This window comes from Venturia canescens, chromosome 5, assembly GCF_019457755.1.
Source record: "Venturia canescens isolate UGA chromosome 5, ASM1945775v1, whole genome shotgun sequence".
Lineage (NCBI taxonomy): Eukaryota > Metazoa > Arthropoda > Insecta > Hymenoptera > Ichneumonidae > Venturia > Venturia canescens.
The window spans coordinates 18,408,732-18,552,910 of NC_057425.1; the positions used below are offsets into that span (position 1 = coordinate 18,408,732).

The window sequence follows — 144,179 nt, forward strand, 5'->3', positions numbered from 1 at the left end:
ATATATACGAGTGCCCTTTGATAACTGTGTGATAATAACGAACCGGCCGGGGTTTGATGTTGTGCGGGACAAATGTAACAAACGTTCGCATAGTTAGTGAATAATATAAATAAGGCAAATCAGTTTATCAAAAATAGGTCTGGAAGTTGTAAGGAAAAATGTTCGTCAACCTAAAACGTCAAATTTTCTTTTTGCGATATGAAATATTATGGTTGATAATTAATAAATCAAGAACACACGGAACTGTTAGTGTATAATGTGAGAAACTCCAATCGAATAAATGTTTTCTAATTTATTTCTTGTGTCAACATTATTTTTGAATATTCCCATATTTTTTTTCCTATTGAGTTTGGCTCTGCTCTTTCCGATCCTTGTTTTGACTCCATCGGTTTGCAGCGGATCGATACATATTATTAATTGGTTGCTTAATATGTGTCCTATGATTTTCTACTATTTCTTCATGCTGATTGTGGTAACGTGATTCAAGAGATTTCCAATTATGATCATCAATCACACATTTTGTACAACAGATTCTCAAAACAGTTTCTGGTCTTGATATAAGTGTAGTTATTCTTTTTCCACCTGGTCTGTCGAGTAATAAATTTTGAAACTTGTTCCAAAAAGTCTTTGGATGCTTTTTTTGCTGATAATATGAAAATTTGAATCTTCGGAATGCGGTAGGCAAGCACAAATATTGACAACAATACTTATGAAATGACGTGTATGCTGAGTATTCCTATTCTGCAAACTGCAAATGTGGAATTATTGGTGAAAACATTCATTACGATAAGTGTACAGTTGCTCAGTTTTCGATGCGATTAAGTATAATACCTGCCAACATCATGGAAACCTACAGAATTTCTGAATGTTATGTGCGCTATGTGATTTTAATACAAGATCATGACTTCTAACAACTTTCCACTCTAATACTATAGATTTGGATCATTGAAATACAGCAAAAATCTGCAAACTATAAAATTTATATACTGTGCCATTCATTTTATTTTTTGACTCCCACCGTAACATAAATATGAAGTGAAAAATTCATTACAAAAGTCTTCAGTTGCTCATTTATGGATGGATTTGAAACTGCTGTCTTCCAAACTCATTGCGCAGATACATTGAATTGCAGCCGATACCTGCGAATTTCGAAATTTCTGTGGATAAGTATATGTGCTAAGTATCACTCCCTATCTTTATGGTAATATGTAATGGAACTTTGTTCAGCAAGTTTTAAAGTATTTCTTTTCAAATAGTATTAAAGTTTGTATTACTGCGGTATGGAGCGAATACCTTCAAACTTTGATATTTTTGTGTCGCAGCATGTGTGCCAATTATTTAAATTTTTTACTCCAACCGTAACATGTAATTTCAAAAATTCATCACAAAAGTTTTCAGCATTACTAATCATCTTAATTTTCCTTTTTCTAAATTCTATGCTAAATTTCTGAATTTGCTAGTTTATTTCTAAATTATCCTGATATGAAATTGTTTTCCTCCACAAGCAATGCAGGTACCTTAACCGTCTTTGAATTCCGTTGCTCTGTTGAATCAAGTACGCTCAGTTTTTTTTACTTCTTTGAATTCTGACATAATAAATGTTTCCGGGTGCCTTTTTTCTGCAACTATCAAACTGTAGATAATTGGATCTCCGTGGCCACTTGCAAACTTTGGACATATATTTCATCGGGGGCATGTTTTGGATGACACGAAAATGTCTAGATTCAGAATACAAAGACGACATTTAAAAATGGCCAATTCTGTTGTCTTGAATTTGATCTATCTTTTCTCTTTTCCTTTCTTTTCACTAACGTTATAAGCCGGAAATCATATCACGACCTACAACCTGCTTTTCACCGTGCTCTTTGGTTCCTAATTGACAAAACATATTAGAGTACAAGAAAAAAAATCGCCAAAGTCCAAGGAGAGACCTGTGACGAAATATTTTCAGTACAATTTTTACGAAAAATAAGTCTTTTTTAGTGGAACCCAACGTTATAAGCAGAAAATCATATCCCGGCCTCCAACCCGCTTTCGACCGTGCTCTTGTGTTCCTGATTGACAAAACATATATTAGAGTACAAGGAAAAAAATCGCCAAAGTCCAAGAACAGACCTGTGACGAAATATTTCCAGTTCAATTTTTACGAAAAATAGGTCTTTTTTAGTGGAACCCAACGTTATAAGCCGAAAATCATATCCCGGCCTCCAACCCGCTTGCGGCCGCGCTCTTGGGTTCCTAATTGACAAAACATATTAGAGTACAAGGGAAAAAATCGCCAAAGTCCGAGGACAGACCTGTGACAAAATATTTCCAGTACAATTTTGACGAAAAATAGGTCTTTTTTCGTGAAAACCAACGTTATAAGACGAAAATCATAAATAATTCATAGAAATTTAAACTAAAATCCTATAGTCAACTGAACATAAATAAGGAACTTTTGAGAAAAAAGACGTGATATCAAACCATAAACTTCCCCTAGGAAAAAAAAGGTTGGGACAAGTACATTGATGGTCCCTCGTTTGCTGATAATTCCATGCATGAAAAAAACTTTAAAAATATTTTCTTTTTAAATTGTCAAAAAAATGATTTTATAAAAAAAAATACAGAACAATTCGAAAAAATTTTCACAAATCTTGAAAAAACATTATCTGTAAAAAAAACTAATCTGTATCTATTTTTTAAAGTGTCAAAAGAATCAAATAACAAGTAAAAAATAAAAAACCGAAAAATCGCGCTTGAAATCATTTTAGAAACCGATGCCTCATTCTTCTTATTTGATTCGAAGGGCTAAATCAATTTAAAAAAATTCCATCTAATTTACGTGCAGCATTAAAATTTATTATATCAATTCGAGGCCAAGTATTTTCTAATAAATTGAAAAAAGTTACCATTTGAGTTACGTGCAGCACTAAAATTTATGATATCAATCGAAGGACAAGTAATTTATGAGTAACTCCAAATTTCAACATTATGGAATTGTTCTAAGTAAGAAGCTTTTAAATCCAAAAAAATCACGTGCAAGCTAGTCATTTCTTACTCTATGGTGGCAAAGACTTATAAGAAAATCGATTCTTTTCAGACTTTCAGGAACTTCTGATATTATTCACAATATTCGACGTCGATTGGATCGATACAAATTATGTTTAAATATGAGTTAAAAGTACTTGTCCGGCCCATCACTTTCCATTAAAATTGTTTATTCAAATAAAAATCAGGGCTTCTCTAGAACTGATCGAGCACAAATATTCATGCAGAGCGAATTTAGAGAGTTATCTTCAAGTAATATTCCCTTAATTGCACTAATTGAATAAGAATGGAAACGAATTGTCCTGTACTATACAAGGGATGTTATTGTGCATCGATAAATAAAAAACATTTTGCACATTAAATATGTTCAAGCTTCCAAAAATAACTCCCCAGTTGATATTGGAATGACGGCAATTTTTACTTCTCACTTTTTCCAGCGAACGAATTTCATTCGGTATAACTAACCTATACTATTATTCAGAACATTAAACTAATAATAAATCGCATGTCAATAAATTTTTAACCGGATTCTGCCGTACAATTTCGTTTTTTTATGATTGATTTTTATTTGAATGAATAGTGATGGGCCGGACAAGTACTTTTAACTCATATTTAAACATAATTTGTATCGATCCAATCGACGTCGAATATTGTGAATAATATCAGAAGCTCCTGAAAGTCTGAAAAGAATCGATTTTCTTATAAGTCTTTGCCACCATAGAGTAAGAAATGACTAGCTTGCATGTGATTTTTTTGGATTTAAAAGCTTCTTAGAACAATTCCATAATGTTGAAATTTGGAGTTACTCATAAATTACTTGTCCTTCGATTGATATCATAAATTTTAGTGCTGCACGTAACTCAAATGGTAACTTTTTTCAATTTATTAGAAAATACTTGGCCTCGAATTGATATAATAAATTTTAATGCTGCACGTAAATTAGATGGAATTTTTTTAAATTGATTTAGCCCTTCGAATCAAATAAGAAGAATGAGGCATCGGTTTCCAAAATGATTTCAAGCGCGATTTTTCGGTTTTTTATTTTTTACTTGTTATTTGATTCTTTTGACACTTTAAAAAATAGATACAGATTAGTTTTTTTTACAGATAATGTTTTTTCAAGATTTGTGAAAATTTTTTCGAATTGTTCTGTATTTTTTTTTATAAAATCATTTTTTTACAATTTAAAAAGAAAATATTTTTAAAGTTTTTTTCATGGATGGAATTATCAGCAAACGAGGGACCATCAATGTACTTGTCCCAAACTTTTTTTTCCTAGGGGATTTGTATTTCTGAAAAAAAGAACATATATTAAAAACTGTAACATGCCAATACTCTTAACGGTTTCTCTTTTCAGTCTTTGTTATTATATTACAGATACCTACGGTCAATAGTATGATTAGTAATATTAGATCCAGAAGGCATCAAATTAAAGTCTCGCTTGTGCCACAACCTGTTATGTAAAAAAGGCAACCTTATTTCTCTGTTGAATCTGTTCATAAAAATTAATATTTACCAGTATTGTTAGAAGAGGACGCATTGCTGTGCAAATTATTATCAACTGCAAGCTGTTCAAGCAACGCTTCAGCACACAAACGGGTTTCTCGTTCTTCTTCTTCGGTTTGTTGTGTGAGATCAACTTCTATAGGATACACCCAAGCCTGGTTTTCACGGTGATCAAAATACACATCTCTTATATTGTTTTCGAGCTGCGTTGTTTGGATCTGTTCGTTATCAGCCGCGTTAAGAGTGTGCAAACCCTCACCTCCACAGTCAGCTGTTATTTTGATCAAGTATTAGTTATTATTAAAGCAGTGATTAAAATATTGGTGCTATCGGTACTTACAAGCAATATCGTCATTGGCTGTTCTAGGAAGCGCAGCTGAAAAGTCCGATAAGTAATCAATAATACGATTCACAATTGCCGTCTTTTCCTCAATATGCCCGCTAGGCATACGTATTACAGAGTTATTGCTCTCATCAGAAATCTCCGAATAATCAAGGTCAATGATAGGACGTCTTGTTTCTTTTTCTATGTTGCTCGATGTACTGGTGCTCGGTTCTACTACTTCCGGTTGTTCCCGTAAAACCTCTTCTTCCGCAATCATGGCGCTTTGAATAAGAGCCTCTTCTTCATCACGTGAGGCGTTGAAGAAACTCCTATAATCTTTAACAATTCAAATTACTCATTACGTTTCGTTTACATTTTGCGTGGATCTCTTTTTCAGCAAGCTAGACCTGCCTTATATTATCAGCAGCTAATTGCGCAAAACGGGCCTCTATTGAATTAACTGCAGAGCAAAAACGCTGCCTCTTTTACACTTTCTTTTTCTAAAATACATAGAGGTGGTCTTGCAGAATCTGCAGAATCTACTATATGAAAGAGAGGCTCTGCATGCACCGTACCGATGGTTCTTCTGTATTTCTTTCTCCCTCCCACTTATCGGTATGTAAGGGCGCAGCCTCTGTCTATAACTCTGTCTTTATCACCATCGCTGGTTCCCCCTGTATTTCTTGCTCGCTCCCTCTCACCGGTATATGCGTATGCAGAATCTACTATATGAAAGAGAGCCTCTGTATGTATCGTACCGATGACTCTTCTGTATTTCTTTCTCCCTCCCACTCATCGGTATATAAGAGCACAACCTCTCTGTCTTTATCATACCAATGACGCCTCTGTATTTCTTTCTCACTCTAACGCCCTATCTCGGGCTCGTTAGAAAGGCGCTCTGTCTTTATCACCCTCGTTGTTTCTGTTCTATTTTCTGCTCACTCACTCTCATTGATATATGGGTATGCAGAACGCCTTATTTGAACTGTGCCCCTATACACCAATGTGTAAGAGTGGAAAAGAGATACAACGGCATCATTGACGTGATAGAGATAAGATTATTTTCCTCTCAAGCAACAAAGCATCGTGGTGGAGGAGTATATCTCGCGAGACGCTGACAGCTGTAACTTGAGCATTAAGAGCTGAGCGCTGGAAAGAGACGGTGAGAGAAAGAAAGAGAAAGGAGTATTGATAGCCATATAGATGTGCTTCCTTCTTATTCCTGGTTTTTTCAAATATCTCGAGAACGGTGCGAGATACGTGAAAATTGAGAAAATTTAGGGGGGGGGGGGGGGGTTTCTAAAGGGGGAACCAAAGAGGTTCGAATGGCCTAACAACTTTTTTCAAAATTCTCTTTTTAAATATCTCGAAAACGGTGCGAGGTATGGAAAATACAGACGGGTCTTCTGAAACGCAGCGTTTTGAAAAAATCATTTGAACCGACAATTTATTCCAGCAGCCTCTTTAGGGGATGTTCGACATTTTTGTCGTTTTATACATATATTGAGCCAATCTTAAAACACCCGAAAAGAGAGAATTTTGAAAAATTTTTATACCCTCCGGAGCAACGCCTCGTTTTGCCTCCCCTTTATGAAACCCAAAATTTTCTCAGTTTTTGCGTATCTCACACCGTTCTCGAGATATTTGAAAAAAGAGAATTTTGAAAAAGTTGTTAGGCCATTTGAACCACCGGGCCTCTTTGGTTCCCCTTTAGAAAACCCCCAAAATTTTCTCAATTTTCACGTATCTTGCACCGTTCTCAAGATATTTGAAAAAACAAGAATAAGAAGGAAGCACATCTATACGGTTATCAATACTCCTTTCTCTTTCTTTCTCTCACTGTCGCTTTCCACGTGCGTTCTTCTTCCTATGGTCCATGCTGGTGCTAGGGTTACACTCGCGAGATATACTTCTCCTGACGCCTTATTGCCGGCCACATCTATATGTTATATTATAATACTCATATAATAATATTATATAATATATAATATTATATATTATATATTATATACTAATATAATAATATTATATAATAATTTTCACGTATCTTGCACCGTTCTCGAGATATTTGAAAAAACAAGAATAAGAAAGAAGCACATCTATACGGTTATCAATACTCCTTTCTCTTTCTTTCTCTCACTGTCTCTTTCCATGTGCGTTCTTCTTTCTATGGTCCGTGCTGGTGCTAGGGTTACACTCGCGAGATATATTTCTCCTGACGCCTTATTGCCGGCGCATAACCAAAACATTGAGTTTGCTACTGCAGGGTATATATTACTCGAAGCTCGTGGCTTGGATCAGCTGTTTTTGTAATGAAGCTCTTTTGACCAGGGCTCCTCATCGAGGAGCGAGAGCCTGCTATAAAGAGTATATCAAGAGACTCGGTAGAGTCTCGGGACAAGTACATTGACAGCCCTGTCGTCTGCTGGCCTGAGGCTCTCGCCGAGACTATCTTTTCTCTGAATAAAACGATTCGCGGTGGTGGGGGTAAAACTGGCATGTCATTTTCGAGAATTGCGGAGCTCAAGAGATGTTTTGTTAAGCGAAAATTAGTTTAGAGATTAAATTTCAAAATCTCTTTCGAATGAGCCCGAAACCAACACGATCAGTAGCGTAATTGCTGAGAAAAAACTTTGCACAGGCTCAAGATTATGCAAAAGTTACTAACACATTTAGAAATTTGACATGTCTGTATATAATACCATCAAAGGCCTCATGTCCCTCGGTCTAACTTCGCGGCGGTGTCGCGGACTGACGTCACATGCCGAGAGCTCGAAAGTCACCAGCCGAAGTTTCACGTCATGTTGACGTTTGGGGTTATGATGTTATGAAGTGCGTGCGGGATAACTAAAAATAATTTTCGTCATCTAACGAAGTGCATATTACGATTTATTTCGTTAAATTTTGTGATATACTAAACCAGTATCAAAGCGGCCGCGTAAATGTAGTCTGTGATATGTGTGCGAAAAAGGATATAAAAAATGCGCGATGCATATGTCAACGAAAACTTTTCAAGATTTCATTATTTTGTTCGACTGGAAATAAGCGTTAACTAAAAAACAGCACGAATGCTGTTAAAAAATTGGAGACAAGTACATTTATGTTTGATGTCACCTGGACAGTAGTCTCAGTGAAACCCTATGTGACACTCATGTAGTTCAAAACACGAATGCACGATGATTTATAAGAAGTTGTTCGATCTGTTCTCTCGAAACTTGCTTCAAATGAGCAATTCATTACTAAAGGTTATAAAAAAAAACCATTTCAAACGCAATGAATAAAAAAATGAATCCGTTAAATCATGGTAATGCGTGAAAAACGTTTGGTTCAAAGGAACAAAACGTGGTCAAATAAATGCAAAAATGACGAGTACATCGGATGACGAGTGAAAGAAATTCAAAACATAATGGTATGTAAAAAAAATTACGAAACCAACTGTAAATAATTTCAACAAAACAATTAAGAAAAGCTTTCACAAATCATGAAAAAATATTATATTAAAAAATATACAAATCTGTAATTATATTGTAAAGGAAAAAAAAAATTCAAATAGGACGTGAGATATTTATTCTCACGGGAAGCACCCGGAACTTGAGTAAGTTCCAGTGAATCAAAAAAGTTACCATCTGAGTTATGTGCAGCACTACAATTTATGGCATCAATCGGAGGATAAGTATTTTATTAGTATATAATACATAATTTTTCACAATATGAAATTGTTCTGAGAAACGTGCAAATCCAAAAAAAAATCGCATCGAAGGTAAAAGTCATTTGTTACTCTATGGTGGCAGAGACTTACTTAGAAGAAAATCGATTCTTCTCAGACTTTCAGGATCCCCTGGTATTCACAATATTCGACGTCGATTTCGTATCGGTACAAATTATGTTTAAATATGTGCTAAAAGTACTTGTCCGGCCCATCACTTTTCATTCAAATTGCTCATTCAAATAAAAATCAGGGCTCTTCTAGATCTGATGGATCACATCTATGCGTACAGAGGGAAACAGAGGGAATTTAAAAAATTACCTCCAAGAGATTTTAACTTAATTGCATTCATTATAAAAAAATGCAAACAAATTTTTCTGTAATATCCAAGAGATATTATTGCGTATTTATGAAAAAGTATCCTTCGCACGATAAGCATTGTCCAGCTTCCAAATTGACTCCCCGGTTTATATTGAAATGACGGCAATTTTTACTACACGTTTTCTTCTTCAAACGAATTTAATTCGTTATAGCAACTAATCTATTCTATTACTGAAGATATTCAGCTGATAATAAATCGCAATTCAATAAATTTTCGAGCAGATTCGTCTGTACAATTTCGTTTTTTTATGGTCACGTACACAATTGCACTTTTTTGAAATCAACATTAAAAAATGAGTGCGACACGGGCATTTCTTGAAATTCGATGAAAAGTGATTCCCTAGTGTATTACTATATACCCTTTCTTAAAAAAAATTTTTCGATATATCGGAATGTAAAGCCTCTATCCGTTGCAATGGTTTTGTTTACTCGATGCCATGAATTGTTGCGAAGAGATAATTGCCGCCGAGCATATGTGGAATGATGTCCAAATTCAAGTGGGCGTGTAGCAGCGTTAATGCTAGTTCCATAAAAATAACGCAGAAATTAACGTCTAGTTTGATTTTTATTTGAATGGGCAATTTGAATGAAAAGTGAGGGGCCGGACAAGTACTTTTAGCACATATTTAAACATAATTTGTACCGATACGAAATCGACGTCGAATATTGTGAATACCAGGGGATCCTGAAAGTCTGAGAAGAATCGATTTTCTTCTAAGTCTCTGCCACCATAGAGTAACAAATGACTTTTACCTTCGGTGCGATATTTTTTTGGATTTGAACGTTTCTCAGAACAATTTCATATTGTGAAAAATTATGTATTATATACTAATAAAATACTTATCCTCCGATTGATGCCATAAATTGTAGTGCTGCACATAACTCAGATGGTAACTTTTTTGATTCACTGGAACTTACTCAAGTTCCGGGTGCTTCCCGTGAGAATAAATATCTCACGTCCTATTTGAATTTTTTTTTTCCTTTACAATATAATTACAGATTTGTATTTTTTTTAATATAATATTTTTTCATGATTTGTGAAAGCTTTTCTTAATTGTTTTGTTGAAATTATTTACAGTTGGTTTCGTAATTTTTTTTACATACCATTATGTTTTGAATTTTTTTCACTCGTCATCCGATGTACTCGTCACTTTGCATTTATTTGACCACGTTTTGTTCCTTTGAACCAAACGTTTTTCACGCATTACCATGATTTAACAGATTCATTTTTTTATTCATTGCGTTTGAAATGGTTTTTTTTTTATAACCTTTAGTAATGAATTGCTCATTTGAAGCAAGTTTCGAGAGAACAGATTGAACAACTCCTTATAAATCATCGTGCATTCGTGTTTTGAACTACATGAATGTCACATAGGGTTTCACTGAGACTACTGTCCAGGTGACATCAAACATAAATGTACTTGTCTCCAATTTTTTAACAGCATTCGTACTGTTACTTATGGTTTGATTTGACTACTTTTTGTGCACTGTGAACTTGAAAAAATTTTACAGGATATTGGAAAATCAAATTCTTCATGTTAGGGCACAATATAGATGATATTCTGTTATTGTTCATTCATTTTTTGTTCGTACCAAGAAATGCACACTACATGTATGAGTAACATATATGTAGGGTTTATTCACTGAGACTACCGTTCAGATGTAATGATCATATTATCACCCATCACAGTGTACTTGCGAAAAGACATTTATTGAAAAATTTTTTAATTAAAATTATTCCCTGTCTCATTGAATGAGATATCAAAAAAAAGGAAACAAAAATTTTTTAATCAAATTACGGCTAAATTATTTAAAAACTCAAAAAATTAAAACGAATAATAAATTTCAATGTCGTTAAATAACAACAGGATTTCAATGACTAAAGCACTCGAATCTTTTTTCAAGATAACGCGATATTGATCGATTGGAATAATTAAATCCAACATAGGGGGTCACCCCGCATGGCGGCCGAATTTTGTAGGGTTTTTTCGCAATTTTCTTGCGGCAAAGAAAAAAAACATAGACTTTTGAAATTTAAAGGGTTTATTCAATGGTATTTCAACTCGATGGTAGAATTTTTTAACTCTGATATCTCTGGTAGATTCGGTGTAAAGCTACTCCACAGGAACGTATATGTTTCTTCATAGTCTCCACGATTCCAGGGGATCGGTTTATCTGAAATCAAAAAACCAAGGAGCGTTTGGATTAGTATAGCAGTGGTTATCACCTGAATTAAAATTATACAGAAATATTAAACATTGAAGGATTTTTCCGTTTAGAAAAACCTTATTTCAATTTTTCAAAATGTTGCATAGCTCAATAATCCTTCAATTTCGATATTTCTGTATGATTTTAGTTCAGGCAATAGCCCACTGCTTTACCAATCAAAACGCTCCTCGGTTTTTTGATCGCAGATAAACGGGACCCCCGGGAATCGTGGACACCATGGAGAAGCATATGGGATCCTGTGGATTAATTTTACACGGAATTAACTCGAGACATCAGAGTTAAAAAATTCTATCCTAAAGTTGAAATACCAATGAATAAACTCTTTAAATTTTAAGGCTGTGTTTTTGTCTCGTCGCAAAAAATAGAGGAAACCCCAAAAAATGCGGTTGCCATGGGGGGTGACCCCCTCAAGCCGAATCAGTTTTTTTGAAAATAAAAATCGTTTTATTATGCATGCAAGTTGTTTTAGGTATTTTAATACCCACTAGGGTGGTAGCTATTTGGGATCAAATTTATTTTACCCTTTTCGCCCCCTAAATTGGTTCGAAATACATAAAAAGTAATGCTGTAATTTTGTCAGATTTGTAGAACAATGCTCAACCCTCGACCATGGGGGTTGAAGTTTTCTGTTCATAATACATGGAATTTTTCTGCGTTTGTGGTCACGATTATACTGTGGGCCTCAATACATTTGGAAAATCTTGAAATTTCCATAAATTGTTTTACAAGCATGTTGCTATACGAAAAAAATTTTCAAAACTCCTACCCTTAAAATGTTGTATAGCATCACTATAAGAACCCATTAATGCGCAAAACGACAATTTTGGACACACAATTTCAAGTACGCAGTTTTAACTAAAGAACAAAATCTGATATAGGGGGTTTTTGAGAGTGCTCTTTCACAATCTTGCATTTATTTTGTAAAATTAAATCAAAATCTTCATTAATTATTCGTTTTTAATTGAAAAGTCAAGATTTTCTAACATTTTTTTTTTTCAAAGCGATTTCCCTTACTGTTGCTGCTCTCAAATAACCATATTATCGCCAGCAAAGATGTTCTTAAGGTCTGACGAGTCCAGAACACTGGTTATAAACATTTTTTTCTTACTCAGTTTTTGCATAATGGCGGCTTTTGCAAAACAGCATGATAAAAATCTGTATGATTTTTTTTCTCGAAAGTCTTGACATAACAAAGAAATGTTCCAGAACAAAAAGTATTGAGAATCTTCTAAAGAATACGTGTGATTTTTTTCAAAAATTTTCTAGCTATTTTTGTATTTTTCAATTTCGATAAATTTTTAAAATATTTAAAATCTTTGAAAAGATTCACATTCTTTGGATGATTCTAAACAAGTTTTGTTATATAATTTTTTTTTTAAGTTGAAACTTTTTAAGAAGAAAATTATGAACCTATTTATTATTCGATGGAAAATAATTTTCTTTTCAAAAAGTTTCAACTTTACAAAAAAATTATATAACAAAAATTGTTTAGAATCATCCGAAGAATGCGTGTGAATCATTTCAGAACTTCAAAAATTTTACAAAATTAATCGAAATTGAAAAATACAAAACTAGCTAGAAAATTTTTGAAAAAAATCAGGCGTATTGTTTAGATGATTCTCAACACTTTTTGTTCTGTTACATTTCTTTGTTGAGTCTTTCGAGAAAAATACGGGTTATAACCAATGTTCCGGAAAGGTCATACATTGAAAATACTTTTGCTGGCCTTAATATGGTTATTTGATTGCAGCAACAGTAACGGAAATCGATTTGAGGGAAAAAAACGTTCAAAATTTTTGACTTTCCAATTCAAAACGCAAAAATAATGAAGATTTTGATTTAATTTTAAAAAATAAACGCCAGGTTCTGAAAGAGCACCCTCAAAAACCCCCTATATCAGATTTTGGAGAATTTTTCTTTTGTTTTTCAGTCAAAACTGCGTACTTGGAATTGTGTATCCAAAAATATCGTTTTGCGCATTAATGGGTTAGTATGATGATGCTATACAACATTTTAAGGATAGGAGCTTTGAAAATTTTTTCCGTGTAGCAACATGCTTGTAAAATAATTTCTGAAAATTTCAAGATTTTCCAAACGTATTAAGGCCCACAGTAAAATCGTGACCACAGACGCAGAAAAATTCCATGTATTTTAAACGGAAAACTTCAACCCGCATGGTCGAGGGTTAAGCATTGTATTAAAAGACACCAAATAACGACCACCCTAATACACACATATACACACACGCGGACATATTTTATTTCGAACTTAAATTTTACTTTGTTGGAATTGAAGTGAAAACTCTCCGTGATTATCAATTTAGTCTTTTTAATGAAAAAATTTCCACCAATGCAAAATGAAAAAAATACTGATTGCCTCAGTTTCGATTTGCCAATAGAAATTTTGTAATCAAGCACTTTCGAATAGTCTATTATACGTTTACAGACAATGCGATTATACTGCCTTTCTATATTTTTGTAGTCCCTGGCTCTTTTCCGTCATTCCTGTTTTGGGTTATTTTATTACAAGACGATGCCGCGTCTTTAGATATTCTGCAATAACAAACATCGATAAGTTTGATGATACAATCAGAGAGAGCTGATGAGAAAGAGCGGAGGCATGGATTTTTATTTCTAATGTTTCAGAATCCGGACTACATCTCAAGATATATATAGAAAAAATCTCTAACCTTTCTAAATATTTTTACCATCAATCCGAACGTTGTTGACAATTTTCGTTTTTTTTTTCCATTACACAACACTCTTGGATTCCTCGGTCTTTATCTCTTTCTTCTTCACGTTTTTCTCACCACTTTCACTAAAACATTGTACTGCTTTTATTTATTTTCTACAGAACCGGAAAAAATTGCAACAGTTTCGGTGAATTGTTACATTCGCGATCTTTATAACCTCATTTAGTTAGCATTGAAATAACACACCATACGTCATATCATAACGGAAATATATAGTTATATATTGGTATTATGGCACCAGAAAAAAAATATATCGGTATATAAAATGTATTATGGCACCAGATTTGTCACTAGATATAAAACAAATAAACATCAAAAATGTGTGCGAAAATCCGACCCATTTTTTAATGCAATTAAAAAATAAATAATTAATATCTCTTCAACGCGTCAAGCTACAGAGTTCGAAGAGGTCGCAATCGAAAGAAAAAAAATAATAAAAAATATGTCAACGTATAATATTCTCCGAAATGATATAGTTAATTAATTATTGAAGAAACAAATTTTGAAAATTTTCGAAAACAATTGGAAACGCTATTGCTCCGGTAAAGAGTCTCTGGCAGCAACTTGTCATATCTTATAAATGTACTTGTCTCAGAGTCGCTGCCGCGACTCTAGATAATCTTTCAATTGAATCAGAGTGCGAGAAATATTGTCCAGTGTAAATATTGTGACGAAACACTCGCGCGACGGCCCGAGCCCGTCGAAACTAACGAAACTCCGCGATCTTTAGATCGCGGACAAAACATCGCGGCGACCACGCTCGTCGCTGTTGACAGGTGGCGGCCATCTTAGGCCGGTAGGCATGAGCCCGAGCGGGGCTACCGGCGCCGCTCTGAACTTCGCCGCGCTATATTTTCAAGGATTATTTCTTTTTGCATTTTGTTATTTTAAGTCGCCCGAGCACGTAATTACGATCAAAATTCTCAGAAAAATAACACGAGTTTAAGAAAAATGATCACAAGTCAAATTAATGACATAAAAACTGATCACAATAAAAAATGTCAAAAGCGACTACGACGCATGCGCGGGGAGGGCGTCGATGGGCTATAGGAACGCGTACGTGACTTTTCGCGATTGTAATTAATCAAATCGTATTAAACGAAGTAAAAATGCCAAATTGAAGAAGAAATTCAGTAATAATTGATCCAATTGAAGTTTTTGTTATTAAAAACCATACAAAGCTGAAAATCATAAAAAGCGGTAGTCCGCGCATCGTATGTTAGCCCGCTCGACCAACGGGCGAGCGTGAATCATGGCAACGGGCCAATCAGAGTAGGCGTTACAGAAAGATGCGCAGAACCGATCGAAAGCTGAGATTCTCGGCGCTCAAGAATTTCATGGTGGGGAACGGGGTATAAGAAGCGCTGCGCGACTCATTCGGGAGACAGTTCTCCCTGGCTAAAGAATCAACTCGGACCTCTCTCAGTACATCTCTACATCAGCCTCAGCAATACTACACCTATCCTCAAAATTTTTGGGGTTCCCGTAGCGCGGACTCTCGGATCGACTCGGCGACGTCTCGATCCCATAGCCCGTGGACGGTGAATTGCCTATTTCCTTGGATGCCTGGATTCTCGGAGCGACTCGGCGACGTCTCGATCCCATAATCCAGGGTCCACACCTAACCTCTAAAAAATTTCCGGCTTTTCGTTGCACGGAGTTCTCGGATCGACTCGGTGACGTCTCGATCCCATAACACGTGGACGGAGGGTTACCTTTACCCGGTAAATGCACGAACTCTCGGAGGGATTCGGTGACGTTTCTATCCCATAGCCCGTGGTTTACATCCTACCCTTTTACATTTTTTTTACATCTTTGTTGAGGAGGATTAAAATTTATCCTATTATTAAGAATTAAATTCGCATTTGAACAACATTGTCCGAGGTGGTCCAGACAGGGAAATCTAGACCCATTTAGAAAATAATAATCCAAGAAACGATAGTTTAAGATTGATTTTATATCGAGTAAAAAGAAATTCAAAATTGTAAAAGTAAGAAATACTCTTATTTGACTTCAAAAGCGAGCGTAACAGGACATCGGAAAAACCGCGTCAAACGAATTATAGCACGAAGCATCGAATCGAGAGCTTTTTTATCGAGAGATTAGAACGAACGCGACCATTTAATTTAAAATTGTTTTATTTCTAATTATTATTTTTGTACACTTTAAAATTCGAAAATTGAGAAATTTAAAATTTCTCAGACAGAGAATTTGCAACGTTTTCGGGTCTTTCGGGTCTTTTTCTCGCCAGATCCGATTAAACAAAGCAAGACAGTTTAAAAACAAAAAACACAAAATTGTTTTCGAATTAGCGAGCCAAGGCGCAAAATTTCTTTTATTTTTGTCAAAATTCGGTCAAATCATTGAATAAAATTGATTATTTTTATATTTTACCAAAATTAACAGTGTCCGCGTTTCCTTCATACCTGCTCCTTATTATTAAGGTTGCTCGAACCGACGCGTGGCGGCGTTCAGGCCAGGTCGGCAAGAGCGTTTCGTTACAATATATCGTCAGTGGCTAGGTTATATATATGAAGGCGTCAGGTTATATATATGAATAAATACAACAAAAACACACAGAACTGTTAGAATGATGTTGTAAACTTTAATTGAATAAATGTTTTCTAATTTATTTCTCATGTTTCCCATATTTTGCTTCATATTCAGTTTGGCTCTGCCCTCTCCGATCCTTGTTTTCACTCCATCGGTTTGCAGCGGATCGATACATATCATTAATTAATTGCCTAATATGTGTCCTATGATTATCTTCTATTTCTTCATGCTGATTGTGGTAACGTGATTCAAGAGGTTTCCAGCTATGATCATCAATCTCACATTTTGTACATCAGATTCTCAAAACAGTTTCTGGTCTTGATATAAGTGTAGTTATTCTTTTTCCACCTGGTCTGTCGAGTAACAAATTTTGAAACTTATTCCAAAAAGTCTTTGGATGCTTTGTTTGCTGATCATATGAAAAGTCGAATCTTTGGAATGCAGTAGGCAAACACAAATTTTGACAACAATACTTATGAAATGACATGTATGTTGAGTATTCCCACTTTGCAAACTACAAATGTGGAATTATTAGTGAAAAGATTCATTACGCTAAGTCTACAGTTGCTCAGTTTTGGATGCGATCAAATATAATGCCTGCTATCATCCATGGGAACATTCAGAATTTCTGAATACAATGTTCGCTATGTCATTTCAACGTAACATCATGACTTTTGCCAACTTTTCTCTATAATACTATAGATTTGGATTATTGAAATACAGCAAAAATCTGCGAATTATAAAATTGATATACTGTGCCACTCATTTTACTGTTTAACACTAACTGTAACATATATATGAAGTAAAAAACTCATCACAGAAGTCTTCAGTTGCTCATTTATGGATAGATTTTAAATTGCTGTCTTCAAAATTTATTGCGCAGATACATTGAATCGCAGCAGATACCTGCGAACTCTGAAATTTCTGTGCATAAATATGTGTGTTAAGTATCACCCCCTATCTTTGATTATGAGAATGAATAATAGAACTTGGTTTAGCAAGTTTTAAAGTATTTCTTTTTAAATACTATTCAAGTTTGTATTCCTGCGGTATGAAGCGAATACCTCCAAACTTTCATATTTTTGTGTCGCAGCATGTGTGCCAATCATTTAAATTTTTTACTCCAACCGTAACATGTAATCTCAAAAATTCATCAAAAACGTCTTCAGCTTTTCTAAATTCCTAAATTTTCCGTTTTCTATTTTATTCTGAGTTTTTAAACTTTTAAATTCATTCCTGAATTCTCCTGAAATTGTTTTTCTCCAAAACCAATGCAGATACCTTAAACGTCTTTAAATTTCGTTGCTCGGTTGAATTAAGAGTCATCGAGCGATGGCTTAGGCAGCGCCGAGTGGAGAAAGCCCGAACTAAAAATCGTAAAATCCGGATTACGTCGCGAATATCTTCGCTAGGCGAATAAAGAAAATATTTAAAAATACGTTAAATTTACCTGGTTCCTCTTTTCGAACATAGAATAAATATCACTGACACTTTACAAAGATATGATGCGGTTACCTTGCGCCATGACAGCTCTGACTCCAGACACAAACTTTAATTTATTAAAAATTATCTGTACGTATGCCCTAACAGAAGGGACCACAGCCGGAATCACACTACTTCACTGCACATTTCGAAATTTTCCGATCCCGATTTCGATGAAAACTCGCGAAGTAATCCGGTAAACGGTAAACTTAGCGTGCACGCTGGCCCGCAGCCATTTTGACACTGTGAGCCGTGGGTATTGGGTTCCGCATGCTAACCACAGGTTCGCTAGTCTCGATATCGGTAAAAACGCATTAGCAATACTGTCGGTAAGATGATATTTGGGAAATAATAATCAGCGATTTCTAAATTTTTTCGCTGTCGTTCGCTCATGGTCTTTTTTCAGAGTCCCACGACTCCCTTTGAAAATTTATTTTTTTTCGGTCTCCACACGTATGTCTCATTCGATTCAGAATCGAATGAATCGTGTTTGTGAATTATCGTGGGAGGACATTTTTTCGATTTTTGCAATTTTCGAAAAATTTCAAAGTCCCCGGATCTCTGACTTTCGTCAGAGTCCCACGACATACAAGTGGAGACCGAAAAAAAAAAATTTTCAAAGGGAATCGTGGGACTCTGACGAAAGTCAGAGATCCGGCGACTTTGAAATTTTTCGAAAATTGCAAAAATCGAAAAAATGTCCTCCCACGATCATTCACAAACACGTTTCATTCGATTCTGAATCGAATGAGACATACGTGTGGAGACCGAAAAAAAAAAAATTTCAAAGGGAGTCGTGGGACACTGACTGTTCAGATTCGATAGCGATGCGGAGCGAGCGACGATGGGTGATTCTGGATTCGCTGACAAGCGAGTCGTCTGCCGAACGACGTTGCGGGGAATCGGGCAAAGTATGCTGATTCCAAGTGATACAGCTGTAATTTTGTGTTTGTTTCAATTTTCAAGGAGGTGGAACCTCATTTATTCAAATTATTATTCTGATCGTATTGATCGGTTACAATGGGGCGTTCTCGCCAGATTAAAGGGGGAAGAGTAGTAGTGACTCGCCACCGGGAGCCTTGGAGGTTGATTGGGGGCACTGGGCACGGTGGTGTGTGCGGCGATTTCTCCCGCTGTTTGATAGCCTCGATGACTGGAGGCTCCGGCACTGGACCTGGCAGTAGAGGCGCTATTGCAGGAGCTCTGTGTGGAGTACTACTGGCCTCCCACTCGCTGTCCGAGCTGATGTCAGCCTGGATGCCTCTATGTACTCGGCTGGCTGGCCGGGTTTGGGTACTGGTCGTGGCGAGTGCCACTGGAGAGTCAGGCAGCGGGGACAGCAACGGGAGGGCTCCTCCAAATGACGGTGATGTCCAGCGTCGGAGCCGATCGTCGTAGGGATGAAGAGTCGCTCTCGGTGGACGAGTGCGCCGGAATGTCAATCCCGAGATCGGAATCAGCTTCCACTCTGGCTGGTTCGTCGGAGCTGGTGACGGCGACGTTTTGCGGCTGATCGGTTCTCGTGTAACGAGAGGGTAGTCTGCTGGAAGCAAGTATAATGCTCTCCAGAGAGGGTTCGAGTGTGATCTGAATTCGAGTTCGAGCTGTGCCGTTTATATCTCCTTCTGGAGTCAGAAGGGCTGACGCGAATCTGATTCTTGAAGCGCCACCTCGCGGCGGCTGTGTGGACTAGTCGGGAGAGCCCGAGCTGCGGAGCCTCGTAGCGGGAAGGATGGAAACGTAGCGAGAGCGCGCGCGCACTAGATCGCGCGAGAGCCCGGGAGGTGCTGCCTCGCAGCGTGAGCCTAGAGGCTGACTCGTGGGTCTCTCCTTCTCTCTTGGCAGCACGGGGTGTTACGAACACTGACGAAAGGCAGAGATCCGGGGACTTTGACATTTTTCGAAAATTGCAAAAATCGAAAAAACGTCCTGCCACGATCGGTCACAAACACGTTTCATTCGATTCTGAATCGAATGAGACATACGTGTGGAGACCGAAAAAAAAAAAATTTTCAAAGAGAGTCGTGGGACTCTGAAAATAACCATGAGTGGACTACGGCGATGGGTCGAAATCGTGCTTCACTCGAATCAAGACGAAAGCAACAGCTGTTCGTTTTGCGTCTTCGTCGCACCCATTTGGTTCGGAGTCAGCTGTCAAAATCAATATCCTGCAATACCAGCATTAGTTTTCCACTTCAGTTGAAATGATTACCGCTAGGCGCGCTAGTATAGATTCGTGACTAGTTCAGGCTTTTTCCACGTGAGGCGCTACCCTCGATTTTGAGTTGGTCACGTGAGCTCGATGACTCTTAAGTACGCTCAGTTTTTTTTGCTTCTTTGAGTTCTGACATAATAAATGTTTCCGGGTGCCTTTTTTCAGCAACTATCAAACTGTAGATAATTGGATCGCAGCGGCCACTTGCAAACTTTGGAAATATATTTCATCGGGGACACGGTTTGAATGACACGAAAATGTCTAGATTCAGAATGCAAAAGCAACATTTAAAAAGGGCCAATTCTGTTGGATTTGTTGTGTCTTGAATTTGATCTATCTTTCCTCTTTTCCTTTCTTTTTCCTAACGTTATCAGCCGAAAATCATATCTCGGCCCGCAACACGCATTGCTCCATGCTCTTGAGTTCCCAATGGACGAAACATATAAGAAGACAAGGAGAGAAATCACCAAAGTCCAAGAATAAACCTCTATCGAAATATTTCCAGTACAATTTTGACGAAAAATAGGTCTTTTTTCGTGGAAACCGACGTTATAAGCCGTAAATCATATCTCGGACCGCTACCCGCTTTCCACCGTGCTCTTGGCTTCCCAATAAGCATAACATATTAAAGTACGAGGAAAGAAATCGCCAAAGTCCAAGGATAGACCTGTGACGAAATATTTCCAGTACAATTTTGACGAAACATAGGTCTTTTCTCGTGAAAACCAACGTTATAAGCCGAAAATCATAAATAATTCATAGAAATTTAAACTAAAATCCTATAGTCATCTGAACATAAATAAGGAACTTTTGAGAAAAAAGACGTGATATCAAACCATAAACTTCCCCTAGGAAAAAAAAGGTTGGGACAAGTACATTGAAGGTTGCTCGTTTGCTGATAATTCCATCCATAAATAAAACTTGGAAAAAATTTTTTTTTTTAATTATAAAAAAAATTATTTTACAAAAAAAAATACAGAACAATTCGAAAAAAATTTCTCAAATCTTGAAAAAGCATTATCTTTAAAAATAACTAATCTATATCTATTTTTTAAAGTGTCAAAAGAATCAAATAACAAGTAAAAAATAAAAAACCGAAAAATCGTGCTTGAAATCATTTTGGAAACCGATGCCTCATTCTTCTTATTTGATTCGAACAGCTAAATCAATTGAAAAAAATTCCATCTAATTTACGTGCAGCATTAAAATTTATGATATCAATCGGTGGACAAGTATTTTATTAGTAACTCCAAATTTTGACATTATTGAATTGTTCTAAGAAGTTTTAAATCGAAAAAAATGACATGAAAACTAGTCATTTGTTACTCTATGGTGGCAGAGACTTATAAGAAAATCGATTCTTCTCAGACTTTCAGGATCCTCTGGTATTATTCACAAAATTCGACTTCGATTGGATCGATCCAAATTATGTTTAAATATGTGTTAAAAGTACTTGTCCGGCCCATCACTTTCCGTTCAAATTGTATGTCCAAATAAAAATCAGGGCTTGTCTAGAACTGATGAGTCACAAGTATTCATGCAGAGGGAATTGAGAGAATTATCTTCAAGTAATTGTTTCTTAATTGCACTAATTTAATAAAAAACGGAAACAAATTGTTTCGCAATATACAAGGGATATTATTGTGCATCGATAAATGAAAAAAATTGTACATAATATATATGTTCTAGCTTCCAAAATAATTCTCCAGATTATATTCAATAAAGGCAATTTTTACTTCCCACTTATTCTTCCAGCGAACGAATTCCATTCGGAATAAGAACTAACTTATACTATTATTAAGAACATTAAATTAATAATGAATCGCGCTTCAACAAATTTTTAACCAGATTCTGCCGTACAATTTCGTTTTTTTATGATTGATTCTTTATTAAATGAATAGTGATGGGCCGGACAAGTACTTTTAACACATATTTAAACATAATTTGGACCGATCCAATCGACGTCGAATTTTGTGTATAATACCAGAGGATCCTGAAAGTCTGAGAAGAATCGATTTTCTTATAAGTCTCTGCAACCATAGAGTAACAAATGACTAGCTTTCATGTCATTTTTTTCGATTTAAAAGCTTCTTAGAACAATTCAATAATGTCAAAATTTGGAGTTACTAATAAAATTCTTGTCCACCGAATGATATCATAAATTTTAATGCTGCACGTAAATTAGATGGAATTTTTTTCAATTGATTTAGCTGTTCGAATCAAATAAGAAGAATGAGGCATCGGTTTTCAAGACGATTTCAAGCACGATTTTTCAGTTTTTTATTTTTTACTTGTTATTTGATTCTTTTGACACTTTAAAAAATAGATATAGATTAGTTATTTTTAAAGATAATGCTTTTTCAAGATTTCAGAAATTTTTTTCGAATTGTTCTGTATTTTTTTTGTAAAACAATTTTTTTTACAATTAAAAAAAAAAATTTTCCCAAGTTTTTTTTATGGATGGAATTATCAGCAAACGAGCAACCTTCAATGTACTTGTCCCAACCTTTTTTTTCCTAGGGTTACATACCTCTCGTGATAAATCTTCTACATACAATACACTCTCAATGCGAAGAAAGGTGTAAAATTATCACCCTCCACTTAGCCTCTGATCCCCTCATCAAGGAAGACCCTCCGCTTCCCCCTCCCCTGCTTTGCCCGTGGTTTATTCGAGATAATCTTTTATGCACTCATCAAGTCAGTCTGAAAAGAACGCTCGTGCTAATTACACCTCCCCGAGTTTTTCGCTATTATTATTTACAAATCTCTGCGCCATGTACCCGCGTTATTCCGATTTTTTGTTCATCAGGAATTTTTTCCGTTGCCGTGTCGTCTTAGTAAATAACACCCGAAGTGTATTTATCCGCACACGAGCTTTGGAGAAAAAGCTGAAGCATTACACGCGCCTCATGCAACAGTACTATGGGGACCTCAAAGCTGGGACGCGTTTGAGTGCTCGCGAAATAAAAACGGGTGTGAACTGTGTGGTGTCGACCCCCTGGAGCCCTGCCGTATACCGTGGCGAAGTCATAAATATTGACAACTACGGATGTGCCGAGGTCGATCTCGTGGATTTCGCCGAGAGAGCCTTTTACGATATAAACAGTTTGTATGAGCCCGTAACGCTTTTGACTGTCATACCGGCACTTCTTATAGATTGCGCTATTGCAGGCCTGTTCAATTATTTTGAACATGAAAACGTGACGCGCGCTCTTTCCGCGATGTGCGAGGGCCATTTTTTTAGAACCCAGGTGGTCGTGCATACAGATGGTGAGCGTATCAGTGTTCTGCTCTCCGATATCGTCGAAGAACGCGATATAACAACCGAAATTATCCAGAATGTCGTGCACTCCGATGACATTTTGTTTGGCGATGAGGGGTACGACGACACCGAAGAGTGAATGTGCGCGCGCGCGCGCGTGCGTGTGCGTGTGCGTGTGTGTACGCGTGTGTAAAAAAATAAAAACGGACTCTGGCTAAATCGTGAACAAGGTGCCGAAAAAAGCGGCTGCATCGAAATGGTGAGTTTTTGATTTTTTCGGTTTGAAAATTAATAAAATGACAAAACATATGAAATGACAAACATATGTAACCCAAAACATATGGGTTACTATGACGGCGCCACACACCCCACCTCCACACCCACCTCCACCTCCATCACCTCCCCCACCACTCGAAAAAATCGAGCTGGCAGGGGAGGCCGAGGAGTGGGGATGGGAGTGGGGGTCGCCATAGTGGCCCACATACTACTAATCATCACGAAATAGAGAAAAGGAAATAACTACAAACGCAAAAGGAACGGCTGAGAAATACGCAATACAAAAGACAGAATAAATCGCCGTATAGACGACGCGCGACAATAAGTGCGAGAGAGACGGAGCGAAAACATCGCGCGAACGACCGTGCTCGCTAAATAGTCCAGTCAAAATGCAGGAATGGAGCAACTTTCGAGGGGAAATCTGCAAACTTGATCTAAGACTAATTTGATGACGCTGAATCGAATGGTGTAAATTATTTTGCGATCAACCCCCGGCAACATTGAGAAAATTAGGGTTAAAAGTTTAAAACGCTTATAACTCGAAAACTATCAAATTGATTAAAAAAATACTTGTACCATCGTTTTCGGGTGATAAAAATACGTAAGAAAGCACCCTGTTAATTTCCGATAACTAAAAAATTAACCCATTAATGCGCAAAACGCCAATTTTGGACACGCAATTTCAGGTACACAATTTTAATTGAGGAACCGAAGGAAAATTCTTCAAAATCTCATATAGGGGGTTTTCGAGGGTGCTCTTTCAGAATCTAGCATTTATTTCGCAAAATAAAATCAAGATCTTTATTATTTTTGCGTTTTTATTCAAAAAGTCAAGAATTTTTGACGTTTTTTTTCCTTTCAAATCGATTTTTATCCTTGTTTCTGCACTTGAATAACCATATTATCGCTATGAAAGGTGTCCTTAATATTTGAGCTTTCTAAAACACTGGTTATGAACCCTTTTTTCTCTCTTAGTTTTTCCAAGATGGCGGTTTATGCAAAACAGCATGATGTAAATTTGCATGATTTTTTTTCTCAAAAAGTATCGATTTCACGAGAAAAAATTATAGAATAAAAAGTGTTTAGAATCGTCCGAAGAATACGTGTGAATTTTTTCAGAATTGTTCTAGCTATTTTTGAATTTTACAATTTTGACAATATTTTGAAAATTTTCAAAAATTCTGAAAAAATTCACACGTATTCTTTGGACGGTTCTAAACACTTTTCGTTAAAAAAAATTTTTTTGTTAAGTTGATACTTTTCAAGAAAAAAATTATGAACCTATTTAGTATGCGACGGACAAAAAATTACAAGAAGGCATAACATAATCGTCACTCTGCCACTATATAATAAATAATACAGCGTTGCCCAGTTCTCACCACGGGGAGGTGGACGATAAAGAGAACCTGTTTTTTTGTTTTCCTTTGTTTCTTTTATTTTCTTGATATGAATCATGTTTTATTATCTTATATTCTTTTGCATGTGCTGAATCGAAACAAGTTCTGCAAAAATATAAATTGCACGCCATGCAAAGCTTTTGAGTTCTTACAAAACATTTTTTGTTAGAACATTTTTTTTTGTTTTTGTTTGTTGTGCCTCGTGAAGTTTTGCATTGGCAGTTTTTTTTCAAATAACTTTTGGCAACAGCCATACAAACATCTTTAGTCCCTATTTTTTTACCTTCATCTGCTTTAGGGACTAAAGATGTTTGTTTGGCTGTTGCACAAAAGTTATTTGAAAAAAAACCGCCAATGCAAAACCTCACAAAGTACAACAAACAAAAACAAAAAAAAAATGTTCTAACAAAAAATGTTTTGTAAGAACTCAAAAGCTTTGCATGGCGTGCAATTTATATTTTTGCAGAACTTGTTTCGATTCAGCACATGCAAAAGAATATAAGATAATAAAACATGATTCATATCAAGAAAATAAAAGAAACAAAGGAAAACAAAAAAACAGGTTCTCTTTATCGTCCACCTCCCCGTGGTGAGAACTGGGCAACGCTGTATTATTTATTATATAGTGGCAGAGTGACGATTATGTTATGCCTTCTTGTAATTTTTTGTCCGTCGCATACTAAATAGGTTCATAATTTTTTTCTTGAAAAGTATCAACTTAACAAAAAAATTTTTTTTAACGAAAAGTGTTTAGAACCGTCCAAAGAATACGTGTGAATTTTTTCAGAATTTTTGAAAATTTTCAAAATATTGTCAAAATTGTAAAATTCAAAAATAGCTAGAACAATTCTGAAAAAATTCACACGTATTCTTCGGACGATTCTAAACACTTTTTATTCTATAATTTTTTCTCGTGAAATCGATACTTTTTGAGAAAAAAAATCATGCAAATTTATATCATGCTGTTTTGCATAAACCGCCATCTTGGAAAAACTAAGAGAGAAAAAAGGGTTCATAACCAGTGTTTTAGAAAGCTCAAATATTAAGGACACCTTTCATAGCGATAATATGGTTATTCAAGTGCAGAAACAAGGACAAAAATCGATTTGAAAGGAAAAAAACGTCAAAAATTCTTGACTTTTTGAATAAAAACGCAAAAATAATAAAGATCTTGATTTTATTTTGCGAAATAAATGCTAGATTCTGAAAGAGCACCCTCGAAAACCCCCTATATGAGATTTTGAAGAATTTTCCTTCGGTTCCTCAATTAAAATTGTGTACCTGAAATTGCGTGTCCAAAATTGGCGTTTTGCGCATTAATGGGTTATGGTTAAATAGTAAAAAACAACAGTGCGCTCGGGGTGAAAACCTCGAAACTTCGAAGGCTTCAAAACATATTAAATTTGTAGATAACTCGGGTTCTTTCTATTCTACGCGTTTCAGGAGGGTTTAATTGAACTTTGCAGAAAAAAATTATTTTTTTATACATTGTTTAAATATGGAAAAAATGCAATTGAATATTGAGAAAATATGCGTTGAGAACCGCTTTTAGAAAGAGACGCACTGTATGCTTTGCCGTTCGCACTTATAGAGAGGTCCTCTCTATCATCCGGCACATGCGTTAAAATACGGTAGGCTCGGAAACACAAGTACGTAAAGTCTGTGTGAGCATGTGTGCGTTTTGTTTTGGTTTTCTATAGCACTCAAAACTGAAACGTCTACACGCGAACGATTTGAGCAACTGACGGACTCGGGAACGCACAGATACGCATTCAGCATTATTTTCTGAAATGTTGAAAAAAGGCATTCAAATAATTAAATGAATATTTTATGATATTTTAAATCATTATATTTTGTTTACTATCAATATAGAGTAATAACGAATAATACAATAAAATAATTTATTATCTATTAAAAAAAATGTTATACTATAATGATGATTTATTGTAGTATCTACAATAATTATATATATCAGACACTCTGTACTATTTTGTGGCCATGACCGCTATTTATGAATATATATCAGAACCGCTATTTTTATTTTTATTTTTTTATGCAATAGGATCTTCTGGAAGAAATATATAAATACAGATGATTTCCGCACATTTAAAGAGTTACTTCTCATAGTTCTCATATTTCTTCATCGATTTCCTTCACACATTTTATCCACTTCGATTTATTTGAAGGGAAATGGTTCATTCAGCGTTATCAAAAAATATATTGATTTTAAACACTTCAGAGAACGTGTCGTACGGGAAAGATGAAGGCGGTGCCCATTCAAAACACTTTATTAACTTTTTTTTCGAATTCTCAGGGAATACTAAGTACGTTTTAAAGAATGTATTAATAACTATTTTTTTTATACAAAAAAGTTATTCATCGTATATATTTTCCGTAGACTGAAAACATGAAATATTTAATTTGTTTGTATTGAAAACACATTTTTGAAGACGTCCTTGTTGTTCCTCGAGAATTTTCGAGCGCTTCAATTTATCGTTTACAGCACTTGTTTCAACGTTTTTGAAATGAAGACATTGTCGGTTGGTTTAAACAAATTTTTGACATGCGAGTCTACAATCAATGATTTTCGGGTGCAATTAAAATCGCCGTAACAGAAATAGAAAAGTGCAATGAAGCTAAAATTGCTTATTTCAAAAGCCTGTCCGTTAAATTGACTACCCATTTTTAGTTAAAATATTCTTTTTTGTCTGATTGGAAAACCAAAATGTCTGCCTGATACTTTTGGGCAAGTGGCTAAAAACAACTATTGCGAAAAAAAATTCTAGACTACAAAGAAAAATAATCAAAATAGACAATAAAAATTTAACTTACCTCAGTGGATGTTTTCTCACAAAAGATGAAAATTTCACTAAAAGATTATTGCAAATAAAATAAAAATTATAACTGCACACTTTCGTCTAGACGAACGTTATATTCAAATGAGTTTTTCACTCCGTCACGTCATGTGGTTTGTTATAGAATGAAAGATTGAAAATTATTACAGGTATACGAAATAATTTTATGATTTAAACTAGCTACAACTCGATGCGAATATATTGCCCCTGCGCAGATCCCTATTTCTATATACACATGTTAGGGCGTTGCGCAGGACTGTCTAGATGATAGGCCAAAAATTCAAAAGACGTCTTGGGACCGATTTACGGAAATCTCCCTATCTCTATCTTTCTTACTTGCTGCCCGTCCTTGTCGCACTCATTGACGCGGCTCACGTCTCAACACGTTGTGCGAGCCACGCGTGCGCACAACGCACTCTAATGAGTGCGACAGAGATGTACGCTATCCTCCATTCTTCTTTACGTCCCCAGTGGTGCTCGATATGCCAAATTTTGTCTTAAAAACCATTTTTCTCACTTATTTTTTAATTATCGGAAATTAATAGGGTGCTTTCTTACGTATTTTTGTCGTCCGAAAACGATGGTATAAGTATTTTTTCAATCAATTTAATAGCTTTCGAGTTATAAGCGTTTTAAACTTTTAACCCTAATTTTCTCAATGTTGCCGGGGGTTGATCGCAAAATAATTTACACCATTCGATTCAGCGTCATCAAATTAGTCTTAGATCAAGTTTGCAGATTTCCCCTCGAAAGTTGCTCCATTCCTGCATTTTGACTGGACTAAAAGCCCCAACGTGTGCAGGGAGAGAGAGAAACGTAGCTGCATGGAATATTCCAGCGCGTACTACCAAAATTCGATATCAAAATTCGACATGAAAAAACTCAACTTAATTAATTAATGCGCCATAGAATTACGTCAAATGAACTATACTGAATGGACCCAAATTAATATCGAACCGATTAGTGGAGCTGAGCCGCAACAACTACAAAATTTGGGAACACGGGAAGTATCGGCCGCAATCTCGCTCGAAACTTCAACACACATATTCCCCGAAACGCCAAATAAACCGGAACTAAATTCCGAAAACTCAAAATGCTCAACTCCATTAATCATTCGGGGAGAAAGAGAAAGGGCTTACCGAGAAACCAGCTCGTCGCACGCTGAAAGACAAAGGAACCTCGATGATCGGGAGGTATTGGTGACTCGCCGGTGAGGTGATCGGAAGAAGACTGATGGTGCGAGCGAGCGGTCCTCCAGATTCGGCGTTCTCCCCACCACTAGGCCCATGCACGACAGCGCTCACGCGCTAGGCGCGAACTAGAGTACGGACTCTTTGCTCGCGCTCTCGCGGGAAATTCAAAACAATGGAACGTGTACGGAGCATAATTCCCGTCACGCTTCTTTATACAATATCGCAATAATTACCCTTCTGCTGCTTTCACCTCTCCCGCTCACTCGAAACACTCCTCTCGCCTAGATGACCGTGATCCGGGTGTCTCTCCTCTTGAGGATCCGGCGGGCAGCTCTGAAAGGCCGAGGGGAGGCCTCCCTCACGACTCCGGATGTCGCGGTGGGCCCACAACGATAAGCCACCAGGCAAGAACAGCACCTCGCCTCCAGAAAACTCCCCCAGACCCCATCTGACGAAGCACCGGTTTACACGGACTGTGACACCCGAATTCACGGTATTGCGGGCGGTGCAACTCTGAGTTGCTACGGCGGGAAAGACACGGGCGGCGTTCAATAAATGGCCTATGCCAGCGTGCTCTTTTAACCACCCGCAGGTCGAGAATGTTCTTCGGTACTCGAAGACGGCGTGAGAGGAATGATTCTCGCCCGCGAGATCAGCTCGAACAGCAGGAACGTATCGCCAAATGAATAATGCTGGCAGGGCCAAATGTGGTGACGGTAACACCAAATCTCTCAAGTATAAACGAAATAGTCAAAAGGAAACTTCATTAAAACTCAAAATTAGGCAATCCAAAATTCTCTCTTCTCGTTGCACACGGAGGTAAAAGGTAACGGTTATTAGACTAAGTAAATTGTCGCTCGAAAGGTATTATACGCGATTCTTAAAATAAAACTTATTATTACGTGACGATGAGTCTCGTTCCGACCAACACCCGACGAGTCGAACGGCGTCAAAATGGGCCGTAAACCCGATCCACTGGTCGACACGATTCGTACGAGTGGCGGGGCAAAAATGTCACGTCACGGTACATATATATATGTATATCGATCGAATTTATGACTGCTGTTACCAGCTGTGCTGCGCCGTGTGCTACGTTCTGAAGTTGACGTCAGATTTCCAATCATCAACAACTAATTTCAACAACCAATCACAACGTCTAAAAATGGATTTCGTTAGATCCAACTAATCAGAAACTCGAGAGCATTAAAGTGCCTTTGATGGTGTTTATAAATTTTCTTGAATTTGTTGAATGTGTTGGTAACTTTTGTATAATCTTAAGCCCGTACGAAGTTTTTTCTCAGCAATTACGCCACCGATCATGCTGATTTTGGGTGGAATCGAAAGAGAATTTATTAATGAGATCATGGCCACTATTTAAAAATCTGCAGAAAAATCTGATTTTTTTACACAGCATAGAAAAACGTTCGAAAATGACGGTAAAAAAAATTGAGGGGAGGTTACCGAACATTTAAGCAAGAAAATAAGTATTAAAAATTGGACATCGTAGTGGCAGTAAATGGATCGTGATTTTTCAATCAAATTTAAGGGATCGTAAATGCTGGAAAAAAAAATTAAATCATATACGTATTCGTTGAACATTTATCTTGTAAATGGCGTTATAAAAATATCAGGTCACCGAAACTTCAAGATAGAAATCATAAATTAACTACGATTATCGCTCACGATGAGTCGAGTAGATATCGTTAGAACTGAATCACGTCATTACGTAAAATTCCCTCATCCTAAAAACCGAGCCAGTCAAACCCTCTAATATACTTTCCCACACTTTTTTCCACCAGCATCCAAGCCTGGGAAACCTCTTATCATCTCAACAGCCTATCCTAAACACAAAAACAATTCCCTTCCATAACTCTCATAAAGGAAATCCCGAAGTTATAAAATGACCATTTTTACGGTTCCATGACTATAAATCACATGACAAAAGAACACCGACAAAATATCACCGACAAAAAATCACACGACAAAATATCACACGTCAAAAGATCACAAACACAAAATATCACACGACAAAAGATCACAAACACAAAATATCACACGGACGGTATATCAGTATTTTTATTGGAAAATATGACAGGAAATGGACAGAATATGTATTCGTTAACAATCAACACACGTACGCACACACACACACACACACACACACACGCGCGCGCACGCACGCACGCACACACACAAACCCAAAGACAAACATGCACATACGCACAAACACAAGCACACACGCGCGCGCGCGCGCGCACAGAAAAGAGCCTGCATATTATCGTGAATTTTTTATTTAGAAAATATTGATATGAAAACAAATGAACAGAATATCTATTCTTTAACAATCAAAGTGAATTCAACATTTTGCTAACCTTATAATGCGATGTTAAATGCTACCTGCTTTAAATAATGCACAATTTTTTCGCGATCGTAATCTAAAACAACCCGCTTCAATCTCGCATCATAATCGCGGTACTTTTTTCGCCGTGGTCGCATAACCTCACGACCTGCCTGCATTTGAGTGATAACTGCTTCCGTGGCAGTTTGTTCTTTTTTCAAGGTATCAATGAATCTTCCCATTGATGCATGAGTAACCCTTATGCGTCGATTGAAAGTATTATGCCACCCTTCCACCGCATTATTAGTACGGGGCTCATCTTGAATAACAGTTCTATAGCAGTTCCACATACTAATAGGATAACGAGGAGATTTACGATATCCACGATAATTTCTGCCAATATAATTTTCTTCAAAATACAAAATCAAGTCTTTCAACTTCTCGGCATGTTTATTAAAATATTCGCTTTCGATCAACGCTTCATATCCAATAACAACGTCATCGATTGGAACGAATGCCAACGCGATTATCATTTTGATGTGCAAGGCGAACTCGGAACTACGACTATATCGAGATTGCAAGCCACAAGCTTGAATTTTCCGCCATACACACTGCCCGAAATGAAACAAGCATCCGTTTATTTCCACATTCGGAAAGCACGCTTCTAATGCTGATTTGAAAGCCAATTTAAAATCTATTATAATTCTTCTTGGCTTGAACTCCGGGGTTTGCTCCGAAAGCCATCGCAAAAACTTTGTATACAAACGTTCGGTCTTATTGGGAGCGAGCAAATATATGAGTGGAATTACCTTATTATCTTGCAAGCCATGGATTGAATACAGTTGCAAAAAAATGGACGGAACGGATGAAAAAGTACCATCTCCCAACCATACATCGCACTCGGCCAAAAATTCTATATTTTGCTTGGTTGAAAAAACTAAAAAACGATTGGCACCCCCACTATCGTATATTAAAAAAACTTCCCCTTTCGACGTAAGGGTGAACGGCTCCGGAATGATCATTTCCCTGCGCGAAGACGGAGTAGGAAAATTAATACGAACGGCAGCTCGCGCACGTTGCATGCCTCGAACGAGAGCGTCGTGACTCGGTAATTCGGCGACAGCAGCTTCTGTGAGATCTGGCAATATGTCAGCAATGATGGAACTGTTGGCTGCACTGGATTTTTTCGCCCGTTTTTTCATTTTTGCCTCAGCTTTCCGACTTTCAATCAGTGCAACGTTCGGAGCATGATTATGCTCGGGCTTATTACCGATGATAGATCCTAAGTCATTGAATATACACAGATCAAATTACACACTCACAAATCACGGAAAAACCGCCAAAACTCAATGCGGATAAATGAGATATATCTACCTGTCCGTTTATCCGATGTAGTTCGAATGTAAGAAGTGCAAAATTTTTTTTTGTATTCATTACAGCGCCAAGTAACTGCATTTTGATTTTCACGATGACGCGAATATATATAGCCGTCGTAGATAAGAAGCGGCTTTCCTTTTTGCGATTTTATAAATTTGAGCGGCATAATAGAACAAAGCGCGATTGATACTAAACTGTAATCACGATTATCTACATATAATAGCCGAAGTATATCGAGCATTGCCCCCCACCCCGATGATACTGCTAACCGTTAGCTATTGATTCTCTCATAAACAAAACTTGAAACATACAAACACAACATTGAGCTTCGATTAATTCGTGATATATTCGTGATTTGCCTGTATATACTATCGATGTGATATTTTGTCACAGTTATTATTGGCCTTGTGAGATTTTGTGTGCATGATCTCTTGACGTGTGATATTTTGTGTGCGTGATCTTTTGACGTGTGATATTTTGTGTGCGTGATCTTTTGACGTGTGATATTTTGTCGTGGTGATATATTGTCCGTGATATTTTTTCGTGTGACATTTTGACTGTGATATTTAGACGTGCTACCTATTTTTACAACACAACAAGCAGTTAACACCAGATCTTCAAAAAGTTACAATCGAATATCAAACGTAATAACTTTTCTTCAATCAGTAAAATTGTTAAACTTAGCGAAACTCAAATTTAAATCTATCTCTACTTATAATAGAAAGTGTAACTCTGCATTAATAAACAAAGTCATATTTTGTAGTAACAAAATATCTTGGAACACTTTTTATTCAACGACCTTCAACATCGACTTTGTGGTTGGAAAATCTCTCCCCAATCTACGGATATTAAAACCTCCAACTCAAGGTCTCGTTTACCTACAATATAACGTATGTACTCGAGAACCGTTCAAAACCTCAAAGAAGACTCACCAACGGTGTTCGACCAATCGATACATCGTTCTCTACATCGAGAATTGAACGATCTCATCTAAATCTCCCTCTCGGGACGTAACAGTGCCCCCCCCCCCCCCCCCCCACGATAATCCTTATCTACATTCGGCCCTGTGGCGTGCATTCTTCAGGCGATGACAAATCAATGGTATAGACACACCCAATAATTTTTCATAGAAGTAATTCCATCTCTCTCATACTCGTCAATTAATTTGTCTCCCCCTCTCCGTCTCTCGACCTGCTAACCCTTCGCTCCCCCCCCCCCCTTTCCTTATCTACATCCGGTCTTACGGCGGGGGGGCTTTTCCACACACCGCTCCCCCCTGAGACCCCGAATTAGAACTAGTATCCCCTTACTATTTACGTAAGCGTCTAACAATAAGTAAGTGATGCAGTTGGTAGCGTATGCGTTCGGAGAGTGTGGGGTCCCAGGACCAAATCTCGATGAAAAGTGTTTTTTTTTCAAGTAGCAAGTTTTGACCGAATTTAACATTTTGTGTCGGTTTTTGTGACATGTTGAAAAGAAATACCCTGGCTATAAAAGTTTTACTTCAAATAGATTAATGTTTTGAAAATGAAAAAACTTTGTTTTCAGATTATTGATGTTATGGAAATTGTTTCAAACTATTCCATACTTCGTGGCTCAACTATTGAAGGAATCGATAATTTTGCGCAAAAGTTTTCATTTTTTTATGAGAAATTGGCAAAGCGCAAGTACGATCCACTCGATCATCGAAAACCATTTTTCGATGACGACTATGAACAATTCAAGCAGGACGTGGCTACTACGGAACTCGAGTTACGCAATTTTTTTGTCAGGACTATATCAATCGTACCAAACATTGATACTGCATTGCGCTTGATGACAAGGTATTCCACGCTTATCTAAAGAGAATATAACGTTTTTGAGATATTTACATATGAAGATCGTCTTTCAATGGGGTACTCTTGAGTTTCAATTCACACACGCCTTCACACACAATAATGTTAGAACCATGAAAAAGGAAAAAAAATTGTGCTCTAGAATTTTTCATAAAGTCAAAGGTCAAAGTTCTGAATAATCTGTAATGGTTTTGCCACAAATTCAGCGACGAAATGCAATGCACACCTAGGAAAAGAATCAATAGTTTGAAGAAATAAAACATCATGGTATGGTTTAATCAATTACAAAACCAAGGCTTCATCAAAAGAGTGGGTGCTAGTTCATTTGACGCACATTAAGATGTCTATCCTAATGAGAATCTTCAAAAAATCGATATTTTTTGGTGCATTTTTCGAAAGTACCGGTTAAAAGTTTCCGGGCAAAAATCCGGAAAAATATCCGCATCTTTTTTTGTGCCACGACGCTGGTAGTCAACACATCTGGATGCTACAAGGCACATTTTAAAGAGGAGAAATTAGGCTTCAATTTGGTTTTTTTTGTTTGAAAATTCTCCACGACTCATTTTATGTGTACTTCATCACATTGAAAACGTTCGTTTGTTGACTTTATTTTTTTTTGTTTTCAACAGGACCACATTTTGTGATAAAATTCATTGCCCTCAATTCTGTGAGCAAATTCTCAAAGGCAGCTCAGCTTTCATTTTAGTTTTGGAAAAAATTAATAAGATTTTTTTCCTCAGTTTTGTCCTTAAGAGTGAAAAAAGTTGCATCTGGGATTGTCCCTGGAATTTTTTCAGATTTTTTTCCCCAAATTTTTTTCAATCAATTTTTCAGTGGAACTTATGTGCATTGATTGTTATAAATCAAAAACGATGGGGTTGTTGTTACAACATTAACACAATTTGTTCGTAAATTTCTCTTGTCCGAAAATTCTTATATTTTTCATCTTTTGTGCATTTCCCTAGAGCGTTTCATGGCATTTCCAATCGCTCATTACGAAGAATTTTTTCGCGTCTTACTGAAGTGTTAAATGCGATGCACTTTCGTCGAAACATAAATTTAAATTTTTAAAGGTGATAAAAGACCAGAATTCTTCTTATTTTGACGAAGCAAAGACTTGCATACATTTACAATTTAATTGTGGTAGTCTTTGATCAAACACGAAATGATGCCGAGTATCAAATTTCGACACGTAATAACATGATGATCTGCACTTTATTTAATTCCTTCATCGAATAAACAACAAGAAGTATGATTGGGAAAAAATTCTCTTTTTTATTTAGATATTAGCTTAATCCAAAATCGTTTTCTCTACAGAATCTTGTATTTTGTTTCAATATTATTACCAGGTTTATTCTGGAGCTCTATCAGTTGCTGCCGATGGAATGCTGTGTAGAATTTGGTTTCCCAGACAAATTTTTTCGTATTTACCAATTCCCGTAGATGTTCTATTTTCGAGTACTGCTTTGTTTTGGTTTCTTGTCGTACAAAGCAATGGAATGTCGCGGAATGGAATACCGACGATTAAATACAGTGGCGGTGCGGTAATGGTGTAGGGTTCTTTTCTTTTGCTGGTGCAGAAGATTTGTCCCGAATCAAGGATATACTCGAGCAAAAGGGCTATCACTCAATTTTAAAAAATCATACTGTCCCGTCTGGAAAGCGGTTTATCGGTTGAGATTTTGTCTTTCAACAAGACAACGATTCGGAATATACCTCGAAACTCTACACTAATTATCTGACAAAACAAGAAAACAGTGGACAGCTTCAATTCATAAAATGACCACCACAAACATGATGAGTTTGCAAAAAACGTGGGATGAGACACCGAAGCGCGTCTTCGAGAAATTTATCGAAAGGATGTCGTGGGTAGTTAAAAAATTAATGAGTACTACAGGTGGTTTCTTCGATGGAACCAAAATTTGAAAAGTAAATATCCGAACTTATAAAAAAATCGAATATAATAATGAAACTATTTTCACTTAGGATATTCTAACACGACTCCGTGGTTTTCGATAAACCCGGATCAAATAATTAGCGCTCAAAATAAAAAATTTTGGAAAAACAATTTGCGTAAAAATCCGAAAATATTTTAATAAACTGGAAATGAAAAGGTGAAACTATTTTCTGTGTCAATGTTATATCAAAAACTCCATCGTTGTCGGTTTATGACAATCAATGCATATAGGGTTCCGTTCAAAAATTGTTAAAAAAATATTTTGAGAAAACAATTATATAAAATTCCAGCGACAATCCCAGACGTAACTTTTTTCACTCTTGAAACATCCTTTGAAATCTAACAGTTGTCGCGGTACAAGGCAATTTCTAAAAGTTATCTTTTTCGCTAAAAACGAGACAATACTGTGAAAAAAATTGTATTAAACTTTTTCAAAAACAAAATTAAAGCTGAGGCTTGTGCCTTTGAGGACTTGCTCGCAGAATTGAGGACAATGAATTTTATCTCAAAACATGGTCCAGTTGAAAATGAAAAAAAGGCAAAATACGAACTTTAAAAAAAACCAAATTGGAGCCGAATGTCTCTTCTAATGTCAGATATATTGACCACCAGCGTCGTGGCACAAAAAAGAGGGCAGGAATTTTTCCGGACTTTTGTCCGGAAACTTTTGACCGGTAGTGTAAGTGCACATTAGGGTGGTCGTTATTTGGGGTCAAAATTTATTTTACCCTTTCCGCTCCCTAAATCGGTTTGAAATACATAAAAGTAATGCTGTCATTTTTCCAGATTTTTAAAACATTGCAAAAAATCCGAATCGGAAATCTGATGAGCTTTTTTAATTTGTCGACCAGATGTCACATTATATAGGGTGTCCCATTTTAATCTTACACCTGACTTTTCTCGGAAAATATTGCTCGGATCAAATATTGTGTGGAACAAAACTTTTAGGGGTTGAAGGGGGACGTTTGATAAAAATTGGTTTGTGGATCTAAAATTCAAAATGGCGGCGTTAGAATGGCCGACATGTTTTTTTTTGAATAGAAACATAACTTTTTTTCATCACCAAAATAATTTTCAGCGCAAAACCAACAACTTTTGTTGGAAAAATTTTTTGATTAAGTTCATATTTTTTAAGTGAGAACATTATTTTCAACTATTTTAGAGGTATCCAGGATGCACCGTGAAGAGATCTTTAACGTACCAAGTGCAAGTGCGTTTGCGTGTGCGTCTGCATATGCGTGCATACGTGGAGGTGCATGTGTGTGTGTTTTTTATTTTCATTCTATTTTTCAACTTTTTTTAAAAAGAGGGGCATGCAATGCCTTTATGCCCATAGGTACGAGCTCACAAGAATTAGGTCTCTGCGGTTCGTCACTACCGCAGTATTTTCGGACTCCAAACCCTCCTTGTGAGTGTACTCTGATCCCTCCCTAGAGATGTTCAAAGATCCCTCCATTCATGTTTAAACATGCCTGAACTCTTCTCTCAAAACCATCAACTGTGCGTAGGAGAACATCTCTCGGGATCGCACGGCAGGCAGCTCTTATCCGCTCCTTCATGTTCTCTCGTGTTGTTGGAGCTTGACGGTAGACAGCGTCTTTTAAGTACCCCCACAAAAAGAAATCAGGAGACGTAAGATCTGGTGACCTTGGAAGCCAATTTACAGAACCGTCTCGACCAATCCACCGTTGACCAAATGTTGTATCCAGATGATTTCGAACAACATGAGCCCAGAGAGCGGGTGCACCGTCTTGCTGAAACCATATCTGTTGACGTGTTTCCAAATCCAGATCTTCTAGCAAAAGAGGCAGTTCATTTTGTAGAAAATCAAGGTAACGGACAGAGTTCACATTTCCCTCGAAAAAATGGGGACATATTAATTGCCCGTTCACAATACCACACTATACGTTCAAACTCCATGGATGCTGGTGATCGATCTGTCTCAACCAACGTGGATTCTGATCAGACCAATACCGAAAGTTCCATCGGTTCACTTGACCACGGTTGTTGAAAGTGGATTCATCACTGAACATAACGTATCGAAAAAAGTCCCTGGATCGCTCGATTTGTCTCAACGCCCACCAACAAAACGCCACCCTTCGCAACGGATCTGGATTAGGAGTGTCTTGCTGGAATTGTAGTCGGTACGGGTGAAGTTTCGCACCTCTCAATATACGGTGCACTGTTGATTTGGGAAACCCCAGTCGTTCCGAGATCACTTTGGCACTCAAATGAGGATCAATTGCTATCATGGCTAAAATAGCCATGTTTCGGGCTTCATGCAATCCACCAAAATTATTGACGTTTGGGAAATGTCGACGGTGGCGGATCATCCGACCTGCCCTCGCTCGCTGCTCAAGGGTTCGGATTGTCTGCCATGATGGGTGACGACGATCAGGATATTCACGTCGATACAAATTTTCAGCTCGGAAGTAATTGCCCCGACACCTCGCAAAAATAAGGAGCATATCAACGATTTCGTTGGGACTGAAATCAGCCATTGTTGCTAATTTTCAGAATTTTCCTCTAATTTAAGAACTTTTAAAAATTTCGAGAATCAAGAATTTTTCTCTGATTTCAGAACCTTTACAAATTTTCGATTTCGTCTCTTGCTAATGGCTGCGGAGTCAGAAGATAAACGTTTCAATTAATTTTTCATCCGTGGGCGATCACAATGACTTCTAAAATAAAAAATTCTTCTCTGATTTACAACTCAAAACTAGGCGTAAGTGTCGCTTATGTGAACTTATCTTTAAGCGTAAGCCTCGCTTGCGTGTACTTATCTTTAAGCGTAAGCCTCGCTTATGATTAAAGGTTAGTTCACTTTGTAAGAGAATAAAGAAAACATCATTGGTAGTACTGACGTAGTCTGACTTTGCGTAGTTCTCTTACTTTAGAGTTTTAAATCAGAGAAGAATTTTTTATTTTAGAAGTCATTGTGATCGCCCACGGATGAAAAATTGATTGAAACGTTTATCTTGTGATTCCGCAGCCATTAGCAAGAGACGAAATCGAAAATTTGTAAAGGTTCTGAAATCAGAGAAAAATTCTTGATTCTCGAAATTTTTAAAAGTTCTTAAATTAGAGGAAAATTCTGAAAATTAGCAACAATGGCTGATTTCAGTCCCAACGAAATCGTTGATATGCTCCTTACACGCAAACGCACTTGCACTTGGTACGTTAAAGATCTCTTCGCGGTACATCCTAGATACCTCTAAAATAGTTGAAAATGATGTTCTTACTTGAAAAATATGAACTTAATCAAAAAAATTTTTCAACAAAAGTTTTTGGTTTTGCGCTGAAAAATTTTTTGGTGATGAAAAAAAGTTATGTTTCCATTCGAAAAAAACATGTCGGCCATTCTAACGCCGCCATTTTGAATTTTGGATCCACAAACCAATTTTTATCATACGTCCCCCTTCAACCCTTAAAAGTTTTGTTCCACACAATATTTGATCCGAGCAATATTTTCCGAGAAAAGTCAGGTGTAAAATTAAAATGGGACACCCTGTATAATATTAAATCTTATGTAATTCACTTCACGACTGCATATGCGTTTTTATAGTATATTAATGTTGAATGCCTACTTCACTTCTATTATTAGGTTCAAAAAAATGAATCTGAAATGCCTGCGGATAGATCGGAAGTTCTTGGAACTTGTTCCAACTTATCAAAACGAAATTGAAAGCGTACGGGACAGATACAACGAAGAAAGATCCAATCCTCCTATAGCGCGGAACTTACCACCCGTTGCGGGTAGAGTCCTATGGATACGGCAGCTGCATAAACAGTTGGAGAGCTCGATGAATATTTTGAAATCTCGACAGTATATTATAACTCACGAACGGATGCAAAAGTGCATCAAAATTTACAATGCACTGATGAGAGTATTTGTACACTACGAACGCATATATTACAAGGCTTGGTTTGATTCCTCGGAGATTGTAAGTGTTTTTGTCTAAATTTAATGGAGTGAAGCGTCATGAACATAAATTATTGATAGAATATGACATTGATAGTCATGATTCATTTATTTACAAAAGTGATTGTATCTCATGTTGTCCATATACAAAACATGGTAATTATGCAGTTTGGCTACTTTTCCGAAAATCAACGGAAGAAATTTTTTTTTAGCATGGACCCAAACTGCATAATTACCAAAAATATTAACTGAAATGTAAAAATGATGACTTACTCAATCAAACGATTTCAGGTCCGCTTAGCACTTTCTGCGCCTGTATTGATACGAAACCCGAAGTCTAACCACCTTACTGCGAATTTTGACACTTACATCACGGAAGTTATTGACGAAGCTGAGCATATATGCAGATTCAATTTAACTGTGCCTGATTTTATTCAAATACTAACATTTTGTAAAAAAACGATTTGCCGTTTTCACGAAACAGTCAAAGCCTTGGTCGATCAAAATAATGAGCTCATGTACGTAATCATTTTTTATTCTTACCCAAATGTTACAAGACGATGATTTTGTTTTTCATTATTGCAAAATTTCCCTTCTCAAAATAGAAATTCAATTCCCACATTGTATATGAAGTTAATAAGATCCAGTTTCGTCAAATTGGAAGTGCTTTTCCAACCGTGTTTGTCGGTAGTTACGTGGGCATCTTTGAAAATTCCGGAAGTATGCGAAGAAATCAGTAACGCAATCACAGATATGCAGATATTCATGAAAGAAGTAATAGATATAAAAGACGCTAGAGTGGACCGTGTTTTCAAGACCATTGCAGACAGCCTTTTAATCAGCCTCTCCAACTATCCACAAAGTCCATATAAACTTTCCTCGGAAAATCTGGCTTTCGGCCAATCGATTGCTATCGATATGGAGATGAAATCTTCAGCAGCTGAAAAAGCTGTAATAGCGATTATAAACAAGTTTTTAGACTCTATTGTCGGGGATAACGATAAGGTCATCAAATACAATTGGATGGAGATGGAAAAACTCACCAAACCGCCAAGCCCGCAACCAAAGCTAACAAAGGGTTTGTTGGCTTCAGGTTAGTTATTTGTCAATTTTACCGTTGTTTGGATTCACAAACTCATTTTATCGTGTTCAATTTGATAAGCCCACCATTACTATTTTAATCTATCGCTGTGTATAACGTACGCAGACAAACTTCAAAAAAGTATCAACAAAGCCAGTATTAAATATTTGCACTTTAAGTTATGAGTTCTAAAAACTATAGCTAGGTCAGAATCAAAGAATGAGCTATAATGTGCACATTACTACACCGTATTTATGGTTCATGATTGTTTATTGTAACCGTGGCGTTTTACATCACTCTTTTTAATCTACTTTTAAGGTCGCTCTATACCTACACGTAGGAACCAAAAGTTTGAGCCACGGCGTGCAATGAAATAGAATGTTTATACGGTACTGCCGGCTACACGGTTTTGTCAGAACTTGTACACTTGGCCTGTCCTACACAATCACATTTCCTGTGCGAATAGGTCTTTTACGACATATAGAAAGTGGCACTGTAATCGCGGCAACAGCGCCATTCTCCAGTTGTACCATAGCATCGAGCGTCAAAATGTCAGTGTTTCCAGAAATCTTATGTATTAGACACGAAAGAAGTAAAAAAGAGTTCAAATAGCAATTCAATCGACAACCGTGATCGAGCATTGGAGAAAGAAACTTACATATTGTTTTGTAATGGGCCTATCAGTTCGCCGCATCGTACACTGTTGCCACGTCGTCACAGCTGGTCATCCGCCCGTTCCACGTAACGTAAAATTAACACAGTTTACTAGTTGGTATCTTCGAAACTAGATGATCATAAATTTCCATTTTTTTAAATATTAATCCCACAAAAGTACTGAATATGACCGGTTTTATTTTAAAGTCGTAAAATCTGTTCATTATCGGTAATAAAAAATGTAAATAAAGTGCTATTCAGTGACGTGTAAGGTGTAGGCAGCGCGTACAAAATGACCCATTTTCAATCGCGAATATATCGAAAATAAGATGGTGAATCAATTTGAAATTTTTACAGTCAGTCCGTAAAGGCTATCTTTACACCATATTTAAATTTCAGCCCGTTCTTAAGATTTCAATAAAAGTACAGAACTATTTTAATTCTACTTATTCTATCTTTTGGCAGAGTGTCAAGTCGACCCGAGGCTACTCCCGATTGTTTCAAGTCACCCGGCCATCGCACCATTGTGAAACGCTCTTTCCGTAGCAATTGTACCATTGTGAAACGCTCTTTCCGTAGCAATTGTACCCTGTGGAAAGTCCCCAGCGTGGCAAGAAACGCTACGGTCGTAGCGTTTCGTGAAAAGTTCATCGTGTGACATTCATTTTTCAAAATTTCCCAGCAACTCATTTAACCAGCTGAAACGTTTGTAGCTTCTAGAAGGTTTCTCAATTAATTTTCAATTTCTGTGGCTTCTTTTTCTGAGGCTGAGACATATTGTAACGTAACGCTCTTGCCGACCTGGCCTGAACGCCGCCACGAGTCGGTTCGAGCTACCTTATTTTTAAAAGGAGCAGGTATGAACGAGACGAGAGACGAGGATTATATTGATAAAATAACAAAATGAATTTATTCAACAATAATTCTGTGTTTTTACAAAAATGATACGCGTCTTTAAGTTTAATTTTTGTTTGTCCGCGTTGTTTAACCGAATCAGGCGAGAGAAGACTCGAAAAACCCGGAAAAACGGAGCGTTTTTCTGTATGAAAATTTCGATTGAATTTTCAAATTTGTTTTCGTTTTTATTTGTACAATAAAGAACGCTTTGTGATTTATCGTGCCCCCTGCTTATTCTATTTCTTTTCCTTTCCGCTTTGCATGAGATTTTTCAGACAAAAAATGAAATTCGCAACATTAATGATTGACAACCGATGTCCCGTTTGAGCGAGTTCAGGTCGCTCCGCGGGCGTTATGTTTCAATATGCATGTATTTGCACTATAACTTTCGTCCGATCGAAATAAAAAAGACTTGCCATTTTTCTGTGGGGTCTTATTGTTATTTCGAATGATCGAACCTGGTAACAAAAGTTCAGTTTCGAAAATTCGAAAGGGATGGGTAGCTGCACACACTTGTCGATGACCACTGAAATTTACGGATAAATTGGGTTTTTTAAGTAACGTTATTTCGCGTACGGTTGGTAGTAGATTAAATTCTTAAAGCCTTTTCGGTTAACTCATGTTTAAATTCTACCCAGTAATAAGGGATTGGTGGGCAAAGCGGCGGCTCACCCGCGCAACGCGAAAAATTCCCTTCTGAAAACAAAATTTTTTTTCACGAAAAATGGAAAAATTTTATCAGTCTACTGAACACATCCATAAAAAAACATTATTCATTGAAATTACGAATTTATTGAATCAAAAAGAAAGTAACAATCATTGAACAAAATATCGAATAAATAATTTTTTTTTCTATCAATGAAAATTTCAATATTCTAGTAGCATAAGAACATGAGTAATGTTGTTGTAATCGTGTATGAAAATTGTTAATTGTTTTGTAAACTGATGTAAATTGTTGTCCCACTTTTATTCGTGGTTTTTTTTTAATTTTAAAGTTTTCAATTTGTCAAATGATGAGCTCAATTACGTAATGTCATCTCAATCTTACCACTCTTGTTGTTTCATTTTGTTTGATTGTTTTTTACTTGAAAATGCAATTTTGATTACTTTCTTGCTTTCTTTCGTGTTTCTTTTTAATCTTACTTAGTGAAAAAGAAATTGTGTAAAAAATTCGTGACCTCATTTTTGACATCAATTTAATTTTTTTTTTTTATTTAATTTTTCCACTCGTATACCTTCTTGATTTTTACGTCCCCCCCCCCCCCCCCACCCTTTCCACCATTCCACATTTTTCCCTTTCTCATTGCGGCTGCAGCCGACTTACTCCTCACTGTATCCCATTTGCCGAGGGCGAAAGGAAACTGCAGAAAACCTTGCCGATACAGCCGGTACTTGGTTTATCCCCTCGGGTGGCACTACGACTAGTGCGAGCACTCTCAAGCACTCCCACCAGAGGTGGTCAAACATGCATCTCCTCTACCGTGGTACATTGCGCCAGCCAGTACACGGCTAGAGGGCCATCACCGCACGATGAGGACCGTCCACGGGAGGCCCCCGAAGCCGTGCACATGCATCACAGAGAAGTATTGGCCATGGATTTATCAAGGTGGAGTTGTCGAAATACCCGGGATCATAGCAGGAAACAATTAAAAATATTTTTCAATTTTCATTGGTGTCTTAACCGGGATTCGAATCCGGGACCCGCAGATTTGCGGGCCCGAGTCCTTGTCCATCAGACCAACCGCTCTCCCGACATCGATTTAAGGCTTCTTATGAAACGAGAATTAAAGAACTTTTGTTTCATATAATGAGACACTTGAGAGACACAAGAACTCAACGGATCTGAAGTAAAATCTTCAAGAAGCTACATACGTTTCCTCTGGTTAAATGAGTTGCTGGGAAATTTTGAAAAACGAATGTCGCACGGTGAACCTTGCACATGAATTCGTCAGAAAATGATCAAAATAATGAAAACTTCATAGAATGCAACTCGTCGCTGATCGTAGAGTACGGACGATTCCACGCGAAAAGTAAAGTAAAAACGGGATGAACGACGAGGAAATGTCGAAGACCGACGTATAAGGGGTTGGCGCACTGGCTAGTAAACACGGTTGAAGACTTGGGATGAGGTAGAGTTGCTATACTGGAAGAGTTTAAACGAGGGCATGTCACACGGAAGAGTGAGTATAATGGGGACTTGTCTGAGGGAAGTGATGAAGAGTGGGATACGCGAGCATCGGAAAAATGGCGAACTGCTGTGGGGTAAATTGGCCGTAGCATTTCTTGCCACGTTGGGGGCTTTCCACAAAGTACAGGTGCTACAGAAAGAAAGTTTTACAGTGGTGTGATGGCCATGTGAGTTGATACAATCGAGAGTAGCTCCGTGTTGACGTGACACTCGCGGTCTATTAAGAGACGTGGTGGTGGCTCGACGCCAAGTATTAAAAGAAAAACTGCAGCGCAAAATGAAAGCCAGCGCGAGCCCTGCCGTACTCTAATATACGCGAATATGCCGGTTTTATAACGTCCCTGACTGATCGCGATACCCTCCGTTAAGGGTATCGATGGGTAAGGTGATGGTGGTCGAAATTCAACCTTTAAAAAGGGGTATCGTTACCTACCGTTGGTCGGCCTCCTGTGGGTATCGATGCTAGGGCGAACCGGAGCTGCTCCGGGTATCGATACCCCCTACAGAGAGTATCGATGTTAGTTCGTGCAGGAGCTGCTCCGGGTATCGTTACCTGGAAAAATGGGTAACGGAAAGTGAAGATTGATTGATTGATTGATTGATTGAGTTTATTAGGCCACGAAAAACATTCCATTGGGCCAATTATAAAAATACATTGTAACAATGATTTTCCCCGGGGGGGTACGATCACGTCCCTTCTCAGCTCACCCGTCTCGTCCTCTCGCACCCCTCTCCGGCCATGAGAGTGAATTGGGCGCCAGGTACGAAGTACCGCCGATTACTCGACTTTTGATTCATCCACTCTCAACGATGGTAACGTCAAATAATATAATGTACGACACAGAGGGAACGAGAGGCACGCGAGACTGAGGACGGTCCGGCTACTCAGCTCATCTGAGATACTGAAAGGTAGAGGGGGGATCCTTGGGGAAAGGTAGCAATTCGCAACGCAAAAAAATTGAGCCAAGACAAAGCAAAATTCAGGAAACAGTTCAGACTTTATTCGAAATAGTCGGAGACGCTAGAGTACAGGGAAAAAGATAAACGATGACGGAGGCAGACTCGATACAAAATAAAACTCGAATGAAGTTAATTCAATGATACACCAGATCGCATAACTTTTACCCCTCGCGCAGTAATGAGGGAATTCGCGCGGAGCGCGTCCGCATTCGTCGAGTAATAGCGCGGATGACGATTCGCCTCGTGGTCTCCTGGGTGCCGTAGGTAATCGACAACCGATGCTCTGGCGTGCAGGTAAAAGGTAATCAGCCATCCGCCAGGCGGATGCTTTAGGTAAAAGGTAAAAGGTAAGCAACGCCAGGGCAGCCGGGGCCTTAGGTAACTCAAGGTAAAAGGTAAAGGGCACCCGTTCGACCGCGAGAAGTCCGGCAATACGCGACGAAAGGTAACCGAAGATAACAGCGGACGAACTTCGGCCAAGCGCGAGGTAACGCCGAAGTCCCGGCGCGTTTAACAGAGGTAATGCGAGCTGACGCGATTAGAGGATACGGTGAAATAGGGAAAATGAGCGTCGGATGAATATTGGCGAAGATAACAAAGGTAATGCAACAATACGATATAATAATGCTCGCAATAAGGTAACAGAAAAGAAGGTAAGCGCCACACGAAATAAAGAAAGAGCAATATAGACGAATGTAAAAATAACGTTGGAAAAAGATTCGATACGAAAGACAAAACATAACGCCGTATAAACGATGCTCGCCAGCGCGAGCGAGAGAGACAGAGCGCAAACAAACGCGAGGTAACGCGCTCGCTAGAGCCTCGGCGCGTACAGGGAGAGAGAGAGAAAGGCGTCGTCGCGTGGAACATTCCAGCGCTCACTACGCAATTTCACAAAGACTCGAATGCTATAATTCACTCTATGTTTACGCGAAAACTTTAAATAATTGACTGAGACCAAATTAATAACGAAACACTGATCAAGCTGAGCCCCACAAAAGGACATTATCAAAAGACTGGGAACACGGGGAGTATCGGCCGCAATCTCGCTCGATACCTCGCCCACGTATCCCACTAAAACGCCACATAATCGATAAGAAAACCGGAACTATATTCCGAAAACGATACGAGAAAAGAAAAAGGGCTCGACTAGACCAGTGAATTCGGTGGAGATAAAGAGTTGGACTTACCGAGGAACATGCTCGCTGCACAAAGGAATGGTCGTCGGACTCGGCTGGGCCGCTGACTCACCGGTATGATGTTCGAAACTAGACTAATTGTGCGTGCGAGCGGTCCTCGCGATTCGGCGTTGTCCCCACCACCGGGCCCAGGCGTCGCAGCGCTCTCGCGCTAGGCGCGAGCCCGAGCGCGGACTCTTGGCTCGCGCTTTCGCGCGGGGTTTTCAAATGAGGAGCGCGCAAGGAACGTAATTGTGGTTACGCCTTTTGCTCGAACGGATTAATAATAACTCACCTCTTGTTCTCACCTCCCTCGCTCACTCGGACCACTCCTCTCGACTTGATAGCCGTGATCCGGGTGTCTTTCCTCTTGGGGATCCGGCGGGCAGCTCTGGAAGGACGAGGGGAGGCCTCCCTCACGATTCCGGACGTCTCGGAGACGTGGTGGGCCCACAAAATAAACTACCAGGTACAACAGCACCTCGCCCCCAGAAAAACTCCCCCAGATCCCATCTAACGAGGCGCCGGTTCACACGGACTGTGACACCCGAATCCACGGTAGTGCGGGCGGTGCAACTCTGGGTTGCTCCAGCAGGAAAGACACGGGCGGCGTTCAAAGTATGGTCTATGCCAGCGTGCACTTTCAGCCGCCCGCAAGTTCGAGAGTGTTATTCGATGCTCGTTGACGGTGTGAGAGGAACGATCCTTGTGAGCGAGGTCGGTTCATACAATCGGAGAGCTTCAACCAAAATAATACTGGTGGCGGGCCCTTGGCGGGTGGCAACACCAAATCTCTCCAATATCGTTCGAAGCTGTCAAAATAAACGTCCTTAGGACTTAAAAACGGCAAACTAAAATTTTCTCTCTCTTCTTTGCGCGCGGAGGTAACAGAAGGTAAACAGATAAATGTCGCTAGCAAGGTAATACACGGGTTAATAAACTAATACTTAAAGATACGTGACGCTGAGTCTCGTTCCGAACATCGCCCAGTGAGTCGAGGGGCGTCTAAAAATGGACCGTAAATCCGGTCCACTGGTCGACACAGATCGTACGAGTGCCGGGGCAGAAATGTCACGTCACAACATAGAAGACAGTAAAAAGTCTTAAAATAGTGGATCAAATAAAACTGTGATGGTATGAATAAACATCCTAGCAGAAAAGACAGTAAATATAAAATATAGTAAAATAAAAACAAAATAATATAAAGTAATATAATAATAACATAATAATAATGTAAGTAAGTAATTAAGGAATATACAAGAAAAAAGAAAAATTAGAAACACAATTTGGAATACTTAAGATGGCAGAGAAAAATAATAATAATAATAGAATGATGCTGATGTTAAGTACAGTAGTAAAGTAGTAATAATAGCTTAAGACTAGTATACAATATGAGAAACGCAGTAAGGGCTATAACTAAGGACAAATACAATGATAGCGCATGGATTTATCGTCCCCAATAAGGGAAAAAGCAGTATCAGAGGAAGCCAGCAAAACGTGAGAATGAAGAAACAAAATCATCAGTCAACAGAAGTTAGTAAATCAAAGAAGAGATGACGATTTCGGGATGGGAACGGCAATAGAAAAAGATGGGGATTTCATGGATGTTGAAATGTTCCAAGAGCTATTACATACGATATTCTTTAGCTCTTGGAATCATGCTGGGCGGGTGGGAGGGAGGGGGGGGGTGTACATTGTAATTACATATTTCTTGAATACAAACGCTGACAAATATCTTAACACTATGGTTATAAGACGCAACAAACCGAAGGAAAAAAGATACAGACACGCAATTGACGCCAGATTCATGCAACAATTTGAATGAGTAATCGTTGCAGTCATCCCGGAGAGCGGATAGAGAAAACTCTGACCGATTAGATATTTAACCGCGCAACCCTCGAAAACTTAGTTTTTTCTACCATCCCTTCTCCCTTATGATGCTGCGTATAAAATTTACAACAATTTGTGTATTTTAATTTTATAAAAGAAATGCATCATAAAAATTCAAACATTACGGCGCGCTGAGTATTCCTTCGGTTGAGTATTAGTCAGTTTCCCAAACATTCGTGATTCTTACACCATACGTAGATTCCCCTGTCAAATTCATTATTATAGCCGGAGCCATCAAATCGTCGTCTATTACGAAACCTCTTTCATCCGACCGAATCAATATTTTTATATGTCTGGCTTCTTCCAAAACACGAATAGTCTCGTAGTATGTAACGAACATTCCAATGATTGTTCGTCCCTCGTTGTTAACAAATTTGACAATTGACAATATTTCGGCGGAACGATTATCTCTCGTGTTTACATTTTTGTTGGAATCACGTGTATCATTGCGCTCGACGTTACTACAACCGTATAAATTTCCATTCATTATACATTTTTGAAAAATATCCATTGTTCCTCTGCACGTTAGTCTAACAGAAGTTAAGAGACGACGCTCCCATTCGTTTGGTTCTCTCGATACGGTCAGACCTAAACTTTCAAACTTTTCAAAATCTTCCTCGGTTCCTTTAATGCGAAACGGCGCTTTTTTTCCTCTCTTAATAATCCCGATAACCTTTGCTCTTGTTTCGTCGACAATCGTCGGATCGTTAATGACGCACCGCATATAATCGTTCAATAAGTATTTGTTCATTATTTGCAATGGTCGGCCGGCAGGACTATTCAATGAGTCTGCAATTTTCTTATTGTAACCCTCGTAAATAAAAACGCTGTTACACCACATAGGCCCCAATTTTCGACCGTATCGCAGAGATGTCGAAGAATGTGCAGATTGTATGTCATATTGGCGGATCCGAACAATCTCTCATATTCCCGAACAAATTCTTCTATCAACGTCTTGGCCCGGTCAAGTTTTTCTCGCATTAATGAATCGCCGTTTAATATGTGAAGCGCCTCAGAAAGTTTGCAAAAGAGTATCCAATATTCATCGGAAATGATGTCCTTCAAGCAGGGCACGGCGTAATACAATATCCAATTACGCCATTCCGAGGCTTTCCACTTTTTGTAACAGTAAACGTTTCTCGGTTTTCTCGCAATTCTACTCGGCGTTTGTATTTTTCGCAATCGTTCGCTTATTGACGCTAGGATGAGAGACATTTCAAAATACCACGGACATATACTTGGACTATCAAAAATCAATTCCATCAATTTTTTAGGAACACCGAGATAAGCGTTATGCATTCCATCGACTACCATGGATTTGCGTAGGTTGAACATTGGGAGCGCTTGCAAAATCGTTCGTCTCTTAATACCGTATTTTGGTTCATTTGTTGTCATCGCCGATTGCATATGTGTACGCATTTCGTAGTCTCTACGATATCTAAAATTTACAACTTTATATACTCTACTATTGCCAGCAGTCATTGGTCGTCTTTTCCCTTTCGCATAACAAAACATGCATTCGTAAATTCCGTGAAAACTTTTCATATTCAAAATTTCGTATCTAGCCACAGAATCTGTGACACAAATCGTCATTACGAATTTGCTTCTGACGCTTTCTATGCCATTCGGCTTCCAATTTATACCAGTAGCATTTAAAAATTGTAATTCATTGATTATCGGTGCCAAGTACGCATTTAAATCTGATTTACGATCGCCGACATAAATTCCAGACAAAATCATGTACTATTTACGCATGTGCGGAGAAAATTCATTAATCGTCAACAACACCGGCCACGCGGTTTCACCCGATGATTTAACTACTTGAAGACCATCTGTATTCAGCGTAAACGAATAATTAAATTCCGAATGTAATAATTTTCCGGGTGCGTTACGTTTTGGCGCCGCCGTTTTGGCGCGACCGTTTTGGCGCGGCCGTTTTGGCGCGAGCCGTTTGGGCGCTGGAAGGTTTGGGCGCGAGGACGTTTTGGCGCCGCCGTTTGGGCGCGGGGACGTTTTGGCGCGAGGACGTTTAGGCGCGGGGACGTTTTGGCGCCGGGACGTTTTGGCGCCGGGACGTTTTGGCGCGAGGTAGTTTTGATGCGACCATTTGAGAGTGAGGACGATTGGGCGCAAGGATGTTTGGACGCGATCGTTTCAAGGCAAAGACCCCGGCAAGAGTACGATTTCCGAGGCGCCAAGTTTTGACCATGCATTCTTCATATTTAGCCCAAAATAAGTTGTTTTTCAAGAGTAAAAAAAATCGAAATTTTGACTTCAAGGGGGTGAAACGGGGGTTGAAAGTTGAAGCATCATTATTATGTGTATGCTCCCTATATGTAGAGCCTTTTTTTTTATCGAAAATGAGACTTGTCTCCAGTTGAATGAAAATCAAAACTGAAAAAGATCAAAAAATGTAATGGGGTAAAACGGGGGTTGAGAGTTAGTAATTATTATATTTGTAGATCCTAATTTCAACCACGCCACCATGACATTTGTCTTAAACTTAGTTAAGCACGATGATAATCTAACCAAGACTAAGAGGCGGGGGGGGGGGGGGGGGGGGGGGGGGAATAAGAATCAGAATTTGCGCACCATTATGATTTCTGTGGCCCTCTCATTAATTTAAAAAAATTTATAACGATTTCTCGGGGGGCCCCGCCCCCCGAACCCCCCCGGGGGCTCTGCCACAACCCCCCGCCGGGGACTCTGCCCCCTGGACCCCCTTTGGTGTCCCACACACGTTGTCTACGTTGTTAGCATCGAAAACATTCGTGGGACGGGGGGGGGGGGGGGCGTTGTGCCACTTGATGGCCATATTGGCTTAACTGAAAACTTCGTTTCACAAGTACATGGGTTAGTTGAATATTGTGCAAATGTGCAATATATAAATAAAGGGGTTCAAGTTAGATTTCGCGAGAAGGCTCGGAAATATTGCCAAAAAAACATATGCAGACGCACATGGTGGGTGGGAAATAGTGGGGTGGGTGCGGAGCATCTCGGATGGTGGGTGGGAAATAGTGGGGCGGGTGCGGGACATCTCGGATGGTGGGTGGGAAATAGTGAGGTGGGTTCGGGGCACCTCGGATGGTGGGTGGGACATAGTGGGGTGGCCACAGGACCCGCAAGGGGCTCTGTCTGGGTTGGAGGGGCAAGATACCCCACAATATGATGGGGTTCCCCACCATGGAAGGCACCCCCCCACCGGTATGTGCACTCCTCGGACCCCTCGCGCCGGCTACAGCGACCCATCATGATATGTGCAGCAACCCCAAACATACCCCAACGGACATACTCCTTCGCAGACAACGAATCTATGAGAATCCCTCTTGCAATATTATCTTGGGAAATTGGCCCACAGGAAGAATCATCCCCACAAAAATCATTAACAAAAATTATTAATCAATTAAATCATCAATAATAATCCACTTGGAATCAGCGTTTTTCTGACGGACTGGCTACGACTGTCACGTCTCGCGTGCCACGTTAATACGCGAGTCGTGACGACGTGTCCTTCTGATCGCTCGCGACTTGGCATCGCCTGATCGCGAGGTCCGAAGGCCGTACCCAAGTGGACGAGCGAAACCGCTGATACGCCGAAAATCCCTGTCACGACGATCGCTTTCGAGCTATCGTCGCCGTGGCGAGGATTTTCATAAAGTTAGTTCCGATGGCTCGCTACAGACTCTCGGTCGTCCACTTGGATAACTCCGTAATTCAGCAAGCTCGCGGCGGGGTAGTAAACCCTGGTAAAATAGTACAGGTGAACCGCACAGAGGACATAAGTCTGGGTTCCGTCAACAACCGCGAAGTGAACAACACAGTGCCCCTTGATTCACGAACGTTTCTTAAATTAGTTTCTTTTGCCTTCTTAAAATATTTGTTCGAAGTGTGTGTGAGTGTGTTTAGGAGTGTCGGCGGAAGAATTGTTTCCGCCAGTAATCGTAAGTCAAATTCACCATTGTAACTCAAAATTGTAACTCTGAACCATCCTCTTTTCGTCAACCAATTATAATTTAATTCTCGTTCCAAAATTGTGTCTCTGCGTTTTATTCCAATCCTTGAGCGATCCCGTCAATCTTCTCCGGGGCCCGTATGGGACCAAATAGGCGCATTAAACATTTCGTTAACTCTACTAAAACTTATTCTGGTCGTCAATTAATTATCATCATCATTAAATATATTGGAGAAATCCTGCAGCTTCTCTGCGGGTTGGTGGCAGCGTAACTACCCTTTTCTTACAACAAATTCCTTTATTCTCAAATGGCCTTTCCCATTGTTCGTCCCCTCTGGACGTAACAATTTTGGTGGCAGCGGTGGGATGATTCGTTGCCTATACCACGCTCTCCGTGATTGACTGGTTCGCTCGAAAGTTGATCTCTTGTTCTGAATTGTTCTATATCATTATTTCTATATGTTTTCTTCGGTTTCTTTTGTTAGTTTGTTCCGTTGATTATCGAACTTTCCAGCTTCTTCGTTCGAGTTTCCGTTTCTTTAGTGTTCGCGAATAAATTCACCATGGACGGTCGGGAAAATCGGGATGATCGTACGCTTAATAATAGCGCACTCAATTTTTCTCCCGCAGAAGTCTCGATCGTGCTCGGTGGGTTGCATTTAACGAATAAATTGGCTTCCATCCCGGATTTTGATGGAGCCACTCCGCCTCTCGGGGATTTTCTGCGGAATGTCCAAAATGCCGGCACGTTCGTCGCTGATAGCCAGATTCCCGAATTTATTACGGGGGTTCTGAGTCGGTTGCACGGCCAAGGACGCTGGATCGGGATGCGGATGTTGCCCCTGGTCTAGGACTCCTGATTATTATCGTAGGGGTGGGGGGTGTAATTTACGTTATTGTTGCGCGTACGCGTACGGTTGCGAATGCTGCCCCTGGTCAACCCCTGTGACCCGCTATAATCGCGAACACCAGCGCTCGTTCTCTCTGGAGCCGCGCTCCACCAACCGCGCTCCATCCCTACCGGCTCCTGAGTCTTTAAACTCGCAGGGGGCTCGTCGGCGGGAGCTGGCGAGCCCACCCCCGTCGCCGGTACCGAACGACCGACGGTCGGTGAAGTTTCAGGACGAAAGGCGCTAGAAACGAAGCCTCCTCCTACGTCGATTTCTGAGCTTAAAATCGCTTTATCTGAAGTTGAGGAGGAGGAAGTAGAAACTCCGGTAGTAAAATTAAAAGCTCCGGAGCTTGTCAACGGGACAGACGAATTTTTCTGCGATTCCGGCTCGGGTTTAAATTTTATCAAAGTTAAGGCGCTTCACGCCCATGTCCCCTTCGACGCGTCTCAGTCATGCGAATTCACTGGCCCGTCGGGTGAAAAATCGAAATCCCTGGGAACAGTCACTCTAACGATCAACGAGCGCCCACATACTTTTCACGTGGTGAAAGAATTCGTCACGAAAAGTAACGGGTTGCTCGGTAGACCGTTTCTGTGGAAAGAAAGGGCTGAGTTATCCTTTCACGATCGTTCCCTGGCGCTGGACAGCGATCCGGTGCGTCCCCGACCATTCCTAACGGCTGATAAAAAGACTCGTACTGAAAACATTGCGCTCGGCGTTAAATGTGCCATTTTGTCTCTCTGTTACACGTCATACCCCGTCTGTGCCTTCCCTCCACCGTTAGTGGCTTACGCCACACCTAACAATTTCCCAGGAGACGAATTTTTCAAAGGGGATTTTTTCTAGCGAGAAATTATGTGCGAGTGAATTTTCCGGGGACGAATTATCCAGGTCGTATTACCATTGGGTAAATTTTTCTGGTACCGGAGGAAGCATGCACACCTCAGGCGGTACTCACCACAAAATCAGTGAAAATATTCCCCCCCGAGAACGAAACTCCTAGAGCGAAAAGGTTGTCGCGCCAAAACGTCCCCGCGCCTAAACGTTCTCGCGCCAAAACGTCCTCGCGCCAAAACGTCCTCACGCCAAAACGTCTCCGCGCCAAAACGTCCCAGCTGTTTCCGTTCATTATAAACTTGATAATATCTAAAATCGTCAACAACGTTTCGATACAAAATTTGAATCGCAATGCCGCCGCAACAATCATAGTTACTACATATCTCCATTTTATATTTACTCGAGTTGTCAGTACCTCATGTTGAGGAATACGAAATGCTAGGTTCTCGCCGTCGCCGTTGCCGTCGTCGTCGCCATCGTCGTTGTTGTCGTCGTCTTCGTCGTCGCCATCGCCGTCGTCGTCATCCCCACCACCGTCGCCGTTCTCGTCGCCACCGTCGCCGCCGCTGTCGTCCAATCCGGCTATTTCAATGCTATTCCAGTCAATATTTTCTTCGTCGGTAGTGTCCGATAGAGTCTCAATCCCTTCGATATCTGTAATATATAATGCTGATAATTCCATCCATAAAAAAAAACTTTGAAAAAAATTTAAAAAAAATTGTAAAAAAAATTATTTTATGAAAAAAAATACAGAACGCTTCGAAAAAAATTTTACAAATCTTGAAAAAACATTATATTTAAAAAAAACTAATCTGTATCTATTTTTTAAAGTGTCAAAAGAATCAAATAACAAGTAAAAAATAAAAAACCGAAAAATCGCGCTTAAAATCATTTTGGAAATCGATGCCTCATTCTTCTTATTTGATTCGAACAGCTAAATCAATTGAAAATAATTCCATCTAATTTATGTGCAGCATAAAATTTATTATATCAATTCGAGGCCAAGTATTTTCTAATGAATTGAAAATGTTACCACTTGAATTACGTGCAGCACTAAAATTTATGATATCAATCGGTGGACAAGTATTTTATTAGACACTCCAAATTTTGACATTATTAAATTGTTCTAAGAAGCTTTTAAAACCAAAAAAATCACATGAAAGCTAGTCACATTGAAAGCTATGGCGGCAGAGACTTATAAGAAAATCGATTCTTCTCAGACTTTCAGGATCCTCTGGTATTATTCACAAAATGCGACGGCGATTGGATCGATACAAATTACGTTAAAATATGAGTTAAAAGTACTTGTCCGGCCCATCACTATTCATTCAATAATAATTATATTATTATTAATAATAATAAAATAAAATTAATAATTATTATAACTCATTATAATGAATCGCATTTCAATAAATTTTTAACCAGATTCTGCCGTACATTTTCGTTTTTTTATAATAATATAATATAATTATTATTAATAATAAATTAATAATTATTAATTTAATGTTCCTAATAATAGGATAGTTTATTTCTTATTCCGAATGGAATTCGTTCGCTGAAGAATAAGTCGGAAGTAAAAATTGCCTTCATTGAATATAAACTGGAGAGTTATTTTGGTAGCTTGAACATATATATTATGGACAATTTTTTTCATTTATCGATGCACAATAGTATCCATTGTATATTGCGGAACAATTTGTTTCTGTTTTTTATTAAATTAGTGCAATTAAGTAAAAATAAATTGAAGATAATTCTCCCAATTCCCTCTGCATGAATAGTTGTGATCCATCAGTTCTAGACAAGCCCTGATTTTTATTTGGATAAACAATTTAAACGGAAAGTGCTGGGCCGGACAAGTACTTTTAACTCATATTTAAACATAATTTGTATCGATCCAATCGCTGTCGCATTTTGTGAATAATACCAGAGGATCCTAAAAGTCTGAGAAGAATCGATTTTCTTATAAGTCTCTGCCACCATAGAGTAAAAAATGACTAGCTTGCATGTGATTTTTTTGGATTTAAAAGCTTCTTAGAACAATTTAATAATGTCAAAATTTGGAGTGACTAATAAAATACTTGTCCACCGATTTATATCATAAATTTTAATGCTGCACGTAATTCAAGTGGTAACTTTTTTCAATTCATTAGAAAATACTTGGCCTCGAATTGATATAACAAATTTTAATGCGGCACGTAAATTAGATGGAATTATTTTCAATTGATTTAGCTGTTCGAATCAAATAAGAAGAATGACGCATCGATTTCCAAAATGATTTTTAGCGCGATTTTTCGGTTTTTTATTTTTTACTTGTTATTTGATTCTTTTGACACTTTAAAAAATAGATATAGATTAGTTTTTTTTTAATATAATGTTTTTTCAAGACTTGTGAAATTTTTTTCGAATCGTTCAGTATTTTTTTTTCTATAAAATAATATTTTTTACAATTTTTAAAATTAGTTTTTTTAAAGTTTTTTTTATGGATGGAATTATCAGCAAACGAGGGACCATCAATGTACTTGTCCCAACCTTTTTTTTCCTAGGGGAAGTTTATGGTTTGATATCACGTCTTTTTTCTCAAATGTTCCTTATTTTTGTTCAGATGACTATAGGATTTTAGTTTAAATTTCTACGAATTATTTATGATTTTCGGCTTATAACGTTGGTTTCCACGAAAAAAGAACTATTTTTCGTCAAAATTGTACTGGAAATATTTCGTCATAGGTCTATTCTTGGACTTTGGCGATTTTTTTCCTCGAACTCTAATATGTTTTGTGAATTAGAAACCCAAGAGCACGGTGAAAAGCGGTTTGGAGGCCGAGATATGATTTTCGGCTTGTAACATTTGTTTCGTCGAATAAAGATCGATTTTTCGTGAAATTTGATGTGAAAAGTTATCAGCATGGATCTATCCTTAGACTTTGGCCATTATTTCCAAATCTTCATACCAAGAAAGAAGAGAAGTAGAGACTTCTTTAATAGAACAGATTTTTTTGTTCTGTTTTCTCAAAAATTCAAGTGAAAGATGGATAAAATTCAATGCACAATAAATCCAACAGAATTGACCATTTTTAAATGTCGCTTTTGCATTCTGCATCTAGAGATTTTCATGTCATCCAAAACGTGTCCCTGATCAAAAATATTTTCAAAGTTTGCAAGTGGCCGCTGAGGTCCAATTGTCTACAGTTTGATAGTTACCGAAAAGAAGCACCAGAAAACTTCTAACATTTATTATGCCAGAATTCAACAGAGCAACAGAATTCAAAGAGGTTTACGGTACCTGCATTGATTTTGGAGGAAAACAATTTCAGGACAAGTTATAAATTAATTTAGAAATTTAAAAACTCAGAATAGAATTTAAAAAAAGGAAAATTCAGGAATTCAGAAAATCTGAAGACTTTTGTGGTGAATTTTCCAGATTACATGCTACGGCTGAAGTAAATAATTTGAATGTTTGGCACACATGCTACGACACAGAAATATGAAAGTTTGGAGGTATTCGCTTTATAGCAGTAATACAAACTTCAATACTATTTGAAAAGAAACACTTTAAATCTATCTGAACCAAGATCCATTACATATTACCATAATCAAAGATAGGGGGTGATACTAAGCACACATATTTTGAAACGTAACGCCCGCGGAGCGACCCGAACTCGCTCAAACGACTTGAATATCACGCGAACTAAAAACATCGCGGAGCGATGGACAGACGTGCGTCCCAACCGGCGGCCATCTTGGCTACTGACACAAAAGCCCGAACGAGCCGGCGGGCAACGCTCTGAACAGCGCCACTTGACGAGAAATCAAACTAAATTATATTTTTCTTATTGTAATTGCTTTCAAACTTTTTATTTATCAATATGAGCGTAATTAGGCTCAAAATGTCGGGAAAAATAGCCGCTATCGAAGAAAATTAAAGAAAAGGTTAAATCTTCTAGAAAATTTGTACAATTTCAAATAGAGCGAGATGCTTGATTACAGCGCATGCGCGGGGCTAAGCGTTCATGGGCTATAGGAACCCGAACGTGACTTTTTGTGACTTTTCAAATAAAAATCAAATTAAATAATATTAAATAAAACAATGAAGCCAAATCATGCAAATAATTAAATAATGGCAATCTTCATTAAAACTTTATTATTTAAAAGTCATGCAGAGCTAAAAATCATTAGAAGCGGAATTCGGCGCATCGGGCAAAATAGCGATCAGCCAATAACAAGGCGCGAAATATGGCATCCAGCCAATAGAGAAGCCCGTTACAGAAGAATGCGCAGAACACGTCCGAAACAGGGAAATTCGGCGTTTGAGAGATTTTTTTTGAGAGACTCAAATAGAAAAATACACTCTATTCTGGTATAACCAAAAATCCTTTTTTCCTACAATTCCTTTGGATGCCTGGGATATTCGTAAGACTCGGCGACCTATCGATCCCGTAGTCCAGGGTCCACTCCACTTAACCTAAAATTTCCGAATTTTCGTTGCACGGGACATTGGTGAGTCTCGGTGACGTATCGATTCCGTGGTCCGTGGACGAAAATTACCTAATCTAGGGAATGCTCAGGACATTGGCGAGACTCGGCGACGTATCGAGCCCGTGATCTGGGGTTCACATCCTAACCGGTCTTGGGTCTTTGAACATTGGCGCCATTTGGCGACGTTTGAGGCCCGTGGTCAAGCACAAACTTTCCACCTAGCATTTTTTGGGTTCATTGAGAATAGAGCCGATGAATAAGTAATTTTCTGATTGATTATAATCCATCATAAAATTACTTATTCATATAATAATAATTATTATTAAATTCAAGATTGTTTTAAAATTTATCCGATTTGGTTGGGTCGAACGAATTAATTAGCATTAGAATCCATCATTAATTGAATAATTCAATAATCCGCTGTCCATTTGGGTCATTGTACGACACCAAAGTTGAAAAAAATCATCCGAACATATTATAATAAATTACAACGAATAAAAACCAATATAAAAACGAATAAAAGCATTAATTCAAGAGGCTACGGTAAGACTAGAGTTTGTATAGCGTCAAAGCGATCAAAAACATAAAAATTGTAAAAACAAAAGCGTACAACACTCTTGAATTACCAGGGAGCGTAAAAATTCAGGCTCAAGTGGTTAGGATTCCAGGACATCGGTTGTCAATCATCAATGTTGCGAATTTCATTTTTTGTCTGAAAAATCTCATGCAAAGCGGAAAGGAAAGGAAATAGAATAAGCAGGGGGTACGATAAATCATAAAGCGTTCTTTATTGTTCAAATAAGAAAGAAAACAAATTTGAAAATTCAATCGAAATTTTCATACAGAAAAACGCTCCGTTTTTCCGGGACTTTCGAGTCTTCTCTCGCCTGATTCGGTCAAACAACGCGGACAAATAAAAATAAAAATTGAAAGCGCGTATCATTTTTGTAAAAACACAAAAGTATTGTTTAATAAATTCATTTTGTTATCTTATAAACACAATCCTCGTCTCTCGTCTCGTTCATACCTGCTCCTTTGAAAATTAAGGTAGCTCGAACCGACGCGTGGCGGCGTTCAGGCTGGGTCGGCAAGAGCGTTACGTTACAATTTATGCACAGAAATTTCAGAGTTCGCAGGGATCTGCTGCGATTCAATGTATCTACGCAATGAATTTTGAAGACAGCAATTTCAAATCTATCCATAAATTAGCAACTGAAGACTTTTGTAATGAATTTTTCATTTTATATATATGTTACAGTTAGAGTCAAAAAGTAAAATGAATGGCACAGTATATAAATTGTATAGTTTGTAGATCTTTGCTGTATTGCAATGATCCGAATCTACAGCATTATAATGAAAAGTTGTCAAAATTCATGATGTCACATTAAAATGACATAGCGCACATTGCATTCAGAAATTCTGTATATTTCCATGGATATTGGCAGGCATTATATTTGATCGTATCCAAAACTGAGCAACTGTAGACTTATCATAATGAATCTTTTCACTATTAATTCCACATTTGCAGTTTGCAAAGTGGGAATACTCAACAAACATGTCATTTCATAAGTTCTATTGTCAAAATTTGTGTTTATCCACTGCATTCCGAAGATACGACTTTTCATATCATCAGAAAAAAAAGCATCCAAAGGCTTCCTGGATCAAGTTTCCAAATTTATCACTCGACAGACCAAGTAGAAAAAGAATAACTATACTTATACCAAGACCAGAAATTTTTTAAAAAATATGATTTACAAAATGTGCAATTAAATATCATGGCTAGAAATCTCTCGAATCATGTTACCTTAATCAGCATGAAGAAGTAGTAGAAAATCAGAGGACACATCTCAGGCAACGAATTAATAATATGTATCGATCCGCTGCAAACCGATGGGGTGGAAACAAGGATCGGAGAGGGCAGAGTCAAACTTATATAATATCAAACAAAATATAGGAATGTTTAAAAATAATGATAACACAAGAAATAAATTAGAAAACATTTATTCAATTAAAGTTTCTAACATCATTCTAACAGTTCCGTGTGTTTTTCTTTTATTAATTCGTATATATGTAACCTATGTACACATGATATATAACAACGCAACTGACGATATATTTACACTGAACAATATTTCTCGCACTCTGGTTTAAGGTAGTTCTGTACTTTTGTCGAAATCTTAAGAATGGGCTGAAATTTAAATATGGTGTAAAGATAGCCTTCACGGACCGATTGTCGAAACTTCAAATCGATTCACCGTTTAGTTTTCGAGATAATCGCGATCAAAAATGGGTCATTTTGTACACGATCCCTATACCTAACACGTCACTGGATAGCACTTTGTTTACATTTTTTATTACTGACGCTAAACGGATCTTACGACTTTAAAATAAAACTAGTCGTATATTCAGTACTGTTGGTGGATTAATATAAAAAAAAAATGGGAATTTTTGACCGTCCAGTTTCCGAGATATCGACTAAATGAACTGTGTTAATTTTACGTGACGCGGAACGGGCGCGTGATCAGCTGTGACGACGTGGCAACCGTATACAGTGCGGCGAACAGATAGGCGCGCGGTAAAGTCCGAGAATTTGAACCATATTATCTTTTTGGGATAAATCATTATAGGAAGGAATTGAAATCAAGAGACTCGGTAGAGTCTCTTGATGAAATCGAGAGACTCGGGACAAGTACATTGACAGCCCTGTCGACTGCTGGCCCGAGACTCTCGCCGAGACTATACTTTCTCTGAATAAAACGATTCGCCGTGGTGGGGGTAAAATTGGCATGTGATTTTATTGAATTACGAAGCTTAGGAGCCATTTAGCAACTTGAAAATTGAAGTTTAAGCCAGTTGAGTAATTCTCTTTCGATTCTGCCCTAAATCAGCATAATCGGTGTTGTGATTGCTGAGAAAAAACTTTGCACGGGCTCAAGATTATGCAGAAGTTACCAACACATTCAAGAATATATGCGTCTGTATTTATAAACACCATCAAAGGCACTTTGATGCTCTCGAGTTTCTGATTCGTTGGATCTGACGACATCCATTTTTAGACGTTGTGATTGGTTGTTGAAATTAGTTGTCGATGATTGGAAATCTGACGTTAACTTCAGAACGTAGCACACGGCGCAGCACAGCTGGTAACAGCAGTCATAAATTCGACCCATATATTACATATATATATGTACAAACCATGTGTCAGTTTTTGATCGTATGAACAGAGTTTCGACATTACGAAGTGCGTGCGGGATCAATAAAAAAATAATTTTCGTCATCTAAAGAAGTGCATATTACTATTTATTTTGTTATTCGTGATATATTAAACCGGTATCAAATCGGCCACGTAAATGTAATCTGTGATGTGTGTGTGAAAAAGAATATAAAAAATGCGCGATGCATATGTCAACGAAACTTTTCAAGATTTCATTATTTCGTTCGATTGGAAATAAGTGTTGACTGAAATAATCCTTCAATTAAACCAGATTACGAGAAATATTCTCCAGTGCGAATATATCGTCACTGGCGTGGTTATATATAATGTGTAAATAGGTTATACATACGAATAAATAGAACAAAAACACACGGAGTTGTTAGAATGATATTAGAAACTTTACTTGAATAAATGTTTTCTAATTTATTTCTTGTGTCATCATTATTTTTAAACATCCCCATATTTTGCTTGATATTCAGTTTGGCTCTGCTCTCTCCGATCCTTGTTTTCACGCCATCAGTTTTGCAGCGGATCGATTCATATTATTAATTCGTTCCCTAATATGTGTTCTATGATTTTCTACTCCTTCATGATGATTGTGGTAACATGATTCGAGAGGTTTCTAATCATGATCTTGAATTGCACATTTTGTAAATCAGATTTTCAAAAAAAAATCTGGTCTTGGTATAATGTGTAGTTATTCTTTTCCCATTAGGTCTGTCGAGTGATAAATTTGGAAACTTTTCCATAAAGCCTTTGGATGCTTTTTTTGCTAATGATATAAAAAGTCGTATCTTAGGAATGCGGTATGGAAACACAAATTTTGATAACAAAACTTATAGAATGACATGTATTTTGAGTATTTCCACTTTGCAAACTACAAATATGGAATTATTATAAAAGAAATTCATTCCGATAAGTCTACTGTTGCTCAGTTTTGGATGCGATCAAATATGATGCCTACCAACATCCCCAGAAACTTACAGAATTGCTGAACGCAATGTGCGCTATGTCATTTTAATGCAACATCATGACTTTTGACAACTTTTCATTATAATGCTGTAGATTCGGATCCTTGAAATACTGCAAAAATCTGCAAACTATACAATTTAAATACTGTGCCATTCATTTTACATTTTGACTCTAACTGTAACATCTATATGAAGTAAAAAATTGATTATAAAAGTCTTCAGTTGCTCATTTATGGATAGATTTGAAATTGCTGTCTTCGAAGCTCATTGCGCAGATACATTGAACCGCAGCAGATACCTGCGAACTCTGAAATTTCTGTGGATAAATTTATATGCTATGGATCACCCCTTATCTTTGATTATGGTAATATGTAATGGAACTTGGTTCGGTAAGTTTTTAAGTGTTCCTTTTCAAATAGTATTGAAGTTTATATGACTGATATACAGCGAATACATCCAAACTTTGACATTTCTGTGTTGCAGCATGTGTGCCAATCATTCAAATCATTTACTCCAACCGTATCAGGTAATCTAGAAAATTCATCACAAAAGTCTTCCGCTTTTGTAGTTACATCAATTTTCCTTTTTCTACTCCATTGTGAGTTTCCGAATTTCTAATTTCATTTCTGAATTGTCCTGAAATGGTTTTCCTCCAAAACCAATGCAGGTACCTTAAACGTCTTTGAATTCTGTTGCTTTGTTGAATAAAGTTCGCTTAGTTTTTTTTGCTGCTTTGAGTTCTGGCGTAATAAATGTTAGAAGTTTTCGGGTACGTTTTTTCAGCAACTATCAAACTGTGGATAATTGGACCTCAGCGGCCACTTGCAAACTTTGGAAATATATTTCATTGAGCCACGTTTTGGATGAAATGAAATCTCTAGATTCAGAATGCAAATACGACATTTTAAGTGGGCAAATCTGTTGGATTTTTCGTGTCTTGAATTTGATCTATCTTTCATTTGAATTTTGAAGAAAAGGGATAAATAAAATCTGTTCTATTAAGGAAATCTTTACATCAGTTCTTTCTTGGTATGAAGACTTGGAAAAAATCGCCAAAGGCCAAAGACAGACCTGTGACGAAATATTTCCAGTACAATTTTAACGAAAAATAGATCTTATTTCGTGGAAATCAACGTTATAGGCCGAAAATCATATTACGGACCACAACATGCATTTCTTCATGCTCTTGGGTTCCCAGTAGACAAAACATATTAGAAGACAAGGAGAAAAATCACCAAAATCCAAGACCAAATCAGTGTCTAAATATTTTCAGTACAATTTTGAAGAAAAATTGGTCTTTTACGTGGAAACCAACATTATAAACCGAAATTAATTTCTCGGGCCTCATCCCGGATACCTCCATGCTGTTAAGTTCCTAATAGGCATAACATATTACAGTATAAGAGAAAAAATCGCCATAGTTCAAGGGCAGACTTGTGACGAAATATTTTCACTACAATTTTTACGAAAAATTGGTTTTCTATGGTGGAAACCAACTTTATAAGCCGAACATCATACCCAGGGAAAATAAGGTTGTGAAAAGTACATTGATGGTCCCTTATTTGCTGATAATTTCATGAAAAAGATTATCCCATAAAAAAATGTTCGTATGAGAATGGAATCTATAAAAATGTACTAAGCAAATAATTCATAGAAATTTAAACTAAAATCCTATAACCGTCATAACATAAATGAGGAACTTTTGAGAAAAAAGGCGTGATATCAAACCATAAACTTCCCCTTGGGAAAAAAAGGTTGGGACAAGTACATTGATGGTCTCTTGTTTCTGGATGACATAGAAAAAAGATTCAGAACCAGGAAAAAAATTCTATAGAAATAATAAACGAAAAATTGAAAAGTTCAAAAAAATACAACAATAAAAAACCATCAAAAAAAATTCTGTAAAGAAAAATAAAAATTTTCAAAAAAATTCATAAATATTGAACAAATTGAAAAATGTACTATCCAAGTTACATGCAGTATAAAAATGTATGATATCAATTAGAGGCCAAGTTTTTATTGATAATTTGGAATATTTATTGAACAAATCGGAAACTTTAATTGAAACTCATGATAATTATTTTCAAGAAAAAAGTTGATGAAAAAAAAGTCATAACGGAAGTTACGTGCTGTACTAAAATGTATTATATCAATTCGAGGTCAAGTATTTATCAGTTATTCGAAATATAATCTCCGGCGACAAATGAGCGTTGAGAATCCTTGTCGGGCTCACAACGTTTTATCAAAATTACTAAAAAATTAATGGAAATGAAATCATTAAAAATTCACATGAAAGTCATTCGTTACTTCAACAAGTTACACACTTTAAAGAATCGATTCCCCTCCGATTTTCAGGATCCCCTGGTATTATTCACAACATTCAACTTCGATTGGATCGGTACAAATTATGTTCAAATACGTCTTAAACGTACTTGTCCGGCCCATCACTTTTTATTCAAATTGCTCATTCGAAAACAAATCAAAAACAAAGTTAATGCATGTGTTAATATTAAGGAATAGTAATTCCCGAGAAAATAATTTTCCTTCGAATCGCTCTTGTCAAAATGAAACGAAAATGAAAGATAAAGTTGATTAATCTGTTTATATCATACGAAGTCTATGAAGGTATTTATCAAAATGTGTACGTGACTATAGAAAAAAAAACATTGCATGGCTGGGTAGGTTCGAAAATTTCTTGTAATGTGCCTGATTATTTCTCATTTCCATTGGTTCTTACCGAATGGTATGTGTTCACTGAAGAAAATGAGAAGTGGATATTGCTATACGAATTTGCGAACAATCAAGTTCAAATTACTTGGAGATGTTATTTTTATTTCTATCGATTTTATTATATTTGTCATTTTAGAGCAGCCCTGATTTGTTTTCGAATGAGCAATTTGAATAAAAAGTGATGGGCCGGACAAGTACGTTTAAGACGTATTTGAACATAATTTGTACCGATCCAATCGAAGTTGAATGTTGTGAATAATACCAGGGGATCCTGAAAATCGGAGGGGAATCGATTCTTTAAAGTGTGTAACTTGTTGAAGTAACGAATGACTTTCATGTGAATTTTTAATGATTTCATTTCCATTAATTTTTTAGTAATTTTGATAAAACGTTGTGAGCCCGACAAGGATTCTCAACGCTCATTTGTCGCCGGAGATTATATTTCGAATAACTGATAAATACTTGACCTCGAATTGATATAATACATTTTAGTACAGCACGTAACTTCCGTTATGACTTTTTTTTCATCAACTTTTTTCTTGAAAATAATTATCATGAGTTTCAATTAAAGTTTCCGATTTGTTCAATAAATATTCCAAATTATCAATAAAAACTTGGCCTCTAATTGATATCATACATTTTTATACTGCATGTAACTTGGATAGTACATTTTTCAATTTGTTCAATATTTATGAATTTTTTTGAAAATTTTTATTTTTCTTTACAGAATTTTTTTTGATGGTTTTTTATTGTTGTATTTTTTTGAACTTTTCAATTTTTCGTTTATTATTTCTATAGAATTTTTTTCCTGGTTCTGAATCTTTTTTCTATGTCATCCAGAAACAAGAGACCATCAATGTACTTGTCTCAACCTTTTTTTCCCAAGGGTAAATTTATTCTCTAAACAAATATGATTCATTTAATGCGTTTACACACACATATATATATATATTTCTTTATTCGTTTTTTTTTATCACTTTCTCGAGAATACTGTTTTCACTTTTCACAAAGAACTTCCCGAATATAAATACAACTAAATTATCTTTTATTAGGTAATATAAACATTTCTTATAAATGAATATCACGAATAAATGATAGATACATTGAATGCATAAATCATTATTTTATAATTCTTTTTTAAGTTCTCTTTTATACTTCTAAAGCCTTTTTTTCAAGTGATCGACCACCTTATTGATAATATTCTTGGCTTGTGTAACCCGCGGTTTTTTTGAGATTGTTCTCTCGGACAGCAATTTTTTTATTCCCATTTCGCCATCTTCGGAATATACTTCTTCCAGAATTTTGTACGGTATTCCGGCACCTGCCATTTTTTTGATCATAGCGTCGGATATCACTCCTTTCAAATCTTTGAAAGTTGGTAAAAGCAGCTTTATCATGACTGCTTGTTTATAAGGCTTACAAATTTCGAAAAAGTGTTTTTTTTTCAGCAAAAGTATGGCACAGCTTCTCTAGAGTCTCGACATCGAATAGGGCTTCATGAAATGCATCGCTTGATTCGATATTCAATAAATCGCAGGCTAGTGTTTGTAAATTAAAACTTTTTTTCTGTGCTTTTCGTTCCGGCAAAACTTTTTTCATTACCGCCAAACTATCCGAAAATCCGGCAATATTTTGAAAGCTCTCGATCATATTGTTGTGTATAATATATCGCAATAAATGGGAAGAATCGAATGATGCGTTGTGAGCAATAAGAACGCATGGCTTAGATGAAAATTCGAGAAATTCTTTGAAAGAAATTAGAGCGTCACGAGGAGCAATCGCCGGCACTTCTTTGGTATGGAAATACAATTTACCTCCAATATATTTTAATCCGGTGACCTTAGAAGCCTCAGAATCAATCGACTTAGAAGGACGGAGATAAACATTAAATGTGAAATTTCCAAATTTCGCTGCAATTTGTAAAATCTCTGCGTTTTTAGATAATCCAGACGTTTCCAAATGGAAAAAGACAATATTACAGTTGTCCTCCGATATCAAAATGTCCGGCAATGTATTTGAAAGAAGTCGAAAATCAGCAACTTCCGTGTTTTCCACTAAAGAATTGATGCCACAGTTGGTTTCATATTGAATTCCTTCAGATTGTTCCATCGATTTTCTGGAGGCTTCCTTCTTTCGCGTCTGAAAATTTCTGCGAGCTTTGGTTGATGGCAGTTTAGATTTGATCGCTCTTTTCTTCCTTTTACTATCTGCTAGCTGAGCGAAAGCAGCAGTGTGTTTCCCTGGAGATACATTTAATTTCGAGTTCACGTCCAAAATATGTTTTTCTCCTTCGTTCTTAGCACACACAGTACTAGCTAATCTATAATCTGCGGATTCACTAAGACTGTAGCAGCAATTCTTGGGTGCTTTTTGAGCCATAATGTTATTTATGCTTTCATCTAGAGTCGCGGTAGTGACTCAAAGACAAGTACATTTATGACGTCGCTGCCAGAGACTCTTTACAGGAGCCATCGCTTTTCTACTTGTTTCGAAAATTTCTTTCTTCAATAAAATAATAATCACAGAATTTCATAGGATATTTCCACTTGACGTATTTTTTATTTATTTTTTTCTATCGATTGCGACCTCTTGCAACTCTGTAGCTTAACGCATTCGAAAGATATTAATTATTATTTTTTTAATTTCATCAGAAAATTGTGCATTTTTTCGCACACATTTTTGATGTTTATTTGTTTCAAGAACTAGGGATATCTGGTTCCAAACATATTTTGTATACCTATATATTTCCGTGTCTGACATTTCTATTATGTGCATGAAATAATGAGGTTGGAACGCCGTCAGTGTCCAAGTTGACCTAACATCGTGACCATGGATGACACCTATATATATTGTGATCGTGATCGTGATGTGAAAGCTCACTGATTTTAGTGCGCAGTTACTGTGTTAGTGGTATTTTAATTCAATAATCATTTAGTAAACTTACATTTTTTATATACTAAAGATATCATGAGCATGATATTGTGTTAGTGGTGTTTTGAACTCAAATTCGAATTCTATTTTTTTGAGAAGTGCTGGTGAGAATGCGGATGTGAAATTGTACTTAGGTCGACGGCTCCATGGTTTTCGATGTCTAGGTATACTTCTCCATGGTTTTCGAAGTCCAGGTATATTGTCCCATAGTTTTCGATGTCTAGGTATATTTCTCCATGGTTTTCGATATCTAGGCATATTTCTCCATGGTTTTCGATGTCTAGGTCGATGGGTCCATGGTTCCCGATGTCTAGGTCGACGGGTCCATGGTTTCCGATGTCTATGTCGACGGCTTCATGGTTTTCGATGTCTAGGTATATTTCTTCATGGTTTTTGATGTCTCGGTATATTTCTCCATGGTTCTCCATGTCTAGGTCGACGGGTTCATTGTTTCCAATGTCTAGGTAGACGGCTTCATGGTTTTCGATGTCTAGGTATATTTCTCCATGGTCTTCGATATCTAGGCATATTTCTCCATGGTTTCCGATGTCTAGGTCGACGGATCCATGGTTTCCGATGTCTAGGTCGACGGCTTCATGGTTTTCGATGTCTAGGTATATTTCTCCATGGTTTTTGATGTCTCGGTATATTTCTCCATGGTTCTCCATGTCTAGGTTGACGGGTTCATGGTTTCCGATGTCTAGGTAGACGGCTTCATGGTTTTCGATGTCTAGGTATATTTCTCCATGGTTTTCGATATCTAGGCATATTTCTCCATGGTTTCCGATGTCTAGGTCGACGGGTCCATAGTTTCCGATGTCTATGTCGACGGCTTCATGGTTTTCGATGTCTAGGTATATTTCTCCATGGTTTTCGATATGAAGGCATATTTCTTCATGGTTTCCGATGTCTAGGTCGACGGGTCCATGGTTTCCGATGTCTATGTCGACGGCTTCATGGTTTTCGATGTCTAGGTATATTTCTCCACGGTTTTTGATGTCTCGGTATATTTCTCCATGGTTTTCCATGTCTAGGTCGACGGGTCCATGGTTTCCGATGTCTAGGTAGACGGCTTCATGGTTTTCGATGTCTAGGTATATTTCTCCATGGTTTTCGATATCTAGGCATATTTCTAAATGGTTTCCGATGTCTATGTCGACGGCTTCATGGTTTTCGATGTCTCGGTATATTTCTCCATGGTTTTTGATGTCTCGGTATATTTCTCCATGGTTTTCGATGTCTAGGTATATTTCTCCATGGTTTTCGACGTCTAAGTATATTTCTCCATGGTTTTTGATGTCTAGGTATATTTCTCCATGGTTTTCGATGTCTAGGTATACTTCTCCATGGTTTTCAATGTCTAGGTCGACGAGTCCATGGTTTCCGATGTCTATGTCGACGGCTTCATGGTTTTCGATGTCTAGGTATATTTCTCCATGGTTTTTGATGTCTCGGTATATTTCTCCATGGTTCTCTATGTCTAGGTTGACGGGTTCATGGTTTCCGATGTCTAGGTAGACGGCTTCATGGTTTTCGATGTCTAGGTATATTTCTCCATGGTTTTCGATATCAAGGCATATTTCTCCATGGTTTCCGATGTCTAGGTCGACGGGTCCATGGTTTCCGATGTCTATGTCGACGGCTTCATGGTTTTCGATGTCTAGGTATATTTCTCCATGGTTTTTGATGTCTCGGTATATTTCTCCATGGTTCTCCATGTCTAGGTTGACGGGTTCATGGTTTCCGATGTCTAGGTAGACGGCTTCATGGTTTTCGATGTCTAGGTATATTTCTCCATGGTTTTCGATATCTAGGCATATTTCTCCATGGTTTCCGATGTCTAGGTTGACGGGTCCATAGTTTCCGATGTCTATGTCGACGGCTTCATGGTTTTCGATGTCTAGGTATATTTCTCCATGGTTTTCGATATGAAGGCATATTTCTCCATGGTTTCCGATGTCTAGGTCGACGGGTCCATGGTTTCCGATGTCTATGTCGACGGCTTCATGGTTTTCGATGTCTAGGTATATTTCTCCACGGTTTTTGATGTCTCGGTATATTTCTCCATGGTTTTCCATGTCTAGGTCGACGGGTCCATGGTTTCCGATGTCTAGGTAGACGGCTTCATGGTTTTCGATGTCTAGGTATATTTCTCCATGGTTTTCGATATCTAGGCATATTTCTAAATGGTTTCCGATGTCTATGTCGACGGCTTCATGGTTTTCGATGTCTCGGTATATTTCTCCATGGTTTTTGATGTCTCGGTATATTTCTCCATGGTTTTCGATGTCTAGGTATATTTCTCCATGGTTTTCGACGTCTAAGTATATTTCTCCATGGTTTTTGATGTCTAGGTATATTTCTCCATGGTTTTCGATGTCTAGGTATATTTCTCCATGGTTTTCAATGTCTAGGTCGACGAGTCCATGGTTTCCGATGTCTAGGTCGACGGATTCATGGTTTTCCAGGTCTAGGTCCGTGGCTCCATTGTTTTCGATGTCAAAGCAGATATCAGCCCCAATAATTTTTTTGCCACGAATTTTGATAGTTATTATTCATTCTCCGAAAATTAGAATCACGAAGAACACTATTGTTATTTTCTTGAAAAAGTAGTAATTGGACAGGGGGTATTGCAAAATGCTTGAGAATTTGGAAGTTACCGTTAGTCGATTCTCAATTGATTGAACAGTTTAAATTTGTGGAAATGAAATGATCAATTATGGAAATTATTGGCAACTAATGAAAAATGTATTGCCAATTGACGGAAATTTTCCAATTGATGGAGAATGTTTTGCCAAATGCCGTAAATTTGTCCATTAAATAAAAAGTTTTTGGTCAATCGATGAAGACCCGATCGTTCTTCGTCAATTCGCCCACAATGTTGTTAAATGATTATATATTTATCGATAATGAGCGATACAATTTAGACATGGAATACGATAGATTGATGGAGATCGGGGGTTTTTGGGGCTGCTGAGCGCAACTCCAGTATCAGATTTCCTAGATTTCGAAAATTCAAAATGGCGGATCTTATATTCCAAACCACTTTTTGAAAAATTGATCCAACTGGCCTGAAACTTGTTATTCAGAGGTGTCGCTGAACATGAATCTGCCGCCGACTTTTCAAAATTTCAAAAATTCGAAGTGATGAATCTGATATTTCGAATGATTTCTTGAACAACAATGCAATTGGCCCGAAACTTGTTACTGAAAGGTTTCCGGGATCGCTGAGCAGAAATCTGATGTCGAATGTTTAAAATTTCAAAAATTTAAAGTGTCAAATATAATATCTTGAAGGACTTTCTTAAAATCAATCCCATTAACCTGAAATTATTTCTCGAGAGTTTTTGTGACTGCTGAGCACAATTCCGATGTCAGATTTTCATAATTTCGAAAATCAGAAGAGTCGACCTAGCCATCGAAAGCTATAGAGCTGTCGACCTGTCAATATCGAAAACCATGGATCCGTCGACTTCGACATCGGAAACCATGGATCCGTCGAACTAGACATCGGAAACCATGGATCCGTCGACCTAGACATCGGAAACCATGGACCCGTCGACCTAGACATCGAAAACCATGGAGGAATATGCCTTGACATCGAAAACCATGGATAAATATTCCTCGACATAGAAAACCATGAAGAAGTATACCTAGATATCGAAAACCATGTTGCAATAGGCCTGGACATCCAAAACCATGGAGTAATATACCTAGACATCGAAAACCATAGAGGAATTTGCCTTGACATCGAAAACCATGGAGAAGTATACCTAGACACCAAAAACCATGGAGCAATATGCCTGGACATCGAAAACCATGGAACCGTCGACCTAGACATCGGAAACCATGGAGAAAAATAACTAGACATCGAAAATCATGGAGCCGGTAGACCTAAGCGTCGAAGATCTTCACGGACGTATCGCATACTATGTATGCGTAAACCAGACAATGTATGATCTACCAATTGGTTAAAAATGTCTCTAGAATTGAATTTTATATGATCAATTGACAGAATATTTTGGATCAATTGAAAAATTATCGTCAATTGGCAATATCACCTTTATTAATTAGAAATTGGTTGGTCAATTGGTAATATCTCCTCCATCAATTGGAAATTGGTTGGTCAATTGACAATATCTTCTCCATCAATTGGAAATTTTTTGTCAATTGGTAATATCTCCTTCATCAATTAGAAATTGGTTTTTCAATTGACAATGTAATTTGAAATAATGACTGATTTAAATTTTTAATCAACTGATAATAATTATTTTCCCAGTGTGCATTTTTGATCAATGTAAAAATTAAAAATGAAAAAATTTTTTTTTGACGATCTCTGGATGATACTAAGGTCGAGAAAAGAAGTTGGCCGAGAAACGCCAAAAATAGTTATGTGTTTTTCTTAGAACAAATTGAGAAATAAATCAACGATATCAGATCACATCTATATATTGTCGTAATATAAAGAAGAGATGAACCGGTCTTCACTATTATGATTTCGATTTTTTAATATCTTGTTAAATTTCAAGTTCACGGTGCACAAAAAGTCGGCAAATAAACATGAAATACAGCATGAATGCTGTGAAAAACTGAAGACAAGTACATTTATGTCCCCTGGACAGCCCTCGTCAAATATTAATTCATTACAACGTATGAAAAACTATGATCAAGAAAAATTCAACACCTATAAAAAACTACAAGCTCGTCATAGCAGCTCAAGAAAACATGATTGAACCCTCAAAAAATAAAATCATACATTGTTTCTTGAAAATGAAAAAGGAAATTGAAAATTGTCCGAGTAAAAGTCTGCTTCTAAAAAAACTATCCAAAAACCAAACTCATCATACACTTTATGAAAAACCTTCTTCGTTATCATTTAAAAGAATATCGAACCTCGTAAAAACACGCTTCCTTCCAAATAATTATTACAAAATAATTCACAAAAATGACGTCTCAAATGACCATCTCAAATGCATTAATGAATAACCTCGAACCTGTGATATGGAAATACGTAATCTCAAGACGTTCCGCTCAAAGGAACTGAATGTTGTCAAATAAGTGCAAAAGTGAAAAGTACATTGCATTGAGAACCGAAAAAATACAAATGTAGTATATTTAAAGAAGATTAAAAAATACAAATAATCAAATGATAAACAAAAGAAAAACAAAAACACAAAAAAATCGCAAACACAAAAAGTTATAATAACAAAAAATTACGAAGATTTTAACTTACTGAATAGTCAACTAAATTATTGAATTTTAGCCGTTGTGAAATCATGTTCTAATGGGCTTTGAGAATACTCGTCTGCCTCAGAACGTTTTAGCTAAATTACTAAAAGATCGACAACCATAAAAGTTACAAAATCTTGCTTTTAAGCAATTATATAGAAGAACAATGCCACCCATTTTTTTTATAACCAGCACATATAAAACTGTGGTTAATTTCGAGTTGAGAATACTCTTCCAGCCCAAGGAGTCCTGACTGAGTTACTATTCGACAGTAGAAACTTATAAGGAAACCGAAATCTTCCTGCCCATGACTTTTTGAGAAAATGGCTAATCCAAAATATCATATCAAAGGTGAAGTCATTTTTCACTTTATGATAGTAGAGATTTATAAGAAAATCGATTCTTCTCCGACTTTCAGGATCCCCTGGTATGATTCACTACATATTCGACGTCGATTGGATCGGTACAAGTTATTTTTAAATACGTGTTAAAAGTACTTGTCCGGCCCATCACTTTCTATTCAAATTGCTCATTCATAAAAAAATCAAAAACGAAGCTAATCCATATGTTAATATCATGGAACAAAAAAATCATATTTCTTTGAATTCCTCGAGCAATTTGAATAGAAAGTGATGGGCCGGACAAGTACTTTTAACACGTATTTAAAAATAACTTGTACCGATCCAATCGACGTCGAATATGTAGTGAATCATACCAGGGGATCCTGAAAGTCGGAGAAGAATCGATTTTCTTATAAATCTCTACTATCATAAAGTGAAAAATGACTTCACCTTTGATATGATATTTTGGATTAGCCATTTTCTCAAAAAGTCATGGGCAGGAAGATTTCGGTTTCCTTATAAGTTTCTACTGTCGAATAGTAACTCAGTCAGGACTCCTTGGGCTGGAAGAGTATTCTCAACTCGAAATTAACCACAGTTTTATATGTGCTGGTTATAAAAAAAAATGGGTGGCATTGTTCTTCTATATAATTGCTTAAAAGCAAGATTTTGTAACTTTTATGGTTGTCGATCTTTTAGTAATTTAGCTAAAACGTTCTGAGGCAGACGAGTATTCTCAAAGCCCATTAGAACATGATTTCACAACGGCTAAAATTCAATAATTTAGTTGACTATTCAGTAAGTTAAAATCTTCGTAATTTTTTGTTATTATAACTTTTTGTGTTTGCGATTTTTTTGTGTTTTTGTTTTTCTTTTGTTTATCATTTGATTATTTGTATTTTTTAATCTTCTTTAAATATACTACATTTGTATTTTTTCGGTTCTCAATGCAATGTACTTTTCACTTTTGCACTTATTTGACAACATTCAGTTCCTTTGAGCGGAACGTCTTGAGATTACGTATTTCCATATCACAGGTTCGAGGTTATTCATTAATGCATTTGAGATGGTCATTTGAGACGTCATTTTTGTGAATTATTTTGTAATAATTATTTGGAAGGAAGCGTGTTTTTACGAGGTTCGATATTCTTTTAAATGATAACGAAGAAGGTTTTTCATAAAGTGTATGATGAGTTTGGTTTTTGGATAGTTTTTTTAGAAGCAGACTTTTACTCGGACAATTTTCAATTTCCTTTTTCATTTTCAAGAAACAATGTATGATTTTATTTTTTGAGGGTTCAATCATGTTTTCTTGAGCTGCTATGACGAGCTTGTAGTTTTTTATAGGTGTTGAATTTTTTTTGATCATAGTTTTTCATACGTTGTAATGAATTAATATTTGACGAGGGCTGTCCAGGGGACATAAATGTACTTGTCTTCAGTTTTTCACAGCATTCATTCGCTTGACTCGAAGCAATGACAGAAAATTTTGGAGCATTATCCGCATATTTTCCAAACATTTCCGATAACTTCGCGTAGAGTTGATGATCTTTAAGTTGAATTGTGTGGGTATTTTGACACCAAGCTTCACAATTGTCATGTTTTCCAAATACATGATCAGGAATGTTTCGAATACTTTTGGCTAGCTGAATACTATGTCCTTTATTTTGGACTAGCGCGTAGGAAAAACATTTTTTCAAGTGGGGAATAACGTCCTTATCTATCATTTCTTTATAATCCTTTCGCAGATCATATAAAGAACTAGCAAAATTCTTTTTCAGATGATTGCTGTCTGCCAACTTGAAAATTTTTTGAAGATTTCCCTGTCGAACTGCTGCAATCGTCGAACTATCCTCGTCACCTATTAAAACTCTGACATTGAGCCCAGCTTCTTTAAGAATGGCACTTTCGTTGATTAGAGCAGCGCCCACGTTAGGCTCCATTGCCTTTGCACTACCAGAAAAATTCTGCCTGCAATCGTGGTCAGATTTATTATAACCCTCCATGCAGAGCATACATCTTCGATTTCGAGTTGCGAAATCCAGCACCTTTCCAGTCAAAAAACCGACGATCGTACCGTAGCCATTCAAACTGTTGTAGCTTCTTCCATTGCCTCGCTTGCTCCAACCCATATCCTATGAAACTATGATGTTTATGATACTTCCTATTGCTATGTCTGTGTTGTGTCAACACCATTATCTGCTGTACCAGGGTGAAGGTTAGGATTGGTGGAAGAGTGAAGGTCCTGCATGAAGGGATAAATCTCGTCGACTATATCTCGCGGCCTAATAATGGAAGGGAATAAAAATATTGTGTCAATAAATTACCAAATTCAATTTTTTCCCAATTTATTGTCGTACCATTGATCATGATTAAAAATTATACATATTTGTTTCAATAATCGTGAGTTCGAATGAAAAAAAAATCATAAGTACACACCAAACCATTAAATAATTACTGTCACCTATGAAACAGGTCCACTAGTGAAGAACTATATAACATTCTCCACTTAGTAATCGAGGTAGAAAAATATCAATACCTATTATATATACAATTATCATCACATTTCGGTGGTAATTATGTTATACTTTATGTATGTCATGATAGCAAAAGTTATCGCAGTGAAAATTCACCATGTTACTGCGATGAATGTTCAATGCGATGACACTGGATGGTTACGATGCATACTATATGTATGTCACAATAGCAAAAGTTGTCACAGTGAAAATTCACTATGTTACTGCGATGAATGCTCAATGCGATGACACTGGATGGTTATTGTCATACTATATGTATGTTATAATAGCGAAAGTTATTACAGTGCAAATTCATCCTGTTACTGCAATGAATGTTCAATGCGATGGTACTAGATGGTTATTATGTCATACTATATGTATGTCATAATAGCAAAAGTTATCGCAGTCAAAATTCATCATGTTACTGCGATGAATGTTCAATGCGATGGCACTGGATAGGTATTATGTCATACTATATGTATGTCATAATAGTAAAAGTTATCGCAGTGAAAATTCATCACATTCGGAGAAAACTTACAATTCTTGGCATAGTTGTTCCATTTTCTCTATAACTAATTTTCTTTCTTCTGCTGCTGCTCTTCGACATGAATCTTTTGCAGCGGCTTCTATAGCTGGACCAACTTCCCGTTCATATCTCTTGTAAACCCGAGAATTCATAGTGGGGATGTTTAAACAGTTCAACAGTTTGTTGAGAGCTGTTTCACCAATGCCAGAATGAACTGCCCCTGTAAAATACATTTTGATATTATAAGTTTTCTACACTCTAGGTTAAAAAAAAATCATTTCTACATATTTTATCATTTTTGAAATAACTTACCTAAAACAAGTTTGGTATTCACGTCAGAATGGATTTCCTTCTGGGATGTCATATGTGTCTTGCCTGTGTGTACTTGCGTAATAACAGAGCACTTGTCGCAGGAGATGTGGAAGATACTGTTCAATCCCTTTCGAGTTTCCTTCACTACATTTCTCAAAAAAATGTCTGTTTTGCAAGAAATACATTTGGATTGCTCGGCAAGATGTTGTAAATCAACGATACGACGCCACAGCTTTCCGTCTCTTCTCATGTACTTTCTTTTTTATGAACTGCCCTTTGACTCTCAATTGAGTTGCCATTTCAACACTTTAATTTTTCCGAACAAAAATAAATAAGATTTCTCGAACACACAGATACACTTTGACGCTCGGCGCTAGGATAATACTGAAGAATTGCGATGTTGCCACGATTACGGCGCCACTCTCTATATGTGTAGGGGATCTATCCATGCATGAAGTATGATTGTGTGGGTCACGAAAAGTGTACAAGCTGTGACAAAAACTTGTAACTGGCAACACGGTATAGGCATTGGATTTTATTGTGCGCCGCGGCCCAAACTTTTGGTTCGTACGTGTAGGTACAGAGCTACCTTAAGTCGCTCAGAGCCACGGTACGCACGCCGAGTCGTGAAGAAGTGAGGCCTCGTGCCGGCTTCCGCGGTCTTCTTCCTACTTGCGCAACATCGATCGATAATTGATCGATGCGCGCGTCGATGGGGGGTCCAATGGCGATGACTTATCTCGCGCACCTCGATGTGGTCGGTGGCGAGGGGGAGAGGCGGGGAGGTGAACGGGGCTGGGAAGTCGGGGCTCGATTGGCTGCTGGCGTGTGACGTCACGATTCGTGATTGATTCTCGATCCTCGTGAGGCGCTCTATGACGAGTCGCTGAGGGCTAGCGCCGCCGTGGCCGATGATGTAACTCGGTTGTCAACTCCGGCTCGCGCTCTGTTTACGCCGTGAAATGTCCGACGAGGAAATACGGGCGACGTCAGTGTCCACGTGAAAGTGCATTCTCGGTGTTCGTGAGTGCGGGTGGGTGCCCAAACTTTCGAGGGTGAGCGAGCCTAGACGCCGGAGGCCCATAGAACCGGCGGAGAAGTGGACGACGCCGTGGAGACCTCGGTTGGCGTTGACAGTTGGAGGTTATGGGACCTCCGACTTGGCGATGTTGCTCTTCGTAGTGTCTTGACGGGGCTTCAGACTGGGTAAGGGGTTCGCCCCCTTACCCGAGGTGAGTTGTTTCAATTTCCCATTGTTTTTCGATGGCCAGCGAGGGGGTGCGTGATATCACGAGGCGGGAAGGGACTGCTGGGAGCGGGGGCTGGGACTGTGCGAGGGTCGGTTCAGGGATGGTAGTGAGGGGAGTTCTGGGGGCTGGTGTGGGAATGCTTCTGGGCCTGGGTTCTTGGTGCGGGGTTACCGCTGACTAATGGCTCGGAGACTTATTTCCCTTGGTGTATCTGCAGGTGCTGCGTCATCTTACTCCGGGGGAGTGCTGTGCTGCGTCGAGGGCTCGGTGCGCTGGGCTCTTCTGGTGCTGGTGACGGTGTGCGCCGACTAGGGTTAACTTAGGGCTACTACGAGGACTCTTAAGGAGTCAGAAGACAGAAAACGGGGCCCGCTGGCCTAGGCTACGAGGGAGAGAAAAGTGCTGCGGTGGGACACCTCCACGACTGCGGTGACGGAGTGGCCACAACGTCACAATGTATATATATCGATCGAATTTATGACTGCTGTTACCGTGCTACGTTTTTTTAATGTCTGCTGTGCTGCCGTGTGCTACGTTCTGAAGTTGACGTCAGATTTTCGATTATCAACAACCAATTTCAACAACCAATCACAACGTCTAAAAATGGATGTCGTCAGATCCAACCAATCAGAAACTCGAGAGCATCAAAGTCCCTTTGATGGTGTTTATAAATACAGACGCATAAATTCTTGAATGTGTTCGTAATTTTTGCATAATCTTGAGCCCGTGCAAAGTTTTTTCTCAGCAATTACAACACCGATCATGCTGATTTAGGGCGGAATCGAAAGAGAATTACTCAATTGGCTTAAACTTCAATTTTCAAGTTGCTAAATGGCTCCTGAGCCTCATAATTCAATAAAATCACATGCCAATTTTACCCCCACCACGGCGAATCGTTTTATTCAAAGAAAGTATTCGCTCCGTGCAAGCCTTTGGAGGGGATAAGCGAATCTTCCCCAGCGCAGCGGTGGGGAAAAAGAGCAATAATCCTGGAAGTTTCCTGTACGATTAACACTGTGAATTTAAAAATATGGGCCATTCTACTTGTTGTGTAGTGAATTGCAAAAACAATGGTGTTCGCAATAAGTGCAAATTTTATCAGTTTCCAACAGCAAAACATAAAGTGGAGCAGAGAAACAAATGGATTGCAGCTGTACGGAGAATTAAGTAAGTCTCATAACCTCACTTTGTAGCGTTTGACCCAGAAAAGCAAGCACATCGAACGTGACATATATTATGAAGTGAATTTTGTAAGAAATAATGTTACTAATTGAATTTCCAGTCCAAATGGATCACCATGGTGTCCAAAGCCGTGGGATGTAATTTGCAGTGAGCATTTCATTGGAAATAAAAAATCAGAGGAAGTCTCAAGTCCGAGTTACATCCCAACCATATTCCCTTCTGTATACAAGACGAAAGTTATGCATACAACTGGAGCAATGAAAAGGTATATGAATTTATTTTTGAACCAACTATATTAATAATTAAAACGATTTTTTGCTCCTAGTAATTATTTTAAATAATTTTTTTAGTTAAAAAAATTGTCCTTTTCATTCATTTTCAATCATCTTATTCTCTATTGCTTATTTTATATTATTTAAAAAAATATTTAATCCTATTTGTTATTGTTTTTCATTTGATTGAATTATAACTATGAATTATAATTATTCTGTCTTTATTACAGGTATGAACGGTTCATGCAGCGAAGAATAAATAAATCCGAGGGAATAACCTCGAAGGCATCCCAACCGGTTATCGAAGAACTAACGGAGCAGTCAGAAGTGGATAATAATGCCGGAACCAGTCAAAATGATCATAAAAAACAAAATTGCGATCAAGAGTGTCAAGTGGATATTTTTTCACTCAATTTCATTCAACCAGAAAAAGTCTTCATCTGCAATAGATACATTAATAACACAACTTCCTGTTGCGATTCTGAGATCCAAACGGAAATAATAAGTCCAAGCTTGATTATGGTGCCGAATAAAAAACAGTTTAAAGATAAAAAATGCAGTACGCTACAAAAAATATATGTAGATCAGTCAGTTGGACCTGATATTGAGAATGACGAATGTACTTCTATAGCTACTACGAAAAGTTTTGCTGGGATTTCATCAATCAAAAATAATGAGCAGTGTTTAGATCTTACTGGTGTGTCGCTTGAGCATTTTCAATTCTTATTGAAAAGAATAAATAATACCGCAAAAAACTGTCAAGTTTCCAAAGAAAATCGACTTTTCATATTTTTGGTTAAAATGAAAACTGGGCTAACCTTTTCAGCAATCAGCGTTCTGTTTTCAGTACATCGAACGACGATTTCAAGAATTTTCTTTTCAACTCTGCAAGAGTTATCTAGCGCTACAGCTAACTTAGTATTTTGGCCAAGTAAAGACGTAGTACAAGGAACAATGCCTGAATGTTTTCGGCCTGATTACAGTAACACTCGTGTTATAATTGATTGTACCGATTTTGGAATAGAAATACCTGCCAATTTTGATCATCGGGTGTATACTTACTCACATTACAAAAAAGGTTTCACTGCGAAACTTCTTATCGGAATTACTCCAGCAGGTTTTATTAGTTTTAAATCAAAAGTGGCTGGCGGAAGGGAAAGTGATTCTCAAATGACAATTGAATCTGGCTTACTAGATTTATTGGAGGATGGAGATATTGTTCTGGCTGATAAAGGTTTTCCAGAAATTCGAAGAATCATTGATCAAACTGGTAAAAAAGTTGTACTTGTTATGCCGCCATTTTTAGAAAAAAAATCTGAATTTACAAAAGAAGAAACTGAAGAAACTTACAATATAGCACGTGTCCGTATTCATATTGAAAGAATCATGCAGCGATTAAGAACTTACCAGATTTTAGACAAGATACCCGATAATTTGTTTAGTTGCATTGACGATATAATACATGTGTGTTGTGTTTTAGTAAATCTACAGCCTCCTATAATTTCGGATCAAAATACAGATAAAAAGAAATAGCACGTGTCGAAAAATGTTTATAAATGTGTAAATAAAATATTTTTCATATATTTTTATATTCTTCATTTTTCTTTGATAATTTTTCCTTATGATGGAAGTAACATAAATAGAATGTTTCATATTTTGTTGACAATATTTACTCCAGTAAATTGACGAATTGGTTTTTCTTTCTTAATATTCGATATCTTTCTTAATATTCGATATGTTTTGATGGGCTTTTTGTTTCGTTATTTTCGTGTGTAATGCCGGTAAATAATTTTGAAAATAAAAATTCGCACATTTTATAATGACTGCTTTCAAAAATTGTTCATTGCGATGGACTGGAAAGCAGAAACTGCCATTTTTAACTGGTGAATATATGAATAAATCACAAACACTTGAACCGGATACGTACATCTGAATTTGGCATTGCGTGTAATACAGCGCACTCTCTTTAAGATATACTTCATTACCTCGAAATTTCAAGTAATTGACATTGCACTTTTTCGAATCAAACTCAATAATTGGTTGTTTTGCACAACTGCTGGGACATTTGAACTCTACGATTTTAAAAACCGAATTGTTACAAAGGACTACACCATCGAGACTAGCGCACAGCCATGGCTGTTTCTCACTTACAAAAAGCCCAACTTTTTCAACCTCTGTACGATATATCTTTTGATACTCTTTCACAGCTTCTGACTCGTGATCCCTTCCATATCGAGTAGAAGCTGTATCAAAATTGTTCGGATAAAGCATTTCCGAGACTAGTGACTCTACAGGTTTCTTAATCCTGCTTTTAATACTGTGAGTATTCTTACTCGAAGATACTCTTAAACTTCTAGCTTCGAACCACTTTTTGCATTTTGATTGCTCTACCGTATCACAGCATAATTGTAAAATTTTTTCTTTCGACATAACAATAACTCTTGTATCAAATTCTTTCAATTCTTCTTTTGCTATTTGAGAATTTGTGTACACCGGCATGCTATCACGAGAAACAAAGAAAGAATTCACACACGATTGACATTCGTCTTTCTGTAGAAACACGTCAACTTTCATTAACATCGATTCCATCAAATTTTTGATTGCCTGGTCGTTCTTATCCGAGTTAGATTCTAAGATCACTGTTCGCAAAGCAGAGGGTTCATTCAATTCTGAAATGTGTACGTCACGTGGTTGACATTCCACATTTTCTTGTGATGTGAACATTTCAAAAAAATATTTTCCTTTGCAGTACTTTTTCTTGGAAAACTGCCGAGCTGTCGGCTTCCCCCACTGCTGCTCATAATCCGTTTTCGACAAACTCGCCTCATTGTTCACGTAATGGATCAGAGCCGCAACGTGTTTACATTTTCCACTTTTATTGTAAACACAATTACATGTAACGTTAGTAATTTTGCGACTAACACCAATCTGTAAAAATGTACTTTCCAATAACTTATCTATTTTTTATAATCATAAATAATATATATGTACGAAATGAATTCAAACCCCACGTTTAGCTTTGTCCTGTATGGCTCAGCCGTTACAGAAGCTTGCCTCAATATTTGAGCTTGTATGAGATAGCTCTGTCCATTTCTGCGAAACTCTTCAACATTGTAAATATGATTTGCTTTGACTAGCTCTTTGCCCTTTGGTACCGTCTCAGGTTGGAATATGATATCATGTTTTATTTTTTTAAATCCAGTTTTTACGATTATATCCATTTTTTGTCAAGTAAATACCTTTTTTTAACTGATAAAAGAAGCAATACACATATTTACAAATATTTTATTTTCTTATAACCACTGTGATTATACTGTATAAGATATCATATTTTATATTCAATAGATTAATTATTCTGAATTTTTATTATAAATTTTCCTACGGCTATTCCTGTAATTCATTTTGTTTCAATATAAAAATTACATATTCATATTCATCGATTATACACGTGAATAACCTCAAATGCATCGTACAAACGTCAAACCATATATATTAATTATAGTACACTTACTTGTTTCTTGTCAAAAATAATTTTCGAAAAACAGCTGCTTATAACTACATATAAGTTGTTTCGAAAAAAAGCCATTTATTTAAATTAACTTCACTTTTAATAAAATTTCCCAATAGATCACAGCTAAGTTTTCCTGGTTTATCGCATTTCTGAGCTACTAGAAGTCGCCACTGCTGACTTGCACGGAGCGAATAGTTTCGGCGAGAGCCTCGGGCCAGCAGACGACAGGGCTGTCAATGTACTTGTCCCGAAACTCTACCGAGTCTCTTGATATATTTTTAACTATTAATTCGATTGCAATTTTTAGTTCCATCGTATAACAAAGCTTAATCTCTTCACGGATATGTCTACTTTCTAATAAAACAAACGCCATTTTGCAGAGCAAAAAAAAAATAAAATTGACGTGTTTTTGGGTTTTCCTCAAATCAAAAAAATTTAGGTAGTAAAACACCCTTAAAATGTCAAATTTTATTTCGAGCACTGTCCCCTTCCGATTTCAATATTCTTTTTTAGAATGTAGCTTGTCAAAAAAAAAGAGACACGTGTTTTTTTTATTGGCTCAAAATTATTTTTAATGGGTGAAATCAACCCCCAAGGTTGGGCATGTTTTGCATCTGTTAGAGTGTTTCATATAGAAGCACTTAACCGATCGAAACGAAACCAATTGCAAAATGTTTTTCACGTCAAATAACCCGTATAATATTTTCAACTTCTTATGCACCATTACTGCAGAGGGGTAAACCACCTCCTAAAATTCATAATTTTTTGGTATAAAAAAAAATTGTCGTTCGATTTCAATGGAACAAACAACATTTTGAAGAGCGAAAAATTAAAGAGGACGTATCTTTGGACTTTTCCGATAATAAAAATTCTGGGCGTGAAACACTCCTTAAATCTCAGATTTCATATTGCGCGCCGCATTGCATATTTGTCTCATCATCATTGCGTATCGACTTATATACTGAAGAATATCTATCTCGCATGTACATCGGCTGTCATCATAATCAAATAGAGAATTGAATATTCTAGCATGCTTCACCTTTATACAGAAATGTTGGTATCTCTTCTATTTATATAAGTTTCTATTTTGAACGATTTACGAAGATAAAAAATCTCAATTATCAAGAGTCGCAATAGTGGCTCGACGCCTATTATATTCTTGGAAAAGCCAGCTCGCTCAGGCTAATGCTTGAGGGGTATCCGAAAAACAAAAAAAAAATGCTGTTTTCGTGGTGATATCAGATTAAGCCTCCCACTCAAGATAAAAAAGCAAAAACTGCCTTCATATCACTCTAGAAGTTAAGTTGCTGTTCGACTATTGATCAGTCATTATCGTGTCCGCTATCGTGAATTTCATATCGTTATTATCATGTCGATCAATCCAATGAGCGTAATAAGACTGCTGTTTCTTACATTCGACGTGATGAACATTCCTGACAGTCCTGTTAATAATTATGAAGTGGAATTGAAAGAAAGTTTCGCGGCAATTCTGAAAGCCTCTATGGCAGAGTTCAATCGGCTAGAAATGGTCGAAGATACGACATTAGATTTTCAAGAACCGTATAGAGATGTCATAGTAGAACCTGTCGAAGATAATGACATCGAATGGGGTCTTGGAGAATCTTCATTAAGCCCTGAAACGTGTACTAATGATGAAGAAGAATTGAGCTACGATTACAAAACAAGAGCTGTTGAGTACTGCAGAAGTGCAAAAACAAAACAAAATAAGAAAATAGAACAAGTCCAAAATCGATTTAAACTCGTTAAATCTGTGCAGCAATTAAGGAGCTGGGCTAAAGAAATTAATAAAGGCGGAACTTACACGGAAAGATTGTTGCGAATTTCTGAATATACCATTGATAATCTGAAAAGCGCCATAGAAGCAGGTCTTATCGAGCACGATATTGATCTTCGGAGATGGGCACTACAGGCCCAAAAATTAATTGGGCATGAGGATTTGCGTTTTAGGGCTTCGCCAACATGGATAAAAAAATTTTAAAAAATTCATCGAATAACAAGTAGAAAAATAAATGAATTCGTGACAAGAAAGACCCTCGAATCAAAGGATATATTACAAAACGATGCTGAAAAATTCGTCTCCGAAGTTAAATTGAAAATTAAGAATATGGCTCGGAAAATATTTATAATTCTGATCAAAGTGGTTTCCAATTAGAAATCCATTCAGGGCGAACGTTAACAGAAGAAGGTAAAAAAAAATAGAATGCCTTGTACAATCCGTTTCAGCGACAACTCATAACTACACAATCCGGCCAACAATATCAGCAGCAGGAAAATTGTTGTCACCTCTTTTGATAATTTTAAAAGAGCCATCCGGGCGGTTGGGCCAAATTGTAGAACGAACCATTTTTCGACCTCCTAATGTCTTTATAAGCGTTTCAATATCTGGCAAGGCTACATCAGGTACGTTGGTCAAGAGACTCGGTAGAGTCTCGGGACAAGTACATTGACAGCCCTGTCGTCTGCTGGCCTGAGGCTCTCGCCGAGACTATCTTTTCTCTGAATAAAACGACCCCTAGGGAAAAAAAGGTTGGGACAAGTCCATTGATGGTCCCTTGTTTGATGATATAGAAATAAGATTCAGAACCAGGAAAAAAATTCTATAGAAATAATAAACGAAAAATTGAAAAGTTCAAAAAAATTCAACAATAAAAAACAATCGAAAAAAATTCTGCAAAGAAAAATAAAAATTTTCAAAAAAATTCATAAATATTGAACAAATTGAAAAATGTACTATCCAAGTTACATGCAGTATAAAAATGTATGATATCAGTTGGAGGACAAGTTTTTATTGATAATTTGGAATATTTATCGAACAAATCGGAAACTTTAATTGAAAAATTGACGTTTTATGCATAGGAGCCACTAATCATTCATGATAATTATTTTCAAGAAAAAAGTTCTTGAAAAAAAAGTCATAACGGAAGTTAAGTGCAGTACTAAAATGTATTATATCAATTCGAGGCCAAGTATTTATCAGTTATTCGAAATATTATCTCCGGCGACAAATGAGCGTTGAGAATCCTCGTCGGGCTCAGAACATTTTATCAAAATTACTAAAAAATTAATGGAAATAAAATCATTAAAAATTCACATAGAAGTCATTCGTTACCTCAACAAGGTACACACTTTAAAGAATCGATTCCCCTCTGACTTTCAGGATCCTCTGGTATTATTCACAACATTCAACTTCGATTGGATAGGTACAAATTATGTTCAAATACGTCTTAAACGTACTTGTCCGGCCCATCACTTTTTATTCAAAGTGCTCATTCGAAAAAAAAATCAAAAACGAAGTTAATCCATGTGTTAATATTAAGGAACAGTAAATCCCGAGAAAATAATTTTCCTTGAAATCGCTCGTGTCAAAATGAAACGAAAATGGAAGATGAAGTTGATTAATCTTTTTATATTGTATGGAGTCATAATTCACAACAAAATCATTTTTCTCCAAATTCCAGGAATCCACGTGTCGTACTTGACTAGTGATATTTATCAAAATGAGTACGTGACTATCGAAAAAAAAACATTGCACGGCTGAATAAGTTCGAAAATTTCTTGCAATGTACCTGATTATTTCTCATTTGCATTGGTTCTTATTGAATGGTATGTGTTCCCTGAAGGAAATGAGGAAGTGGATCAAGAGACGCGGTAGCGGCTCGACGCCAAATATTAAAAGGAAAAGCTGCAGCGCAAAAGAAAAGCCAGCGCGAGCCCTGCCGCTACTCATATATACGCGAATATGCCGGTTTTATGACGTCACAGAATTTTCAAATGGCTCTCACAAATAAACCATTTCATAAAAGAACTTGAAAATTTGTGACGATTTTTTTTCGATTTTTCTCTTTCCATTGGTCTTTGTTGCAAGTAAATCCGTCCAGTAGATCCTGAGATATGTAACGTTAGTGATTTGAAATCCATCATTTCGGGATTTTCATTTTCTTAGAGACAGAGGGGCGTAAGTTACGCTTGTTTACATTTGGACTTACGTCTTTTGCACGATTTCTTACTTTTTTCACACTCTACGTCACGCACTACGCTGAACGTGGCTACCCCCTCTCCTTCTGCGTCGCCGAGCGAGAGAGACAGAGAATGGGCGCACAGCGGGGGCAATACCAGCTCCTGGTTTGCGCATAAAATATGTATATAATTATATAATATAATATATATATTATATTATACAATATATAATATAAAATGATAATAATATAATAAAATAAAAAAATTGCATAATACGAATAACATTAAATAATAAATAATAAAAATAAAAAAATATAAAATTCTGGTCGACGCCGCTGGATTTTTCGAGGATGTCTAGGGCGATAGCTCATGGGTTTTGGAGGACTAGGTTTAGGTACATTCTATCGCGATTTTCGATTTCTAGGTGGACGACCCCATAGTTTTTTATGTCCAGATATATTCCTTCATGGCTTTCGTCGTCTAGGTATATTCCTCCATGGTTTTCGCGATCGAGGTTGACGGCTCCACAGGTTTCGATGTCCAGGTATGTTTCTCCATGGTTTTCGTGGTCTCGGATAATTCCTCTATGGGTTTCGATGTCTAGGTATATTCCTCTATGGTTTCTGATGTGCAGGTGTATTTCTCCATAGTTTTTAATGTCCAGGTATATTTCTCCATAGTTCTTGATGTCTAAGGTATATTTCTCCATGGTTTTCGTGGTCTAAGTATGTCTCTTCATGGTTTTCGCGGTCGAGGTCGACGGTTCCACAGTTTTCGATGTCCACGTATGTTTCTCTCGGGTTTTCGTGGTCGAAGATAATTCCTCCATGGGTTTCGATGTCTAGGTATATTCCTCCATGGTTTTCAATGTCTAGGCATGTTTCTTCATGTTTTTCGTGGTCTAGGATAATTCCTCCATGGGTTTTGATGTCTAGGTATATTCCTTCATGGTTTCCGATGTCTGGATAGGTTCCTACATGGTTTTCGTGGTCCAGGTATATTCCTCCATGGTTTTCGATGTATGGATATGTTTTTCTATGGTTTTCGTGGTCTAGGTATGTTTCTTCATAGTTTTCACAGTCGAGGTCGACGGCTCCACAGTTTTCAATGACCAAGTATGAAGGATCACGAAAACCATGTTCCTTCATGGTTTTCGTGGTCCAGGTATATTCCTCCATGGTTTTCAATGTCTAGGCATGTTTCATAATGGTTTTGGTGGTTCAGGTAGATTCCTCCATGGTTTTCGATGTCTGGGTATGTTTCTCCATGGTTTTCGTGGTCGAAGTTCATGGTTCCACAATTTTCGATGGCTAGGTCTGAGTTTTCAAAGTTTTTGTTCTCTAGGTATATTTCTTCATCATTTCCGTGATCTAGGTCGATGACTCCATATTTTTCGATGTCTAGGTATGTGTCTACATATTTTTCAATGTCTAGGTATATTCCTCCATGGTTTTGGATGTCCAGGTATATTTCTTCATAGTTTTAAATGTCTACGTATGTTCCTTCATGGTTTTCGTGGTCCAGGTATATTCCGTCATGGCTTTTGATGCTAGGTCAACAATTCCATAGTTTTCGATGTTTGGTTATGGTTCTCCATGGTTTTCATGGTCTAGGTCGACGGTTCCATTGTTTTCGATGTCTACGTCGACAGCTCCATGGTTTTCGATGGCTAGGTATATTTCTCCATGGCTTTCGTCGTCCTGGTATGTTTTTTCATGCTTTTCGAGTTCTAGATCAACGGCTCCATAGTTTTCAATGTCCAGGTTTGTTTTCCCATTGTTTTCGTGGACTAGGTTGACGACTTCATAGTTTTCACTATCCCGGTCGATAGCACCATAGTTTCCGATGTTAAGGTGAATTTGTCAATGGTTCCCGATATGAAAGTCAATGGCTCCATAGTTTCCGATAGTGTGGTGAGTTTTTCTAAGCTTTTCGATATCTAGGTCGTCGGCTCTATAGTTTTCGATGTCTAGTTTGGCGACTATAGGGTTTTCGATGTCTAGGTGGATGCCTTCGTATTTTTCAATATATATTCGACAATTTTATATTTCCCGATATTTAGGTAAACGGTGCAATGGTTTACGATATATTTCCTCATAGTTATCGATATCTAGATCTGCCATTTAATAGTTTACATTGACGAGGCAGGTTCAGACGTTACAAAAGACCATGAAAAAATATCACTGGACACCAATAACCATAAAGCTGTGGTCTTAGACATTGAATACCATGGAAACATCTCCTTGGACATTGCAAACCATTGACAGTATCCATGTCAACATGGAATCCATGAATGAGAAGAAGATAGTTTCAAAAATCATTTTTCCAAGTAAACAAATGGAGCTTTTCAAAAAAAGGAATAGAAAATGAAAATATCATCCCATTGCATAGGAATTTCCCAATCTTTCATTGGAAAATTCGATTTGCTGAATGGATAATCAAAATCTTCACCATTATTGCTTGTAAAAGGTTTCAACTCACATGAACATAACTGCACAGTTTTCGTCCGTCTACATAGAAAAATTGGCTGTGTCGATTGCTTTTGGCACATAGAGAAAAGCACTGAACTTGAAACAAATCGTTTTAAAAATTTTCGTCGAAGACGAGGAATGTATTTTTTTTCTTAAGTAAATATTGTCACACCTCTAAAAAATAAGCTAAATTAGAAAAAAATAATTAACAAAGTAAAAAAAGAACGCCAATTATTATAAGGTCGCGATCGTAGTTTCCAATAATTTTCTATATTTGCATTGGAAATGTTCAAACTCAAAAATACATATTCAACTACCATCATAATACGTTAATATAGTTTTCAGATTATTATTAGTTTTTATAGTCCGTGCAGTAATGGTATTCATCAAAAAAGTGTTGTAAGCAAAGTAATTTCTTACACCACGAACATCTTATTATTGCCCATTTCTCACAACCTTGAACATCACATTGAGGTCTCGATGATTGTCCGAAAGAAAATTTGACAAGGTTGACAAATTCTTCAGTTTTATCGCTTGTAAACCCCTTTTGTACCAAGCATATCGAAACAAATTTTGATACCTTGGAGAAGATAACCGATTATGAGATGAAGATTGCAATTTGATTATATTATTTCTTAAAGGTAGTTTGAGATCATAATCGAGTAACAAGACAGCGTCTGAAAAATGTCGAACAAAATTCTTCCATATTCTGAATCCATATACATCGAGTGGTTGACTCCTTCCGGTTGTACCTTTTGGTATGATCATTGTTTTGATGCTTTTTCCAATCGGTGTAACCTGCCTGACTACTTGTGTGCAATGTCCACTCCATGAATCTATCAAAAGTACGCTTTTTGAACCGATCTTAGGGAAAAAGACCTTTTCCAGCCACATCTTAAAGTGATCTGCAAAATTCAAGATAACGTTTGTTTTAATTTTTCTTTGCATATGTAGGATTGACAGATTTTGAAACAATTTTTTTTTCTTATAGCTGAAAATACAAAAGAAGGTAGGGTATACAAATACCTGAAGTGAATTTTCCTGACTTGGAAGCAGTCAAAAAGATATTACTTGGTTTGAATAAGGTCGTCTCTATAATTGGTCCAAATGTTCCGGAAGGTTCTGTCAAAACAATGAAAAGTGGCGATAGTAATTTTCCCTCTGCAGATATTGTGGGCTGTATAGTGTAGCTGTGAGTTGTCGAAGACACTGACTGCACAAGGCATTCGATTTGTTTTGTGCCTTCTACTGCCAATGTTCGTCCTGAATGCATTTCTAATTGAAACCCACTCTGAATTGTATATGTTTTGTAAACCATATTGTTCAAGAAAAGATTTAATTTCATTAACGAAGTTATCTGCATCTCTTTGCAAATCTGCTCCTTCCTCTACAGTTTTTCGGGTTACAAATTTGTTAATTTTTCGAGATGTTATACGGTGAGCTTTCTTAAATTTCAACAACCACCAATCGGAAGCCTTGATCCGAACGTCTTCAAATCCCATCTCTTTTTGTGCTTGTAGGGCCCACCTCCGAAGATCTACATCATGAACAATTAAGCTGGCATCAACAGCACTCTTCATATTTTCCAATGTATATTGAGAAATGCGAGCTAGTTTTTCCATGTATGTTCCACCTTTGTTGAATTGATGAGCCCAACGTTTTAATTATCTTTTAGATGTCACTTTTTTGAATCGGTGTTTAACAGTGTCTACGCTTAAGTTCTTTTTCTTTCCGCTCCTCCAAAATTCAACTGCTTGTTGTGCCCGTACATCGCACTCATTAAAACAAATTAAGCACTCTCAGCACAAACGCAGGAATGGTGAAATATCGATGCTCCCGAACGAGCGCATCGACCCTCGATGTCAACATCGAAACTTCCAGAAGGAAATCTAGGTTATATTCGCACGAGAAGGGGAAAACCCCCAAATCTATAAAATTATCGACTAACCCAAAATTCGACAGTCTTTGACGAGAATTGTAACGATTGGTCTCGAGGCAATAAAACCTCGAATTTGTAACTTCTTAAATAAACTTATTGTTAACTTGTTGTAAAAGTATCGAGTTGGAGTTCAGCTCTTTTGGCCTAAATCCCTTAAATACTCGTCCTTGATAACTCGTCCCTTCGCGACGGTCTTCGCGGACACAACATTGGTGGCAGCGGTGGAATAGCCACTACTCGAGAAACCCGACACGTCTACGATAGTCAAACGGAAGGAACTCAAATTGCTGAGGAGGACCGATAATTCTAGAAAAGTCGATATATCGAACGGACGTTCGAGCACCGATCATCGCATCGAAGGCAGACCGATCTACGTCAAGATTCAACCCAAAATACGACTGGAGCTGGAGCGGAAGAAATTCAAGACGACAACAAATCCGAACATCATGTTAGCGATCATCTTACTGTAAGTGACGGAACATTATTAAATAACATTGTAATCCGCCAAAGCCAGTTCGTATATAAAAATTTATATGTCAGACGACGAGTACACTGAACGTCTCAAATTACCGGGCGTAAGCACAATTTCGCGTTCGTTCAATTCATTTTTCGACGATAAACTCGACTACAATCGCAAAAAAAAAAACGAAATCACCTCGCAAAGTAGAAGGCGACGAAGTAGCGCCCAATCTTTAAATCGATCTCCGACATCGGAAGACGATTATTTAGACGCGGAAAATATGCCGGAAAATTCGGTAGTAGAAACAACAAATCCTTTAGTATCAACAATGGTTGAAACAGTAAGTTTAGACACAACGGGAGATAATCAGAATTCCGGAAATCCCGGAAATAGTCGAAATAATAATCCCGGAAATCCTGGAAATAATGGCGAAAATAATAGAGGAAATAATTCTCAAAACGCGCCCAAGACTTTTTAGGGGAAAGGGTTTTTAAGGGGTGAACAACCTCTAATTCGAAAATTTTATTCTGTACCATAAAAACTATTCTTCCGATTCGAACGGTACCAACTGCATTTTGTAGAGGTCGAAAAATTAGTCGATACGTGTTTCGGGGTTTTTCGTAAAAATTCGCTTTTAAGGGGGTAAATCACCCCTTTCGTCGTAATACCTTATATCATTACAAAAACATTTTTATTCTCAATTATATTGTTGTACGGTAGCACAACCACTTATATATATTATTGGAATGTCTTCAAACTCGAAAATAAGTTTACCTTTGACCATATTTCTACGCGAGATCATCCCCGTATCGATAATTTCCACATCGCCCCTTTGTGAGTTACGATTTAATTATTATGAAGGAAATAAAGCATAGCTTTAAATGTGATAAGCTATAGACCATAGAATGTTGTACGTTCGAAAGGAATTCCTGCCGCAGAGCCCCGTTCAGAAAAATATAGAAAATTAGATTTAATTATAAAGTATAGTATGTATATCCATATTAAATGATGTGAACACTCCATGCTACGCTCTGTAAATTTATATAAAGAGGATGGATCAGTCGGTATATCGCAACCGTGAGTGCAAGAGAGATAGCTGCAAATTTCGAAATCGAAATTCTTTGACACAGTTTGACCGATTAAAAAAAGGCTCTGTCAGTCGATTTTTGCCATCGTTCTGCGTAGGCTGACAGAGCCTTTTTTTAATCGATCAAACCGTGTCAGAGAATTTCAATTTCTAAAATTCCAAGTGAGGTTAGTCGACGGATCCATACTCTTAAATGATACATCAGAGTACAACGGAATAAAAATATCACGGCCTTGATATCCAGCGCCGATTACCAAACTCCAAAGTGTCTTGATCGTGATTTTATCGTGATATGACTATTATTCGGAAGATAGATATGTGCGTAGTTATAGTTGTGCGTAGGTTGTAGCCTTGTGCCATCTGTCTCCTTGTTTATCGTTCTGCCCAGCGTGCTTATCTGGCTTGGGTGTTGCGTATATTTTCATATTCCTCAAAGCAATTTTTGGAGACAAATATCAGTTCGTCACGGGATATTCAAGTGAAATATACACCGCTATTGCACGCGTAATACAAAATGATTGTAAATCCATTAAATGTTATACGACTTTTATTGATCACGTTTGAAGCGATGAACATTGCTGAAAGCCCAATCAATAATGAAGAGCGGGAATTGAAAGAAAATATCGAAAAATTTTTACTGCAAAGTATGCAAGATTTTACCGGAATGGAATATATTGAAGAAAATACTTTAGATTTTCAAGAGCCTAATAAAGAGTGTGAGGCGAATCCTATAGAAGATAATGCGATGGAATGGAGTCGTGGAACACCATACGATACATGTTCGGCCGATGAAGAAGAATTGAGCTATGATTATAAAAGAAGAGCAGTTGAATTTTGGAGGAGCAGAAAGAAAAAGAACTTAAGCGTAGACACTGTTAAACACCGATTCAAAAAAGTGACATCTAAAAGATAATTAAAACGTTGGGCTCATCAATTCAACAATGGTGGAACATACTGTAACGCAATTTTCCCCGCGAGGGTACGATTGGTCCCTTCTCGGCTCACCCGTCTCGTCTGCTCGCACGACTCTCCGGCCACGAGAGTGAATTGGGCGCCAGGTACGAAGTACCGTCGATTACTCGACTTTAATTTTATTCACTCTCTACGATGGTAACGCCAACAGATCACGATACTCAGAGTGCGCGAGAGACACGAGTGACCGAGGACGGTCCGGCTACTCAGCTCAAACTGAGGTACAGAAGGTAGAGGGGGTGGTCCTTGGGGAAAAGTAGCAATCAGGAACGCAAAATAACATAATCGAAACAAGATAGAAATTTGGGCAAAATATTCACAATTTATTCAACTCCTTGACGACGCGTAAAGTTACAAGAAAGACATTAATATTGAACGCCGTGAACAATCGAGAACAAAATAATCAAATACGAGATTCGGTAAATTTTAATGATCGGACATAAGTTCAAGCGATATAATACAAGTGACGGGTAGAATCTGGATAATGAAAATAATAGAACTGATCTGTCGCTTCGCATATTCGCACGCCTCACATTCGTTATTCGACACCCACGAATTGAGGGTCTCAGGTAAACGCAGGTAACACGTAACAAGGGCCGTAGGTAAAGCGCAGGTAAAGTTCATCAGCCGCGAAGGCTGGAGGTACGATTAATCAGTCGCGAGGACTGTAGGTAAAATTAATCAGTCGCGAGGACTGTAGGTAAAGTTAATCAGTCGCGAGGACTGTAGGTAAAGTTAATCAGTCGCGAGGACTGTAGGTAAAGCTAATCAGTCGCGAGGACTGTATGTAAAGTTAATCAGTCGCGAGGACTGTAGGTACAACTAATCAGTCGCGAGGACTGTAGGTAAAACGCAGGTAAAGTACTAGTGTGAGAAAATGCGAGCGACAAGGTAATGAAAGAATGATAAATAATTTAAGTAACAGTTAACGTAATAAAAGAATAAGGTATCGGAAAGCGGCAATACGCTGCACGCCGGTTCAACTACGAGAGGATAATAATACGCGATATAGAAGGAAGGAACAAAATATAATATTAAACGAAGACGCTACTAACCGCCGTATAGTCCGTAGCGCGACAACAAGTGCGAGAGAGAAAGCACGAAAACATCGCGCGACCGGGCGCGCTCGCTAGAGCCCTCGGCACGTGCAAGGAGAGAGAGACAGAGGTACTCGAAAGATATTGCGCATTATATTCAGCGCTTTTGCACAACGAAACGCAAAGGATATAATTCTTATAACGACAATTTTACGGAATTTAATGCATGAAATGATTGAACCAACTTAAAGGAATCGATTTGTCTAGCTGAGCGTTACATCCTCAAAATTCGAGACCCGGGAAGTATCGGCCGCAATCTCGCACGATACTTCGACTCGTAAGTCTCTCGAAACGCCATAGAAATCTGAACTAAAACCCGGAACTAAATTCCGAAAAAGAAAACATGAAAAAGCTCAACAAGACAAACGATTCGGGGAGATAAAGAACGGACTTAACGAGGGATCCAACTCGCCGCACAAAGGGAAGGCTCGATGATGTTCGCCGGAACGCAGACTCGTCAGTACGGTGATCGGAATTAGACTAATTGTGTGTGCGAGCGGTCCTCGGTGTTCGGCGCTCTCCCCACCACTCGGACCCAGCACCGCAGCGCTCACACGCCGGGCGCGAACTAGCGTTCGGCCTCCCGGCTCGCGCATTCGCGGTAAATTCGAAAAGGGAAGCGCGCACGGAAATGACTTACTGCACCGCTTCCATTCTATGCTTAATTGCATGATGTTCCTTGCTGCTCTCGCCTCTTCCGCCCACGTGAAACGCTCCTCCCGACTAAATGGCTGTGATCCGAGTGCCTTTCCTCTTGAGGATCCGGCGGGCATCTCTGAAAAGGCAGAGGGGAGGCCTCCCTCATGACTCCAGACGTCATGAAGTCACGGTGGGCCCACGACGATAAGCCACCAGGCAATTGCAGCACCTCTCCTCCAGGAAACTCCCCCGAACCCCACCGACCGAGGCGCCGTATTGCACGGACCGTGGCACCCGAATTCACAGCTGTGCGGACGGTGCAACTCTCGGTTGCTACGGCGGGAGAGGCACGGGCGGCGTTCAACGGATGGCCTATGCCAGCGTGTCCTCTCAGCCGTCCGCAGGTCGAGAGTGATGTTCGAAGCTCGAAGACGATGTGAGAAGAGTGCTCCCCGCGGGCGAGATCGGTTTGAACAGCGAGGTAGTGTGGGTGGTATAAATTAGCGATGCGCTCGGTCCATCGTGGCGGAGGCAGGACCAAACCTCGGAAACTACAGTAGATTTCTGAAATATTGGAATCAAGGTAACACACGAAAACTGAACTCTTTCTCTCTCTTCCCAACACGGGCCGGGAATAGGTAAAACAAAAGGTAATTGGCGCGCAACAGATAATAGGCGCGAATTCTTAAAATAAATCTTAACATTACGTAGCGGTGAGTCTCGTTCCGAACAGCGCCCGACGAGTCGCAGTGGCGTCAAAATGGGCCGCAAACCCGGTCCACTGGTCGACACGGTTCGCACGAGTGGCGGGGCAAAATGTCACGTCACAATACATGGAAAAACTAGCTCGCATTTCTCAATATACATTGGAAAATATGAAGAGTGCTGTTGATGCCGGCTTAATTGTTCATGATGTGGATCTTCGGAGGTGGGCCCTACAAGCACAAAAAGAGATGGGATTTGAAGACGTTCGGTTCAAGGCTTCCGATTGGTGGTTGTTGAAATTTAAGAAAGCTCACCGTATAACATCTCGAAAAATTAACAAATTTGTAACCCGAAAAACTGTAGAGGAAGGAGCAGATTTGCAAAGAGATGCAGATAACTTCGTTAATGAAATTAAATCTTTTCTTGAACAATATGGTTTACAAAACATATACAATTCAGAGTGGGTTTCAATTAGAAATGCATTCAGGACGAACATTGGCAGTAGAAGGCACAAAACAAATCGAATGCCTTGTGCAGTCAGTGTCTTCGACAACTCACAGCTACACTATACAGCCCACAATATCTGCAGAGGGAAAATTACTATCGCCACTTTTCATTGTTTTGACAGAACCTTCCGGAACATTTGGACCAATTATAGAGACGACCTTATTCAAACCAAGTAATATCTTTTTGACTGCTTCCAAGTCAGGAAAATTCACTTCAGGTATTTGTATACCCTACCTTCTTTTGTATTTTCAGCTATAAGAAAAAAAAATTGTTTCAAAATCTGTCAATCCTACATATGCAAAGAAAAATTAAAACAAACGTTATCTTGAATTTTGCAGATCACTTTAAGATGTGGCTGGAAAAGGTCTTTTTCCCTAAGATCGGTTCAAAAAGCGTACTTTTGATAGATTCATGGAGTGGACATTGCACACAAGTAGTCAGGCAGGTTACACCGATTGGAAAAAGCATCAAAACAATGATCATACCAAAAGGTACAACCGGAAGGAGTCAACCACTCGATGTATATGGATTCAGAATATGGAAGAATTTTGTTCGACATTTTTCAGACGCTGTCTTGTTACTCGATTATGATCTCAAACTACCTTTAAGAAATAATATAATCAAATTGCAATCTTCATCTCATAATCAGTTATCTTCTCCAAGGTATCAAAATTTGTTTCGATATGCTTGGTACAAAAGGGGTTTACAAGCGATAAAACTGAAGAATTTGTCAACCTTGTCAAATTTTCTTTCGGACAATCATCGAGACCTCAATGTGATGTTCAAGGTTGTGAGAAATGGGCAATAATAAGATGTTCGTGGTGTAAGAAATTATTTTGCTTACAACACTTTTTTGATGAATACCATTACTGCACGGACTATAAAAACTAATAATAATCTGAAAACTATATTAACGTATTATGATGGTAGTTGAATATGTATTTTTGAGTTTGAACACATTCCAATAATATATATAAGTGGTTGTGCTACCGTACAACAATATAATTGAGAATGAAAATGTTTTTATAATGATATAAGGTATTACGACGAAAGGGGTGATTTACCCTCTTAAAAGCGAATTTTTCCGAAAAACCCCGAAACACGTATCGACTAATTTTTCGACCTCTACAAAATGCAGTTGGTACCGTTCGAATCGGAAGAATAGTTTTTATGGTACAGAATAAAATTTTCGAATTAGAGGTTGTTCACCCCTTAAAAACCCTTTCCCCTAAAAAGTCTTGGGCGCGTTTTTGATGATTTATCAATATAAATATTTTAGCGTTTGTTTCATTCGAATACATAAAGCGCTTATATGCAAAACTGAGAAACCACCCCGTGAGGTGCCCATCTTCGGGGGTTGTTTTCACCCCGTTAAACCGTTTATGGGCCGATAAGAAAAAATGCGTGTCTCTTAGTTTTCGATGTACTACAACATATATAAATTAGATCAAAATCGGAGGGGTCGACCTCCCTATGTTTCCTTGTTAGTTATTAGGCGACAGAGCTGTCTGGCACTACTTCTGTTGTCGGTTACGGTTTTACATTCCTCATTCATTCGAAGCAATTAGTGAATTATCTATCACTTCTCAAAAAGTTTGATCAACCGACCGCAAAAAATAATTTTTAAATTGCATCGATACCCAAAAACGATTAATAAAAATACATTCAAACTTCTGCACTAAAAATGGTGTTGCAGTATACAGCTGCAGTGAACGAATTTTTATTTATTTTTTTTTGCAATGAATAAATGAACAATCAATACTATTTAATAAAAATTATAATCGAATAGATTTATTTAAAACTTTTATCCTTTGACTCGTATGGAGAATGGAGACTTTGAAACAGATTTCTACCGTTCAACCATCCTGCAGACTGCGAAGCGCTTTGCTGCACTGCATTAGATGATGGGCGGTAACAACACCGACTAGGCTCAGCGCTGCAGCTTTCGACGCCACCGAATGCACACACCGTGAAGGTACTGTGCATAGTATCAGCAACATCTGTACTCGCACTATGCGACACCGTGAGGTTACTCGTTTTTGGACTGCACAAATTTCTTTCTGGGTGTGTGTAAAACGTAGAGGTTATCGGAAACTGATTTTTTCGTAATTGCACTCAAAAGTGACGAAATTTTAGTAGAACCATGATTCCGTGGAACACTTATGCTTTCTATTGTGAAAGCAGAATAAAAAAAATGTTTACTTCGTGATTTTTCAAAAAAAAAACAGGAAAATATCAAAAGTGCCTTGTGCATGATCTAAAAAATTTGTTGTAAATGGAAAATTTTGGGATTTTTTTTTTATTATTATGCACCAACGATTCCTGTTGGAGCTCCAAGAAAAAAAATATCGGTATTCTTTGCATCACCCTAGTGTAAACCCTGTGTGTACAACTCATACGTTATCGGACTTCTGATTTTTTTCGTAATTGCAGTCATTATTTTTTCAAACCGTACGGTGTAGAAAGTAGAAGAAGAGTTCGGACATGAGCGAAAATGACCGAGCGCGCGGAAGTGGTCGGTGCGGGTGGAACAGCAGACGTAGGGAAGGCGCTCAGCACGCTTGTATTACTGAATATTCGCCTTCCCGCGGCAGCCGTACGACCCCCACCATTCTCGCTTCTACCGCGCGCTCGGCCGCAGGCGTTGAAGCTTCTCGCTTCGACCGTAGCGTTACGCAGGGAAGAAGCGTTTCCCGTACGCGCATTGTCCTCCGGGAGTGCATATATTGCCGGAGCTGCTACGTGACGCGGCCATCTACAAAGTCGGTCATGTACCCTTATACCGGTATAGGATGAACCATTCCCCATGCTGGTATATAATGTGTAAGTCTCTTCGATTTGCCAATTTTTAAAAATTAACAATTTTCGTGTATCTTGGAGAAAATTTTTTTTCAAGACACTTATGGAAAAATCCGAAAAGTTTGATTTTAAAAAAATTTCCATAACTTCATAATGTAAAATTTTTTATATTTTCGAGTAACAACATTTAACGCATAATCAAACAAGCAATTATTATAATTTCGATCACAATGAATATTAAGATCAAATAATAAGTTGTTGGTTAATCAATAAATAAACAAATATTTATCTGTAACGGCACAGTCCAGATCACCCTTCTATTATTAGGTATTACACCCACGTAATGCTGATAGAAAAAACTCTACATATTATTGAAATCTCATATTAAAATAAAACGCTAAATGTTGTTTAAATTTCACGCTAGAATAATGTTACAACGTACCGTTATAATGCTGTTCAGATCTAACGTTAAAACACCGTCAAAACGTAACGTTATAATACTGTTGAACTGTAACGCTAGATTGACGCCACGACCTAACGCTAGAATGCTGTTGGAATTCCAACGCCACGTTTGCGTTAGAAACGCGCCACGCTGTAGCGTTACACGCTAACGCCAAAGGAATATGAAAATGGCGAAGTAGATGGCGCGCTAGTGGCGCTACAGCGTGACGCCGAGCGCCACAGGCTAACGCGTTTGTGTCGTTCATCTGACGTTAGAACTTTCTGAACGCCACGTTTGGTTATCGGGGACTATGCACTTTGGTAGATGGCGAAAGTTATTTTATTTATCTCACACGCATTCCATTATGTCAAAACTCCGTTTATTTATACGATGATCGAAAACTGACACATGGTTTATATATATATATATATAATACCCCTAGAGGAAAAAAGGTTGGGACAAGTACATTGATGGTCCCTTGTTTCCTGATCATATCACGAAAAGTGTAAAAAAAATTCCATAAAAAAAATTATCAAACCAAGTGTAAATAATTTCAACAGAACAATACGAAAAAAATTTCACACCGATGCCCCATTCTTTTTATCTTATTCTAATAGCTAAATCAATTGGGGAAAAATTCCATCTAACTAAGTTACGTGCAGAATTAAAATTTATGATATTATTTCGAGGCCAAGTATTTAATGGTAATTCGGGATATTCATTCTGATGGGGGAACCATCAGGAACTCGAGAAAGTTCTAATGAATCAAAAAAATTACCATTTGAGTTACGTACAGTACGAAAATTTATGATATCAATCGAAGGACAAGCGTTTTATTAGTAATTCCGAGTTTAAATATTATGCAATTGCTCTATGGAGCGTTTGAATCCAAAAAAAATCACATCAAAGGAATTATAATTTATTACTCTATGGTGGCAGAGATTTAGAAGAAAATCGATTCCCCTCAGACTTTTAGGATCCCCTGGTATTATTGACAATATCCGACGTCAATTTTGGATCGGTACAAATTATGTTTTATGTGTTAAAAGTACTTGTCCGGCCCATCACTTTTCATTTAAATTTTTCATTCAAATAAAAATCTATAATAAAATACAGAAATTGTACGGCAGAATCCGGTTGAAAATTTACTGAAATGCGATTTATTATCCGTTTAATGTTTCCAATAAAAGTATTTATACCAAATCAAGAGACTCGGTAGAGTCTCGGGACAAGTAAATTGACAGCCCTGTCGTCTGCTGGCCCGAGACTCTCGCCGAGACTATCTCTTCTCTGAATAAAACGATTCGAGGTGGTGGGGGTAAAATTGGCATGTCATTTTGTTCAATTACGAAACTCCTGAGTCATCTGAGGCTTTGAAAACTGAACTGGAGATTAATTAATAAATTCTCTTTCGATTCCAACCACAATCAGCATGATCGGTGGCGTAATTGCTGAGAAAAAACTTTGCACAGGCTCAAGATTATGCAAAAGTTACCAACACATTCTAGAATTTATGCGTCTGTATTTACAACACAATCAAAGGCACTTTGATGCTCTCGAGTTTCTGATTCGTTGGATCTGACGACATCCATTTTTAGACGTTGTGATTGGTTGTTGAAATTAGTTGTTGATGATTGGAAATCTGACGTCAACTTCAGAACGTAGCACACGGCGCAGCACAGCTGGTAACAGCAGTCATAAATTCGACCGATATACATATATATATGTACAAACCATGTGTCAGTTTTTGATCGTATGAACAGAGTTTCGATATTACGAAGTGCGTGCGGGATAAATAAAAAAATAATTTTCGTCATCTAAAGAAGTGCATATTACTATTTATTTTGTTATTTGTGATATATTAAACCGGTATCAAAGCGGCCGCGTAAATGTAGTCTGTGATGTGTGTGTGAAAAAGAATATAAAAAATGCGCGATGCATATATGTCAACGAAACTTTTCAAGATTTCATTATTTCGTTCGATTGGAAATAAGTGTTAACTGAAATAATCCTTCAATTAAACCAGAGTACGAGAAATATTGTCCAGTTCTAATATATTGTCAGTGGCGTGGTTATATTTCATATACGAATAAATAGAACAAAAATACACGCAACTGTTAGAATGATATTAGAAACTTTAATTGAATAAATGTTTTCTAATTTATTTCTTGTGTCGTCATTATTTTTAAACATCGCCATATTTTGTATGATATTCAGTTTGGCTCTGCCCTCTCCGATCCTTGTTTTCACCCCGTCAGTTCGCAGCGGCTCGATTCAAATTATTAATTCATTCCCTAATATGTGTCCTATGATTTTCTACTCCTTCAAGATGATTGTGGTAACATGATTCGAGAGGTTTCTAACCATGATCTTGAATTGCACATTTTGTAAATCAGATTTTCAAAAAAAAATCCGGTCTTGGTATAGTGTGTAGTTATTCTTTTCCCATTACTGTTCCTTAATATTAACACATGCATTAACTTCGTTTTTGATTTGTTTTTGAATGAGCAATTTGAATAAAAAGTGATGGGCCGGACAAGTACGTTGAAGACGTATTTGAACATAATTTGTACCGATCTAATCGAAGTTGAATGTTGTGAATAATACCAGGGGATCCTGAAAGTCGGAGGGGAATCGATTCTTTAAAGTGTGTACCTTGTTGAAGTAACGAATGACTTTCATGTGAATTTTTAATGATTTTATTTCCATTAATTTTTTAGTAATTTTGATAAAACGTTGTGAGCCCGACAAGAATTCTCAACGCTAATTTGTCGCCGGAGATTATATTTCGAATAACTGATAAATACTTGACCTCGAATTGATATAATACATTTTAGGACTGCACGTAACTTCCGTTATGACTTTTTTTTCATTAACTTTTTTCGTGAAAATAATTATCATGAATTTCATTAAAGTCTCCAATTTGTTCGATAAATATTCCAAATTATCAATAAAACTTGGCCTCCAATTGATATCATACATTTTTATACTGCATGTAACTTGGATAGTACATTTTTCAATTTGTTCAATATTTATGAATTTGGTAATTATGCAGAAGTGGGGCTCCACCTACAATCGGGCTAATTTTTTTTTTTAAGTTCTTTATGAATGGGCAATGTGATAAGAAGCAATATTATGATGGCGCATGACCTTATTGACCCAAAAACATGACACAGATCGTCATAGGAATTTTTATATTCGTTCAAATCAATGTTTGGGTGTACTTCCGAAAAGCCCATACCCCAGATCGATCTGAAATTTGGTATACTTATGTATTTTGATGCGCTGATTACGAATATGATAGGCAAGATGGCCGCATTTTTTATTTTCAAGGTCAAATCTCGAAAAAAACGACTTTTCAGGGTTTTTCGCGTTTATTGCGATAAATATTGACGCTAGAAAAATTTATATATGATGGGAAAACTATACTACATCTAAAGATGCTCCAAACCCGCCCAACGATTCCACACCCATCCAAAGATGCTCCAGACCCGCTCAACAATTCCACACACATTCAAAGTGCTTCAGACCAACGATTCTACACACATCCAAAAGTGCTTCAGACCCGCCCAACGATTCCACACACATCCAAAGATGCTACAGACTTGATTGGGAGTATGGGCTTTTCAAAAGTTTATCCAAATATTTCGATTATAAGTGCAACTTTATCGAAGTTTTCGGAATTCCATCAATTTTGAATTTATATAATTTTTAATGGTTTTTGCAGCTTTCCGCTACCATAAAATACATATTTCCTTGCCATAGTATAGCCCTGAATTCATAAAAAAAAATTCTGAGCCGTTTTGGGGTGGAGCCCTACTTCTGCATATTTACCATGAATTTTTTTGAAATTTTTATATTATATGGAGTCATAATTCACAACAAAATCATTTTTCTCCAAATTCCAGGAATCCACGTGTCGTACTCGACTAGTGATATTTATGAAAATGTGTACGAGACTATAGAAAAAAAACATTGCATGGCTGAGTAGGTTCGAAAATTTCCAGTAATGCGCCTGATTATTTCTCATTTTCATTGGTTCTTACCGAATGGTATTTATTCACTGAAGAAAATGAGAAGTGGATATTGCTATACGAACTTGCGAACAATCAAGTTCAAATTAATTGGAGATATTATTTTTATTTCTATCCATTTTATTATATTTGTCATTATAGAACAACCCTGATTTGTTTTCGAATGAGCAATTTGAATAAAAAGTGATGGGCCGAACAAGTACGTTTAAGACGTATTTGAACATAAATTGTACCGATCCAATCGAAGTTGAATGTTGTGAATAATACCAGGGGATCCTGAAAGTCGGTGGGGAATCGATTCTTTAAAGTGTGTACCTTGTTGAGGTAACGAATGACTTCTATGTGAATTTTTAATGATTTTATTTCCATTAATTTTTTAGTAATTTTGATAAAACGTTGTGAGCCCGACAAGGATTCTCAACGCTCATTTGTCGCCGGAGATTATATTTCGAATAACTGATAAATACTTGACCTCGAATTAATATAATACATTTTAGTACTGCACGTAACTTCCGTTATGACTTTTTTTTCATTAACTTTTTTCGTGAAAATAATTATCATGAATTTCATTAAAGTTTCCAATTTGTTCGATAAATATTCCAAATTATCAATAAAAACTTGACCTCCAATTGATATCATACATTTTTATACTGCATGTAACTTGGATAGTACATTTTTCAATGTCTTCAATATTTATGAATTTTTTTGAAATTTTTTTATTTTTCTTTACAGAATTTTTTCGATTGTTTTTTATTTTTATTGAATTTTTTTGAACTTTTCAATTTTTCGTTTATTATTTCTATAGAATTTTTTTCCTGGTATTGAATCGTTTTTCTATGTTAGAATTATTTCGCTGGAAGAAAGGAGAAGTAAAAATTGCCGTCATTGTAACACTATAAAAATACTTCAAAAAAGTAAAAAAAGAACGCCAAGTATTAAAAAACCGCCCCTCTAGTTTCGAATGATCTTTACTATATTTTCAGTAAATGAAAAATTTCCTTACCCATTATTTATTGCTAAAATGACATAGTAGGGTGATCAAGATAAGAAAAAAAATATGAGATCATTTTAGCATAGCCAAGGATTTTGAATAAATTTCTATTTTTGCAAAGAATCATGTTACACCTCCAACTGTACTGGCTAAAGAGTTTTGTGACTTCAAGCGTTCCGAGAATGATTTTGCGATTAAGATATTGTTATTCTAATTTAATGCACAAATTCACTGTCAAAATTACACACAAACTTGGCGTGGATGGTTTTCAAATGGAAGCTCGGGAAGACACGATTGATCAAATATACTATTCAAAATTAATGGTTTGATGAATAAAATATATTCCTGAGATAGTGTATAGATGAAAGAGATTAATGAAGAAAATAAAATGATTAGCAAATATGAATGATTTAATGAATTATTACACAATAAATATCCAGGCGAATGGTTTAAATTATTGAATCAACAAACGAATAGAATGTGGAGAAAGTATGGTTTTAGGAATAAAAGAAATAGACAATCTGGTGAATGAATCAGAGAATGGGATACAGAATACTTGTGATGAACCAGTATATGGATAGGTAGACAAGTAAAAAATTCATACGTGGCTGGATGAAGGATAACGAAATAAGAAACAATTAGTGGGCATTGAAATTCGCTCTAGATGCATTCCTTCGCCGAGCTTCCATCTGAAAACCATCCACGCCAAGTTTGTGTGTAATTTTGACAGTGAATTTGTGCATTAAATTAGAATAACAATATCTTAATCGCAAAATCATTCTGGGAACGCTTGAAGTCACAAAACTCTTTAGCCAGTACAGTTGGAGGTGTAACATGATTCTTTGCAAAAATAGAAATTTATTCAAAATCCTTGGCTATGCTAAAATGATCTCATATTTTTTTTCTTATCTTGATCACCCTACTATGTCATTTTAGCAATAAATAATGGGTAAGGAAATTTTTCATTTACTGAAAATATAGTAAAGATCATTCGAAACTAGAGGGGCGGTTTTTTTAATACTTGGCGTTCTTTTTTTACTTTTTTGAAGTATTTTTATAGTGATTTCGCTTTTTTTTTTAGAAGAGTGACAATTAGTAAATATTTTGGAAAATTATACATTTTTTCTTATCTCCAAAAAATTTTTTACAAATGATTTGTTTAAAGTTGAGTAACTACCTTCAGATGGCGAAAGCAATCAAGGCTACTAAATATTTATTTTTTCTATGTTGACGGACAAAAACTGTTTAGTCAATTTCAAATGATGTAAATCGTGTCTATATTAGAATGGTCTTATATTTTTTTCCCTATCATGAAACAAATAATGAGGAAGAAAATTTCAAATTAACAATGATAATATGTGAAGATCATTCAAAACTAAGGTTGCGGTCTTTCAATATTTGTCGCGCTTTTTTTTTACTTTTTTTCAAGTGTTTTCACTACTGAGGAAAAATGTCCGAATAAAAAACCGAAAATGTTCCGCGCTCTTTTTTCTTCTACTAGGCCACTGGTTTAGATCTCGGATGCAAGAAGGAGCATTTTAAAGGGAAGAGCTTACTTTGGTTTATTTTGGTTTACTTTGGTTTATTCGAAAAGTCATTACGACCCTTTTTACGGGTGCTACGTCATTTCGAAAGATGTTGATTTTTGGTTTATTGGATTCCCCTTTCAATTGGACCGCGTTTTCATATGAAATTTTTTCTCCTCAATTCTACGAGCGAATCCTCAAAAGTTGAGGTTTTAGATTCAATTTTTTTATTGGAAACGATTTTTTCGCTCAATCATCGCGTTTTTAGCAAAAGAAAAATTTTGAAAATTCCCGCGTATCGCGAGAAATATTAAATTTCACACGATATTTCAAGCGTAAAAAGAGTCGCGTCAGCGATTGTTTATTCACTAAATTTTTTTTAACATTTTCCGCCATGCAATTTTCAGTGAAACATCAAGTACCTCGATTGTCGTAACTCTGAAACAATGAGGTTTTTTAATGAAATTTGAAGGAAAAGTTTTACCTTTTATTCAATTTCAGCTCATGGGAATGATATCAGATTTTTTAAATTTTTTACTTCAAACAGTTATGGATTGATCTAGGTTTTTCGAGAATCACGAAGTCGTATTAGAATATTCAACGTAGAAAAAGTGTCATTTTTGCTTTTGAATTTTTTATTGATCGATTTCTTTATAATAAGACATGGCACGAAACACTGAAATGCATTCTTGAGAAACTCATAGAAAAAATACTGTGAATTGTGTAAAAAGTACTCATAAAATGTTTGTCTCATATCAAAGAAACTACCTTTGGTGTACAGCACTTTTTTTCACAATTCACGAAATTCACAAGTTTTTAAAAAACGAGCATTGGCATCTCATACCACGTATTCGCTCTGTGTACGTGGGCGGAGCCAAAAATCTAATACTACTGCACTAATAGTATTAGTGTATTCATGCATACTGCCAGCACCACCGTAAATGGAACTCCGGCGTTTTTGGGGGAACACGTATACACGACACACGCTCACTTTCAAAGTAGTGCGAGCGCACTACTTTACGCGCACGGAGCGAATAACCTGTTGACTGGTATATACAAAAAAAGTCGGGTCAGTTCTGGTAATAATGTATGATACGCGTACATATTGAAATTTTGTTTTAAATTTTCAACCGATTGGGATGAAAAAGCTTTTACAAGGATTTTTTGTGTTGCCGAATCGACTTCCGGGCTTAATTTTCACCTTGAAAGAGGTGAAAATCGAGCGTTAAGGCTAACATTGTTAGATTTTTCAATGGAAAGTTATTATGCGATATTACCCGAAAATTCCAAGTTCCACACTAGACTCTTTTGTCGAAATAGAACTAAATTCACTATCCCCGAAGCAATTAAAAATAAGGGTTGGGGTGAAATTATCAGATTTTTCAATGGGAATTTTTTATGCTATATAACATAAAAAATATTCGTTTTTGAGGATACCAGATTCTTTTATCGAAATAAAATAAAATTCACCACCCGCGAAAGGATGAAAAAAAAGAGTTGGGGTTGGAAGTTTCAGATTTTTCAATGTGAAAGTTTTTTACATTACATGAAAATTGCAAGTTTTTTAGGACACGAAACTCTTTTATTGAAATGAAAAAAAAATCACTATTCCCTAAGGGGTGAAAAATAAGGTTTGAGGGTGAAATTTCCAGATTTTTCAACGAGAAATTTTATGCTTTTCCACATAGAAACTGTATGTTTTTTGTAGAGCATGAACGTCCTTTATCGAAATAAACCAAAACTCCCGATCTGCCAAGAGGTGAAAAATGAGGGTTGGGGGTGCATTTCAATAGAAGAGTCTAGTGTTCTAAAAAACTCAGAATTTTCATGTAATATAGCACAAAAACTCCCTATTAAGAAATCTAAAAATTTCATCCCCAAACCTTATTTTTCACTCTTTCGCAGGTAGCGAATTTTATTTTACTTCGATGAAAGAATCTGGTACCCTCAAAAACGAACATTTTTTATGTAATATAACGCAAAAACTTCCCATTGAAAAATCTGAAAATTTTACCTCTAACCCTCATTTTTCACCCCCTCGGGGATAGTGAATTTTATTCATTTTCATCCTAAAAAATTTGGATTTTCCATGTAATATAATATAAAAACATGCCGCTAGCAAATCAGAAATATTCACTTTCAACCCTTATTTTCATCCTTTTCGAAGGTAGCTACATGAAAATTAAGATTGGGAATGAAATCAGCAACCTCGAAAATCCCAAGAAACAAATTTTCATGTATTTCGGTAATTTATTGACTCGTGCCAGTTTTGGCACGAAAACCAGAAAAAAAAGCTTACTAGTCAACCGGTTAATAATAAAAAATCAAAAGTAAAAATGAAATTTTTTCCACTCTGTATATTCTAATACGGCTCCATAGTTCTCGAAAATTCCAAATCAATTTATTAACGTACCATGTAGAAATTTTTGGTTGACAAAAATTAGCAAAAAAATCTGATAAAATTTGAATGTGTTGGAATTGAAAAAGAAAAATTTTTTCTCTCCGAATTTTCCAAAAAACCCCATTGTTTTACTACAGTTACCCCAATCAATGTACTCGAGGTTCCGCTGAAAAATAAAAAAAAAAAAATATATCGAAAATCGAGGAGACAAATTGTTTTATCTGAACTTGCGGCCCAGTTGAAAAAGAAATCAAACGAACGAAAATATCAATGTTTGTTGAAACGATGTAGTACCCGTAATGAAAGTCGTAGAGAGTTTTCGAATACACCAAAGTAAAGCTAAATGTCTTCTCTTCAAAATGCGCCTTGTTGCATCCAAATATCTAAACCAGCGGTGCAGTAGCATTAAAAAGAACGTGAGAACATTTTTGGATATGCGTATAGATCTCTCGCCACGCTACGACGAGTGGGAGAGAGAGGGAACGAGTCTTCGCGCGCTGTCTCTCGCGCTCAATCGGGCGCGAGTAGAAGGGATATCGCGTTCAGTGGACTGGGCGAAACGAAACGGGACAAAAGTAACGTTTCGTGCAAAGGACGTATGTCCAAAGGTAAACAAACGCTACTTAAGTCTTTCTGACTCCAAGCGACTAGAGCGTACCGAAACATTCGATTTTAATTGCTTACATCATCATATCTCGGGATTGAGTAAACGGATTTACTTGCAATAAGGATCAATTGAAAGAGAAAAATCGAAAAAAAATTATCACTAATTTTCAGATTTTTAACTACAATGGTTTATCCGTGAGAACGGTTTGAAAAACGTTATGACGTCATAAATCGACATATTCGTTTTTTTTTTAATACTTGGCGTCAAGCCGCTACCGCGTCTCTTGATATAAACTGGGGGGTCATTCTAGAAGCTTATATATCCTTATTGTGCAAAATGTTTTTCGTTTATTTATCGATGTACAATAATATTCCCTGTATAATATGGGAGAATACATTTACAATTGTTATTAATTTAATGCAATTAAGTAAAATTGTTTGGAAATAACTTTCTTAATCCCCTCTGTATGCATACTTATGATCCATCAGTCCTAGAAAGGCCCTAATTTTTATTTGAATGAAAAATTTAAATAAAAAGTGATGGGCCGGACAAGTACTTTTAACACATAAAACATAATTTGTACCGATCCAAAATTGACGTCGAATATTGTCAATAATACCAGGGGATCCTAAAAGTCTGAGGGGAATCGATTTTCTTCTAAATCTCTGCCACTATAGAGTAACAAATTATAATACCTTTGATGTGATTTTATTGGATTCAAACGCTCCATAGAGCAATTGCATAATATTTAAACTCGGAATTACTAATAAAACGCTTGTCCTTCGATTGATATCATAAATTTTCGTACTGTACGTAACTCAAATGGTAACTTTTTTGATTCATTAGAAGTTTCTCGAGTTCCTGATGGTTCCCGCATCAGAATGAATATTCCAAATTACCATTAAATACCATTAAATACTTGGCCGGAAATAGCGTACGCAGCCGTATCGACGTGGCAACACGTGGTATGAGGATAAATCAATAGAAGCACCAGCGCCCGGGCTCGCTTATCGACCCGCTCGGCATAGATCACAGGGAAAAGCAATTTCCACAAAAAATTACAGTAAATCATTCATTTTTTATCCTTTTATCTTGAAAGTAAAGTCAAAACTATTGAGAAGCGTGGTACAAACTAATTGATAGCAATTTCAGAGCAAATGCGTTCAAAAACTCAAGAAAAGTTTATGTTACAAAAATCAAACATGCAATTTAAATACAAATCCGACTCACGCGCGGCGGTGAGAGCCAATCACAAAATTCAGGCAATATAAGAGGCCTAGAAGCAACGAATGAGAAAACGACTCATCCTCAATTGGCGATTACAAGTTTTTGCTCAAGCGCAGTTAAGTAAAATCAAAATTTATCATTGATCGAAATAAATCAACTAATAAAATTTAACACGAGATCAAACACTAACCAATCAATTAATTTTAACGGGTTTGCGAGTAAATGAAGGAGCGAATCAGGAAAAAACATAAAGTCCGCCAAATTGTTATCATTATTCTTTGTTGATTTTTCGCGTATAAAAGGACACCGAGAACTAGTCTCGAGGCCAGTCTAGTCCTCATCACGCTAGACCCGCTTACGCTCGCCGATCTGCAGATTAAGCAACTCAGATTCGCATTTACTATTTACCAGCCGATTTTGACTTGACAACTTAAAATCCGCCTTGCAAAACGTAGAGAAACCTCCACCTCATTGTGAAAGTGCAGGCCCCATTCGACTTCGTTTGGGTTCAAGATTTTCACTCTCAGTCACCGATCCGACCAGAAGGGTGGGGACAGTTCGATTTCGTTCTGGACCAAGATTTCTGCCGGATTACCTATCCTTTTCCCACCAAGAGGGCGATGACCGTTCGGCTTCGTTCGGTCACAAGAATCGAGTGGGATTCATTCCCGTCATACTAGGAGGGCAGGGGCAGTTCGGATTCGTTCGGTCTCAAGATTCCGGGGTGACTCTAATCCTTTTTGATAGGAGTTTTCTTTACAATTAAATAATTTTCTAAACTCAAAATTTGTATCACGAAATCGTAGCTTCATCCATTTTTCATTATATCGAGTCTTCATCAACCCTTGTAGGGATTTTTTAAATTGCGGAGTAATGAATCTAACATTTGCAGAATTAAAATTACAAGATGAAGAAACTTAAAAATGATGTAATGCGAGATAGCCTAAATTTACGAAATCACATGTGCGCAATATAAAGAAAAAAAATTACTAAACATGAAATTCACATTTGCGAAATAACTGCGTTAAGAATCCTTTTAGTTACGGAATTTGATAAGATAACAAGAAAGTAGTCTGTGTGCGTGCGGAACTTTTACTCATGAATTGTTTATGAACCATTGGTTGATGAAAAAAAAATACCAGAAGCCAAAATTACTTCAAAAAACGACAGATTTTTTTTGTAACTGAATAGAACTTAAATTTGAATAAAATTGCTTTTGTTACTTTCACACAGATCTTTTTCCACACTTTTGTTTTTCTTTTATGCCTGCTCCTTTAATTGATAAGTAGCTCGAATCTACGCGTAACGGGGTGCTCAGATACAAAAGGGAACCGTTACAATACATACACATTGAATCGGCGATGTGTTAGTCATTTTTGCATAATCTTGAGCCCGTGCAAAGTTTTTTCTCAGCAATTACGCCACCGATCATGCTGATTTTGGGCGCAATCGAAAGAGAATTTCTTAATTAGCTGAAAATTCAATTTTCAAGTTGCGACATAACTCCTGAGCTTCGTAATTCAAGAAAATGACATGTCAATTTTACCCCCACTACCGAAATTTACTTTATTCAGAGATAATATAGTCTCGGCGAGAGCCTCGGGCCAGCAGATGACAAAGCTGTCAATGTACTTGTCCCGAGACTCTACCGAGTCTCTTGATTTCAATCGCTGTCGCCACTCGTTCGCTCATACCATCAAAAACTGTCGGTTAGTCAAGCGCCTCTCGTGGGAGAAAAGAGTAGTGTAAAACCAAGATTGCGAGAAGGAGGATATAACGGGAATGAAGTCTCAATTTATATAGAAAAAATATCGTGTACATCATCCCACACATAAAATTGGTGCCCAACAGCGAAAAAGAACCCATCGAGGATGAGTTTCTGGAAAAAAGTTCAGTGATAATTGGAACAATTAACAAAATATCACAGAAAATGTTCGCAACGCGCCAGGACGTTACGGGACGCGAGCAGTAAACATGGCAGCCCGCAACGAGCGTTGAGTCTGCGAATAGTGTTTACGAAACAAAAACTCCGTGTTAACAGTGAGTGATCTGTTCATGAGACATCAAAAACATTGAACAATTAATTCATATTGTGGCTTCTTTCGAAATGACGAAAGAGCATGAAACAGATTGAACATTAACGTGGCTCGATAGTCATAAACAGTGAAAAATCGCTACACGCTTCGAGTGAAAGCTTTAAAAACTTTGGAGCTTCCAGTCGAAAAATGGGACTTGCTTCTCATTCACTTATTGAAGAATAAAATGGATTTTAATACACAGAAAGATTGGGAAGAAAAAACATATCCTGATGAGGACAAACGACCAACGCTAGAGGAATATCTGACCTTCCTAGATGAGCGATGTCGTACAATCGAAATGATAGTAATAAGAAAAATTAAACAAGATACAACGAAGCCTACTGCGCGCAAAAAGAGTCTTTTTCATCCGTTTCGCAATCCTCTTGCACAATGTGCAACGAATCTCATTTGATGTTCAAATGTCCACAATTTCTTCGACTGTCAGTATCGGACAGAATAAAAGAAGCAAAATCGAAAAAGTTATGCACAAATTGCTTGGAAAAAGGACATTTTTCCAGTGCATGTATATCATCAAACTGCAAACATTGTGACAAAAAACACAACACATTGTTGCATTTGGATTTAGAGAACAAGTCAACAACGGAAGATAAATCGAAAAACGAGACATCGAAGGAATTCGTCGTGACACATTACGCAAGAGACGACAGGCAACAGACCAAAGGAATTGTCTCTTCAAATGCAAGCTTGGCAAAAAGGCCAACCTCTCAGGTAGTATTATCGACAGCTCGCGTGGAGATCGAAGACGCTAAGGGAGACAGGCACACATGCCGAGTGCTTCTGGATCCTGGCTCACAGTCAAATATGATAACAGAAGAATAGGTACGTAAGCTTAAGGTAAGAGTCGCGCGACTCTATGGTCAAATGACTATTTATTAATCGTCGAAATAAAATAGGTTATAAGAAACGTTTTCTGTATTGAATAAATCTTGGGGCAATTTTAACTGTATTCGTATAAATTTATACAAGATCATGTTTAATAATTTATGATTAGAAATATCTTATGATTGCTTATTTGACTCGGTTTTTCAATATATACATGTATATTGTTACGTCCTGGAGATTCGTTTTGATTTTTGCCTAACAGAATCTATAGAAATATAATAAATAATTAACGTAGTAAATTACGTTAATAGAATAATTATTCGAAGAGACGAACCGGTCGCGGTCCGTCTCACCTAGCGATAAGAAAACGCAAATCAGCAGCGACGAACGCCGTGAGACGGTTTGCCATGAGAAAATGCTGAAGCATCAATCCAAGATCATGGGAACCTCGGCCTAAGCATTTTCGACTGACTCGGACAAGATAGCCGGAGTCAGTGGGAAAAATGCAAAAGGGTAGTTAGTCTTCATTCGCAAACTAAACCGATCGGCTCTCCTCCGGCTTTGGTCGCTCTGACAAAATATTAAAACCCATTCAAAATTGTATCGCATCATCAACTCATTATTTTGAATATAATTTTATTGTTTTAAATACTTAACGCGCGGAGTTCCGTTTTTATTGCACCCGCGCGAATATATCCGCGAACAACGGTTCCACCTGTTATCCTCTACTCATCTCTCTCTAATCGCCGTCGGCTACATACCGGGCGACCCGAGAACAAGGGATCGGACCGTCTTGCAGACGTCGAGCACAATCCACGTAAACCCTAAGCATCAGCGTTAAGGTAAGTGGGCTTTACTCAAAATATAACCAAAAAGGATCCGCTTGTCAAGCGACATCGCTTCAATCCCCGATCTCTCCCAGCTGACCGAAACTGAAGCATCGTTTACGACCACGGTAATAACAATTTATACCGGGACGTAACAATATATATATATCGGTTCTCTTCTCACCTGACAGTCGAAAGATATCATAGCCTCCAAACTCGCCAGCTATCACGAAAAGTATATATATACATTCTTAACGTTGTCAAGTATATCGAGCCCTTTCATGGCAGTCGATCTCCTGCCATTTTCTGAGTTTTCATCGAGATTATTTTAAAATTTCTCTTCGAATTAGTCGATGGCCCTATATTTTTATGGTCACATTAGAATCTTTATAATATAATCTATGAGGAGCAATTTTAACATAAACTATATCTAATCGATAAGGAAATGAATTCTGCAATCATAGTGTTGGCGGGATGGGTTTCTCATACGATGCCGTGTTATATTTCTATTTTTGATCGTAAATTTCTTGATATAATCTTCGATAACCTATTAAATCCTTTAGCCATGTGAAAGTTTATTACGTAAAAATGATATAATTTAAAAATCACGAGTTCGTCTAATATGGATTGTCGCGCGACTCCTACCTTAAGCTTCAGTGCAAAAAACAGAACGAGTTAATCAGCGGTATTAACAAAGCTCAGACAGATATTGCGCGCACAACCACAGTCAAGATAAGGTCGATGCACGTAGACTTTGAAACGCTTATCGAATGTGTGGTGCTACCGAGCATCACAGAACGTTTACCACAGGTGAAAATCAATGCAAAGCTAATATGTTTGCCGGACGGATTAAAATTGGCCGATCCGAATTTCCATGAGCCAGGAGAGATAGATTTACTTGTCGGTGCTGGGCTTTTTTTAACATTACTGTGTTCAGATTCAATTCAACAACCAAAGGGCATTCCAAGGTTGCAGAACACTCTGCTGGGGTAGATTGTCGGTGGTGAGCTCATCGATGCAAGGCCAAAAGACAAGAGCTTCTGTGGACTCGTAACAAACACAGCATTGCAAGAACAATTGGAGCGTTTTTCTAATCAAGAAGAACCTCTCGAGAAACGAAGAATGACAAAAGAAGAGAGTGTGAGCAACAATTCTCGGAGACGGTACCAAGAGACAAAACAGGAAGATTTATAGTGGCCTTACCTAAAAAGCAAAAAGTTCTCTTGGGTGAGTCAGAAAAGCAGGCTGTTAAATGTCTCATCTCGCTCGAGAGACGTTTCAGGAGCAATCCGGAAGTCAAAGCGGAATACGTTAAATTCATGGAAGATTACCAAAATCAAAAGCATATGTCACTCGTTCCAGACGACAAACATTGGAAACTAAACGAATCATTCGTTTTGCCACATCAACCAGTCATAAGGCCCGATAGCGTAACAACAAAGCTGAGAGTCGTTTTCGATGCTTCGGCAAAGACATTTCTGGGCACAGCATTGAACGACAAGTTAATAGTCGGACCGAACTTGCAAAATGAATTGTTCAAAATAATAGTCAGGTTCGATCTCACGAGTTCGTTATTACAGTATAGCTGCAATGTTCCGACAAATCATCGTCAGAGAAGAAGACAAAGATCTTCAACAAATCCTATGGAGAACAAACGAAACTCAACCAATTCGGAGGTATCATCTCAATACGGTGACTTACGGCACTGCCCCGGCTCCATACCTTGCTATCAGATGCTTGCGATAGTTGGGAATAGAAGAAACCAAAAAGTTCCCACGTGCAGCTAGAGCCCTTAGAGAAGATTTTTACATGGACGCCGTAATCACCGGTGAAAAGACAATAGAAAAAACGATAGCTTTGCAACGAGAATTGGACGAACTTCTACAAAGGGGTCAGTTTCAATAGAGTAAATGGTGTGCGAGCGATCGACGGATCCTCGAAAACATTTCAAAAGAACGCGAAGCAGACAGTCTGCTGACAATCGACAAAGAGGGTCCCATGAAAACTCTTGGGCTCCTTTGGAATTCGAACTCTGATACGATGCAGTACAGCGTGAAAATTGACGAGTCTTCGAAGATCACCAAACGAGTCGTACTTTCGAAGATCGCGCAGATATTCGATCCGGTAAGGCCTGTTAGGTCCTATAATAATTAATGCAAAATGAATCATGCAAAAGATGTGGCAATTGAAGACTGAGTGGGATGAGTTCCTGCCTCCAGAAATTCAAAATACATGTACAGAGTTCTTAGTGCTTTGCCAAAAATCAACGACGTTCGAATAGAAAGGAATATAAATCCGCAAAATGCAAAAGCAACCTTTGACCTTGTGGGCTTCGGTGATGCTTCTGAAATAGCTTTCGGAACATGCCTCTATGCAGTTTCAGAAGACTCGGAGGGCAATAAACAATCGCATCTTATTGGATCAAAAAGCAGAGTCGCACCGCTCAAAACTGTTTCATTGCCAAGATTGGAGTTAAATGCAGCATTGTTGCTCGCGAAACTATGTGATAAGCATATGGCGACAAAATTCGTCAAGTTTTTCTATGGAGTGACTCCACCATCGTCCTCAGTTGGATTTCAACGTCGCCACATATAAGAAAAACGTACGTGGCTAATAGAGTCACGAAGATTCAAGAATTGTCTCAAAACGCGACTTGGCTACACGTGCCTTCCAAAGAGAAACCAGCAAATTTATTATCTAGAGGAATCACAATAGATCAATGGAAACAAAGTGACCTCTGGTAGCATGGCCCCGAGTGGCTTCGGTCTGAAGAATGGTCTAAGAGAACCGAAATTGAAGTAGATATGACGGAAATGAAGTCATCAGTCGTTTTCATAAGCACAAAGACTGAGACGTTCGAAATGCTACGGAAGTTCTCCTCGTTCGGCAAATTGCAGCGAGTGATAGCTTTCGTTTTCAGATTCAAAGAAAATGCGTTGGGTGAAAAGAAAAATGGTCCGCTTTCGGTGGACGAACTCGAGAACGCAGAAAAGGCAATTGCGAGACTAACGCAACGAGAAGCATTCGCAACAGAACTTCAATCTATCAGACGGGAGCACAAGTCATTAAGACCAGCAAAATTGCCCCTCTTAATCCATACCTTGATGGTGAAGGACTTCTTCGGGTTGGCGGACGGTTATCGAAGGCTGATATTTCGGAAACTCAGAAGCATTCGATAATATTACCATCTCGACACCCTCTCACGAAGATGATTCTCAAAAAAGAACATATCCGGCTGCATGATTGTGGTTCAGAGAACTTGCTGTGTTGTATACGTTCAAGATATTGGCCACTGAGTGGCAGAAGAGAAGCACGAAAGGTTACGAACGGTTGCCTGCCGTGCTTCCGAAGTAAACCAAAGGCTCCAAAAGTCATGATGGGCGATCTACCGGGTGAGAACGTTCGTGAATCTTTGAGGCCATTTACTATTAGCGGGGTAGATTACGCCGGCTCACTGCAAGTACGTGAAAGTCGTCGACGCGGGCGAGTTCACACATCGAAAGCGTGAATAAATGTATTCACCTGCTTTGCCACAAAGGCATTTGTTTCATTATCTTTCATTTATGATTATATTATTTACATGCGTTAGAGCATTCGTTTTGTTTATTCATTCATTTTATTATCCTTGATTAAAAGAGAGCCTTTCAAGGGGGGCGGCATGTCGGCGAGTCAAGCACCTCTCGTGGGAGAAAAGAGGAAAAGAGGAGGAGGATGGAACGGGAATAAAGTCTCAATTTTTTATATAAAAAAAATATCGTGTACATCATCCCACACAAAAACTGATAGATGGTTGTACACGATACATATAGATACCAAGAGACTCGGTAGAGTCTCGGGACAAGTACATTGACAACCCTGTCGTCTGCTGGCCTGAGGCTTTCGCTGAGACTATCTTTTCTCTGAATAAAACGATTCACGGTGGTGGGGGTGAAACGGGCATGTCATTTTCTAGAATTGCGGAGCTTAAGAGATGTTTTATTAAACGAAAATTAGTTTGGAGGATAATTTTCAAAATCTCTTTCGAATGAGCCCGAAACCAACACAATCAGTAGCGTAATTGTTGAGAAAAAACTTTGCACAGGCTCAAGATTATGCAAAAGTTACTAACACATTTACAAATTGACGTGTCTGTATATAATACCATCAAAGGCCTCATGTCCCTGGGGCTAACTTCGCGGCGGTGTTGTGAACTGACGTCACATTCCAGCACCTCCACCTCGTCGCTATATAGATAACCGAGATATTATGAAAAAGGGTTATATTGTTTTGACAATGTGGAGTTCGGGATATGTGTATCGTGTGCTGGATAAATTCGTGGTGATCGGTTAATTGTGTCTCCCTTTCCTATCGTGAATCGTTTCTAAACATAGATTTATTTGAATGAATAATTGGTTGAATGTAAATGAATTCCAATAAATTTTTTAAAACTTTTACTTAATAAAAATGTCGTCTAATCCAATGTATTTTTGTCATATTCTCTTACATTTAGTTTGGCCGTGCCCTCCAGTCCCTTTTTTCCACCTATTTAGCTTACAGTGTATCCGTATTGACCGATTTCTGTTCATACTCTGGACTATTAGGTTGGTTCAAAAAAATCGACTATTTTTATTTCTTCAAAGCCCGGGTTTCAATTATTGCAGTGAGGTGAAAAAAGATGCCTGACAAAATTTGAGCCCTTAAAAAATTTTTTTAGAGGTCGCTCATCGCGATTTTCTATTGTCCATTTAAATAACACGGGGAAGACGTTACTAGCTGCTTTTGAATTTTATTCCTCGGCAACGGATGAGGGTACGACAACACCCAAGGTGGTTTTTGTAGGGATTTGAACGCTCTATAAAAAAAGTCTCTTGGCGTTTTACACTAAACTTATACCTACAAAAGTTATTCAATTTCAAAATTAGGTTTGAAGAAAATTTCGATATTTTTTCACTTTTCCGGCGAAACTATCGACCCTGTCACAAAACGCTGTGAAAACTTTTTCGGAAATCATGTGATTTAGTATAATATCGTGATCTTAGATTATTATAAAATTGAATAATTTATAATAATACTACATTACGAGGTTATTCTTAGAGAAAAACTGCAATTTCCGTCGAGTGAATCGTTATATTAACAAAAAAGTTCCAAGTTTCCTTGAGTCATTAGGTAATGCTTATTATTGATGAAAATTCCAAAATGCATTGGATTTTTCCACCTTCCATTTATAATTTCTTTTGGGGCATTAATTTTTTTTTTGGGGAATGCAATATAAATACAGATTCAAAGTTATTCGAATTAAGTATAAATTGAAACGTCTAATGTAATTGAGTTGCAAAAATTGAGTGGAAATGATGTTTGGAATAATGGATCATAGCCCTACAGTAAGGGTAACCTCCTTTTCCGTTCTGCCGGTATCATAGCTTGTTACCCTTACTGTAGAGCTACCCATTATTCCAAACATCATTTCCACTCAATTATATTAGACGTTTGAATTTATACTTAATTCAAATAACATTAAATCTGAATTTATATTGCATTCCTCAGGAAAAAAAAATTAATGCCCCAAAAGAAATTATAAATGGAAGGTGGAGAAATGCGATGTATTTTGGAATTTTCACCAACAATTTCTTTCTGAGGCATTATCTAATGACACAATGAAATTTGAAACTTTGTTTGTTAATATAACGATTCACTCGACGGAAATTGCAGTTTCCTCTAAGAATAACCTCGTAATGTAGTATTATTATAAATTATTCAATTTTTTAATAAACTAAGAACACGATATTATACTAAATCACATGATTTCCGAAAAAGTTTCCACAGCGTTTTGTGACAAGGTCAATAGTTTCGCCGGAAAAGTGAAAAAATGTCGAAATTTTCTTCAAAGCCAATTTTGACGTTGAATAACTTTCGTAGGAGTAGGTTTAGCGTAAAACGCCAAGAGAATTTTTTTATAGAGCGTTCAATCACCTTGGGCGTTGTCGTACCCTCACCTGTTGCCGAGGAATAAAATTCAAAAGCAGCTAGTAACGTCTTCCCCGTGTTATTTAAATGGACAATAGAAAATCGCGATGAGCGACCTCTAAAAAATTTTTTTAAGGGCTCAAATTTTGTCAGGCATCTTTTTTCACCTCACTGCAATAATTGAAACCCGGGCTTTGAAGAAATAAAAATAGTCGATTTTTTTGAACCACCCTATGGACTATATGTATGTTGTGTACATCTATTTCCTCTCATTGAGTTCATCAACATAGTTTGAAGATTTATGACAATAACTGTTGTTCCATCTAATTGCTTGTTTATACACCTGAGTTTGAAAAAAATCTTTGTGCCAAGTAAATGCATAGATATTTACTTGAGTTGTGACATGATGAATTTTGAAGTTTATTTCAATAAGCCATGGGGTGATTTGTTCCTCGTGATATCAAAATTTGCATCTTGGAAATGCAATGAACACCTCAAGTTTAACAACATGATGAAGCTACACATATATTGAATATTTCCACACCATGTTTGCGATTGGCATTATGGGTTGAAAAATTCATGTTCGCAAGTCTACATACTTGATCATTTTTGGATGCGATCAAATATTTTATCGACGTATAACCAGGGAGAAATACAACATTACTCCATTTTCCTTACTGCTTTAATATGCACCATGTCTTTCACTTTTTTTCTTAAATATGTAATTATAACTTTCAAAAATGTGGCTCAGGAAATTCTGAAATGTTTTTCCCTATACTATCGAAGTTTGTATTACTGGTATGCAGCGAATACCTGTAAACTTTGATATTTCTGTAAAGTGGCTGGTGTGCAAATCATTTCATTTTTGGGTTTCAACTGTAGTACATAAAAAAAGAAATGCATTACTAAAGTCTTCAGCCGCTTACTACTCTTCAGCGAATAGGGCTGTAATTGTTGTCATCGAAAGCCAATGCACATATACATCAAACAATTTAAAGTTCTGTTCGCTTTTCAGTACGCTGTCTTTTTACTTTTAGTTTTGGCATAATTAATTTAATGAATTTGTGGTAAGAGAATTTAGCTGAATAAACCACAGCGGATACTTGCAAACTATGAAAATTCTGTGTATTGACATGTGCAGCAAGTATAATCACCTCCTATTATTTGATTTTGAATGTGAATAGAAAATATAGATAATAAAAATAATTCAAAATGCTACAATAAGTCATCCATAGCTCATTTATGAATGACATAGGAATTTATGGTTTCAGAATGCAATGCATATTAGGGTGGCCCTTAATATGGGTAAAAAAAAATTGATCGCGCCGCCCCCCAAAATGATTCCAAATGATAAAAAAAAAATCTACGCAAAGCCGTAGCTATATCCGGTAAGAGGAACACGTGCCTGTAAGCATGAACTTGGATTCAAATATCAATTTTTCTGCATGATTAGAGAAATTTCGGTTTTTTAAATCTGGTTTATGTGTCAATTTTTTTTCTTACTTTCCGAAGCTATTGTATATTAGTATTCAATATCCAGATCTAATAATAAGGTTCTGCATACTATATTAACGAAAAAAATTAAAGGATCAAAAGATTTTTTCGAATGTTTAGTGATTTTTCAAAATGTATTTCAGTGAAAAATGGTCGTATCGAGGTCTAAAAAAACGCATTTTGAAGCTTTAAGTTTCTAATTTCAATATCTTATGACGAAAAAAATGCAGAGCTGCATGTTCTGCGCAATTTTGAGAAAAAGTGCGATAAAAAAATTTCCAAATTTTTATGCTTTTTTATCAATTCCACAAGCGTAGATTTATTTTTTTCAACTGAGCCATGGTATGGACCGTATAGCTGGGTTATTCAGCTTCAATTTGCTTTTTTTAAAACTTCGGTAGGACCATTTTTTGCTGAGATATTGAACTTTGAATCAAAGAGGACCCTTTTGTCTTTGATCGACGATATCTCGGCAACCAATGATCGCACAGAAAATTCAAGGGCAGTTCTGCAAACTGGAATGAACGTCGTACAAGGTTCCGTTGCAATTTTGAAGACGAATTTTTTCTTCCATCCTTGTCATGAATTTTAAAAAATACGAAAAAAAGGTAATTTATGGTTTTTCAGAAAGTCAATAACCAAATTTCAAATAATCATGAAATGACTGATGTAGAGTATGCCATTTACAGCGGAATATACCCCCAAAAACCCTGCGAAGTTACATTTCGATCTAACCAATCGTTTATTCGTTGCAACCGGTCAAACATTAAAAAAAATTTAAGGGTCACGTTTTTTACGTTATACGAGTCATGATCATGACAAAACTGAAAAATAAAAAATTTCCAAGTTTTTTCCACATTTTTTCCATAAATAAGGTTGAAATATACAAAAAAAAATTCCGGAAGTTTTTGATTGGAAATTGATATTTTTTTTTAAGGCTTACAAAATTGAGGGCTTCTGAAAAACCATAAATTACATTTTTTTCCTGATTGTTAAAGGCATGACAAGGGTGGAAGAAAAAATTCGTCTTCAAGATCGCAACGGAACCTTGTACGACGTTCATTCCAGTTTTCAGAAGAACTGCCCTTGAATTTCTTACGCGACCATTGGTTGTCGAGATATCGTCGATCAAAGACAAAAGAGTCCTTCTTGATTCAAAATTCAACATCTCAACAAAAAATGGTCCTACCGAAGTTTTAAAAAAAGCAAATTGAAGCTGAATAAACCAGCTATCCGGTCCATACCATAGCTCAGTTAAAAAGAATAAATCTACGCTTGTGGAATTGAAAAAAAAGCATAAAAATTTGCAAATTTTTTTCTCTCACTTTTTCTCAAAATTGCGCAGAACATGTAGCTCTACATTTTTTTCGATACGATCTTGAAGTTAGAAACTTGAAGCTTCAAAATGCGTTTTTTTAGACCTCGATACGACTATTTTTCACTGAAATACAATATTTTGAAAAATCAGTAAAAATTCGAAAAAATTTTTTTACCCTTGATTTTTTTTTCGTTAGTGTAGTATGGAAGTCCTTATTATTTGATCTGTATATTGAATACTAATATACAATAGCTTCGGAAAGTGGGACAAAAAAATTAACACATAAACCAGATTAAAAAAATCTAAATTTCTCCAATCATGCGGAAAAATTGATATTTGAATCTAAGATCATGCTCACAGGCACGTGTTTCTCTTAACGGACATAGCTGCGGCTTTGCGTAGTTTTTTTTTCATTATTTGGAACCGTATTGGGGGGCGGCGCGATCAATTTTTTTTTACTCATATTAAGGGCCACCGTAATAGATATACAGGGTGTCCCATTTTAATCTTACACCTGACTTTTCTCGGAAAATATTGCTCGGATCAAATATTGTGTGGAACAAAACTTTTAGGGGTTGAAGGGGGACGTTTGATAAAAATTGGTTTGTGGATCCAAAATTCAAAATGGCGGCGTTAGAATGGCCGACATGTTTTTTTCGAATGGAAACATAACTTTTTTTCATCACCAAAAAATTTTTCAGCGCAAAACCAAAAACTTTTGTTGAAACATTTTTTCGATTAAGTTCATATTTTTCAAGTAAGAACATCATTTTCAACTATTTTAGAGGTATCCAGGATGTACCGCGAAGAGATCTTTAACGTACCAAGTGCATGTGCGTTTGCGTGTAAGGAGCATATCAAAGATTTCGTTGGGACTGAAATCAGCCATTGTTGCTAATTTTCAGAATTTTCCTCTAATTTAAGAACTTTTAAAAATTTTGAGAATCAAGAATTTTTCTCTGATTTCAGAATCTTTACAAATTTTCGATTTCGTCTCTTGCTAATGGCTGCGGAGTCAGAAGATAAACGTTTCAATCAATTTTTCATCCGTGGGCGATCACAATGACTTCTAAAATAAAAAATTCTTCTCTGATTTACAACTCAAAAGTAGGCGTAAGTCTCGCTTACGTGAACTTATCTTTAAGCGTAAGCCTCGCTTGCGTGTACTTATCTAAATATAGTCTCGGCGAGAGCCTCAGGCCAGCAGACGACAGGGTTGTCAATGTACTTCTCCCGAAACTCTACCGAGTCTCTTGATATGATTTCCGCGATTGCACAATCCGCTAACCTTGTTTTTCTATCGTGTCCGCCATGTACTTTCTTTATTTAAATAACCTTAGATGTCCTCGTATTCTCGATGATGAGAACATTATATAATGCGATGAGATGTTTTATAATTTAGCTCTACTAAAATGTTATATTTAATAGGCTTGGACGGATCTGATGAAATTGACGAATTCAACATAAATCGAGTCTACACCGATTGCATGGAGCTATTTGCTTATTTTAATTCGAAGTTAATTGAAGCCCTTGTAAAGTGCACAAAGTGTTCACTGGATCTACTGAAGAAGAAAGCCTGCACATCGAGGTCAGTATTGTCTGTGTCAATTTCTGGATTAGTGATCATGATTCCTCTTAAGGTTGACCTATCGCAAATGTCATTATTAGATACAAATGCGATATTTTTTTATTTGATAGTTGAAAGTGACTAGTTATAACAATAAATAATCGACAAAATTTATACATTGAACCCACAGCTTATGGAGACCGCGTTCCAACAGAGATTTGAGCTATGATTAAATTATTTTCCCGATTAGATATGTTTAAAAAAAATCATAAGGATCATTTTGAATAAAAAAAACAAGAGGTTTACCGAACAATTAAAATAAAAATTTTCGATCTAGTCGAGTAATTACGTGGTGTGTCGTTGTCTTCTGCTACTACCGCTCTGGCTGCGTAGAGGTGGCAACGTTGCATAATCTCAAATAACACGGAACGGATTCGAATATGTGAACTGTTAAACCGTTCTCATTGAGTAGTGGAACTGAGGGTTATTATCCGAGAAACAGAATGCCAGGAAAAATAAATTTGAAGAAAATGTTTCTGATAGTTGGTACCCTGGTAAAAATCTTATCTGCGCAAAAAATTGTCCCAAAAAAGGTAAAAAACATTAGAAAAAAATTAATTACACGGAAGAAACTACTATCGGCGACGTATTCTTTTAAAACATTTTCAAACATATACTTTTATTGAATTCTTACGACACTTTTGTTGATATTATATAGGAATTCCGAAGGTAAATATAAAAATAATGACTATGTCACTGAGTGAGTTGTATTATTTTTATTTCACAAAACTTTTCAAAAAAAGCGGGTAAGAAAAATAATTCAGTAATATGATATATTGTTTCTCATGTTAGATTTCAAATAAATTATAAAAATTATACTGCACATATTTTTTCTATCGAAGTGGTGATGACCGCAAGAATCTTTTTATTTTTTGTCACTCGAGGTTTTCCTCCCACATCTTCACTAAGAAGAAGTCGAATCCCTTCTGCACTAGAATCAGCGTATGCCGTTTGCAAAATCTGCATTGTGATTCCAGCCTTCGCCAACTTGCTTCGCATACCAGTCGACACGGTTTCTTTCAATGAATTAAACGATTCCCGGTTTTGAGCACAGATAATTGCTATTTTCTGTTCGTGTAATAATCGGTTTGTCGCTTTAGCTGAGCTGCGAATTACATCATCGCTAATTTGACTCTTATCAATTAATTGACTTAGAATAAACACGTCATTCACAGCGTTATGAGCACCCTCAGACGCCCCAGAGCCTATTAAGATCTTCTGTGAGAGCTGTTTGACCGTAACCTTTCTTGTCATTTTTGCGATCTGGGAAGCGGTCGCGAAAAAGATGTAAGGAATCAGCGAAGTCTTTCGCAATTGATTGAAACTCATCTAGCAGCTCGTGTTCTTGCATGTAACGTAGTAGCATCGGTGTATCATACCTATTACAGAGATAAAAGAAAACACAAATGTACATCGATATATTAAGTCAGAGTATATGATGGTAGACAACAACCTTCAACTAAAAATCCTACGCACATTAGTTAACATTAGCAGAGTCAAAAAACATTTAAAGGTAATCAGAGATAATACAAATTAGTTAAAATCGAAGACCTAGAGCCGTTGTGAGCTACTAAGATGATGTTATTCCCAACATTTTGTAGATACGCAATGAATTTTTGCGAAGCCATTTTTCGTGGTGTCCTATCCACTACAGTGTCATTCACATACATTTCCCCTCTGTGAATATTTAAACGTATGAAAAGCATCAATGGTCAAATACATCCCCGAAAGTAGCCTCCCAAAAAGTTGTTAAATAAATCCCCGAAAGTAGCCCCACAAAAAGTTGTTAAATGAATGAAACCGATGAATAAAAAGCATCAATATAATCTAATACATTAAACTTATTAACCTTGAATGAATATTTTTTAAATTAATTGAAAGTACATTTTTTTGTGATTTTTTTGTGTTCTACACAAAAAAATCCAATAAAAATAAAAGTTAAAAACAATTATAAAAAAAAAATTTAATTGAAAAATAACAATTTGATCGAAGGAAAAAAAAATAATTGATACAAAAAATTAAATTAAAAAAAAATTTGACTGAGAAAAAATTGAAAAGAAAAAAATTGACCGAAATACTTGGCGAGTGTTTGTTCACATAATTCTTATTATAATATATTGATCATTACCACAGACTCGCCAAGTACTTCGGTTAACTTTTTTCTTTTCAATTTTTTCTCAGTCAAATTTTTTTTTCAATTTAATTTTTTGTTTCAATTATTTTTTTTCCTTCGATCAAATTGTTATTTTTCAATCAAATTGTTTTTTTATAATTGTTTTTAACTTTTATTTTTATCGAATTTTTTGTGTAGAACACAAAAAAATCACAAAAACACAAAAAATGTACTTTCAGTAATTTGAAAAATAGAAACTACACAGTTTCACATATTACCAAAATTCCTAGATACAACTAGTGTCACTAGACAGCAACTGCTGAACGTCAGAAAATGTGTGCGGAAAATGCCACCTTTCTTCGACGATATTGAAAAATGAAATTGATATATTTCTTATATGCATTAAGCTACAGAGTTTTAATTAGTCCCGATCGAAAGAGAAAAAATAAATAAATATTATGTGGGATTTAAACAACCAAAGGAAAGAATAAGCGTGCAAACAAGATTTATTTAACAGAGAAAAGAGAAAAAACCATAAACTTCCCCTAGGAAAAAAAAGGTTGGAACAAGTACATTGATGGTCCCTCGTTTCCTGATAATTCCATCCATAAAAAAAACTTTAAAAATATTTTCTTTTTAAATTGTCAAAAAAATGATTTTATAAAAAAAAATACAGAACAATTCGAAAAAATTTTAACAAATCTTGAAAAAACATTATCTGTAAAAAAAACTAATCTGTATCTATTTTTTAAAGTGTCAAAAGAATCAAATAACAAGTAAAAAATAAAAAACCAAAAAATCGCGCTTGAAATCATTTTGGAAACCGATACCTCATTCTTCTTATTTGATTCGAACAGCTAAGTCAATTGAAAAAAATTCCATCTAATTTACGTGCAGCATTAAAATTTATTATATCAATCGAAGGACAAGTAATTTATGAGTAACTCCAAATTTCAACATCATGGAATTGTTCTAAGACGCTTTTAAATCCAAAAAAATCACATGCTAGCTAGTCATTTCTTACTCTATGGTGGCAAAGACTTATAAGAAAATCGATTCTTTTCAGACTTTCAGGAGCTTCTGATATTATTCACAATATTCGACGTCGATTGGATCGATACAAATTATGTTTAAATATGAGTTAAAAGTACTTGTCCGGCCCATCACTTTCCATTAAAATTGTTTATTCAAATAAAAATCAGGGCTTCTCTAGAACTGATCGAGCACAAATATTCATGCAGAGCGAATTTAGAGAGTTATCTTCAAGTAATATTCCCTTAACTGCACTAATGGAATAAGAATGGAAACGAATTGTCCTGTACTATACAAGGGATATTATTGTGCATCGATAAATAAAAAACATTTTGCACATTAAATATGTTCAAGCTTCCAAAAATAACTCCCCAGTTGGTATCAAGAGACGCGGTAGCGGCTCGACGCCAAGTATTAAAAGGAAAAACTGCAGCGCAAAAGAAAAGCCAGCGCGAGCCCTGCCGCTACTCTTATATACGCGAATATGCCGGTTTTATGACGTCACAGAATTTTCAAATGGTTCTCACAAATAAACCATTTCATAAAAGAACTTGAAAATTTGTGACGATTTTTTTTCGATTTTTCTCTTTCCATTGGTCTTTGTTGCAAGTAAATCCGTCCAGTAGATCCTGAGATATGTAACGTTAGTGATTTAAAATCCATCATTTCGGGATTTTCATTTTCTTAGAGACAGAGGGGCGTAAGTTACGCTTGTTTACATTCGGACTTACGTCCTTTGCACGATTTCGTACTTTTGTCACACTCTACGTCACGCACTACGCTGAACGCGGCTACCCCCTCTCCTTCTGCGTCGCCGAGCGAGAGAGACAGAGAATGGGCGCACAGCGGGGGCAATACCAGCTCCTGGTTTGCGCATAAAATATGTATATAATTATATAATATATATTTTATTTATTAATATTAATTAATAATAAAATATTATTATAATAAATATTTTATTATAATTAATATATAATATAATATAATATATATATTATATTATACAATATATAATATAAAATGATAATAATATAAGAAAACAAAAAAATTGAATAATACGAATAACATTAAATAATAAATAATAAAAATAAAAAAATATAAAATTCTGGTCGACGCCGCTGGATTTTTCGAGGATGTCTAGGGCGATAGATCATGGGTTTTGGAGGACTAGGTTTAGGTACATTCTATCGCGAATTTCGATTTCTAGGTGGACGACCCCATAGTTTTTTATGTCCAGATATATTCCTCCATGGTTTTCGCGATCGAGGTTGACGGCTCCACAGGTTTCGATGTCCAGGTATATTCCTCCATGGTTTTCAATGTTTAGGCATGTTTCATCATGGTTTTCGTGGTTCAGGTATATTCCTCCATGGTTTTCGATGGCTGGATTTGTTTCTCCATGGTTTTCGTGGTCTGGGTATGTTTCTTCATGATTTTCGCAGTCGAGGTCGACGGCTCCACAGTTTTCGATGTTCAGGTATGTTTCTCTCGGGTTTTCGTGGTCTAGGATAATTCCTCCATGGGTTTTGATGTCTAGGTATATTCCTTCATGGTTTTCGATGTCTGGATATGTTCCTACATGGTTTTCGTGGTCCAGGCATATTCCTCCATGTTTTTCGTCGTCCAGGTATATTCCTCCATGGTTTTCAATGTTTAGGCATGTTTCATCATGGTTTTCGTGGTTCAGGTATATTCCTCCATGGTTTTCGATGGCTGGATTTGTTTCTCCATGGTTTTCGTGGTCTGGGTATGTTTCTTCATGATTTTCGCAGTCGAGGTCGACGGCTCCACAGTTTTCGATGTTCAGGTATGTTTCTCTCGGGTTTTCGTGGTCGAGGATAATTCCTCCATGGGTTTTGATGTCTAGGTATATTCCTCCATGGTTTTCAATGTCTAGGCATGTTTTATCATGGTTTTCGGGGTCGAGGTCGACGGCTCCACAGTTTTCGATGCCCAAGTATGCTTCTCCATGGTTTTCGTGGTCTAGGATAATTCCTCCATGGGTTTTGATGTCTAGGTATATTCCTTCATGGTTTTCGATGTCTGGATATGTTCCTACATGGTTTTCGTGGTCCAGGTATATTTCTCCATGGTTTTCAATGTATGGATATGTTTCTCCATGGTTTTCGTGGTCTGGGTATGTTTCTTCATGGTTTTCGCAGTTGAGGTCGACGGCTCCACAGTTTTCGATGTTCAGGTATGTTTCTCTCGGGTTTTCGTGGTCGAGGATAATTCCTCCATGGGTTTCGATGTCTAGGTATATTCCTCCATGGTTTTCAATGTCTAGGCATGTTTCTTCATGGTTTTCGTGGTCTAGGATAATTCTTCCATGGGTTTTGATGTCTAAGTATATGCCTTCATGGTTTTCGATGTCTGGATATGTTCCTACGTGATTTTCGTGGTCCAGGTATATTCCTCCATGGTTTTCGATGTATGGATATGTTTTTCTATGGTTTTCGTGGTCTACGTAGATTCTTCCATGGTTTTCGTGGTCCAGGTATATTCCTCCATGTTTTTCGTCGTCCAGGTATATTCCTCCATGGTTTTCAATGTCTAGGCATGTTTCATCATGGTTTTCGTGGTTCAGGTATATTCCTCCATGTTTTTCGATGTCTGGGTATGTTTCTCCATGGTTTTCGTGGTCTAAATTGATGGTTCCACAGTTTTCGATGGCTAGGTCTGAGTTTCCATAGTTTTTGTTCTCTAGGTATATTTCTTCATCATTTCCGTGATCTGGGTCGATGACTCCATACTTTTCGATGTCTAGGTATGTGTCTATATATTTTTCAATGTCTAGGTATATTCCTCCATGGTTTTGGATGTCCAGGTATATTTCTTCATAGTTTTAAATGTCTACGTATGTTCCTTCATAGTTTTCGTGGTCCAGGTATATTCCGTCATGGCTTTTGATGCTAGGTCAACAATTCCATAGTTTTCGATGTTTGGTTATGGTTCTCCATGGTTTTCATGGTCTAGGTCGACGGTTCCATTGTTTTCGATGTCTACATCGACAGCTCCATGGTTTTCGATGGCTAGGTATATTTCTCCATGGCTTTCGTCGCCTTGGTATGTTTCTTCATGCTTTTCGAGGTCTAGATCAACGGCTCCGTAGTTTTCAATGTCCAGGTATGTTTTCCCATTGTTTTCGTGGACTAGGTTGACGACTTCATAGTTTTCACTATCCCGGTCGATAGCTCCATAGTTTCCGATGTTAAGGTGAATTTGTCAATGGTTCCCGATATGAAAGTCAATGGCTCCATAGTTTCCGATAGTGTGGTGAGTTTTTCTAAGCTTTTCGATATCTAGGTCGTCGGCTCTATAGTTTACGATGTCTAGTTTGGCGACTATAGGGTTTTCGATGTCTAGGTGGATGCCTTCGTATTTTTCAATATATATTCGACAATTTTATATTTCCCGATATTTAGGTAAACGGTGCAATGGTTTATGATATATTTCCTCATAGTTATCGATATCTAGATCTGCGATTTAATAGTTTGCATTGACGAGGCAGGTTCAGACGTTACAGAAGACCATTAAAAAAATATTACTGGACACCAATAACCATAAAGCTGTGGTCTTAGACATTGAATACCATGGAAACATCTCCTTGGACATTGCAAACCATTGACAGTATCCATGTCAACATGGAATCCATGAATGAAAAGAAGATAGTTTCAAAAATCATGTTTCCAAGTAAACAAGTGGAACTTTTCAAAAAAAGGAATAGGAAATGAAAATATCATCCCATTGCATAAGAATTTCCCAATCTTTCATTGGAAAATTCGATTTGCTGAATGGATAATCAAAATCGTCACCATTATTGCTTGTAAAAGGTTTCAACTCACATGAACATAACCGCACAGTTTTCGTCCGTCTATATAGAAAAATTGGCTGTGTCGATTGCTTTTGGCACATAGAGAAAAGCACTCAACTTGAAACAAATCGTTTTAAAAATTTTCGTCGAAGACGATGAATGTATTTTTTTTCTTAAGTAAATATTGTCACGCCTCTAAAAAATAAGCTAAATTAGAAAAAAAAATAATTGACAAAGTAAAAAAAGAACGCCAATTATTAAAAGGTCGCGACCGTAGTTTCCAATAATTTTCTATATTTGTATTATCAATAAAAAACTTCAAAATAGAAAAAAAAATGAGATCGTTTTCTGAAGTTGACAAATATAGTGAATGAAAGACGATTCCTATATAGTTGTCACGTCTCGCAAAAAGAAGTGAAATAAGTAAATATTAAAACTTCAAAAAGTAAAAAAGGCACGCCAAGTATTAAAAAGTCGTGACCGTCGTTTTAAATGATTTTCTATATTCGCATTGTCAATAAATAAATTTTAAAAAATGTTTAACTGTGAAAAAATATGAGATCTATTGTAACATATACAGTGAATGAATTACGTTTCCTGTAGGAATTCTGAATTTTGGAAATAAAAAAAAATGAGATCATTTTCTAACGTAGCCAAGTACAGTGAATGAATTAAGGTTCTTGTGGAATTCATTCGTGTACACTTTTAGCCCTAATCCCTCACTTATTCATAAAAATTTTCCAGCAAACGTCACAGAGCAACAAAGGTTTCTCGTATGATTCTGCAATTATTAAGAGATTATCATCTGTTTTTATGCTAGCACGGGTTATAAACTTAAAACAGTTTACGCGTACAAGTGCATGCATTGTATCTATACGATGAACTGCACAAATTCATTTTCAACATTACACACAAGCTTGGCGTGCATGGTTTTCAATCGGAAGCTCGGCGAAGGAATGCCTCATTCGTCCATATATTTGAAGAAAACTTGATGATCCTCTCATGTAATTGTTTTTTAATTTGCCATCCCTTTTCCATCCAACTATTTTATTGAGTAGTTCGACGTAAGATCCCGCGCTGTGTACACAAAGAAAAATATCTATTCTTGACCAGTTTGACTGATAAATTCATTACTCCAAAAGTTTCGTATTCAACGCGTTTTCTTTTCTCAAATCAATGTTTACACAGCTTACTTCTTTGTTCATCCATTTCAATACTTGTGTAATTCATCCAATCATCTGCCCATTTGGTAAAAAAAAGAGTGTACGGACAAACGAGTGAAAGTGACGCGTCGATAAATTAAAATGCGTATGGGCATGAAAGAATGGCCGTATCTATCCGTACAAGATAAAGGCATATAAAGGGATTGATTGATTTCATTTCTTTATCCGTTCGTTTAATTGTTCAATTTTATCCACAAATTTCACCCATCTGTATTGTTTACCAAATCATTATATAACAGGGCCCCTCTTATTTTATTGGGGGATCGGTTTTTTTCACACTCGTTCATACAATTCTAATTAATTATTGTTTTCATAGTAAATTTAAACAATTGTCTCTTCCCGAGCTTCCGATTGAAAACCATGCACGCCAAGCTTGTGTGTAATGTTGAAAATGAATTTGTGCAGTTCATCGTATAGATACAATGCATGCACTTGTACGCGTAAACTGTTTTAAGTTTATAACCCGTGCTAGCATAAAAACAGATGATAATCTCTTAATAATTGCAGAATCATTCGAGAAACCTTTGTTGCTCTGTGACGTTTGCTGGAAAATTTTTATGAATAAGTGAGGGATTAGGGCTAAAAGTGTACACGAATGAATTCCACAAGAACCTTAATTCATTCACTGTACTTGGCTACGTTAGAAAATGATCTCATTTTTTTTTATTTCCAAAATTCAGAATTCCTACAGGAAACGTAATTCATTCACTGTATATGTTACAATAGATCTCATATTTTTTCACAGTTAAACATTTTTTAAAATTTATTTATTGACAATGCGAATATAGAAAATCATTTAAAACGACGGTCACGACTTTTTAATACTTGGCGTGCCTTTTTTACTTTTTTTGGAATGACGGCAATTTTTACTTCTCACTTTTTCCAGCGAACGAATTTCATTCGGTATAACTAACCTATACTATTATTAAGAACATTAAACTAATAATAAATCGCATGTCAATAAATTTTTAACCGGATTCTGCCGTACAATTTCGTTTTTTTATGATTGATTTTTATTTGAATGAATAGTGATGGGCCGGACAAGTACTTTTAACTCATATTTAAACATAATTTGTATCGATCCAATCGACGTTGAATATTGTGAATAATATCAGAAGCTCCTGAAAGTCTGAAAAGAATCGATTTTCTTATAAGTCTTTGCCACCATAGAGTAAGAAATGACTAGCTAGCATGTGATTTTTTGGGTTTAAAAGCTTCTTAGAACAATTCCATAATGTTGAAATTTGGAGTTACTCATAAATTACTTGTCATTCCATTGATATCATAAATTTTAGTGCTGCACGTAACTCAAGTGGTAACTTTTTTCAATTCATTAGAAAATACTTGGCCTCGAATTGATATAATAAATTTTAATGCTGCACGTAAATTAGATGGAATTTTTTTCAATTGACTTAGCTGTTCGAATCAAATAAGAAGAATGAGGTATCGGTTTCCAAAATGATTTCAAGCGCGATTTTTTGGTTTTTTATTTTTTACTTGTTATTTGATTCTTTTGACACTTTAAAAAATAGATACAGATTAGTTTTTTTTACAGATAATGTTTTTTCAAGATTTGTGAAAATTTTTTCGAATTGTTCTGTATTTTTTTTTATTAAATCATTTTTTTGACAATTTAAAAAGAAAATATTTTTAAAGTTTTTTTTATGGATGGAATTATCAGGAAACGAGGGACCATCAATGTACTTGTCCCAACCTTTTTTTTCCTAGGGGAAGTTTATGGTTTGATATCACGTCTTTTTTCTCAAAAGTTCCGTTGACTATAGGATTTTAGTTTAAATTTCTATGAATTATTTATGATTTTCGTCTTATAACGTTGGTTTTCACGAAAAAATACCTATTTTTCGTCAAAATTGTACTGGACATATTTCGTCACAGGTCTGTCCTCGGACTTTAGCGATTTTTTCCCTTGTACTCTAATATGTTTTGTCAATTAGGAACCCAAGAGCACGGCCGCAAGCGGGTTGGAGGCCGGGATATGATTTTCGGCTTATACCGTAGGTTTCCACGAAAAAAGACCTATTTTTCGTAAAAATTGAACTGGAAATATTTCGTCACAGGTCTGTTCTTGGACTTTGGCGATTTTTTCCTTATACTCTAATATGTTTTGTCAATTAGGAACCAAAGAGCACGATGCAAAGCGGGTTGGAGGCCGAGATATGATTTTCGGCTTATAACGTTGGTTTCTACGAAAAAAGACCTATTTTTCATCCAAATTGTACTGAAAATATTTCGTCACAGGTCTCTCCTTGGACTTTGGCGTTTTTTTTCCTTGTACTCTAATATGTTTTGTCAATTAGGAACCAAAGAGCACGGTGAAAAGCAGGTTGTAGGTCGTGATATGATTTTCGGCTTATAACCTTGGTTTCCACGAAAAAAGACCTAAATTTCGTCAAAATTGTACTGGAAATATTTCGATAGAGGTTTGTTCTTGGACTTTGGTGATTTTTCTCCTTGTCTTCTAATATGTTTTGTCCATTGGAAACTCAAGAGCATGTAGCAATGCTTGTTGCGGGCTGAGATATGATTTCCGGCTTATAACGTTAGTGAAAAGAAAGGAAAAGAGAAAAGATAGATCAAATTCAAGACACAACGAATCCAACAGAATTGGCCATTTTTAAATGTCGTTTTTGTATTCTGAATCTAGACATTTTCGTGTCATCCAAAACATGCCCCCGATGAAATATATTTCCAAAGTTTGCAAGTGGCCGCGGAGATCCAATTATCTACAGTTTGATAGTTGCAGAAAAAAGGCACCCGGAAACATTTATTATGTCAGAATTCAAGGAAGTAAAAAAAACTGAGCGTACTTGATTCAACAGAGCAACGGAATTCAAAGACGTTTAAGGTACCTGCATTGGTTGTGGAGGAAAACAATTTCATTTCAGGATAATTTAGAAATAAATTAGGAAATTCAGAAATTTAGCATAGAATTTAGAAAAAGGAAAATTAAGATAATTAGTAAAGCTGAAAACTTTTGTGATGAATTTTTGAAATTACATGTTACGGTTGGAGTAAAAAATTTAAATAATTGGCACACATGCTGCGACACAAAAATATCAAAGTTTGAAGGTATTCGCTCCATATCGCAGTAATACAAACTTTAATACTATTTGAAAAGAAATACTTTAAAACTTGCTGAACAAAATTCCATTACATATTACCATAATCAAAGATAGGGGGTGATACTTAGCACATATACTTATCCACAGAAATTTCCAAGTTCGCAGGTATCTGCTGCGATTCAATGTATCTGCGCAATGAGTTTGGAAGACAGCAATTTCAAATCCATCCATAAATGAGCAACTGAAGACTTTTGTAATGAATTTTTCACTTCATATTTATGTTACGGTGCAAGTCAAAAAATAAAATGAATGGCACAGTATATAAATTTTATAGTTTGCAGATTTTTGCTGTATTTCAATGATCCAAATCTATAGTATTAGAGTGAAAAGTTGTTAGAAGTCTTGATGTTACATGAAAATGACATAGCGCACATAACATTCAGAAATTCTGTAGGTTTCCATGATGTTGGCAGGTATTATACTTAATCGCATTGAAAACTGAGCAACTGTACACTTATCGTAATGAATGCTTTCACCAATAATTCCACATTTGCAGTTTGCAGAATAGGAATACTCAACATACACGTCATTTCATAAGTATTGTTGTCAATATTTGTGTTTGCCTACCGCATTCCGAAGATTCAACTTTTCATATTATCAGCAAAAAAAGCATCCAAAGACTTTTTGGAACAAGTTTCAAAATTTATTACTCGACAGACCAGGTGGAAAAAGAATAACTACACTTATATCAAGACCAGAAACTGTTTTGAGAATCTGTTGTACAAAATGTGCGATTGATGATCAAAATTGGAAACCTCTTGAATCACGTTACCACAATCAGCATGAAGAAATAGTAGAAAATCATAGGACACATATTAAGCAACCAATTAATAATATGTATCGATCCGCTGCAAACCGATGGAGTCAAAACAAGGATCGGAAAGAGCAGAGCCAAACTCAATAGGAAAAAAAATATGGGAATATTCAAAAATAATGTTGACACAAGAAATAAATTAGAAAACATTCATTCGATTGGAGTTTCTCAAATTATACACTAACAGTTCCGTGTGTTCTTGATTTATTAATTATCAACCATAATATTTCATATCGCAAAAAGAAAATTTGACGTTTTAGGTTGACGAACATTTTTCCTTACAACTTCCAGACCTATTTTTGATAAACTGATTTGCCTTATTTATATTATTCACTAACTATGCGAACGTTTGTTACATTTGTCCCGCACAACATCAAACCCCGGCCGGTTCGTTATTACCACACAGCTATCAAAGGGCAATCGTATATATAACCTACATTATTACACATGATATATAATCACGCAACTGATGATATATTTACACTGCACAATATTCCGCGCACTCTGGTTTAATTGAAAGATTATCTCAGTTGACACTTATTTCCAATCGAACGAAATAATGAAATCTTGAAAAGTTTCGTTGACATATGCATCGCGCATTTTTTTATATTTTTCATTTTCACACACAGATCACAGTCTACATTTACGCGGCCGCTTTTATACCGGTTTAGTATTCCACAAGTTTTAACAAAATAAATATCAATATGCACTTCGTTAGATAACGTGAAAATTATTTTTATTTTCCCGCACGCATTTCATAACATCATAACCCCAAATGTCAACATGACGTGAAACTTCAGCTGGTGACTTTCGAGTACTTTCGAGCTCTCGAGCTCCTTAGCTTTCCGCCAAACTTCCTTGCTCTTTTTCTTGAATGTCATTGGCCCAAAAATTCTCTCACTCTTCATTGGTTGCAACAAATTTTCTCTCACCAGGGATTGGTGATCATGGGGGCCAAGAGGCCTATGTTTATAGCGGTTGGAGTACGCGTATACAGATACGTAAAATCTTGAATGTGTTAGTAACTTTTGCATAATCTTAAGCCCGTGCAAAGTTTTTTCTCAGAAATTACGACACCGAGCATGCTGATTTTGGACTCATTCGACAGAGAACTTCTTAATTAGCTAAAAATTCAATTTTCAAAGCCGTACATAACTCATGAGCTTTGCAATTAAAGAAAGTCACCTGCCAATTTTACCCCCACCACCGCGAATCGTTTTATTCAAAGAAAATATAGTCTCGGCGAGAGCCTCAGGCCAGCAGACGACAGGGCTGTCAATGTACTTGTCCCGAGACTCTACCGAGTCTCTTGATACACGTCTGTTCGGTTTTACATTTAAATCAAGACTCATCGTTAAGGAAAGTTCTTCAAACAACCGCCGTCTTTTATTAACCTCTCGCATCATCACGAGTGTGCCTTGATCGAACGACATTCTATTATTCTACACTCGGCCATTCTGCAAAACGGCATCGTCCTCGAGGCCGCCGAAAAGAAATTTAATCTTCATCGCTAGAATCGCTAGAGACAATTTCAAAATCTTGGCGAGGTGGCCAAGGTTTCATTTGATCAGCTACCGAATTTGTCTTGTTTGGCCCCTCGCGTTCTCCACACTTAGCGACTTGATAACGATCATTTGGAAGAATCGAAATAATTTTATACGTTCCCAGGAATTTTGGATGGAATTTTAAACCTGGACCGAATTGAGTACGCTTGATTCCAACGAAATCGCCGAGTTGATAAGATTTAGCGACTTTTCGTTTCCGGTTATACGTTTTCTTGTTCTCTTCTTGAATTTTACTTATGTTTTCCCGTGCTTCATCCCGTAACTTCAAACGTTCTTGTTGAAAAAGTGCGACGATCTCTTTCTCAATTATCTCTCGAAATTGTACATCGTTTTTTAATTGCATAGCTCTTCCAACTAGCAATTCAAAAGGAGTAGTACCTATCCTTCTATTGTACGAAGAGTTGATGTACTGCTGTGTAATACCGACGTGTTTGTACCATTCTTCGGGTTTAGACAGAGACAATTTCGTAAGAATGGAAATTACAATAGTAGAGTAACTAGGGGAGATCTAACCCACGGGATCTCAGGGGGGAGCGGGGACGGGGGAGCGCGGCGACCGGCGCGGGGACTGCTGCGGGGCAGGGTTCGAGGAGTGTGGAGGGGATGTGTTGCCGGGCAGGGTCTGAGGAGTTTGGTGGGTATGTGTTGCGGGGGTGTGTGGAAGTGGATGGTTAAGTGGAGAGAGAGAGAGAGAGATGGAAAGATGGGGGTGAATGTCACCGTTTTGGAGGATTCAGGGCAGACTTTTTAAATATCCATCATTAGATCAAATTGTTAATTTATTCCTATTACTACTTACATTTTCTATTATTCTTATTATTACTAATATGCTTATTATTACTATTATTCTTATTATTATTATTCTTATCAATATTATATTCTTATTTTGATTTTTATAAATCTTATAGTTATACGTATTCTTATAATATACATTCATATTATAAAGAGCCTCCTGCAACAAAAAAAAAATCGAAAATTCTTAATTTTTTATTCAATTTATTCAGCAAAAAAGAAAACGTTAAAGAATGAAAATCACTCACCATCAATTCATGCATATCCTGCACATCCTATCAGCGATGAATAAGGAGAGCGGCCTCCCACAGTTACTACACCACCGGTCATCGAGGCTGTCATAAACCCCTCGCAGGTGCGTGAAGTGCGCAGTCACCACCCCGTAGACTTCAGGGTCGCGGATAAAACAGCCCGCGCACACGAAGTAGTCCCGTTCATCCGCGTAATACGATTGAATACGACAGCTTTGAGACATCGGTGTAATGGTTGCTACCGACTCTAGCTGCCGCATCATCGCTAGATGCGAATTACATTCATCCACACCAATTTCATAATTGGGTGATGCAACCCGTTCACTATCGGGGAACTCGAAAGGCCCTTCATAAAGCGATAAATCGTCCTCCGTTTCATCACTCATTACACAATTCGCGTCCCTTTCTTCATCCACAATATGAATTTCGTTGTGAACACAATCGCCGTCACTAACTGAAGCTGCACTCGTACTTTCATTAGGTTCAAGATCGATGACTTCAATTTCGCGCTCGTAAACATCCTCATTCGTGAGGTCGATAACTTCAAATGCAAACATTTTTTCTATTTTTTTTATTTTCGCGAACTTCGAAACAAAACTTCGATGAGTCAGAAGAGACGTAGAGAGCAGAGTGATTTTCCTCGTGAGAAAAATGTCCTTTTAACTCTTCGTAGAAAGAAAGAAAAAGAGGGAGGATTCTGCATACTCTCAACACTTTAACGAATAGCAAGCATTGAATCCCCTCCAACAACTTTCCACCAAAATTAGAAAATGTACAACTGAACTTTTCCAGCAAAAAAAAAACTTCTACTGCTGGGAAAAAAATCTAAGGACCCGCAATGACCTGCGAGTGAGGAACGAAAAGGAGCGGAAGTTTTTTTCAACCATTTCAAACTACCCATGAAATTCATAATCAAATTTATGACATTCGAAGTATGTCGAATATCCGCCATGGTGTAACTAACTAAGATTTACTGACACTGAAAAAAAGTGTTTCGAAAACTTTCTACGGAAATGCCCACCCACGCAACTTTTCTCAAACCAGATTTATCTTGATCACTTAATGGGTTTTTAGCGGGACGGAGTATTAAAATATATATAATGAAATGATTTGGGGTAGTAGAACGGAAATTCTAATGATGAAAGTGGGGAGGGAAATATTTAAAAGACATTGGAATAAAAAATGGGATCATTTCTGAAGTCGAGGTCGAGATGGAGAGGTGTGTAAGTATGTATGCTATCCACCAGGCGAAACATCCATTGGCATTAACAGCAAATGAACTTGAATCATTACCGAAGGCTTTGCTTTTGAAGTATTATAGTGCATTCATTCCTGTTTTATGGAATCGTTTACCCAAGTATTTGCAGTGTGATAGTGAAGTGCAATCATATCAATTGTGCTACGATCATTTTAATCAACCCTGGCTACATACGCATATTGATTCTTGTAGACCTAAACGTCGAGATTGTGAAAAGTGTCACATAATGGAACGACTTGTGAATATCTATACGACTCTACGCATAAAAAATCCCTGTGAAATGACATCGGAGGAGCTCCAAATTATATCTCCTACCGTCTTTAAACAATGTTTTAGTGAATATACAGATATCCTGTGGGATCGTTTACCAGAATATTACAAATGTGATAAAGAGATTGCATTGTTACGTCGTTGCGTTGAACATTGGAACGTATCGTCGATGGATTCTCATATTGACGGTCCTGCTCCTCAACGACGACATTGTTGGAAATGTTGCGAAGGCCCGAACGTGTTTGAACAAGTTTAGAATGCAGGTGTTCAAAACGTGTTCGATCAAGTTTAGAATGCACGTGTTCATGACGTCGGCGGAATCAAAGAGATGACCCGTCTGAGCCGATACAGAAAAAAGAACCACCGGAGGAGACTGCATCGATCACAATATAGATCACATTTGAACCTGTTTGAAAACGTGTGGAAGGGGATGATTCAGTTTTGGGGTAGGGATAGATGGAAAAACTACAAATAGCAGAGTCCAGAAGAAAAAAGCATCACTTCACATTTTCATAAAGTTGAGTCAAGACTTGCTCTTTGTGGAAAAATCTCAAAAAAACTATATTCATCGTAAAATGGAGTTCGCCGCAATAAACGACATCATCGCAAAGTCCGAATATCTTCCTACTAAGAAGTTGAACGAGCTCGAAGTCGATGGGGAATATCTCGTCTCGGATGTCAGGATCGCAAACACCAAGTGGGGCAAAAGATACGTTGCCGAAATCAAGAATGAATTCAACATATTCCTGCCGCCACGAGTCGTAACGGCATTCGATCAGCATCCTGCTACATTCAAGAAACTCCTGGAAACAGCTCATAACGGGGAACTTTATATGAAGTATCTCGGTGGCGATTTGAAGGCCATCAAATTTTGTCAAAGAGAAGTTTAATGTTTCTCAACAAATAGAAAAATGTAAATAGTATATGTAAATCTTCGATGAAGTGTGAGTAATGTTGAAAGAGGAGGAGGAAGAGTATTATATAAAATAAAAAAAAACACACTCATATATGGAAAAAATTGTTTTGTTTATTCAAAAATCCCTCGTTTGCACAATGCATGATATACATATAACCAGCTTTTCAAAGATTTTACATTCATCGTTGCACAATTGAATTTCGATTGGTCGGTATGATGGTCGCATTTCGATGGACTTTTCGGCAGTTTTTTCAACGATGGGCAGTCCAAAGTCTCCAAATCGACAATCTCCGTTGACAGATCCAAAAAGTTCGTCAGCCATAAAGACTTTTCGCCCCCTTTTACGAAGATGGTATGAGCGCCGCGTAAGATAGTTTGAATTATTCCTCTTGCAGCA

At 37.1% G+C, this 144,179-nt stretch overlaps 2 protein-coding genes across 2 annotated transcripts; one reads left to right on the forward strand and one right to left on the reverse strand.

The window, feature by feature from the left end:
- The first annotated feature begins 80,580 nt into the window (after positions 1–80,580).
- On the forward strand, positions 80,581–82,651 carry LOC122411055 (uncharacterized). The gene is made up of 3 exons (XM_043419570.1): positions 80,581–80,781; positions 80,897–81,061; positions 81,299–82,651. Exons 1-3 carry the CDS (start codon positions 80,645–80,647, stop codon positions 82,599–82,601), a joined length of 1,605 nt encoding a protein of 534 aa, XP_043275505.1. The 5' UTR covers positions 80,581–80,644; the 3' UTR covers positions 82,602–82,651.
- A 121-nt stretch (positions 82,652–82,772) lies between these two features.
- On the reverse strand, positions 82,773–84,769 carry LOC122411334 (uncharacterized). The gene is made up of 2 exons (XM_043420078.1): positions 84,080–84,769; positions 82,773–83,996 (listed from the first exon to the last, which is right to left on the reverse strand). Exons 1-2 carry the CDS (start codon positions 84,287–84,289, stop codon positions 82,773–82,775), a joined length of 1,434 nt encoding a protein of 477 aa, XP_043276013.1. The 5' UTR covers positions 84,290–84,769.
- Positions 84,770–144,179: the final 59,410 nt, after the last annotated feature.

Coding starts and splice junctions, on each gene's coding strand:
- LOC122411334 (XM_043420078.1), bottom strand. CDS start 84,289: ATGGATATAATCGTAAAAACTGGATTTAAAAAAATAAAACATGATATC. Junction 83,997..84,079: donor CATACAGGACAAAGCTAAAC/GTGGGGTTTGAA, acceptor ACATTTTTACAG/ATTGGTGTTAGTCGCAAAAT.
- LOC122411055 (XM_043419570.1), top strand. CDS start 80,645: ATGGGCCATTCTACTTGTTGTGTAGTGAATTGCAAAAACAATGGTGTT. Junction 80,782..80,896: donor GCAGCTGTACGGAGAATTAA/GTAAGTCTCATA, acceptor TTGAATTTCCAG/TCCAAATGGATCACCATGGT. Junction 81,062..81,298: donor ACAACTGGAGCAATGAAAAG/GTATATGAATTT, acceptor TCTTTATTACAG/GTATGAACGGTTCATGCAGC.